This window comes from Melanotaenia boesemani, chromosome 1, assembly GCF_017639745.1.
Source record: "Melanotaenia boesemani isolate fMelBoe1 chromosome 1, fMelBoe1.pri, whole genome shotgun sequence".
Taxonomy (NCBI): Eukaryota; Metazoa; Chordata; class Actinopteri; order Atheriniformes; family Melanotaeniidae; genus Melanotaenia; species Melanotaenia boesemani.
In genome coordinates this window covers 12,313,271-12,457,449 of record NC_055682.1, presented here as the reverse complement: position 1 = coordinate 12,457,449, position 144,179 = coordinate 12,313,271, and the positions used below count along the sequence as shown (strand labels likewise).

The 144,179-nt window shown below is 38.5% G+C and overlaps 6 protein-coding genes across 6 annotated transcripts in view; 5 read left to right on the top strand and 1 right to left on the bottom strand.

Moving 5' to 3' along the window:
• Window positions 1-69,848, top strand: part of LOC121656576 (E3 SUMO-protein ligase PIAS1-like) — an 81,973-nt gene extending 12,125 nt beyond the window's left edge. Inside the window, exons 2-13 of the mRNA XM_042011678.1 lie at window positions 25,841-26,336; window positions 51,578-51,662; window positions 51,759-51,897; window positions 51,997-52,131; window positions 56,891-56,996; window positions 59,970-60,043; window positions 60,407-60,567; window positions 60,867-61,003; window positions 61,320-61,548; window positions 62,203-62,342; window positions 63,130-63,170; window positions 64,884-69,848. Of these exons, the coding sequence (XP_041867612.1) occupies window positions 25,841-26,336; window positions 51,578-51,662; window positions 51,759-51,897; window positions 51,997-52,131; window positions 56,891-56,996; window positions 59,970-60,043; window positions 60,407-60,567; window positions 60,867-61,003; window positions 61,320-61,548; window positions 62,203-62,342; window positions 63,130-63,170; window positions 64,884-65,249 (2,109 nt within the window). The 3' untranslated portion in view covers window positions 65,250-69,848. The remainder of the gene's footprint in view (window positions 1-25,840; window positions 26,337-51,577; window positions 51,663-51,758; window positions 51,898-51,996; window positions 52,132-56,890; window positions 56,997-59,969; window positions 60,044-60,406; window positions 60,568-60,866; window positions 61,004-61,319; window positions 61,549-62,202; window positions 62,343-63,129; window positions 63,171-64,883) is intronic.
• Window positions 43,090-45,735, top strand: LOC121656784 (zinc finger BED domain-containing protein 4-like). The gene is made up of 2 exons (XM_042011957.1): window positions 43,090-44,380; window positions 44,545-45,735. The coding sequence occupies exons 1-2, from the start codon at window positions 43,320-43,322 to the stop codon at window positions 45,056-45,058; spliced, it is 1,575 nt and encodes a 524-aa protein (XP_041867891.1). The 5' UTR covers window positions 43,090-43,319; the 3' UTR covers window positions 45,059-45,735.
• On the bottom strand, window positions 52,219-54,864 carry LOC121656853 (zinc finger BED domain-containing protein 4-like). Its single transcript, XM_042012078.1, has 2 exons — window positions 53,574-54,864; window positions 52,219-53,409 (listed from the first exon to the last, which is right to left on the bottom strand). Exons 1-2 carry the CDS (start codon window positions 54,632-54,634, stop codon window positions 52,896-52,898), a joined length of 1,575 nt encoding a protein of 524 aa, XP_041868012.1. The 5' UTR covers window positions 54,635-54,864; the 3' UTR covers window positions 52,219-52,895.
• Window positions 69,849-70,027: 179 nt separating the features above from the next.
• Window positions 70,028-71,926, top strand: LOC121628071 (relaxin-3 receptor 1). Its single transcript, XM_041967001.1, has one exon. The coding sequence runs from the start codon at window positions 70,412-70,414 to the stop codon at window positions 71,396-71,398; it is 987 nt and encodes a 328-aa protein (XP_041822935.1). The 5' UTR covers window positions 70,028-70,411; the 3' UTR covers window positions 71,399-71,926.
• Window positions 71,927-83,137: 11,211 nt separating this feature from the next.
• LOC121628153 (mortality factor 4-like protein 1) lies at window positions 83,138-98,196 on the top strand. Its single transcript, XM_041967119.1, has 12 exons — window positions 83,138-83,325; window positions 83,724-83,770; window positions 83,873-83,940; window positions 84,096-84,182; window positions 84,373-84,453; window positions 86,146-86,171; window positions 86,659-86,747; window positions 88,734-88,835; window positions 93,061-93,149; window positions 93,888-94,060; window positions 97,034-97,118; window positions 97,962-98,196. The coding sequence occupies exons 1-12, from the start codon at window positions 83,286-83,288 to the stop codon at window positions 98,044-98,046; spliced, it is 972 nt and encodes a 323-aa protein (XP_041823053.1). The 5' UTR covers window positions 83,138-83,285; the 3' UTR covers window positions 98,047-98,196.
• Window positions 98,197-101,818: 3,622 nt separating this feature from the next.
• On the top strand, window positions 101,819-143,058 carry uacab (uveal autoantigen with coiled-coil domains and ankyrin repeats b). Its single transcript, XM_042009777.1, has 19 exons — window positions 101,819-101,995; window positions 122,064-122,194; window positions 127,620-127,708; window positions 128,344-128,408; window positions 130,070-130,127; window positions 130,791-130,861; window positions 131,193-131,299; window positions 131,997-132,178; window positions 132,708-132,745; window positions 132,952-133,005; window positions 133,138-133,245; window positions 133,709-133,741; window positions 134,734-134,826; window positions 135,079-135,109; window positions 135,204-135,253; window positions 135,590-138,304; window positions 138,439-138,591; window positions 138,888-138,953; window positions 140,451-143,058. The coding sequence occupies exons 1-19, from the start codon at window positions 101,948-101,950 to the stop codon at window positions 140,520-140,522; spliced, it is 4,164 nt and encodes a 1,387-aa protein (XP_041865711.1). The 5' UTR covers window positions 101,819-101,947; the 3' UTR covers window positions 140,523-143,058.
• The last annotated feature ends 1,121 nt before the right edge of the window (window positions 143,059-144,179 follow it).

Here is a 144,179-nt window from a genome sequence, read left to right as displayed (position 1 = left end):
TCATATTTAAAGCAGCTGTGTAAAATACTTTGTTCAAAAATGTGATTTAATCCGACCATATATAACCAAATAGTCTTAGCAACTTATCAAAGAAGTTGAAGGCATCTTGGATGCAAGAAGCAAGTGTCCTGGGACTGTACCCATCTGCCATACTGCCCCCAATGGAAAATGAATTGATTACTAGTGGGTGTCGCTTCCCACATGAAAGCACATTAGAATGAAGCTGCCAGCTGTTGTTCAGACTGGCAAAATAGATGCATCCTGTCTGAAGGAGGTGCTCTTGTCAGTTTTATACAGTCAGTATGAAAATGTTTCTGTTTTTAAAAAAAAAAAAAAAAACTTTTTTAAACTCACTTTAAGACTGCACTCATCTTGCAGCCCTGTGTGCAACATACTTACATGGTGTGTGTTTAGCCATTGTCATACAACGAAAATGTAAAATTAACTTTGTGCTGGGTAGGGAAAGTTGCTAACAATGTCAAGGAATAATTCACTTCAGCATGTTCTGTCCATATTTTTGTCTTAAAAATTAAATAAAGAAGACGAATTTGCTTTTTCTGCACTTTGCAGCATTATTGTGAAAAAATTGCAACACATTTGTAGCGAGAGGTGCATTCATCCAGGTCACCTTCTGTCTCTGTATGAAATTCTGGACTAGCAGCACAACTGCAGTTCAGAGATGAAACACAACATCAGAAAGGTCTCCCTCAAGAAAGAAATGTCATCTTTGGCCCTGCATCTACAAGCAGCATATTTGCTGCACAGCCTGCACTCTCCCACTTCTATCTCTACTATTCCCCTTCATCTCGATGTCTGTCGAACTCTGCCAGCTCGGCAGGATTAAAAGAGTGATGTACAGTGCAAGTGCAACTCCTTGGTGTCTTCCTACTCCTGATTTTCTCACCAGAGCAATGCAGTGGGATTTTGGTTTTAGATATCCTTGTTCTCAGCCACACAGCTTCTGTTTCCCTTCTTCTGCCTTCAACACAGAGCTGAGATCAGACAATCACAAAGCATTTAGATTCATCTCATTCGTGATGCTTCTTTGTTAGAGTTTTTCCTTGTCCACCTTCATGGCAGCAAAACTGTGCTGTTTGGTTGCCACCAGCAGCATTCACATGCAATATTTTGGCCTCGGATCAGAAACACCCTTGTCAGCAACTGGTGCTGAGCGCTGGACTCAACTGGTTTTAGATCTCTATCTACGTGTGGCAAGCTGGGACTAGACCTCAGTAGCCTCAGGTGTAGTGGGACGGCATTTAATGATTAAAAGAGAAGTTTTTCTGATCTCAGTCCGACTGGTTTGTACCATCTGATCCTGCCATGGGAGAGACTGTCTGCATCTATATCTTTGTCCCAAATCCTCTCTTTTGTTTGATTTACAATGCGCACAGTGATTTTGATACTACAGAGGCTAGAGGGAGAGAAAACAACAGGCGAAGGTATTTCATAGTTAGGCCTGAGTCAGAGAAGCTGGAAGGCTAAGAGGGGGGGATGGGAGGACAAAGAGGGGAGGAGGATGGGGAGGGAGCTGGCACTCAGTACAGAACCCTCTAGCCGAGAGTGGGAGCTTTATATAATGGCCAGGTAGTGTGCAACCCCCCCTCCACCCCCATCCGCCTACACAACCGCTACACCCACACACAAACACACAACCTTTGCAGAAACTGCTTGGCACAACATTATTAGCCTCACCATCTCCCAGCCTCTAGGGATTCAGAAGAACTGCATTACTCTTCACCTCAAAACCAAAAAGCGCTGCAGGTTTTGTTCTGCTCACAAACATGCACAGCTCAGTGATCTCGTTCCTTATAACAACAGCAAGAGGTTTTAGATTTTTATTATGCTCTGCACAGCTTGATGCTGTGACACTGGTTAAACCCTTGTTGGCAGATGGTCTGAATGGGTCATTGCTTCTTACCTGACCTTTGCGTATGATAACGGGCTAAACTCGGGTCACTGCCAGCCTTTGGTGAACAGGGTGCCTTTGTTAGAAATGGAAATTAAATTTAATCTTATTGACATTTAAATGTAATTAAGCCAAAGGCGTACAGAGGAGAGAACAAGAGAGAAGAGAGTGGCACACGCGAGTGCTTCAGTTTTGTCTTCATTGATTTTCCCATGTGCATCCATGGTCAGCTTACATATTTGGAATGCAGACCAAAAGAGAAAGGCCAAGTAAAAATGTAAAGTATTTGTAGTCCATGGAATTTGTGCAATAATATTCCTGATTGAATCTATAAAGAGCAGCTGGTCTTGAACTCTGATACTGATCAAAATATATTCATACCAGAACAAAGTGTTGAAAACAAAACAGAGTAAACTCATTAAATTAAGTGATAAAATTTAGATTTGCAGAAACAAATACATTTGTATATTAAATCTAGAGTTGATTTTATTCATCGATTTTAATTGATTCAAATGAAAAAAAAAATCCAATATTGATTCATAAAACTTGGAAATAGATTTTTTAAAATGTATTCTGTAACATGACCCTACTGTCGTGTGACTGACCAAGGCTTGGTGAGATCTTAGCATATATACACACAACTGGTTTAAAATAAATCTCACATGCTAAATTTAAAAGTTAAATTTCCTCTAGAGCAGATTTACACTTCATCCTTTTATAAAACAGTAAACAGTCTGATGCTATATATCTGATTTACATGACGACATGTCATAGCTGCACCTGCTCTCTGTGTCCATGGCAGTGAGCACACACACAGACACACACACACACAGGTTTTCATCAGAGGAGAATGCACGCGCCCAAAAAAATGTCAACCAGCTGAAAATCAGACAAAATATGAGCATTTTCTATATTCTCTCAGGCTGGTGAAGATGGAAGCATCTTCCTCCAGCGAGGAGCAGATGGAGTTTTTCTCCTGCTCTAGTGTTACGCCGATAGCATCGCAGTTGTCATGGCAACGCGCACATCTGAACAAGCTGAATCTACGTCATTGAAGGAATTTCTGAGTCGTATTACGGCTTTAAATGGATCCAGTATTATTTGTAGGTTTTATTAACATCAACATGTTATCTGAAATCTGAACTTTGGGAGTATTTAGAGCGACTCCACTGAATGAAACAGTTTCATCAGGACATTTAAAAAGTTTTTTTTTTTTTCTGTCCTGTGGGGTTTTTTTTTTTAGTTTATTTACTTTTTTTTTTCCATCACAGCATTTCTGGCTCTGAATCTGGGGAAACACTGTGTTGTTTTGGTTATTCAGAAATTAATATAGATGTGTCAGATCAGATTATAACAGTAATCTGATTACTCCCAGATAACTGATTTTGATTGTCAAGTAAATGCACTCAGTGTTTTATAAAAACAACAACAACAACAAAAAAAACTGTTACCTGAGAACGGTTTTAATATTCAAGAAAAATAGGTGGTGTTGCATAATTAGCTGTAAATGAATCGATATCGAATCAGATCTAATTGAAATAGGTTGTTGTGAATCGAATCGATTCAGGAAATTTGTGACAATACCCAGCCCTAATTAAAAGGTTATTTATGACTCTGTCTGATAGTAATTGTAATACTCTCGTGCTGCTTAGATGCCTGCATTGGAGTCCTAAAATGTTCTAGATATGTTCCTGAGTTGTGCATATGAGAACGCAGCCAGAAAGTGCTTCTCTAGCAGAATATTTCCCATTATGATGTTCTTATGTGAACAGCAGCTGTGGAAAGTTGTTCAGATGCACCTGTGTTTATATGTGAACAGATATATTTTTAATAAAAAAATATTTTAAAAAATGAAGATCCACCCATTTAAAAAGTTAAATAAAAAATGAAAGACTTAAATATTGTATTTAATCAAATGCAAATTGTCAATAAGTCATAACTTGTCGTGTGAAAATGAAAATGTCAGTGGTGTCTGATGCACGCAGGAATAAAAATTATGTGTCTATGTGTTGTGCAGTGTAAGTGGAAGAAATCAAAAGAAAACCAACATCAGCTCAGAGTTGCCTGCAATATGTGAGGAAGTGGAAGCAGCAATTGCGTTTTAAAGACAGAACATCGAGCCCAAGTGTTCCCAGGGAGCAGCTCATAAACCACTTCCAACAAACCCAAAGAAACAAACCGATAATTACAGCCCAATTAAATCTCTTTTTATTTTTCCAGATTCTGATTTATTCATTCCCAAATTCCATATCCCCATAGGATCAAATCAAATCAACAGTTTAATATGAGAATATGCTATTTATTAAAATTTCTATGTTTTTGTTTATTTGGCTCTAAGGGGGGGTCAGAGAAAGAGGGTGTGACCTACACCCAGACCTGCTGCATTGAGATGTAGCCTCTGTACCTTTGAGCTGGCTGCTTAATCAGCCATAAACAAAGTTTTTTGTGTGCTTGTGTATGTGTGTGTGTGTGGTGTTTTTAATATAAATGACAGTCTCTCATTTCAGTAGTTTTGTGGGCATACTTTTTTTTCCTATAGATCTTCCTCAAGACAGCCTCCAGGTGCAGCTCAAACACACACAGGGTGAGGTTTATGGTGACTGCTCTCGCTTCCTGCCAGCGCTCTTGTTTGTCATCAAGTATATTCTCAGCCAAGTATTTCATCATAAAATGATAAAGCTTTTGATTTTTGATTTTGTTTTGGACAACTTAGTTGTTTCTGCTGGCCTCTTACCCATTGCTGAACTTCTGTAGAAGACTTGAGTCCCATCAGTTCAGGTAACATCACACAGAAGAGGGGCTGCAGCGATCAAAATTAGTTCAACTTTTCTTGTTCATTGGACTCAGGAACCATGAAAAACTCTTAAACTGGTGGGGATAACAGATCACCGCAGAAATCATAGGGTCCTATATAAATTTAAAGACTGGTTGTCATGCCAAAAAATGTTATTCATATCATCAGAATACCGAAGCTGAACAATTTAGATTTTAAATTTCTTAAGCTACAGCAAAAACGTAAAGTATAGTCATTTGGTATGTTCAGAGATTGTTTTTATGATTCTTTCAGACTGGCTTATAGTGCCTGATGTAACAAGGGTGTATCGAGTCTTTCAAGCCATAAGCAACATGATAAGAGGGGTTTTTTTTAAATGTAAAAAATGCATGTAGAACCTTAACCTTTGTAAGTACAGTAAACACCCAGACATTTTTTTCAGGACAGCCTCAGTTCTCAGATTCTAAGTATTAGAGGTATGTAAAATCAAAGTCTCAATAGATATAACACTATATAATCCAGCCAAACAGCAAAATGGAATTTATTGCTCTTAGTACTTTGTACTTTTTCCCATCTGCTTATCATTCATTCCAGTTTTGACTTTCCGGAGAAAAAATAAGGGTGTTGAAACAAATACACAGTAGAACACAGTAGGACCATTTTTTTGTTCTTTTTAGACAGACATGTAACACTGTGGTCTCTGGTTGATCTTTGGCTGCTCCTGATTGGACATTATTCTCAATAAGCTTTGTAATCGGTCAGAAATTTGCCAGGAAGTAACATAATCACAATTTTTGGGTCAACACAGAAGTCTCTTAGCAACTTCCTTGTGATAGCAGTCATTTTACAAAAATGGACTAATTTATCGGATCACTAATTGCAGATAGAGTCTCTATTCTCTTTACTCTCTACACTATTTGTGGCTAAATTTTAAACCTCCTGGATGTGATATTAATGCCTGTAAAACATTTGTAGATCACCTAAAAGGTAAGCTATCCATCACAATTTACCCCACAGAGTTACACACTACTGTTCCTGATTGTTGACAGTATAAGCAATAGTGAACTTGCGGGATTTTTAAGGGTTAAACCCAAAGGTTCTCAATGGTTTTCTAAGAAAAAAAAGTTGGATTGCATGGTTTTTAGCTTTTCAGGAGCTGTTTTCAAACATTGTGTCTGAATGGGTTAAGGTCACTTGTATTTTCTTACAAACCAAACCTGTGCCAGCAGTGTGTCTGATAATTATATTAACTGGTAATTCATAAACCCTCCTAGAGAGTGTCTCATAGAGACAGAGTAGGAGTATTTGTTTTAGACAATTGATTGTAATATGAGCTCTAAAAGCCATCCGCATGTTTTTCTCCACTGTGATGAATGTTTAGTGCACCGTAAGATGACGGCAACTGTTTTCTGAAGGTTTCAAATTGTAAATTCATGATGTTGTTGAAGGCTGTAAGTTAGAATCAAGGTGAGTTGCAGAGACTTGTGTTTCACCACATTACTTACATGTGTCGTCATGAAAGGAGAAAAATATTTATAGTGTTCTGTGTCACCTCAGGCAATAGAAAAAAAAATATATATAGGCTGAATATATATACCTGGCAATTTAAATCTTTTACATCAGTTTCTGAGTTAGTGATGTTAGTCATCATTATCAACATTTTAATAAATCTTTAATCTGTCTCGGCTGCTTGGTAGTGGAGCATTTGAGCTGAAATGCTTCTTAGCTTCTCTGCCGCATTTTCACACACACACGTAAATGTGTGTGTGTCATAGGATGGTCACATGGCTGAATAGTGCGTGTTGAGGTTTTGCAGTCACGTCAGCCATTTGGCCAGCACATGCGATCAGTGCACAGTTAATGATCTCCCACATCGTGTGTGAAGGCCGCTGATGTATTGTGTGTGTGTGAGTGAGAACACCCCCACCATCACCAACTCTTTTGCTTGCCAAATCTGTAGCATTCATGCACCGTTTTTTGTGATCACTGATATCTGATGACTTGGCTGTAAGAAAGACACAGGTGCGAATGGTGTGAATTATCAACGGTTTAATTCAGCCTGAGAGCGCTGGTGGGGAGTGCTGTCTGACTCACTTATAATGAATGTTTATTATTAACTCATAGTAACTTACCAGTGCACTTGAATAGAAAAAAGTCTTAGTTAATGATTATTATGAGCACTAGAAAGTAGAAGTGTCAAAACAAGTATACGACTGCTTCAACCCTGAACTTTTCTGCTGCATAATTTATACCTAATAACAGCTGTAAACAGAACATTTAGAACATATTGTAACATTATCTTTTTTTTATTAGTTTTAGTTTTTTTTTTAATCCATCAAGTTCCTATGTAATTTGGCATATATCAGCACTTTGCCCCCTGTTTTTCTTCCTTATGGATGATTTCTTGACTGCTGTCCCTCTATGGAGACTGTTTCTGATGAATCTTCTGTAGATGGATCAGCTTTAGGGCCAGGTGAACCTCTCAGGTCCTGTGTCTTTGCTGAAAGGTGTTGCACCCAGATATCAGATGCTAGTCAGCTGTCGATGGTGTTTTTAGGCCTGCTACTTAGTTTCTGCACACTGCTGAAAAGTATCATGTTTTTGGTTGTTAGCTCCATGGTAACTGCCGGTTTAGTTGAAAAATATCTTTTGTTTTGCTTGTTACATTGTATTATCATTGATATTTTTGTAGCTAGAACTAAAGAAAAGTAAACCAAATCAGAGTAAACCAAATCAGAGTTCTTTGCTAAGTTGTTTGTTATATGTTGACACAAGTGATTCATCTTTTAGGTTAGGTGCCTTTTTTTGCCTAAATGAGTTTTAAGTGGCTTACCAGGCTAAATGCTGGTGTGGATTCTCACACATCCAGACTAAATAAATGTATCTTACCAGACTAAATAAACGAAAAACAAACACATTTTCAGGTACGAAGAGTATACTTAAAAAAGGGGAAAACAGCCGATATCTAAAGAAAAAGCCTTATAAGTCTGGCTCCTTGGAAGCAAAAGATAGAAGTGGTGGCTTTAGACTTTTGACACTGTTGTGTACTCTGTAGAATATGCAAATAAAAGAAGAATAGTGTTCTGGTCATAACAAAGGAGTCATAACAGAAGAATGTGGAGCTGGTAACCTGTACTGATCAGGACTTTCTCAGAAACTTGAGCGTGATGCCAGCCAGTCTGCCATTTTAGAAGCCACTGTGCCTCCAGACAGATAAAACTGTCCTTTCAGGACAGCTCGGCCACCAGCCAGTTCCAACCTGTCTCTCCTCATCTAACAGGCCTCCATGCTGCCTGTTTCCTTTCATTATGGCTCCAGTGCAGTTAGCTACTCTAAGCTGCAGCACAGAGCCACTAACAGGTGTGTGTTTACAATGGAGGTTAGGGTCATTTGGTGTGAGACTGAGAGAGATGTAGAGATGGAGTTAATGAGCATTTCTTGGTTAAATTGTTCATATAGATTCATATAACCAAACTTCTCACATATGCCAAAGTGTTACTCTGTATTCCTGTGTCTTTGATACCAAAGGGGCCAGGCCTATTTTCAGTTTAGTCCTCTGTTTTTATAATATCAGTAGAGTTGAGAGAAGTATTATTTCAGGTGTCCTGGAAGCAGAAGTCCTGTTAGGTTTTTTTTTGTTTTTTTTGCATGTGCTGTATCAGATGACGGATTATTGGGACCACTTCCAGTTCTTGGATGAGTTTGAAACTCCCCTATAAAATTTAGGTAAACTTGTCATGTAAGTATCTGAAGGGGCAAGTATGAGGACTAATACTGAAGCCAAGTTAAATTTGATTCTCAAAGTGCATACCGATAAGAACTCACACAGGTTAAACAAACAGGATGAAATCAGTTTTACACCAAATATGTGTTAATTTTAAAGTTTTGCTCAGTCTAAACATGATGTTTGGTTAGCTCTGAAAAGGGTAATTTTTTTGCTTCCCATGTTGCAGTTTAATACCTTGCTCTTTACTTAGCAGTTTTTGCGCATTTCCTGTAAAAACAGGTAAAAAAGAGGTCTTCCCTTCCCTTAAAAAAAAGCCCATGGGAAAAAACAGGACTAAGGAGGCACCACCCGTATTCTGCAGCAACTCTGTCAAAGAAAACATTGAGTAGACTTGCAAAATGTGAAAGACATGCTATAGTGAAACAGTTCAGTTAAATTTGGTTTTATGCATTTCATTAAAAAATGGTTCTAACATGTTTTCTTGCTACCAAACAATGTGTTTCTCAGTCAGCCAGGCCTAAGCATGTTGTCATGAGAAATATTTTGAATATATGATTTCAATAGGATTAGAGGCAATTATTATTCATATTAAAAGAAACATTTGCAGTTTCAAAAATGCAGTGTTAACGCCCTGACCAGTGCAGAAATGTGGATCTTCTCTGATGTGTCCATCTAAACCACCACCTCCAGCCTCTCCACCCTCTCATCCACCCTCCCCCTCCCCCCTGTGTTTTCACTGGAGCTGTGGAGAATTTCATTTGGTTTGGAGGCTCAGCTGCAGGCTCTCTCTTCCCCATCCCCCATCATCTGTCATTCCTACCAGCTCTGGACAGAAAATTATTACCCTACACTGTTTTCCAGTGAGACTTGAATCTGCTGGGTGTCTGTAGGTCCTGAAGAGTCTTTTAAAAAACATTGAATTTGATTTAATTGAATTGGAGTCTTGAATTTAATTATCAAAAGCTGTAGATATTTTTTCCTCTCATAGGCAGTTATGTTAGTTGTAAAATGTTTTTTATATTTAATTGTGGGTTGCTAAATTGAAGGTGGATTTGTGATGCAGGAGGCCGTGCAGTCCTGTATGTGGAGTCCAGCCATGAGGTATATTATACCCAGTAGTTGCCATGTTTGCAGACTGATGAATCCATCTACTTCTTCTGCTTACATTTAACATTTTATATATGTAGTTATGTGGTTAAAAGTTAATTTTATGTGCTATATTACTGATAAATACAGCAGTTGTAATATATTTCAGCCATACTTGGGAATTTAGCAATGAAATACAATTTTTTGTATTCATCAATTCAATGATTCATCAAAGAAATGCAATGAGAAGAGAGGAAAAAGGGGAGAGCTCCCGGCTGGAGCAAGAGAAAAGAAAAGAGTCAACATCGGACTAACTTATTGACCAGAGAGACCTCAGAGTACAGGTAGTATGCTAGATGGATGTTGTTAGGGGTGCCACGGTTTGAAAATCTGCCAAAGTTCATTGGTGCTTCTTCTCAATTTGCCTATGGTATTAAAATGTCTAAAAGTTTTACACTTCATTCATGTGGAATTAAAATATAATGGACATGCAATTTAGCAAAATACGAAGTGGTAGATTTAGAACAGATTTGTTTTGTATCTTTTAAAAATGAAAACTGGTCTATAAGCCGTGCATGCTTGAAACAATTCCTTTGTAAACACTGTTAGCCTCTTGTATCCTTTGTGTTGTAGCCCCCCTCCTTTTTTCTCTCCAGCCTTTGTTGTAGCTTCCCTTTTCACCTTCATGTCAAATTGTTTCAGTAAAGCAACACAATGGAGCACATTTTCACACAAACATGCTATGTTTAAACCTGTCTGCTCAGTGCAGTTAACTAACCCGCGGTGTAAAGGCCCATTTATGCTCTGCTTTCTGATCCACTTCTTCTCTGGTCAGCTATTCTGCTCAGCACTGCCCCTGCCATTTCCAGTGGTATTGCTCTTTCTTCTGCATCAAGGGATGGATAGCTAAGCTCCTTGAAAGTGGACCAAATTGCACGCCAGCAGTTAAATCAAGCCCAAGTTACCTGGTTCATCCAGCAACTGCTTTATTAAAGGGCCATTACATTTTTGTCATGCAGTTCATGCATGAAACACATGCAATGTTCTTGCAATGCATTATTACCTAGAACTTCACTAAATCCTACACAAACATATTTTGTACAGTAATTTTAAACTTTTTTTATTCATTGCCCTGGCCACTATCGTGTTAAAGTTCTCAGATTTTCATACACAAATTCTCTAAGTGGTGTGCTCCAACAGGAGGACGTACATTATCCACTGCAACCATTTTAAAAGCAGAAATTTTTGCATTGTAAAGAACAAGCGATGCATCACTACTTCTCAAAGCATCGCTCTTTGTTTTTGTTTCAGAGAATTTTCCAAGAAAATGTGTTTTTAGTTGAAAGGATGAATTTGTTCCTTTTCATCTTTTCTAAAGACCCAGCAATCTTGGATCATTGGATGCCAACAACAAAGCTGCTAAATGTTTGGATTCGTTTGCTACACTTCACCAAATACTTTAAATTAGCAAGGCCCCATTTGACACTGACTTTGCTGGGAGGTTGAACTTAAAAGTTAAGGTTGTTCCAGCATTTAAAGGGCACATTTACCAAGCAGAGACATAGTCCTTTAATTGTGTGTATTGGTTTGTCATGCTGCTCAGCTTGATATTCTGAATCCAGTTCTGACCCAGGCATACATGACTACAGTGATGCTAGGTATGAAAACATTACACATTTGTCAAAAGCTTTTCATTATTTACGAGCTGCAGTAACTCCTCAGAGTCAGCATGACCCTTTTTGCCCTGCTCCTTGGCAAGCATCCTATAATTTGACCAATCAGAAGACACTTTTCCTAGAAAAAAGCTCTCCCTCATTCTGAAATATTTGCAGTGTTAGAGGTTCTGGTAGGTGTAAAGCTAAACTAGAGGTACCCCAAAGATTAAGAAATAAATTAATGGAATTTATTGCATCAGGTCAACTTTAAGTTAAGGCTGGTATTTTATCCAAATTTGCAAAAAAGTGGTCCTGTGTTTATGTGTACTTAAACTTACATTTTATTTATATGTAATAGAGCTCAAAAGATGAGTGAATTCATCAGCTGTAAAATTATATTTTCCCTTTTTTAACTATAGGTATGAAATATTTACAGAAAGCAAATAAATATTCTTTTTTTCCTCTTCTAATAAGGTTTTCTGAAGTAATTGTGAGTAGTCAGTGTCTTTCATAAAGTAGACATTGATTAGAGCGCTCTTACTTTTCTTAAGCAAGGAGGAGGTTTCGTAATGGAGCCAAGGTAACAGTTGCTCAGAAGAGTTTCATAGCATTTTTAATGAACACTTTATTGTAAAGTTTTACAGTAGGGCTGCAACTAATGACTATTCTGATGGTCGATTAGTCACTGACTATTAAAACGACTAGTCGACCAATCGGATTATGTATCATGATTATTATATATGGATCTTATTTCACTTTCAGCTTTGAAATCTTGCATGAGGTTGTTAAGTAAGTCCGACGTGCCTCCTCTTTAAATGTTCGAGCATTGCAGACGTACTTCCGTGGTACACAAGGTCCGCTTTACAAATATCACATGTAGTTAATTTATTTTGTAAGTTTAATGTGAAGTTATCCCAGACTTTTAACGTTCTCCGCCGCGGATTTCCTCCCTGGTCCGGCACCATATTTTTCCCCTGGCGTAGTTTTTTTTTTTTATTGCCGACAATAGTCGACGGCTAAATTCGTTGTCGACTATTTTTATTGTCGACTATTGTCGACAACGTCGACTAATCGTTGCAGCCCTATTTTACAGTATTACATTTGTATCAGATAAGTATTTCCTTTCTCACTACCTTTTTGTTTAGTTGCAGAAAGTGTGTCCCAGTGGGGCCCAGTCAGACACAGCATGAAAAGGGTGACATGGACCTCCCCTCCCGTGGGCTCACCACCTGCAGGAGGGGCCATAGGGATTGGGTGCAGTGGGAGCTGGGCGGCTGCCAGAGGCGGGGGAGGCGGTTTGATCCTCGACTGCAAAAGCTAGCCCTAGGGAAATGGAATGTCACCTCTCTGGACGGGAAGGAATCTGAGCTGGTGCATGAGGTTGAGTGGTTCCGGCTAGATGTAGTTGGACTCACCTCGACGCATGGCTTGGGCTCTGGAACCACTGTCTTTGAGAGGGGCTGGACCCTCTTCCATTCTGGAGTTGCTCCAGGTGAGATGCGGCAAGCAGGTGTGGGCATGCTCATTGTCCCCCGACTTGGCGCCTGCACATTGGGGTTTACCCCGGTGGACGAAAGGGTAGCCTCCCTCCGCCTTCAGGTGGGGGGAACGGGTCCTGACTGTTGTTTGTGCTTATGCACCAAGCAGCAGTTCAGAGTACCCACCATTATTGGAGTCCATTGATTACAATTGGATTGATTACAAGAAAGCCTATGACTCAATGCCACACACATGGATCATGGAATGCTTGGAGATGTATAACATCAACAGGACTTTAAGAGCCTTCATTGCAAACTCAGTGCGGAAGTGGAAGACCACCCTTGAGGCCAACTGCAAGCCAATTGCACAAGTGTCCATCAAATGTAGCATATACCAAGGAGATGCCCAGTCCCCTGTGCTGTTCTGCGTAGGTCTGAACCCCCTCAGCCAAATCATCACCAAGACTGGCTATGAATACCGACTCAGGAATGGGTCCACCATCAGTCACCTCTTCTACATGGATGACATCAAGCTGTACGCCAAGAGCAAGCGAGACATTGACTCACTGATCCACACAACCAGGATCTACAGCAATGACATCGGAATGTCATTTGGACTTGAGAAGTGTGGGCGGATGGTGACAAAGAGAGGGAAGGTAGTCCATACAGAAGGGGTCTCACTCCCAGACGCCAGAATAGCAGACATTGAGGACAGCTACAAGTACCTTGGAATCCCACAAGCAAATGGCAACCTCGAACAGGCCACAAGAAAAGCAGCCACAGCCAAATACCTCCAACGAGTAAGGCAAGTCCTAAGGAGTCAGCTCAATGGCAAGAACAAGGTCCGGGCAATTAACAGCTATGCCCTGCCGGTCATCAGATACCCTGCGGGAATAATAAGCTGGCCAAAGGAAGAGATTCAGACCACAGATGTGAACACGAAAGCTCCTGACCATGCATGGAGGGTTCCACCCCAAATCCAGCACCCTGAGACTGTACACTAAGCGCAAGGAAGGAGGCGGAGGACTAGTGAGTGTCAAAACCACTATCCAGGATGAAACATCCAACATCCTTGAATACATCAGGAAGATGACCTCAACGGACGAAGTGCTCAGTGAATGTCTCAGGCAGTGGAAAACAGATCAAGTGGTGATGGAAAAACCATCATGGGAGGAAAAGCCCCTCCATGGGATGTACCACCGACAGATAACTGAAGTGGCTGATATTGAGAAATCCTACCAATGGCTAGAAAGAGGCACTGATCATAGCTGCACAGGAGCAGGCCTTGAGCACCAGAGCAATAGAGGCCCAGATCAACCATACAAGACAAGACCCCAGGTACAGACTGTGCAAAGAGGCAAGGAAAGCTTACAAGGAGCATCATAACCAAGTGGCTGGTATAGTGTACAGGGACATCTGTGCGGAGTACGGACTGGAAGCCTCGAGATCAAAGTGGGAAACACCTCCGAAGGTGGTAGAGAATAACCGAGCTAAGATCCTGTGGGACTTCCAGATCCAGACCGACAAAATGGTAATGGCAAACCAGCTGGACATTGTGGTGATGGACAAACAGCAGAGGAAAGCCGTTGTGGTTGACATCGCAGTACCAAGCGATTGCAACATCAGGAAAAAGGAACATGAGAAATTGGAGAAATACCAAGGCCTGAAAGAAGAACTTGAGACACCAGGAAAGTGAAGGCAACAGTGGTGCACATGGTCATCGGAGCACTCGGGGCAGTAACCCCCAAACTGGAAGAGTGGCTACAGCAGATCCCAGGACAAACCTCAGACATCTCGGTCCAGAAGAGTGCAGTCCTAGGAACAGCAAAGATACTGAGCAGAACCCTCAAGCTCCCAGGCCTCTGGTAGAGGACCCGAGCTTGGATGGATGAGAGACCACCCACGGAGGGTTTATATAAATATATATATATATATATATACACATATATATATATATAAATAAATAGTGTATGCATTCGATATTTAATTGAAACAAAGCTTAATGACTTATTTGACTCTAACCCAAGCTTCAATAAAATCAAAAGCCAGAGTAAACTGCTTTGCAACTTAGGTTAATCTTTATTGATCAAATAATACAATTTATGGTATGAAAAGTTGTGCTAGCAAGAAATGATATGCCAGGCAGTTATTGCTCCTCAAGGTTAAAATACTCCATAAAAGCTGACCTGACATCAGTCCCTTCAACACTTGCTATATTCACCACCGGTAGCCAGCGCCTAGTTGGTAATTTTAGACCAGGATACACATTTAATAATGTGTGTCTTCTTTAGAATGGATGGTTGTGGTCCAATTACAACAGGGATGACTTCGGGGACACACAGACATTTTTGCACAAACTGCTATCTGGTAAAATCCAGAACAATGCAATCCCACCAGAATCTTGACTGTGGATGTGTCCAGACAACAGACATCCTCCGCATAAGAATCCACCTTAAAACCATCTAATAATTGAAAAATAGACTATTAATTCCAAAGGGAAATTGCAAAATGGACATAAATGTCATTACGTTTGTATCATGTAATCAATGTAAGTATAGTCAGTGCTACGTTGGGCTACGTCTTGTAGCTAACGGCTAAAAACATTGTAACATAACTTTGAATAATTACCTCGATCCTCCATGCTAATCTTTGCCTGAGCGCTACCTCATTTAACTTCCTCAAGGCAGGTGTATTCAGTTGCGTTTTAGATGACGTAATGACGCAGCACCGACTTGGCTCTGTCTGGTGGAAAACCGAACAGGTTCGCTCGAAGCACTAGCTAAGCACTGGCCCTAGCACCAACACTGAACCGGCACCGGTTCGTCTTTGGTGGAAAAGGAGCCTCAGGTGTTGTTGGACAGAAGGAGGTAGTGGTTGAATGGAGGATAGTGATTGACAGATGATAGAAAGGAAAAAGAAGATAGGAAGTGCAGTGAACTGTTCTTCTGTCTTGAATCCATCACCTCCCTCGCCACTGTTTTCTCCTCTCTATTTGTTCTATCGCTCTCTCTCTCTCTCTCTCTCTCTCTCTCTTTGGGAGGGGGGTGATAGCCAAAGGAATGTTACACATCCGCAGTGTGTTGAATGTGTGTGTGCTTTTTTTGTGTCAGGTTTACGTTAACAAAACTGTTTGTGCTTTTGTGTGTGTTTGCGTTCTTTTGTTAGTATTTGCCTTGTAGTGACAGTGAGTGGGCTTGGTGTGTGTGTGTGTGTGTGTGTGTGTGTCTGTGTGTGTGTGTGTGTGTGTGTGTGTGTGTGTGTGTGTGTGTGTTCGTGTGTTCGTGTGTGCGTGAAATGGTTGGCAGCTAGTGTCATTATTTCCTCTTGTCCTTCACTTTTACATACATATTTCATGGAAGTGGTCATTTTTGTCCGGAGCAGGAGAGTTCCTGGATTGAACCATTGAGCCACATGACAAAGTGATTGTTGTCCACATGTAAAGATACTCAGCAAGATTATGTTGAATTTTGTATTGTTTAGAAAAAAAATCTATCTGCATATTGAAAATTCATGGAAAGACAGCTGCTGCCTGTGTGCTGCACCTGTGATTGAGCTTCCTGCTGTAGGAGCCATCTGTGTTTGACTGATGTGTTTTTATGACTGCAGTGTGGCTGAGACCAAATGCATTAGGATTACATTCACATATGGTTGCCTGCCTCCTGTTTTTTTCTTTACTGCATGTATTGAGAAAGACTACGGCTGTCTGTCCTGCAAGTAAAATATTTTTTACACCTTTTTGAACACTTTACACTGCTGAGTCTTAACTTTGGTTTCATTATTTTTTTTTCTTTCTCAGTGTGTATTTTAAATATGTGAGTAGTTTCTTGACAATCTCAGATTAGTATTTACTCCAGATCAGTGTAATGTCCTCTGAAGTAGGGATGCATAATATTATCGTCAGGATATCGGTGTCGGCCGATAGCGGCTTCAAAATTAAATATCGGATACCGCCCATTCCACTGATATAATTACCCACTAAAATAACAAATAACAGCAGCTGGGAGAACACAATCCAAAGTCTGTTTTGTATAGGATGGGATGCACATATCTTACTTGTTTTCTTTAAAAACATTTGTCATGTTCGTAATACACGTTGAAATATTTTTTCTTATCTTGCACGAGGTCTGAATATTACATAATTTTCAGCTTTTTTTTTTTATGTCTGCATTTGCCAACAGGCCAAAATGACAGAGTATACAGAATAATACTGTATTTTAATTAATACTCGCAACAGTATTAATAAATTCCACAACAGAGGAAACTAGAAAGTCTCTGCAGTTAGATGTGGAGGGAAATGAGTTGTAAAATATCAGTATATCTGATATCGGCCAAAAATCTAATATTGTGCATTCCTACTCTGAAGTAATGGAAACAGCAATGAGTGTGTCAGAGTTCATGGTTATGCATATGTGGCAGCTGTACACAAGATGCAGTGTTTGTTCTGTAAACAGCAGCCTCTGATCTGCCATGTTGAGCCATGTGAGACTGTTGAAGCCCAGTTTGTATAAAATGGTCTTGTCAACTAAACTGTGTCAGTCCACCATCTGAAAGTTTTAGCCACCTTGTGCAGCCGAAACAAATCATTGATTTTTCAAAATGCTTAGTGTTAATTGTTACAGTAGTGGTGGCAAACAGACCAACAAGTGAGCCAGTGATAGGAAGGAAGACATGACATGTCGTAACGCAACATCTTGGATGGTTTTCTGCTTCTCCTACTGCTTATATTAGGTGGAATTTTGTGAAAACGTTATTGTATTTTAACACCTAAGTCAAAACAGAAACACCAGGATGGCATAAATTTACTGTTATTCCATTGTTTACTTGTGGTGAGTGAGCTGCTTTCGGTCCTGGCCAATCAATGAGCTGCATTTTCTTTTTTCTTTTAGGTCAGTGGTCATTTCGGAGAACATCATCTCTAGCAAGCAGTTGTTGTGACTGAATAACACTTTCCAGGCGGTTTGATTCACTTGAGTAAAGAAAAATGTGAAAGCAAATCAAACCAAAGGACAATTTTAAGAATTCCCTACCCAATCAAACCAAGTTCTCTGGACTATATCCTGATGTGAATATATTCTAAAAGGCCCCATTACGTCAGAATAAGGAAGTGGTTTTAATTCAGTAAAAATGCTGAACAGATTTATGCAGTGTGGAGTGGGGTGGGCCGATTTGATATTTAATCGATTCATCGCAATGCAACATATGCTGATTCAATTGCAATTCATAAATGTTCAAAATCAATTATTTTTCATAATAATTAAATGATTGGAACACAGCTGCAATGTGTGACAGGAACATAAAAGTTGCGCATGCCGCCCGAACACTTTGAGTGTCCTAAAGTGTCTGGGGGGCAAACAGTAAATACCAGGACGGCAGCAGCTAGCCTTTCAGTCAGTGGTAAAGAGCGTGAGATTTACTCATCAGGTTTGAAGGCTAGTGTTTGGAAACATTTTGGTTTTTATGGATATGAGAACAGACAAGGCCTGGACAAGGCTTACTCCACATTTAAGTTGTTTAAAGCCAAAACAATAGTAATACTAAAAACAGGCTGCAGCATCTTGTGTTTCCAGTCCAGGTTAGAGGAGGAGAAGAAGATGTGGTGTTGTCAGTTTGACATACATTGTCAGAATAGCAAACCATAGCCTTGTTTGCCAGTTTAGACTACTTTATCAAAATGACATAGCTATGTATCCTGTTTTGATAGGTAGGCTACAATGATATTTAATAGTTTTTTTTGGCAATAGTTATTTTTAAGTTTATTATTTCATGTTCAGTCTCACACAGTTTGGGAAATGACACTGGATGCTACAGTACGTGTTTAAACTACATTAACCTTACTTGCAAAATCATTAACAGAAAAACCCTATCATAAGTAGTTTCATACACATCATCTGAATTTTAAGTGCATTTCCCCTCAGGTTTAGTCAAACAAGAGATGCACTTGAGCAATGTGCAGTTAACATGAAATATAATACACTAAACTAACTTGTGGCTTCACAGTTGACCTTATGCCAATACAATTTCTGAGCAGTCAGTGGTGCTGAATTGCTGGGTCAACATTACCTCCCCTGCGATCTTAAGTGCCATAATCTCTTTCCTACCTACTCTGCTAGGGCTGTGGCAGTCCATGGGTATTTACACTCGCATGTTTCTTTGCAGAGTTGCAGTGTGCTGATTGTCGCAGCTGTGCGGAAAGCCGCATGACGGGCAGTTTCACCTTTGTGGTGCACCTCTTGGTTGTGACTGAGTTTGGTGCTGGGGCAGCTCATTGGGACCTGTTGCAGTATTTCTGGTCTCTTCTCTCTCCCTCCTTATTTTGGGATGTACTGGTAAGACTGCTTTCACTCGTGGGACGGAGCGGGACATTAATCTGCATCATATGATTGGTGTGTTTTCCTCTTTTTAGACACGTGAAGTAGCGGGCCCTACACTATACTATGCGTGACAGGTTGCTGTTTTGTCTCCGCTTGGATTTCCGCCAGCTCCTCCAGTTCATTGGCCCTCCGCACGATCTAAACCCCGGCATATAGGGTATTTTTGCGAAATTGTCAGTTTTATTATTAATTGTTTTAAAAAGAAATTGTTTACATAAAATGTCATTTTTATGGGAATCCACCTGCCATGTGCATTTTGTTTAAACCTACCCTTTTTAGGTTTACTGGGGGTTTTAACTCCACAGTTGGGTTGTCACCCTCTTCTTTTTTATATAGAAATCATTGCTTTTTTCGCCTTACCAACACCACCCCGCCACATAAGGTAATCAAGAAAGAAAGACAGGCGACGACCTAGTTAAAATTAAATGCAACATTGCTGTTGATCGTGACACCTCATAAAGATACTGGCATGTCCATAGTGGCGTTTGAAGGACGGAGTTTCATGTTTGTGGACCCTGACCACTGCTAGTTGGAACGTTGCCGGACAACAAAATGTTGCTCCATTCTCGTCTCTTCTGGACTGACGGAGCCCAATAAGCCTGCAATGCGCCGTCACAGACATGATTTGGCGCATCTGCAGCCTGCCGTCTGAGTTTCTGTTGCCACGGTTACCAACTACTGTTTAGTCAGCGCAATAATTTACAACAATAAGTCTGGCTGGAACTAGGGCTGGCCAATATATCAAATATACTCTATTTATCTTGAAAAGTTTTACGTGGGATATATAAAATGTATATATCGTGAACATCGAGTACAAACTGACACGGCAAAGTTTAAAGCGTTTGCATGTTTTTTTTTTGTTTGTTTGTTTGTTTGTTTTTTTTCATTGTTTAGCTTCTTTCACTCACAGCAGACAGACAGCTTACTCCCCCGCCCATCTAGAAAACTCTGCTGCGCACATGCTTGTTGTTTCAGGAGAGACGGGAAGAAGCATGGAGACATGAGAGTATACAGGTAGCTATCTAGCCAGTTTACTAGCATTAAAAGATGGAAGCTAAATGCGAGACGTCTCTTTTAAGCAGTAATTCACCTCAGAAATGACGACAATGACGAGGAGACTGATTGTTCAGGTGTTCGTGTTTCCAGATGGACATTAAGTTCTTAATACACTGGAGTAGGAAACTACTCCAGTAGCTCTTATTATTAAATATAAGCTGATCTTAAACCAGATATTTTTCTCTGTTTTATAAGTGGTTGATGACACTTTTTCTAATGTGCGCTTTTTCTCTGCTGGTGGAAGTGAGAGAAAAACTAAAATCCTACTGGTGTCTTTTTATGCCTAATAATCTCGAATTCAATATTTACAGTGCTTTAGAGGAGATTTTAAAACATCAGGATGTATATCATGTATTGGGATAAAGCCAAAAAATAATCGGGATATTAGTTTTACACCATATCGCCCAGCCCTAGCTGGAACTTCTTTTATAGGTGTCCATTATCACTTTTTAATGGACACCCTCCAGCCAATCAGAATCGAGTATTCACCCAGTCCATGGTATATATATATATATATATATATATATATATATATACATACATACGTACAGTCAAGATGAAAGATGATGGAAATTATTGTGCATATTTATCTCTCCTCACAATCTAATCCTGCTTTCTGTCTGTTCATCTGATGGCTAATATCTACTATAGGAAATTTGTTGTCATTTTTGAAGTACCACATTTTTATTTCGATTTTTAGGTTTTAAAATAAAGAAAAACATAAAACTGCAAAAAGAGGATAGACAGACTTTCTTCAATGGGATGTAGATATTTGTAGGAAAAAAAGAAAAAAACATTGTTTTCAAGCTAATGACATTAAAAACAAATTAAAAAGAAATTAATAGTACTTTTAGTGTCATGTTGTGGAAATTCAATGCAAATATTCCATGAAAAAAAAACTGCTTTTTTTAATTATATCTACATTTAAAAATGTTATTTACTTCTGTAGCATTTTTAGCCATGTATTAAGAGCCATTGTAGAAAGTCCAGAGAGCCACTTGCGGCTCTGGAGTCACAAGTAAACCAAAATTTACTGCATTTTCGTCCGAAAGCATTAGGCCATCTTTTAAAGGAAAAGTACATTTTGCGATGCGATTAATTGTGATAAAAATTTTAATCATTGCTGTATATAATAGAAAATCTTCAGGACTCTTCCTGCACTCAAGGCCATACAATTAGTTTGCCTCCAATTAAACTCAGACTTGTATATTTCAGCAGAGCTGGTGTACGCTAGTGATGTGCGGGTCGGGGTTTTTTCCGACCCGCGGGTCCCGCTCTTTTAAAAAAATTGGACCGCACCAACCCGCCCCGCACCTCCGCTTCTATTTTTTTAACCCGACCCGACCCGACCCGCCCCGCCCCATTAAAACACATCTTATGACATTGACGAAGGCTTTTATTTAGTCTGAGAAAGGTGCATATGGTCTCCTAAATTGGCACTGGAAACTGGCAACACAAAATGTATTTTCATTTGAACGTTAAGCCTATAAACATAAATAGGCAAATAAATAAAGTGTTTTAAAGCGTTTAAGCGTCTAAGTGTTATAAAGCACATAGCCAATGCTGCTGTTGTTGTCTGCACTGATTACCTCGTTGAACCTGTCCCAAATCTGTGATTTAGCCATTTGACCCTCCTTCTTCTTTTTAAGGACATAAACTCCCGAACGAATATTATTCAACACTTCTTCCATCTTTTGTTGCTTGTCTGCTTGGCACTTTCTGCACCTGCGTAGCCTACTATGCGCCTACGTGGACATTACGTTATAAAACGTGACCTGTGTTTAAATAACTGATAAATATTTTGTCTTACATATTATAGTAACAAAATGTAGACACTGATTAAGGTCTTTATTTTCAGTTTGACAAAAAATAAAATTAATAGATAGAACTAGATATTTCAGAATAGTAAACCACACCAACCCGCCCCGCAGTGAAGCGAAAATTCTTTGACCCGCCCCAACCCGAACCGCGGGTAACCCGCGGGACCCGCGGGTTAGCGGGCGGCCCGCGCATCACTAGTGTACGCGGTTTCAGGTACCTGCTCAGACAAGTGGAATTGAATGATAAGAGAAGGTTTAGCTTTTTGAATAGAGCCAACCTCTCTAGAGAAGTAAATAATATTCCCCTAATTGGAAGAGTTTTTATTCATTGAGCACTGCTGAGCAGAGAATATGAAACATTACCAGGTGAAAACTGTTGGTTTTTGTGCTCATCTTTTTATACTTTCAATTGCATTACAAGTATTCATTTCCAAAATTAGTGTTTATGTGATATTGATTTGTTTTATATAAATATACACATGCAAAATCTACAGTCTGTCACATACTATTTATATACTTTTTTTTTTCACCAAAATAAAAACAATGTAGGAGTTTCTAAGTTTACATTTATAGCATGTACAAGACAATTCAAGGTGCTTTACATAAAACATTAAAAGCATTAATAGCACTTTTTCACAGAAAATATTTATTTAAGCACTGGATTGCAGTGCTTTAAATAAAGTGTTGTGCTGTTTTATTCTGTACCAAAAGTGATATGTGCAACAATAGAACAGGTTTAACTGCTACACTTTTGGGGGTTTCAGTTCCGTTGACATTTAATTTTATTTTGAATTCAGTTTTAACGATACAGTACACATATGTGGTTGAGCCAGAATGAGAGTTTTCTTTCACATCTGGGTCACTGACACGAAAAACAAGATGACATAAGTATTTGACTAATAGTCGGGGCGAAGCGAAACAAGCTAAGTTTCTGTTTAAATGGAAACAAAATTTGATATTCAGATTAAAACATTTAAAAAAATTTTTTTTTTTTTTATCAAACATTAGTTTAACTTTTGAATGAACTTTTACTGATAGACTAGCATGACTGCATTTTAATCAATGGTAAATAGAAAGACGTGTTACAGGAAATCTGTTTCAGTTGGGAGAAAGTGGTTATTTGCGTTACATTTTTTGTGTATGTGTGTAAAAAAAATGCTGTTATGGTTAGTTCACAAAAAATAGCCCACAGCAGTCGTACATGACATTTTGAATGTCAATTGAATGCAAAAACAGACAAAAGAATGCTCCTCATATAATGAGCACTGATAAAGTCACAAAGGCTTGAAGGTTTAATCCCTCATTAACACACTACATCCTGCATATTCTGGACACAAAAATACTAAATGCTGTGTGTGAGTACATAATTATGTTTTTTAAAGAAATCTTGCACGCTGAGCCTCAACAACGCTGTGTGCTTTGTCATTTAGGGGTGTGTGTTTGTGCACTTCTGTAGCTCTGCTCTGTCATTAAGGAGATGAAGGGGTGAAGGCTAGCTGTCCACTCTTGCAGGTGTGCGTGTGAAGCTGATTTCAGGATGTAGATTCAGTGTCTATTTTTAGATCTACTGTAATACAGTTTAAGGCCTGCCACAGCTATGATTCGAGAAACACTGTCTGTTCAATGGAAGTTAATGAATGCTGCTTGTATACTTCTAAAAAATATTCTAACTTTTTTAGTCACCTACAGGACTCTCCAAAGGGATTAATGAAGTATTTCTATTCTATTCTATGTGCAGTACTCCTCATGAACATGTGTTTTGTTTGTTAAGTAACTATAATCCAAGAACCAAACACTAAAATGAATGCTATCCTTTATTGGTTGAAAAAAGGCTCAAGTTTATTTAGAGTAAACCCTAAAACAAAAGATTAGCCTGACATTGTAACTTCATCACTTTTAGATTTGGACAATGGATTTGGTAGGATGAAACTTTAATTCTGCTTATTGTAGTTTCAGCCTGATCCCAAAACGTTTCTGTTTTTTCATGCTCTTGCTGCATTTGCTGCATCCTTGCAAACCCCTGGGACAGCCCCAGTCTTACACTGAGCCATAAAAAAATCATTTGTTGGCTAAGTTTTTAAAGTCCTGCATTGGGGGAAAAAAACCTGCATTGAGCACACTGCTTCCCAGTGGGTGTTGACTGTAGTTCTTTGATATATATGCTGTTCTCATAATCAGAAATTATTATATACAATACATTTTTGTTAAATGCAAACTATCCATTAAGGTATGTAAGTTTATGGATACAGCTCAGTGTTCAAGTGTTGCTGAGAGGCAACACACCAGCATCAAACCAAAGAAAGACTTAATAGTAAGTCAGTGTTCTTATTGACAGTGTATGAAAATGAAAAAATAAAGCAGCTAAATTCTCTTGAACTAACTTCTCCTGGTTCCCTCTGGGAAATCTTCAAAATTCCTAACGCAAATGCGATTCTCGCTCTGTTGCCAGCCTCTCGTAGCTCTGTAGCTCTGTTACAATGAGCTCTGTCATTTACATCCTCTGCTCTGATTGGACGGTGTAGTTGCTAATTAAATGAGCATTAAAATGTATTTACATGGACAAACATTTCAACTATCTGATTGAAATCAATCTGATCAGAGAGTCCAGCTAACATGTTTACATGGACGCTAGACAAAGTGATAGGATCAGTTGTGAATTTACATGATGGACAAATTTAATACAGTTTTAACACCTTTAACTAGCACAATACATAATAATTTGGAAGAAGAAGGTTTTTCTTCATTATTTTGAATCTTTTGACATTGATATGCTCAATAACTCTTAACTCTTTCAGTTTCCAACACAAACGTTCTTTCTGCCACAATCCAGTTCTGTTTTGCTGCCGCCATTTTTTCAAGTCTTTCCTGAAACTCATGTTTATGTCACCTAACTCACACGTGCTGATCTGATCATGAAGAAGTTTAAAACACCCCATTCGACTGGATTAAAAATTCTTTCTGATCGAAAAGCCAATCGGATCAACTGATATCTTTGCATGATGCATTTTTATTCTGACTGGACGATCAAAAGTGCTCCATGTAAACAAAGGTTATGATACACATAAGAGAGTTCTTTCATGTTTTTGTTTTTTTTATTTTTGTGGAAAATAGGATTTTTCTCTTTTTTTAATGGCATGTTGTTTGAATGACACCCAGATGTGCAAGAATAGAGAGTATCTGCACAGGAAGCATTTCTACCACTGTACTACTATAGACATAAACAACTCCGCACTTTTGTTTCTGTGAAAATCAATTGAACGCAGTTGGCCCCTACCGGCTTGTTGCTGGTATTTTGCTCACTCCCCTGTAGGGATGTTGGATGTCATTTAAATCTCTTTTGCTCAGTGGGTGGTGCCGAGCTGCAACGCTAGATTCAAAATGAATAACCACCTACCACTCCCACATGCTTTTGAGTCTGTGTATATCCTGTAAAGTAAACATAAAACGTGTCTAATTTTTCCTAACTCTGTCCTGGGTTGCTACACAAGGAGACCCAGGATAAAAGGGTCATGGCTCTACAGCATCTTTGCAGTTTGCCTTGCATCACCTCAACTGGCAGAAGTTTAATTCACATATACTCCTAAATTATATTATATTTCTTTGTACTTAAACCATACATAGAGAGTTTTTACCTCATTGACACAGAGTTTTACATGCTTTATAATTTATTGACGCAGGTGAGGGCTGACTACTATACACAGGGTGGAAAGGATGTGTGTTGTCTCAGGTCCTGGCAAGAGAATGAATTATAATCCAGGAAATCCAGACTAATTAACAGATTCAGGAGTGTAAAGGATAGTTATTCACTAAAATACTGCAAAAAGTTTTTTTTTTATTCTCCTTTAAAACACCTTACCTCTATCAAGTGCAACTATTCTCCCCTGCTTTAACTTGACATGAAAGTACTAACATTACACCTGAAGATAAGAATCTCATCATCTTTGTCATCTCTTCCATCATTCCAGCAAATGGTGATGAGCCTGCGGGTGTCAGAGCTGCAGGTGCTGCTGGGTTACGCTGGGCGCAACAAGCACGGACGCAAGCATGAGCTGCTCACCAAGGCGCTGCATCTGCTGAAAGCTGGCTGCAGCCCAGCCGTGCACATGAAGATCAAAGAGCTCTACCGAAGACGCTTCCCTGCCAAAATGGTCTCCCACTCAGAGTTAGCTCTCCCTGGTCCACATCACCCGGCCTCAGCTGGAATGGTTGGGGGAGGGGGGGCGGCACTGCCTGCTGGCCTGACACAGCTGGCGTATGAGGGTCATGCCGGACATGGTGGAGCCCCGTCGCCTGCTGCCTTACTCCCCCTCTCACTGCTTGGTCCTGGAAAGCACGAGTTGACTGGACTGACGCACCACCTGCCCGCCTCAGCCACTCTGCATCCGGTCCATCCAGATGTCAAGCTCCAGAGGCTGCCCTTCTACGACATGCTGGATGAGCTCATCAAGCCAACCAGTCTAGGTGAGAAATGTGTGTGTGAGCGTTGCTTTTCTGTGATTATTGGGGATGAAAGATGGATGCATTTAATCTCTGTATGCATGCTCTGCTGCATTTGTGATCACATCATCACACTGCGAGTATAATCAAAATTATAATGGGACTTTTCTTAAATTTGAAACAGAGAACCTCTCTTGTCTCCTTACTATGTGTTTTCTTTCATAGTCTTTATTGTCAAAACATCTTGCAAAATATTATCCGAAAGGTTGTAGATATTTATACCTGTCTGTTACTCCCATAACAATCATGGCAGCAAGCACTAAAAACACTGACATTTGTATTTCTTCTATTGTATAAAAAGCCAGTAATGGTGTCGTGCTGCTTGCTAATGTGTTGACAGGGTGCAGAAAAGCTGCCACACAGCTATGCACTACGTATTTTATACATTGTTCTCTTAAAGGGCCTATGAGATGGTTTTTTAGTGTTTTAGTGGCTTATCTGCAATGCTCAGATAATGTGTAATCATCTTAAACATCAACCTAGGCAAAACTAAAAAGAAAATAAATATGCCTGCTTTAGTATTTTTATGCAAAAGAGAATTGATCTAGTAGACTCATGAAACTTTTTCCTGTAACCTGGCCAGCGCTGCACTATAGTACCTGGTTTTCTTTTTGTGGTCAAGTTCTCCAGGCTGTATGCCCCAGGTAGAGCGTGCATGTTATGCATGGTAGCAGTGGCTTCATGACAGGCCAAACAAGCAGATGCTAGCAGTTAGCCAACAGAATTGGGTCCTGCCGAATGGGCACTAACCACCATCCACACAAACAGGACCAAGAAGGTCAGACAGAATACCGGCTACCATCAGTTGCTCACCCACTTGGTCCTGTTGGATTATACCATGGCAGTTCCCGGTAGCCTGTATTAGCCTCTCACTTTGCTCAGAAATTCTCAGAATCATGGACTTACTCACGCTAGCAACAATGAACCTTGTTTCCTCCAAAGTATCCAGCACGGGACGGGATTGTTTGATATAGATTGGTATGGTAAACCTTCATCTCCTCTGCATTTCCACAGTCAGCCATACCATTACCTGGTAGGCGAGAAAATACTGGAGAGTAAAAGATGTGTTTGCTATGTAATATCTATTTATACTGGTGTGATGCCTTCCTTGAATTATAACGAAGAAGAACGCAATAATGTTCTTATTGCATGGGAAGTGACAATTGTTTAGACCAATCAATCAGTTACAACGTGTCAAACTCCACCCTTTAGGGTCGGATAAGTAAGATTGGGACCCTGAAAGAAGGATCCCAAAAACAGCTTGGTTTGAATATTCTGGCACCTTTTTGCTCTGCAAATAACTTAATTTTGAAAAACAAACTAGTCTCAATTTCCTGTCCGCTTCTGCCGTGGCTCTCTCGAGTAATAGCAAAGAGGTTATAGAATGGAATAATTGTCACATACTCCAGGAGAAGTGAGAACTTTTTTCTTCTCAAGGCCACAAGAACAAGAATAAAGTTTCTTTGATCCAGTCAATTAACACTCCCCATCCGTGAGAAGCTTCTTCCACAACCAGGCATGAATTGCTGCAGGGGGTCTGTGTCTTTATGTGCAATGACCGGGTTATTTCATATTTTAAAACTAGTGGGTGGATAGCTCAGTTGGCAGAGCATCTGTCTCCCGTGTGGGAGACCAGAGTTCAATTACCCCAGGGGATGAATATTGATACCTTCCAGCTGGGTCCTTAGGCAAAGACCCTTAACGCTACTGCCTAACCACTATAAGTTCCTTTGGATAAAAAGCATCAGCTAAATGATCGTAATGTAATGTTTAACATGAAACTTTGTCCGTGGCAAGGCGAGGTTGTGCACGCGGCAGTGTCCATGTCTTTAAATGCCAAATGTGATGTATATATTTTCGTACGTACTCAGCACCTCGATCAGCTGTTCATTAAGTAAGTCTCATAAGGAGACTGGAGGGGATGACAAAAGTGTAGGGCAGAGCAGGTGGCAGAAGAGAGCAGCAGGGAAGCTGTGGCCCACTTTCTGTACAGCAGAACCTAGAGCTCTTCTTTCAAAAAACTCGAAAAATCAAGTGCTCTTAGCCTGGCTGCAGACTGTGCCATTTGATAAGGCTACATCAGGCAAAGCCCTCCCCCACAATTTAAAAAAATACTGGAGGAACCATTCATATGTATAAACAATAAGAAACCAAAAGACACACACAATCAGTAATATTTAATTACTATTTAATTTCACCAAATGTTTAAGAGATTGTTGGTAGCAGTTTGTAAATATTTGCTTCCAGTCAAATCTTTTCCTCAAAGATAATGGCTCACCACCTCCTTCTTGCATTAGGTGTATGGTTAATTAGTCTTGTTTTGACTCGGTTCCATACGTGTAACTTACATACAGGCTTACAAAAACAGGATGTAAATCTCATCAATCTTAAAATCAGCTCTGCTGAATCATGTATTGACGACTACTGTTGTGACTTGGTGCTGTATTGAAAACAAGATCTAAATAAAAACAATGTGACCTTCTGCTGAGGGTGCCCCCTCCCCCAATTTATTGGAAGGGGAACAACACTGAAGGTTGAACTGTCAGACTGTCTTGTATGACAATACAAGACAGTCTGATCAAAGAGTTACACGCTGCAACAGTTGGGGTGAAATAACTTGTTGCCTGCTGTAACATTTTAATCGCTGTACTGCTTTTCCAGTGGGGTGGCTTTAGCCTGTTTTTTTTAGTAAAATTCAGGTTGCGACCATGTTTATTGGCCAGGCAGTGCATATTCAATGTGCTGTATCTGTTTAGTTGATCCATCACTCTGCAGCACTGCTATGCAAATCTTCCTGAGCATATCCTCAAAATAGTGTGCAATGTAAATGAAACCTTCTTAAGTAGATGCAGTTGCTCTATTTTGCATAGCTGTCTTTTGAATAATAATAAAAGTTCACACTGATAAGCAAGGACAGTCACAATCTGAGAACCCATCAGCTATAATCTGAAGATTTTGAGCCTCTGAGGACAATCTTCAATAATTTGGGGCTTCTGATGAAGCCAGCAGATTTCCATCTGATAAATAACTGGGCAAAGGCTTCCTTTTCAATTGTCTGAATGCAGATGAATTTTGGAAATCTCATATAAAGTCTTCATTGTCATCATACAATGGCCATAGATTCAAGATGGCTGATGCCTTCCAGCTATTTTATTTACAAATGGAGGACTGTTTGCCTGCATGTACCCAAAGTCCACCTGTTCATAATGGATCTTTACTTTTCAGACTATGAATAGAAACATTTTGATTCCAGAAGCTCTTCCCTTGTCTTTAGACTTTAAGTGATCATATACAAATATGTGTTAATCAAAATTAAGAAAACTAAGATCATGTTTAATCTTTTAACTACCAGTTTGTCACATGTTATAAGAAGAACTTTAAGCAAAGAAAATCTTTGTGAAAATTATTTGGAGAGTTTAAATTAAAATATATTGAATATTTGTAGCCATTATTTATGGCATTAATTATCAAAATATTTTAATTGGTTTTATCTTAAGAAGGATCAACTGATCAACAGCAGGTTTTAATTAGAGATTGGAGAAATCCCTATTGGTCTGTGGATGTATGTGGCATCACATATTTTCAGCTAATCCTCTCACACCAAAATAACAGATTCCGAAATATATACAAATGTCTCATGTGCTATTTGTCAAACTGTTTATATGTGCTTTGTGTAAAACTGAAAAAAGTTTGTTCATACTAAGTCTATGTAAGAGATCATCACTCAGTAAGAGGCTTTGAGAAATCCCCATCCAGACTGTCCTCCCATCCAACTTCATGGAGGCCCAGTGTTTTAGCTTTATGACCTGTCCCCTACCTGATCTTTAATTCTTTACTTAACAGACTTTTAATCTGGGCTTTATCTCGCGTTAGATTAGTCTTTGCATTAGGTCTACATCCAGCACCCAGCTTGCACTTAGCATAATAACTCTCTTTGGGCTCTGGGATATATTGCTAATATATGGAAATGTCTACATTTTCCAACATTAGCATTTTAATAGAGTAAGAGACCATCTCGTGATTAATTTGCCTGCAGATGTATGTACAAACACAGCGCCTGCAGCTCTGTCATCACACCATCCTTCTCCTCTTCCCACTATCTTTTTTCCCACTCTATCCATTTCCTGCACATGCTTCATCCCTCTCAGTCTCCTCTTCCTCTCTCTCTTTCTCTCTCTCTCTCTCTCTCTCTCTCTCTCTCTCTCTCTCTCTCTCTCAATCTCTCTCTCTTTTTCTCTCTCTCTCTCTCCCCCAGTCTTCTGTCTGCAGCCATCCTCGGTCAAAATTTGCATGCAGAGTGATGAAATCACACAAGCGTGCACCTGTGCCCGCAGAACACACCCTTTCCTCATTTGAATTTGAATCCTGCGTTCAAGCCATTCTAACTTGCAATACTTTTAAAACACAAACACACTTTCCAATAAATAATGCATGTTGAGCATATTGTTCTCGGAGAAGCACAGAAGGATGAGGGATGGGAGGAAAAACTCAGAGGAGGATGTTGCACATCATTACACAAAACAAAATATTTTAATTTGCCACACAAATGAAAGTGCGGCTTTGTGGTGATGGCCCTGCTTGTCACTTGTAGAGAGCAGGAATTAAACCAGTGGATTAATGGTGATTTCACCTTTACTGGCAGACGTGGAGATTTTTTTTCTTTTGCTTTCAGACAGCCATGCTCTCCTCTGTCTCATGATTCCCTTATTTTTTTTTTCTTACAGTCCATTTCTTCTTTGCTTGTGCACATCTCTCAGATCTACTGATTACTGCTCAAGCCCTCTCTCTCCCTCCCTATTGTTGTGTCTCCTGTTGCCTCACCTCTCTTTCCTTTCATTTTTTTTTCTGACTCCCAACCCCCCTCTTGTTTGCTTCTTCTCCTGGTTTACCAGATTTTTCTTTTTTCCATCTAGAAAAAAAAAACAACTGTTTTGTTGGTCATTTATGCATTCAACCAGGATTCAGTGAGGGTTTTTAGAGTGCATTTACATGACAGACTTAGAAAGTGCAATGAAAGAAAAGATCATTACTGTATTTCCTTTTTTCTTCTTCTTCTTCTTCTTTTTTTGTCTATTTGCAGACGGCGACATAGAACATTGTGTAACACATTGTCTCAAAATTTGCTGTGGATTATGTTAAAATGTGGTGACTGATCGATTCTCATTATTTTCATGCCAATGGGACAGTTGTCATTTTGGATGAGATCAATGATTCATCTAAACAACCTTATATTGAATTGTAGTGAACCTTCAAAGAAGACAGGTGGCCACAGAAGAACTTACGATTCAAGTATTTACTCAAATGCGTTCGTTCATCAAATAAAGCATAAAGATTTACTGCTACTATACTATTATATTGGTAGAGTGAGTATATAATTGATGCATCTGACTGTGTCAGACTTTACACTCACTATTAGTAATGACAAGTGTGATTGCAGCACTAAATTATTTTAAGTATTTTTATTAAGTTTATCTATACTTCAGATCACTTTATTGGGTATATTTGTCTAGTACCATGTTGAACTCCCCTTTCCTTTCAGAACTGTATTAATTTTTTGGGCCTAGATTAAAAAAGGTGCTGGAAGCATTACTGAGAGATTTTGGTCCATACTGATATAACATCACACAGTTGCTGCAGATTTGTCAGCTGCACATCCATGATGAAAACCTCATAAAGTGATCATAAAAAGATTGGAAATGCTCAACAGCAATACTTAGATTGACTGTGGCGTTTAAATAATGCACAGTCTGTACCACCAGTGACACAAGGCAGGATGGAGCCTTTCATGCATGTTGCTTACATCACATTTTGACCCACCATCTGAATTTTGCAGCTAAAATCAAAACTCATCAGACCAGGCAGCATTACTCCTACTTTCTGGTGTCCTATTTTGGTGAGTCTGTGTAAATTGTAGCCTCAGTTTCCTGTTCTTAGCTGACAGGAGTGGCACTCGGTGTGGCCTTCTGTTTCTGTAGCCCGCCTGCTTCAAGGTTGGACATGTGTGTTCAGAGATGGGATTATGCATACATTGGTTATAATGAATGGTTATTTGAGTTACTGTTGCCTTTCTATCATCTCCAACCAGGATACCCATTCTTTGATATCAGCGAGGCATTTGCATTCAGGAAATTGCTTCTCACTGAATATTTTCTCTTTTATACCATTTTCTGTAAACCCTTGAGATGGTTGCATGCGAATATCCCAGAAAATCATCAGTTTTTTTTAAATACTCAGACCAGCCTGTCCGGCACCAACAACCATGCCATGGTCAAAGTCCGTGTCTACATGACTAAATGCACTAAGTTGCTACCATGTGATTGGCTGATTATATATTTGTATTAGTTTGTTCACTGCAGCTACATAATAATTGTAATGAATTATCTTCACATCACTTTTACTTTATCTAGGCTTTGCCTCATTTTTTTTTCTTCTTCTTCTTCTTTTTACTAATTTCTGACTTTCTGTGTGGTGTATACTATTTTAACAGTAACCAAGTCCCCGAATTAGACTAAATAAGAAATGGGTTTGTTGGTTCAAGATGAGTGGATTTGTCTGGAATGCTCTTGGCTCTCTTTTTAATTATAAAACTGGATTTGTGTTTAATGCATTTGCCACACGCATTGCACTGTAAGTTATTTTTAAGAACATATTCATTTAAAGTTTGTAGAGTGTTTCCAGCAACATTGCTTGTTGAAAACCTGAGTCTCCTCACAGAAATTTTAATTTGTGAATTTAAATTTAAAAACTATGTCATTAATAAGATAAAATTATTGCAGATGTTTTTGACACACATGGAGGAGGAAAAAATGGTCAGAGATCAACCGCATACACAGTTTATTTGTTTTGTTTTGTTTTTTTGGCAACCACGGAAACTGTGTTGCATTTTGATTAACATTTCCCCCGATTATCTGTCTTAACCTGATGTCCCATAGTAACTGGGTTACTTTTGTGCATGTAAATGTAGTTATTATAATTCTCAGACCACCATCTCTTCCCCGCCCTGTCATTATCCCTCCCTCTGGTGCAGTTTTGTGCTCTCTCTCAGTCTTTTCTTAGGAATGAAGGTTAGACAGCCCACAGTTCGCCTCTGCCAGCAGACAGTGTTCAACATCCTGAGCTGCTGCATCTTTGCCTTCATTAACATCACAACCTTACTGATTGTACACAGCTTGGTCCCTGTCCATGTCCATCCTCCATCAACAACTATGCCTTTCTACTCATTATGAATATCACAGCGGCTCACATACATTATACATGATTAAATCAGCACATTTTTTGGAGAGCAATGCAGACCCACTTTAGGTTTGATGAGAAATCTGTCCATAATGGCTTGCTGCATAAAAAGACCGCTGTCGAGTGAATTATTGAGGTAAAAGTGTCTAATAAAGCATTTTGAAAATGGCCTCCTTCAGAGATGGATAAGTCAATTACTTTATTTTTGTGTACCAAGTCTGAAAACCCTTTTGTGTTAATTAGCCAGATTTTGATTCTGTCCATTAGACTGTACCTAAAAGCAACCAAAAGGCTGCACTGATCATTTTTTGGCCAAAAATCCAATCTTGATATAACTTTTGCCTTATAGGTTCAATTATTGTTTGCATTTTATCTGACATACTGTCTGTCATGCTTATTTATGCCGATTGTTGCAAATGTATTATTACCTCTGCCAAGGTGGAAGTTGTTTTTGGTAGCATTGGTTTGTGTCTATGTTTGTCTGTCTGTCTGTCTGTCTGTCTGTCTGTCTGTTAGCAACATAACTCAAAAGGTTATAGACGGATTTTGATTAAAATTTCAGGAAATGTCAGAAAAAAAAAAGAATAAGGAGCAATATTTTGGTGTGATACGAATCACTGTCTGGATCCAGGAATTTTATAAAGGATGTTTTTTTACTGTAATTATACTATAATTGTAATATTAAAGCTTCTAACTCAACAGATAAATCCCAGAATGATCGACAACAAAAAATAAATAAAAAAATGACATGATGACATCATGGTAGATGTTAAATACACTAAAAGCTAACCCAGATTACGGCTGACTCAGATTACCGCCATTAGAGAAAATGTTAATTCCTTCAGTAACTTCAAAACTATTATACCCATATGCCTCATCTTTGTGTCTAAGGGTATGTTTCCAGGGTTTAGGATTCTGCTGTTGTGGCCAAGGGCTCCTTTGGGATATATATATAACTGACTCACTGAGGCTGACTGTTACTCTGATCATGACTGCAGCCTTAAGGTGGCACTCTGTGGCTGTGGACGTAGTCATGACTGTGCTACAACTGTGTCAATTCTGGCAATGACAGAAGTTTTTAATGGGCATAACTCTGACTAAATGCTGCTGTTCTGATGCTGGTTGAGCATTGTAATGAAGCTCCTGAACTTCTGTAGAGTGTTGGCAAAATATCAGTCATAGACACACTGCATGTTTAAATAGTAACATCTGGACACATCCACCATAGATTAAACCACATGGCAGCCAAAATGCAAAGTGGAACCATATCCAGGCACAACTTTTCACAGCCTGCCAGAGCAGCTGTGTTCACAGCCAACAGCTGGATGTTGTCAAAGATCAACTTTTTTTTTTAATGAGTAATGAGCAATGAATGCACCACATTAAATGTCACATCATCTTTCTTTTCTGTAATATCTTTTTATGTTTAGTTTTGTTTGTTTGTTTTCATTAAAGAAGACTGCATAAAAATGCATCCATTCATAAGGTTCAGATGGAATACAAACCTTAACGACAAGGTCAAGCAGAAGTTACTGCAAGATGTCATGATTTTGAAAAGCAACTCAAAAATAATCATGGAAAAAAATCCTACAGTGCCATCTCAGGGACTCTAATAATTCTTTTTTCCCTCAGCATATTTTCAAAGTTCTTGGTAAAGGCATCTGCCTTCAGCACTGCAGTAGGCTTTTAAGCTAGTACATAAATCATGTCAGATTGGTCTCCGTCTCCCTGTTAGTGTATGTTTCAAAAGTGTGTATCATCACCCTGCAGGTTCCACTGTAAACACAAGAACTTTACTACTGGAAAAATGGTTAACTTTCATTAGAGGATAATTTGACACAATTTTGATTATGTTTTTTTTATTTATTTATTATTTTGGTAACATTTTGGTCCCCCTGCTCCCTTTTTGTTGGTCTGATTGATTAATCATTTTACTTTTGTATTGCTTAATTAATCCAATTACCAATCTGATATCCTCCATCTTTTAAATCTGGTTAACTCCCAAGTTCTTTAATTAAAAGTTCATATTTTCATACCAACTGCTATATGTGCTACACAGTTGGCTGCATCTTTGCTTTAAAATTATTATAATTATTCTATTCATTGGTGACATTAACAGTGATTTTTGTATTACTAGTTGATTGCAGTTGGATATTCTGCAGCACCAGTACCTCTTGAGGAACCGCAGACTGATTTAATAATTCAGTTATGAATATCTAAACGATTCCTGGATTCTGGTAATTAATTCATTTTCTTTCCCTTGTGCTGTATGAAGAATATAATAATCTTTATTTACAACTTGGAGTTTAATAATGTAAAGCACACCCAGAGAAACGTTTGATCTGTATTCATTCAGCTGCAAATTACTTTTCAGTGCACAAGATAGACACTGCTGGTGGTTTTGTTTTACATTATGTTAGATTTTGGTAGTCAATGAAGTGTGAGGTATTTGAGATGATATTTGTTCAGATTTCTGTCCTATCTGCTTGTCAGGGAGGTGAGTCTTACATATGCAACATTTTATCAACATACAATATAATCACATTCCATTAAACCTGCAGTTTATCCTTTACTTCAGAAACTGATCACAGAACCAGATTATAAATGCTGGACCAGTAACATCAGTATGTGCACAGTAACATATATGTCCTGTATGTCAACACATGCAGGGCTTCGGACTAACTGTTTGCATGGATTACACTGGTGTGCCTATCTTTTTAATTTGGATGCAGCCTTATTTTCACAATGTAGCTCTCAGTAGCTCATTTTAATACATTTTAATGATTGTCTTTTGATAATTACACATAGACATTGTCATTTAAGGTATTGTGAATAATAATGAGCTTTAGAAAAATGTTTGTCTTTATTTGAAGCTTGAATGTTAAGCAAAACAAAAAAAACACCTAAACATACATCTGTGTCATTCTTTGTTGTACCGGATATCTAATATGCACCTCTGTTCATTTCAAACCTACACACAACATGGTGTACAGCTGTGGATCAGAGCCAATCAGAGGTGAAGACCCACTCCTTCTCTTAGCTTTTATTACAATGTTCTTCTGTGAGCTCGAGTAGGAGGGAAAGGACACAGAACATGCAGAGAGATAATAATGTCCTTCACCTGGAACTGAGATATGTTAGAAGCGCTGGTGCGACCAAGAAAAAAAGTTAGTTGCACTCAACAAATGTTAAACAAATTAATTTATAATTTACTTCATAAGCTAAAATTAAAAAGGAAATTAAGAAAAAGATGAGAACTAGGCCTTAATATTATGACTGGTTATCATTAGAGACAGGCTTTATTACTAATGAAACACATTTCATGATATTTTTTTAAATCCTTTCTGTTTCATTTGCAGCTCATTTATCTGTGCTATTTGGCTGGTGCAGTTGTTTTCAAGTAGTTCCAAAACCTTATGATTAATATAAAATGTCTGTCGAAAAACTTCAGATTGTCAGTGCACTTTTTTATAAAGACAGCACAGTAAAGTTTAATTAATCATAGATTGAAACAGTATTTGAGGCTGAGCTATAATGTTGAATGTCTCTCCAAATTAAATAAAAAAAAATTAAATAAATCATGCCATGCCTCCTCCACAGAAGGATAAATGGGCAAATATCAAATATACATGTTTGATTTATTGCAAGTAACAAAGCCAGACTAATAAGTTCAGAACAGGAAAAATGCAAATTGGCTACACTTGTTCACCAGATTGTGACCAAACAATCACATTTAATCAACATAATTGAGTTGTTCTGTATGTCTTGTTTGCCATTCTTCTAGTAAGCAAACAAATGAGAATTAGTCAAGATACAATATCACATGTAGTAATATGTTAAATAAAGTACATCCACTATTAGTTCTAAGGTTTTATAGATCACTGCATGATGAAAAGAATCTATCCTTTATAGCTATTGTGATTAAGTCAAGAAACTCAGACGATCAACAATACATAACATTTTACATTTTATTTAACAAAGCTGAAAAGCAGTCTGTGAAATATTAAATTTTGTTACATATTCTACAAGAACATAGAGCGTTGTTGTTGCTCTTGAGGTTGCAAGGACATAAAGTTTGTTTTTGCTTGGTTATTTCACACTTCATGAGAAACTTGTGAATTTCATGCGGTGTCTTTATATGCCATGTGTTGTATCGATTTTTGTACTTCCTCAACCAGCTGTTTCTTAAAAATATGTCTAATTCCTTCTTCAGTTCTCCAGAGAACCATAAGAAAAGTTCTGCTTTAATTAAGTGTCGACAACAAACTGCAAGAAGATGATGTCATTTTGTTCTTGCCACCTCGACAAGAAGAAGAAAGTATGTAACTGCGTGTGTTAGAGGCTGCTAATCAAATGTACTTCAACAGTAAAAGCAGAGGTTTTGGCAGTTTGCTGGTCTGGAACATTCAGATGTGTTTTAATCAGTGCCAAGGAGGAAAGACATCAGCAATATTCTTAAAACTGTTGTTCCTATCAGTCAATCAGGGAAGTGTTAAAAGGCTATTTCTAAAAAGTCTGGAGTCCATCATTGAGCAATGAGAAAGATCCTAAACTTTCAAGGCAGTTGACAATCTTCACAGGGGTGGACAAATCATCACCCAAACTCCTTCCTTTCATCACATCACTCCCATCCTGCAAGAACTCCACTGGCTTCCCATTAAGTATAGGATAGAATACAAGATTCTCCTCTATACATACAAATCCATACATAAATTCTCACCCCCTTACCTCTCAGACCTTCTCCACATAGTCACCCCTTCCAGATGTCTTCGCTCCTCCTCTTCTGTCCATCTCTCTGTCCCTCCTGCCCGCCTCAGCACCAGGAACTCACTTCCTCCTGACCTCCGCAATACCGCCTCTCTCCTCACCTTCATTTCCAAACTCAAAACCCATCTTTTCAGAACAGCATACTGTCTGTAACCTTGTTTTCAATCACTTCCTCACCACTCTGCCTTTCATGTTTTGGTTTTTAAATGTGTTGTTTATGTTAGATTTCCTGAACTGTTAATGTTTTCTTTTATTTGTTTTGTACAGCGTCCTTGGGTGCCCTGAAAGGCGCTTCAAATATAATGTATTATTATTATTATTATTATACCAGCCAGTTCAGCCCAAAGCCAGACCATGCAATATTCAGAGAATGCAAAACAAAAACCCTTGAGCCATATCTCCCACTACTGGTTTTAGGCATCTAGCTTTCTCTGTGAAATGATACCATACCAACTTTATTTATACAACAATTTAAAAGAGTCACATCTGAAACAAAGTGCTGCACATAGCTGAGTACTAATAACTATTAGAAACTTTAAAAGAAAACAACAACAAACAGATAAAAACATAAGACATATGTATAAACATGACATATTAACAACTACAAACATACATGTAAATATGACACCGTAGTTTTAAAATCACAATCTTGTTTTTTTCTTTTTTTTTTTTTTTTAGAGCAAAGCCACAGTCTGTAATGAGATTGGTTTTAGTTAGAAATCAACCGTATTGATATAGAATACAATTATATTTTACTGCTGTCTTAAAAAGAGTTTGCCTTGGACCATTTTAGCCTGGTTGAGTGTGTATAAGTTTGATATATTGGAGAAGTGTGTTCAACTTTTTGACTGTTTCTTACTGCAGCTGGACCTGGTACCAGGTCCAGCAACTGTATGCACAAGTTGACGTATGTAAAAAGTTACTTTAATTTCTAATGTGTCTCAAACAAGAAACTCTAACGCCACTAAATCAACATTCCAAGTGAATGTTGTCAACAAGGTATTTATTTTATAACAACTTCAAAATATGTATGCAATAAATAACGATGCCGTCAACATAGGCAACACCTATCTAATGAAACTAGAAAAGCTACACTTTCAGATGATACTAAGCATAATCTTATCTTTGCCGACCACCTCACGTCAGTCTCAAATCAAACACAAAGCCAACCTTTGTATTTTACAGCAAGCACATCAGATTGCATGTTTATCACACAGTGTGTCACCAAATCCCAAAACTATTCTTACCAAAAGCAATATATTTCATTTACCGTTGCTTACCGTTTCGTGGTCATTTTCACTCTAACCTTACTATTCTTTGACCAAAATTCACAAAGTACTCATTCATAGTAGTGAAGCTGCAGCTTAAACTGTAAAACTTCTTGATTATACACTGTGCACATTGGTGATGATATAGTGGCTAAATGCCAGGCCAAAATCATGAATTGTATACACATATTATTTTGTAGCCAGATTCCCTTCCAAGAAGTACAATAGCTATGTGGCACTTTGGAACTGTTTGGGTATCCAAGTGGCCAAATAGAAAGTTCTTCCTGTACTATCCACACTAACACCTTCATAAAATCTCTGAACTTTGTGCTATTCTCATGTAACTTGGTACAGTTGCAGTCAAGGCATTGCTGAATGCATGCAGTGACATCTTTATGCATAGAATAATTTCTAACATGAGGTTTTCCACTGTGTAAACTAAAAAAGTCAATTGGATGGAGAAAAAATTACATTCTTTCCTTTGGTTTGTCACAATTTGGCATGCATATGAACATTCACAATGTTTCTGAAACTGGGGTTATATTCTGTGAGATCATAACTATACACTGAGACCAAGATTTAGCATATTGACCTGGTAATTGTAGTTATTGTTTAATTTGGGTAAGTCTGTTCAGGTGAACCACACTTCCAAAAACCCAAGGATTTAACAGATTAATGTACATGCATACATGTTAGCCTAACTCCCAACTCCATTATCAGGGTGTAGTACTCTGGTTTTGAAAGCTTTATTAATAAGTTAAGACAATATAGTTTAGCTTACATGTATTGTTAAACTCTGGTTTTAATTAACTTAATAGTAATTTACTTTTTATTTTCTAACGTTTTGGACTAACAGGATCAAAGGATAAGTGGTTATAATGCACCACATTTAGTTAAACCAAATAGGTAATGTCGACATATATACCTCATACCAACTGGCTAGCACAGTGGTGGAGGGGTTATGATTTGGGCTTGCTCTGCAGCTACAGGACTTTGGCTCTATGCTGTCATTGAGTTGATGATCTGTATACCAAGATATTCTAGTCCATATTGTGTGAAAGCTAAAGATTGGCTTAAACTGGATCATGCAAGTGGACGATGATCCCCAACACACCAAAAATCTAGGACACAATGACCAAAAAAAAAAATAAAGTGTTGCATTAGTCTAAAATCCACACCTCAGTTTGAGGCGTACGTAGCCAAATGCTCACAAATCTCAGTGAACTGAAGAAATGTAAAGAAAAGTTAGCTAAATTCCTCCACAACAATGTGGAAGACTGATAACAAAAAGCTATTTAAGTTAATTTGCTAAAGATGGTTCTACATGCTGTTGTGTCTAGTGTACAAGCATTTTGACTTAGTTTTTGTTAAACCAACTGTAAAACCTTAGAGCTAAAAGATACTTAGGTTTATTTTACACGTAACAGTTTATCTTCAGCTATATGCAGCCGGTTATGATGATGATTTTCCCACACATACAGTACAGAAACCAGCCACTTCACTCCACATGAAAACAGCCCAATATTTACCAGATGACACTCTGACCCCTGCATGATTCTGAGTAAAATCTCCATCTCACTGTAAACAATGAAGCCTTCTCACAGCAAATGAACATCAACAAAAGGAGCCTTGGCTTCACTCAGCTATAAACAGCCTGCATAAAATGGCTTCCATCTCTCAGAGCCTATTAAACCTGCATTATTTTCTTCTATCAGAGTTGCTCCATCATCATCTCCACGTTCTCTTGACAGACCCATCTCCTATTAAATGTAAACATTTGTGGCTCTGCTCATTTAGCTGATCTCAAACATTACTAATATTATTGTCTGTATTTAATGTCACTTTTTTGTAAGATTCATTGCATAGTGACTTGGGTGTGGCATATATTGCCTTAAACTAAACCAGCTGATGGAGATAACGAAGCCAGCATGAATGAAAGAAAGCCTTTAATGCCAACTTTAGCAGCCCTGCGTTCACATCGGAATGCCTAAATGAGGTTCGTCAGTTTTTGCAATTTTACAACTCCCATATGCAGACAGTAAAAGGTAATCACTGCTGCTAGGCGGACAGCAAGTAACACTTCTAGAAAGTTTTCACTTGTCATTGTGCATAACTGTGGGCGTACCATCCAGATCTGACCTTTTGTTGCAGATCCTTCTGGCATTGTAGTTTTGCATTTGAGTGACACTGAAAGTATTTATGTCTTTGTTCTGCTCATGAATGTTGTTTTATGTTGCGTATGTGCACATATGTGTGGCTGCCTCTGTGTGTTTGTGCCTGTGGTGCAGAGAAAAAAGTAGCAAAGCCACTAACAAGTTAATAAACTCCATCTGGGCTTTGTTGTGCTGAAGACAGGCTATAGAGCTGAGCACATTCTCTGAAGTTTAACTCACATCTTCTCTTCAAAGTATAACAAAATCCAAAGCTGAAGTTTTCTAGGTTTTTGTCTGCTCCATTGTTAAAATATTCACACTTTTTTTTAAAGAAAAAAGTAGACACCGGTAGCCTCGAGTAAGCCTGTAGAGAGTTTAACTTATTTTCACTCTGAGTTGTTATTTAGGACAAATATGTAGATGCATATTTGAAGTGAAAGTAGAATGATGTCTTCATGTTGTGTCTGTATGGATCCTGTACAACAAATGTAGTCATGGGAACTTAAATCTTATCACTTTTAATAACTTATAAAGTGTATACTATTGTTTATTTTGTTTGTGTTTTTGCCCACCCTGTTTATTATATGCACTAGGAAACCGTTGTCAGTGTAACCCCTTGCAGTTTAGCACAACAGGCAAGGACAGCCAGTAGACATGACTTAACTTCAACCTTTTCTTTGATTGTAGTGCACAGAAATAATTTTTATGTATAATTTTAGACACCATATACCAAATAAGATGGCAAATAGTGCTATGCCTTTGTTCCCCCTTGTTTTATTTCCTGTTTATTATAGATATTGACCCACTGAAGGTCACTTTCCCCATCTGTCACTCCTCCTACCATCTGCTTTAGATTCATTTACAGCATACAAATCAAAAGAAAATAGAAAAAACAGCATAGTAGTAGGTATAGCAGTGGTCTCAATCTGCATATCATAAAGGTCATAGTCCTTCTGCTTGCTACAATGCTGGACAGGACAAGTAAAAAATAAATAAATATGTATATCTATCTATATATATATATATATATATATATATATATTAGGGATGCACCGATCGATCGGCCGTCCGATCGATCGGCCCTGATTTCCTTAATTTTGTGGGATCGGTGATCGGCCGATCACTACATGTGAAACCGATCTTAGCAACCGATCATAACTATCTCGCAAAAATCCTTGAGCTCTGCTATGAGGGTACGCTTCCTGACCCCCCCCCCCCCCCCCTCCTCCTCAGTGTGTCACGTCTGCACGTAGGTCAGCGTAACAGTCCACCTTAACAAGATGTCCTCAGTGTGGCAGTTTTATGTAGTGAAAGAAAATGAGCCAAAATTGGCAGTTTGCATTTCGTGCAAGGCCGAAATTAGTCGCGGTGGGGCCACAACCAAAACTTACAACACAACAAACCTTATTCGCCATTTAAAAAATCACCATCGAGCTGATTATGCAGCATTTGAAGCTAGCAACCAAGTTAAGGCTAAAGTTGCTAGCGGAAGCAAAGAGCCAGCCAGTAGCCCGCTGTTCACTTTTATGAGCAATGAAAAGAGCAAGGCAACGACAAGGAAACTTATGGAGTTCATGGCATTGGACGACCAACCGTTTTCTGTCGTGGAGGACCCAGGTTTCAGAAACCTGATGCAGCACCTGAGCCCACGTTACAATTTGCCAAGCCGGAGATACTTTTCAGATGTTGCCTTACCGGAGTTGTTCAACGAAGTTTCACGATGCACTCGCAGCCTGCTAGAAGCCGACGCAAAGACGCTCAGCTTTACAACAGACATCTGGACTTCTGATGTAAGTTTAATGTCCATGCTGAGTCTTACTGCGCAGTGGATCGACCAACAATTTGAACGACAACAGGTGCTTCTACGCTGTAAAGAAATGCCGGGGTCTCACACTGCTGCCAACTTGTCAGTAGAGTTTAAGGCGATGTTGGATCAGTGGAATATAAGTCATGAAAGCGTTCACGTTGTCTTACGAGACAACGCTCGTAATATGGCCAAAGCACTGGATAATGCCAACTTGAAAAGTTTGCCCTGCCTGGCGCACACGCTGCAACTTGTTGTAAACGAGGGACAACTCGCGCAGCGCAGCATAGCAGAAGTTGCGGCAATAGGAAGGAAAATTGTCGGGCATTTTAAACATTCATCGCTGGCATATTCCCGCCTCTATGACATACAGGAACAGTTAAATCAGCCCAGGAAACGACTACAACAAGACGTTGCGACTAGGTGGAACAGCACTGTCTACATGTTGCAGTCCCTGTTAGAGCAGAGACGTGCCATTGGGGTGTATGCTGCTGAGAACGAGTTACCAGCCGCATTTACAGCACACCAGTGGGAGCTTGTGGAAAATGTGCTGACCATCCTCGCACCTTTTGAGGAACTTACAAAGGAGATCAGCTCATCAACAGCTTCAGCAGCTGATGTCATCCCAGCGGTCACTGCACTCAAACGACTTTTAGAGAAGCAAGCAAGCACAGACCGCGGTGTGGGTACAGCCAAAGCAACACTGTTGGAAGCTGTTGTAAGAAGATTCAACAACATTGAGCACGAGCCCCTGTACAGCTTGGCTACTATTCTTGATCCAAGGCAAGTAACTAATTATTGTCTTTTCTATCCATAATTACAAAATCCCTACTACCAGTTAAAAAGAACTACATTAAAAAGGAAATTGCTTATTTTTACACATAAGTCATAAAAACTGATGTGAAAAACAATAATTAATCCATCTTTCTTTGTTTATGCAAAACAAGATACAAGAATCGCTACTTCTCAGCAGAGATGAAAGATGAGGTGAAACAGCTCCTTCTGGCCAAACTTGCGGAGGAAGAGACCAGATCCACACCTGTGGCTGAAAGACCTGTTGCAGAAACATCCACCAGACTGGGACCTCCTGACACTGATGCACCTGCAGCTAAAAGGTGTAGTCTACTGTTGGCAGTACATGATGAAATCCTAAAGGAGAACATTGAGAAGGAGCAACAGCTAGCCACCCCTTCAGCCTTGCAGGTAGAGAGCTACTTATCTGAAGTTCCCACCGACAGGAGCCAAGATCCATTGGCCTACTGGAGGCTCAATAAAGTTCGCTTCCCTCATATTGCTTCACTTTCCCGAGCCTATCTGTCAGCCCCATGCACAAGCATTGAAAGCGAACGCCTGTTTAGCTTGGCTGGGCATGTAGTGGATGAGAAAAGAAATCGTCTGTCTGGTGAAAAAGCAGAAATGCTTTTGTTCATAAAGAAAAACTTGCCACAAATGTACAAGTGACAACAATTAGTCAGTGAGAACAGCTTCTCTGTGCAATGTTACTCCTTGTTACTACCTGTTGACTTGAAAATGTTACATATCCTGCACCGTATTTTCTTTTAGGACTTCTGTTCTTTAAGGTGTTTGTTGATTATTTTTTAGATGTTTTTTATTTTTAAATAGCCACAGAACTGCTGCATTTGTACTTTTTTTTCTTTTTGCACTACAAAAAAACTCAAATTCAAGACACTTGATGGTTTAAGCTTGTAAATTGTTTTATTTATTATTTTTAAGTAATTGCATTGTTTTATATTGCATGCAGAAAATGCAAAATATAAACTTTTATTTTAGTGAGAGGCTCAATTCAGCTCATTCATTCAATTCAATCTGTTGAGCTAGTTTTCTGTTTACGTGATTAAAAACAGAGTAAAGTAAAATAGTGAACAGATTTTTGTTATGTGGACAACAATACTCAAAGTTTTTTCTAATTTTGGAAAAATAACTTGTGCAGTTAAAAAGTTTACATTGTAGTAAATGTTACTGTTTTTTTCAATAAAACAAAATTTGGTACGTTGAAGATGTAAGCTGTCAAGTCAATTCTGAGGAAAAATCGGTATCGGCAAATATCGGTATCGGCAAGTCAGATTTTTTAAAGATCGGTGATCGGTGATCGGCCAGAAAACTGCAATCGGTGCACCCCTAATATATATATATATATATACTTAATGCATATAAATGTATATACAGATAGATCCAGTTTAAACAGGTGCCTTGCTGTGTGGACTTTGCATGTTCTCCTTGTGTATGCGTGGGTATCTCTGGGTACTCCAGCTTCCTCCCAATGTCCAAAGACATGCATGTTAGATAATATGGTCACTAAATTCTCGCTAGGAGTGAGTGTGAGTGGTTGTTCATCTCTGTGTTAGCCCTGCAATGGACTGGCGACCTGTCCACGGTGTACCCAGCCTCTCAACTGCTAAGTACTGAGTTAGGCTCAAGCTTCCCCGCAACCCTGAATTAGATTAAGTGGTATAGAAAATGGATGGATGAAAACTTCTGCAGTTCCAAAATTTCTGGGAGGAGTTTCAGTTGATAATGCTTTCATTCCAAACTAAAATATTGTCCTTTTTTCCCATATTACTTTACCCTTTAAAGTGGCCCTACCGAGCTTTGGCAGACTTTTGCACTTCGGTGCCCCCTAACAGAAGCCGGTTCAGTATGCATATATCCTTTCTCTTCTCTGAGCTCTCTCCAGCTTGTGAAAGTTATTCCAATGTTGACTCTTGTTTTTTTCACTTTCTCTCCTTTTTTCTCACTTCCTTTGAAAATGTCTTCATGGATTTCTTATCTGAATCAGTCATGGTTCACGTTCAAAACGGCCAGTGTGTTGATATCCAGTTGCGGGCATGTAACGCGGTGCCATAAAGCGAAACGCAGCTGTCACATGATGCCCTGTGCTGTTAAAAAAAAAGTTATAAAATACAGTTTCTCATCCTTGAGATGCTCATGTGCAACAACGGCTCCAGGAATGTGCATAATAAATAGTGTACCATCAAAACAAGTTAGAAGCACAGAGTTTTAAAGTTGGAAAGTTATATAGTGTTACTTTAAAACGAGACTGTGATGCCATTACTGAACACCTGCAAATTCTGTTCTTCTCTAAGTCAGAGCAATTCAAACAAACACACAATCTAGATCCCACTATAAACAAATATTTCATTCATCCCCCAGGCCAGCATATTCCTAATCTGATTACCATAACCAAAAAAACACCTGAACAAACAGCTGCTGACTGGGCAATAGGGATCAGCAAGGGTTTACTGATGATGAGCCATCTTTAATACTCTGAAGACTTGTGTTTATCTTTTAGGCTTTGCTATGCTGATGAACACCTGAGTTACAAATCCAGTCAGGTTATCTAATCTGACCTCTGCTGAGCCGCTGCTTGGTTACGCATTGATAAGAGTTACCGATGACTAATATAATTAAACATCTAACAATAACAATGAGCGTATTTGTCTTAAAATTAAGACAAAATAAACCAAGCTATGGTCAACTATAAGCTTTATTTATCTTGATGTTACAGTTTTTATTGTAGAATAAAATCAGCAATAGCAGAAAAACAGGAAATTGCCATTTCAGTTCAGTTACTGGTGTAAAGTAAACCTTGACGTTAGAAGTAACTTTACTGGTCAAGTACAAAGCATACCATCACAGATGCCTGTTTTGGATCTCAGAGGTTTCTTCACTTCTTTTCATCTTTCTATTTGATTATTCTTGTCATTCTTTTGTATACAGACACTCAAACATTCTCCATTAGTGAATCTTTAGAGCAGCTGGTGGGCAGATTTAGTTGTTTTTTGGAGATTCTCAGCCTAACAGTTAGCCCCTTGATCTGAGGATTTATGCTCAGCTAAGTTAACTGGATCCTGAAAGTAGTTCATATTTGCTAACAAAATATGATCTTATTTATCTCTTGAACAAGGCAGCAAAAAAGAAAACATGTCAAACTTGTCCATTTATCAAAACAAGTAGTTTTAGTAGACACATAAATGGATCAGACAGTCTTCACATAAATATTAAGTGAAGAAGAGCATGAATGTTGTTTCAGCTCTTGATGGTTTTCAATACTCAAGACTGTTTTGTGTGCAAGGCTTCTGACAGCATCCCTACAGATGGTATCAAATGCTGTATTTGCATTTTTAAGTCATTGTAGGAGTATTTTTGTGTGTGTGTGATGGGGTATAAGTGAGTCTGTGTGTGTTAGCAAGAGAGCGGAAGACATCAATCAAAGCTCATTTCAGTCCTTCTCATATCTCTCCTAACCACATTCATTGAAACACCAGAAACAAATCCACTAAATCCACTGCCAAAGAGAGAGAGAGCGAGAGAGAGAGAGTGAATTTTAGAGTGATAGAAGAGTGAGAGAGCACTTTCTATTTATAACCTATGTGCCCGGAGAGGAGGAACACTGTTGTTCAAAAGCATACTCGTGCTTGGTTTTGTCCTGCAGTAAACAGGCTGCAGCTCAAAGGACACAGGAACATAGGTGTACAATAATGCACGGCGTATGGATGATAAACAGCAAGGAGGTGAGATGGGTCATCACTGGGAAAATTAATGGCTTTTTGAAAAGCTTATGAAAGGACGAGCGCAACTGGTCTAGTAATCATCCACAGGAACTGTAGACTTTATCCTCCTCAACATCCTACACAGAAAGAAATTACCTCTCTGCACCCTGTGCAGCTGACAGTAACTGTCCATGTGCATGGTCAAACACACACAGGTCCTCTGCATGGGTTTTAGCAGCACCTCACTGACAATTCATCATTGTTTGCTTGTTTTTTTGTTTGTTTGTTTTTTTTGGGGGGGGGGTCATTAAAGCATCAATTTGTAGTGTTAATGTTATTCGTCTTGCCAAAAGATTCCCGCTGAGATTCAGCAGTTTGACACAGGAGAAAGAAGAATTTAGTATTTACAGTATTTTAACATAATGCGGCTGGATAGTGCAGTTGGCAGGGCATCTGTCTCCCATGCAGGAGACCTGAGTTTAAATCCCACAGGGGATGATTAACACCTTCCAGTTGGGTCCTTAGGCAAGACACTTAAAGCTACTGCCTAATCCAGGGGTGGCCAACGTCGGTCCTTTGTCTTTTGGAGAAAAGCATCTGCTAAATGACTGTAGAATAGAATAAAATAGAACAGTTATCAACGTAGTGGTGGAAACGAAGACAAAAAGTTTTTGCTCTGTTTAGGTCTTCATTGTTTTCACTTGTGAAACTCCTTACTGTAAAATGTGTTAGTCATCTGTCCTGCCCAGTAGCCATGAAAAGAACAGTCTTTTATTTAACCAGTGCTCATAACATAGATATGCCAAAAATTGCAGTTTTGGCAATAAAACCAAGAATGTTTGTGTTGTGTGTGCAAGTTGCCCGTTACCTTGCTTCCCTTTGGCTACTTTCCAACATGCTACCATTACAGAGCGTGTTAATCACATTTTCTTTCTAGTGTTGGATAATAAGTTATTGATTATTTATTAAATGCACTTTATTTCCATTTATGCAATCAGTTCCTCTGCAACTCAGCAACAGCACCATATTTAAATAAACTGTTGATTTTTGTTGTGTAAAGCCGCATTCCAAGATGAAAGAACACAGACTGGATGTTGGCAATTCTTCTTCGTTTCCATGTTGCTTTGCGTGTTGCGACGCACCGCTATGACATCACACAATTACATAGCTGACGCATCTATCACAATTTGGCCGATAAGTGGCCTATCGGGAAAGGGCATGTATCAAACTGTCTCATACCGACTCGCACCTGCTGGTGGAAACAGGGCTATAAAGACCTTATACCCCGTTGAGTTTGGAGTATTATCGGCCTCACTTGCTATTGGACAGATTTGTGAAATGCATGTATTGCTGATTTAATATTTCTGTTTGTAAAATGATTATTCATTGACTTAACAGTCATGTTGAACTTTTTTTTTTTTTTTTTTTTTGTGCCACTGGACAGATCAGACTTGCCTTAACCGCAGTCTGTATCCTAACATCTCTGACATCTCTGGCTCTGATGCTATCAATGTTTTGATTTCCCTCTGGCAGAAAATACTTCATCATACTTTCCATAATGCTGAAATTCTTCCTTAAAGATCCCTATTATACCCATATATGGTTTCATTTACCCAGGTTTGGGGTAGAGATTTATATGTTCTAATGTTCAGAAGCTAACACTTATTATCCTGGACATTTTTCCTGCTGTAGTCTCCTCTTGTCTAAAATGATAAATTTTTTCTTCTGCTTCTTCAAGGCTCTTCTCCCAAAGGCCCTTTTAACTGATATTTTAGAAATGTTGGTTAGCCACACAGCTTTTCATTTCTTGTTTGAGATATCCTGAACTTTCAACTAGACAAACTTTATGCATATGTGGTTCCTGGTGGGGTAGTTAATGGAGAAAAAAAATGGATTACAACGGGGCATTTAGAAGCAACAACTTCTGTAAGAGATGATAACTCTTTTCTGCTGACGACGGACTTTTCAACAACAATCAGAAGTTTGCTAAAATGCATTAAAAATTTCAAGTTTTAACTTATTAATAATTTGTATCTTTGAAGACACAAGTGCAAGGGGAAAGATTTTTAGAAATATGCAAAAGACAGGAAAGTTTATGGGTAAGAGAAGATATGCCGCTCAGGATTACATGGCAGACCTGCATGACAAACTGTCATGCCAGTCTGATCAATACAGTCACTTGAACTCAGGAGTACCTTAGAAAACCATTTTCCACCAGCACAGTCCGCTGCTGCATCCAGAAATGTGACCTGAGACTGTATAATGCTCTGAGGAAGCCATACATCAACCCTGTGCAAAAACACAGCCGGATTCTCTGGATACAAGCTTATCTCAGAAAGACAGTCGACACGTGTTCTGCGGGCAGATTAGTACACGTTCCAGCTGCTTTTGAGAAAAAATTACATGTTTCTACATTACAGAAATTTTAAAAAATGTATATTTAGGCAGACTCTTATCAGAGAAGAGTGCAAAAGCCAGAGACTGTGATGGTGTGGGGTGCATCAGTGGACACGTGTGATAGGGCCACTGTTGCTGAGGCTATATTGGAATTATGAAGGGTTTTATTCAGCCATCAAAGTGATGTGTTTTTCTAGGATGTCCATTGTTATTTCAGGACAATGCCAAACCTCGTTCTGCCTGACTTAGAGCAGCCAGGTATTATAGGCACAGAAACACAGATGGTATCATGGAGAAGGGGGAATATGACGACGACCACAACAGACTGTAGAGCAGCTGAAGTCTTTCATTCAGTAACTGCTCCAATTAGTGTCCTCAATTACAATTAAAATGTATAATTAATCAGAAGGTTAATGTAACACAGTTATATGTTTTTGTTGTTGCAAGTGTAAAATTCTAGAATATTTATTATGAAAATACAGAATTAATCAACAAATGAGTTTTGCTTGAGATTGATTTTGTTCCTTTGCAGACATTTGTACAGCCAAAATGAGCTACATAATCCACCAATAAAAGCAAAATATGACCTTTCTAAGTCCTCTTGTTTTTTGCTAACCTCCTACGCAAACTTTTCTTGACTCTGTGAACCTGAGGTCTCTTTAAAGCAGGCTGGGTTAGTAACACCAGTTATTTCCAGCACCTGTGGGTGGACATATAAATAGAGCACATCTTCATCTTCACCTCAGTGTGAGGTATAGTTTTTGACGTCCAGGTGCTATTTAGTGAGTCATTTCTTAGATACGAGGTCTCACTAATGATACTGTTTTTTCTGAATGAAAATACTTCATATACACAGCTGCACCGGCATTTCTTCATTTCTTTTTCTTTTTATCCTTGCTGAGTGGCTGTTTGTGGTCATGCTTGGTCTTATTCATAGAGGATACTATTATTCTCATCTTATTGTTATAGTGTTTTGGACTTTGATATTTTGCTGCAGTTAAAAACTTAAGGTATGTAATTTAAACATACAGAATATTTTAAATGTAATTTTCTTCTCTCTGTTTCTCCACAGCGTCAGACAACAGCCAACGATTTCAGGAAACATGTTTTGCATTTGCATTAACGCCACAGCAAGTTCAGCAGATCAGCAGCTCAATGTAAGAGAAACTCAGCTCTGTCAAATGCAGGATGTTCAATTGTTAATGAATAATCCATAAACATACACAATGATGTTTCTGTGTCCGTCCTCAAAGGGACATCTCGGGGACCAAATGTGATTTCTCAGTTCAAGTTCAGTTGCGCTTTTGCCTGTCAGAGACAAGCTGTCCTCAGGAAGATCATTTCCCCCCCAATCTATGTGTGAAAGTCAACGGGAAGCCATGTAACCTGCCGGTGAGGAGCCATGAATCAACTGAATAATCTCCCTTCACTTGTAAACTGGAACACTCGCTGAGAATTCTAAAATTTCTTCTATTTGTGTCTGATTTCCAGGGTTATCTTCCTCCAACCAAAAACGGCGTGGAGCCCAAACGGCCCAGCCGGCCCATCAACATTACCTCACTGGTCAGATTGTCCACCACAGTCCCCAATACCATCGTGGTGTCATGGACATCTGAAATCGGAAGGGTAGGAACCAAACACTCCTGCTGTATATTTCTGTAAAGAGTTATGGTACTTAATAAAATGTCAATTTTAACCATTATTAGTATTAGGGGTGCACCGATTGCAGTTTTCTGGCCGATCACCGATCACCGATCTTTAAAAAATCTGACTTGCCGATACCGATATTTGCCGATACCGATTTTTCCTCAGAATTGACTTGACAGCTTACATCTTCAACGTACCAAATTTTGTTTTATTGAAAAAAACAGTAACATTTACTACAATGTAAACTTTTTAACTGCACAAGTTATTTTTCCAAAATTAGAAAAAACTTTGAGTATTGTTGTCCACATAACAAAAATCTGTTCACTATTTTACTTTACTCTGTTTTTAATCACGTAAACAGAAAACTAGCTCAACAGATTGAATTGAATGAATGAGCTGAATTGAGCCTCTCACTAAAATAAAAGTTTATATTTTGCATTTTCTGCATGCAATATAAAACAATGCAATTACTTAAAAATAATAAATAAAACAATTTACAAGCTTAAACCATCAAGTGTCTTGAATTTGAGTTTTTTTGTAGTGCAAAAAGAAAAAAAAGTACAAATGCAGCAGTTCTGTGGCTATTTAAAAATAAAAAACATCTAAAAAATAATCAACAAACACCTTAAAGAACAGAAGTCCTAAAAGAAAATACGGTGCAGGATATGTAACATTTTCAAGTCAACAGGTAGTAACAAGGAGTAACATTGCACAGAGAAGCTGTTCTCACTGACTAATTGTTGTCACTTGTACATTTGTGGCAAGTTTTTCTTTATGAACAAAAGCATTTCTGCTTTTTCACCAGACAGACGATTTCTTTTCTCATCCACTACATGCCCAGCCAAGCTAAACAGGCGTTCGCTTTCAATGCTTGTGCATGGGGCTGACAGATAGGCTCGGGAAAGTGAAGCAATATGAGGGAAGCGAACTTTATTGAGCCTCCAGTAGGCCAATGGATCTTGGCTCCTGTCGGTGGGAACTTCAGATAAGTAGCTCTCTACCTGCAAGGCTGAAGGGGTGGCTAGCTGTTGCTCCTTCTCAATGTTCTCCTTTAGGATTTCATCATGTACTGCCAACAGTAGACTACACCTTTTAGCTGCAGGTGCATCAGTGTCAGGAGGTCCCAGTCTGGTGGATGTTTCTGCAACAGGTCTTTCAGCCACAGGTGTGGATCTGGTCTCTTCCTCCGCAAGTTTGGCCAGAAGGAGCTGTTTCACCTCATCTTTCATCTCTGCTGAGAAGTAGCGATTCTTGTATCTTGTTTTGCATAAACAAAGAAAGATGGATTAATTATTGTTTTTCACATCAGTTTTTATGACTTATGTGTAAAAATAAGCAATTTCCTTTTTAATGTAGTTCTTTTTAACTGGTAGTAGGGATTTTGTAATTATGGATAGAAAAGACAATAATTAGTTACTTGCCTTGGATCAAGAATAGTAGCCAAGCTGTACAGGGGCTCGTGCTCAATGTTGTTGAATCTTCTTACAACAGCTTCCAACAGTGTTGCTTTGGCTGTACCCACACCGCGGTCTGTGCTTGCTTGCTTCTCTAAAAGTCGTTTGAGTGCAGTGACCGCTGGGATGACATCAGCTGCTGAAGCTGTTGATGAGCTGATCTCCTTTGTAAGTTCCTCAAAAGGTGCGAGGATGGTCAGCACATTTTCCACAAGCTCCCACTGGTGTGCTGTAAATGCGGCTGGTAACTCGTTCTCAGCAGCATACACCCCAATGGCACGTCTCTGCTCTAACAGGGACTGCAACATGTAGACAGTGCTGTTCCACCTAGTCGCAACGTCTTGTTGTAGTCGTTTCCTGGGCTGATTTAACTGTTCCTGTATGTCATAGAGGCGGGAATATGCCAGCGATGAATGTTTAAAATGCCCGACAATTTTCCTTCCTATTGCCGCAACTTCTGCTATGCTGCGCTGCGCGAGTTGTCCCTCGTTTACAACAAGTTGCAGCGTGTGCGCCAGGCAGGGCAAACTTTTCAAGTTGGCATTATCCAGTGCTTTGGCCATATTACGAGCGTTGTCTCGTAAGACAACGTGAACGCTTTCATGACTTATATTCCACTGATCCAACATCGCCTTAAACTCTACTGACAAGTTGGCAGCAGTGTGAGACCCCGGCATTTCTTTACAGCGTAGAAGCACCTGTTGTCGTTCAAATTGTTGGTCGATCCACTGCGCAGTAAGACTCAGCATGGACATTAAACTTACATCAGAAGTCCAGATGTCTGTTGTAAAGCTGAGCGTCTTTGCGTCGGCTTCTAGCAGGCTGCGAGTGCATCGTGAAACTTCGTTGAACAACTCCGGTAAGGCAACATCTGAAAAGTATCTCCGGCTTGGCAAATTGTAACGTGGGCTCAGGTGCTGCATCAGGTTTCTGAAACCTGGGTCCTCCACGACAGAAAACGGTTGGTCGTCCAATGCCATGAACTCCATAAGTTTCCTTGTCGTTGCCTTGCTCTTTTCATTGCTCATAAAAGTGAACAGCGGGCTACTGGCTGGCTCTTTGCTTCCGCTAGCAACTTTAGCCTTAACTTGGTTGCTAGCTTCAAATGCTGCATAATCAGCTCGATGGTGATTTTTTAAATGGCGAATAAGGTTTGTTGTGTTGTAAGTTTTGGTTGTGGCCCCACCGCGACTAATTTCGGCCTTGCACGAAATGCAAACTGCCAATTTTGGCTCATTTTCTTTCACTACATAAAACTGCCACACTGAGGACATCTTGTTAAGGTGGACTGTTACGCTGACCTACGTGCAGACGTGACACACTGAGGAGGAGGGGGGGGGGGGGGGTCAGGAAGCGTACCCTCATAGCAGAGCTCAAGGATTTTTGCGAGATAGTTATGATCGGTTGCTAAGATCGGTTTCACATGTAGTGATCGGCCGATCACCGATCCCACAAAATTAAGGAAATCAGGGCCGATCGATCGGACGGCCGATCGATCGGTGCATCCCTAATTAGTATATTTCCTAAATTAATTTGCTTTTCAGATTTCTAATTGAGTAGTTTAGTATTTTTTCTAATGCCAATACATCAAACAAATAATTTTATACAGCTTTTGAATTTTTTTTTTAACTTCCAGTGTTTCCCCATGGGGGTCTTCCACATTGGGAGCTACCCCTGCTCTGATTGCGTGGTCGTTGCCACGGTGACTGTCCCTGTCTGGGTGGTCGGGGCCCTGCACTGTGGCCCTATGATTGTGGTGTGGGCACGGTCTGCCTTGTCCATTTGTGTCTTGTCTAGATTGTCCCTTTGTAGCATTGACTTGATTAAAGCTGTTTTTAGAAGCTCTGGGAAGACGCCCGAAATTAAAGACAAGTTCACAATCTGTAACAGCTCTGGCTCCAGAGTCTTTGAGACCTTTTTGAAGAAACCTGTGGGCAGGATGTCCAGACAGCAAGAGGAGTTCAGCTGACGTAAGATGTCGCCCATATCTTTGCTGTTAATGGGATTAAACTGTGTCACGGTGTTTAAACTGGTTTTCGATGGACACAGTATTTACATTTTAGCATTAAAACTAGTGACAAGCTCATTGACTGAGTCCACTGACAGGGCATGTGTTCAAGAGAAGGTCTGGTTAAACATCCCACTCGTGTTTTCAGTTATACACCATTTTGTGATCACCTTGGCGTAGCTCCGCAGAGGCTCGACACGCACCTCTTCCAGACCTGACGTGCACCCCTGCTTCGCAGATGGTTACGCAGAGGGACTTCCTTGTTATTGGTCAGTTTGGGATCACGTGTTGCCGGATATCTGAATCTTCTCACTGAATTTGTGTGGTAACCACAGTTTTTAAAACAATAACCAGTGGATCAAGTTGATGAGAGGCTGATCGAATTATTTCATCGTTATCTTCCACAAGCTAATAAAGACACTGAACCATACTAGACACCATTTTTTGTTTTAAAACAGAAAATACCAATCGGATTGAAGTTAACCATCAAAAGAACTCCGACCTATTGTGTTTACCATCCGATACCACCCCTGCTGCCACCTTCAGATTAGGAGGAGAAACAGGAACACGACACCAAAACGACGCTCGAGTACGAAAGCAAACTCACCAGTGTCAGCTACGCCATAACCGACCACACGCAGACGCCGCACATTTAGTCTGTAGGTGTGAGCTGGTAGTTTTCTAGAGTCTTTTGCAAATCTTTTTAAAGTCTTCTGGTGTAAGCCCAGCATTAGTAAGAAACACCTGGAGGTGATTCACACATGACACGACTCGTTCAGTTGCCAACAGATTGATGGAAATCAGAACATGCATGAAAGGGGCTTTTAAAAAGGTTGAGAGCTCTCTGATCATCCTTAAAAATCTTGATATTGTGTTATTATAAACTAAGTGCTACTAAACAACTCTTTTGTTTATGTGTATATGCATGTGTGTGAGTGCAACTGTGTGTGAAAGAGACTGTGTTTTTTTTTCATCGCTATGTTATCTATTTTGTTGTGTGAAGGCTAGTTTTATTTCAATATGCATTAAATGTTTTTATCATTTTTGGCATGAAAAGTGCTTTATAAATAAAGTTGGATTTTAATTTGATTTGATTTGATTTGATTTAAAGTGAAATGTAGGAAACTTCTTCCAGCAGAAGTATGTACTCCAGCAGTGCACAAGCTCTACCTTCCCTCCTGTCATATTTGCTGGGATCCACTGAACTGAAAAGGATGTAAAAAAAAAATGAGTGTAATATCGTTACATCATGCTGTATATTCCTGTGTGTTAACAGAGTTACTCCATGGCAGTTTATCTGGTGAGGCAGCAGTCATCTACAGTGCTGTTACAGAGACTACGGGCAAAAGGCATCAGAAACCCAGACCACTCCAGAGCTCTCAGTAAGGACTATCAGACTTCATTCATTCATTCATTCATTCATTCATTCATTCATTCATTTAACTAACTGATCCAAAATGCTGGATTCCTGTCAGGGTCAGTACTGGCCTTATCAATGTACTACCCCATGTACCCATTTCCCAAAAGAAGTTCGGAAGCTGAATATGAGGATCAGCAAACAATTCCGCTTTCCTGTTCCAGAAAAACCTTCCAAAAATACCAATCTATGACATACCCAAAGTAATCTGAGAGCGTTTTTACAATCACATGAAGTAAATCCTTGTCTCTCCAAACATTCTCATTGTATGTAAAACCTGTGGACTCGTCACGGGAGCAGCTGTGAGGTGTCAGTCAAAGACTAATTACTCAGGTTCTTTATATAAAATCACACATAGACAAGATTTCCTTGCAGATTGTACTTATTTGAGAGAATGTGTGAAATAGAAGGCACAGTGTCCGGTCATAAAGACGCAGCTGTAATAATCAGGAATATGTTGAAGAACAACTTTTTAAGGAGAAAATTTCATAGAACTTGGTATTTAGAGCTTCTGTCAGTGACAAGCGACTGCTTTTGTTAGGAAAACATCAATGAGAGGGTTATAAAAAGGCATTTTGGGTGAGTTGCATCCTTGGTGATGTTTTTTTCAATTGCACCTGATGGGATGACAGAATCGTTTCAGTTTGTTGCAGATGCACTTTATTATATACAGCATTTGTATTAATAGCAAAATTGTATAGAAAACATTTTGCTCTGGTCTGTTAGTGACATATTTCCCCCATTCTTGTTTGATATATGATTTCACATATCAAACAAGGGGTTCCAACCTCCGTCTCATGTCTCTCTGAAAACATTTGGTGCCCTGTAAAGCATACACTGGGAACTGGTACACTCCATTAACATCCTGGATGCCAGCTTTTGAACTTTGGGGTGGTAAAAGGTGGATGCTTTTCTCAGCTCCCTGATTTGGAGAACAAGTTTTCCTGCAGGTTTTATGTTTCCCTGCAGCAACACACCTGATCCTAATGACAGCTTGTTGTCAAGTTCTGCACAAACCTCTTAGTGACTCATTAATAATTTGACTCATGTATTGCAGCAGGTAAGCATGTAAAATCTGCAGGACAGTGGCTCAACAGGTCCATAGTTGGTAATCCCTGCGCTAGTGCGTCAGAAAAATCTTGATGTTAATATGACTTGAAATAACTGTGTAAAATGAGGACAGAAAATATTGATTTTAAACTTTTTAAAATGAATTTAAACAACAAAATATTTCAATTAATTGAGATCCAGTAAGTCCAATAAATATTTCTTATATTACTAAATCAGCAGCAGCTGTACGTTTCTAATAAACAGACCCAGTAAAATTGTGTTATTTACAGTGGGTCTTTTCCCAGTTTGGCAAAGTTACAGTTAATGGAAGATGTTCAGTAAATGTCACATTCTTTTTCTGAACACAGTCAGTAGGACTAATCTAATGGAGTTAACATTATTTTAGTACAAAGTAGTAACAAGTGTTTACATCACTGTGGCTCTAAGCTTCTTGATAACAAAGATGCTAACATTAGCTTCATGTTAAAGTGATGAACTTTCTCCAGGTGTGTTTGAAGGTGGATGTGGTGGATCCAGCATCCTGGGTTTTTATACCACAAATATTCCAGTTTGCTGCTCTTACACTGGTCCCTTTTTATTAAGTTTTTAATACCTTAAAGTTACAGGCGCTGTAGCAACAGTTGTGTTTGCAGTTTGCCTTCACGCACCTCAGCTCCAATAAAAGTTGCAGCACTTCTGGATCCACTTCATTAAAGCTGATTTGAATAGAAATCATTTGAGGACACAGGATTTTACTGCTGCCTGAGTCCACGAAGATCTTGACCATTCAGCATTTGTTAGGCAGAGATTTGTTTAGATTCTCCAAATCTTAATGGTAACTTTTACTGCACTTGATAACATCCACATAGTCGTAACTGATGCTCTTTAATCTCCAATCATTTCTGGTTTTTGGAGATGAACCTAAATTGTTATAGGTTTTTTGTTGGATGGCTTATTTAACTTAAATTCATGTGGTTTTGCTTTTGTTTGTTTGTTTTTTGTTTTGGTTTTTTTCCCCTTACCCAGCAGTTTTATATGTGTTGCTTAAATTAAAATACAAAATGAGTTTTGTGTGTTTTAATAAACAACAAATCGTAGTAATTAGGGCTGGGCAATATATCGAGATTTTCAAATATATCGAGACTTTATCAGACACAATATAAGGAATATTGTTTATATTGAGATAGCTTGTTTTGAGTTAAAAACATCTTTTCATTTGCATTTTGCACAGCAGTATTTTAGTTATGGTCATTGAAAAGTATTTTTAATTTATTTTGTTTTAGGAGCATTTAATTTAATATAAAGGTACTTTAATTTCAGTCAGCTGTTTTAATGCACATGTGCTGCTGATCTTTAATAAATGTATATTTGGCAGTGAAGGCTGTATATTAGAACTATCTATTTGGTTACTTGACAAAAAAAATATAAATATGGAGATACATATCGTAAATCGCGATTCAGATGAAAAATATTGAGATATAAGATTTGGTTCATATCGCCCAGCCCTAATAGTAATACAACATGCAGCGGAGGATCAACGCATCATATTTATTCTATTAAACCTGAGTTAGTGAAAACATTGTTTGGAGAAGTAAAGTTGGATTGTGCATCCTGTAATTGAAATAACTCTTTGATGCTGGTGGACTTATAAATGACTCAGATATTAACAGTCCGTTGTGTACCTACATGAAAATTGTGCAGTGTCCTTTGTGATTTCATTGTTAAATGTGTCCTTTGCTTTCATTAAGCCAGATGGTAAATGGATGGAATCATAAGAAGATTCAGACAACATGAGGCACACCTGAATATATTTTTATATAAGGGAGTAGAAGGCCATCTGTCTGGTTCTCAGTCACTCATGTGTGCATGCTCTTCTTACCTTTTACAGTCAAGGAGAAGCTAACAGCAGACCCCGACAGTGAAATAGCCACGACAAGCCTTCGAGTTTCACTGCTCTGCCCGGTAATCAGCCTCTCTGCTCTTCATGAATTTAAGACGGGGTTCAAAAATGTACTCATGCCCAGACATGTCTGCCCATTCTTTTCTGTTTTTCCTTCGCTTTGTACGTGTCTTAGCGTGCCCTCATGGGCAAAACTCACAATGAAAATCATGTCCACCTGTCAGATTTTCTTCCCAACCTGTGTTATGTTTACTGCTTTTTCTTTGTTTTGTTTTGTTTTTGGGGGGGGGGGATTTGTTTTTTGTGTGTTTTTCCATGTGAGTTTGGCATATTTGTAACATTCATGCAACCTATATACCCTTCATCCCTGCTGTTTTTCCCCCTCAATGCCCTGACCGCATGTGACGTGTGATCTCATGGTGCAGCTGGGGAAGATGCGGCTGATGATTCCATGCCGGGCGCTAACATGCTCCCACCTGCAATGCTTCGATGCCACACTCTACATCCAGATGAATGAGAAGAAGCCCACCTGGGTGTGTCCTGTCTGTGATAAGAAGGCCCCCTACGAGCACCTCATCATTGATGGGTAAGTCACCTGACTTATCCAACACTTCTATAGCTTCTTTAAATTATATTTATATTATAAACATCTTGGAGGTTTGAGTGTGTAACCTGAGGACAGCAGCTGTTGTTTGTGGATGGTTTCAGAAATGTCATTTTCTAAAGACTCAATTATCAGACGACTCATACCAAGACACAAATAGTGTATATATCAGTGGAAGTGGAAGATATTTTCTAGTTTGTTTAGCCTTTGTTTAAAATATCTGAGTGTGTGTGTTTTCTTGGTTTTGTTTTATTATGATGCCTGCGTTTGTTTGCTTTTAGGCTTTTTGTGGAGATCCTGAACAGCTGCATGGACTGTGATGAGATCCAGTTTAAAGAAGATGGTAACTGGGCCCCCATGAGGTCTAAGAAGGAAGTGCAGGAGGTCTCCTCAGCTTCCTATAACAACGGGCTGGATGGTGAGTTAGGATGACAAGTGTCAGGGAAGCAAATTTTACATAAAAGCAATGTGAGGAGGCTGGAAATCAAGTTAGGAATCAAGAGGGAAGACGTGCGTTTGTATCTTCTGCTTATTTGTTTTTGCTTGGTCAGTTCTAATTTAGTGAAGCATCAGTCATGTTACCACTGAGTAAACTGCTTGTCTCCATAGTAACAAAGACTTTGTAGCTCGTTTCAGAGCAGGTGTGATGTGATTGCGCACATTAGAGCACCTTTGCTGCATTTTGTAGCACTATGTTTTCTTTAGTTTGCTGAGATATCAGTGCTGCTCTGCAGGCTCCTGTCGGACGTCTGAAGGCTCAGATCAGCGGACCTCCTCATCCTCCAGCCACAGCGACAGCAGCAACGGGAAGAAAGTGGAAGTGATTGACTTGACATTGGACAGTTCCTCGGATGAGGAAGATCCGGATTCACCACCTCCACCTCCGCCTCCACCAATACCCCCTCCTGTCAAAAGAGCGTGTCCCTCTTTGTCCCCAACCTCGCCACCCATCATTAATAAAGGGTGAGATTCCCACTCGATGTTGTCATTTCGTATCCACACAAAGTTTGAGAACCATTTAAATTAAAATGGAGGCTCATGTGGGTATTTGTGTATCTAGACTTTAAGTGATGCATGAGTTTTGCACTTGAACGAACAAGCGTCTTTTGACATTTTATATCGGCACTCGAGGTAGACCCAAGTGTAATGACCAAGAAACATTTCTGCCTGATGAGATGGTTGACATTGAGAGGAGGGGGTGTTATTTCTTTGCCTTCCTGCACACAATGAACACAGGATTAGAGTTCAGCCTGTTGTTATTCCACCGGCATAAAAAATTAGACAATAGAATTAAATGCTCGATAAACTTCTCTGGATCATGAAAAATTTGTCAACTTTTAGATAACAAACAACTTAAGATTTAAATCCTTAGCACCCTGAGACTTAAACAGCAGCAGTTTCTTCCAAATTAAAATTCATAAGGACTAAGAGCATCTGCTGCTTCATTTGACTTTAATGAATCCTGCGAGGGTTACTGTTCAGAGGTTTGTGTTTCGAGTGCAGCGGAGACAGAACACCCGCGACTTACCCGGCAGATACGACATGAAGTAAAATACTAATTATAAATTAAGCAGTTTCTCTCACTTTTCGCCTGTTTTTTTCTGTTTCTGCCATCAGCGTGTTGAATCTTCACCACCAGGCTTCACCTGTGAGCCGCACCCCCAGCATGCCAGCGATAGACACCGGCTACATCCCTCCAGTCCCCCCTCTCATCCAGGACTATAGACCCTACTACCACACCCCCAGCGACCTGCCAGGTAAGTCTCAAAAATATACAGGAAAATAATTCCAGCAGCTCATTATTTGACAAAATTAATGTGACAGTCATGCATGAATTAAAAAAAAGCCTAATTTTTTCACACATTTTTTTTTTAAGGGTCTACAGAATTGTACAGTGGTGCTTTTTTTTTATAATATTTTACTTGTTTATTTTTATTCATTGCATAAAGATATTTCTAAAATATATGTTAATATATTTATTCTAATAAATCTTTATTATTATAATATAACATATAAAATAATATGTCTATATATATGTATATAATACATCTTTTCTACAAAGATGTGTTTTTTTTTCCTGTTTATCACTAAGGCAAATTTGGTAATAATTATGTATGTATGTATATTTAATTACGTAATTTATATATTCTCCAATTACTGACAGTGTTTTGGATGACAATGTACAATAAGTGTTGACTACAGTGATCACTGTGTATGAATGGGTAAAAATGTGTAATAGTTGATTTAAAACTCAATTCCAGTCTATTTATCTAAATTTTTAAAATTGTGAAAAAATAATGAGTATCACAATTTCTCTAACCTATAAACCACTGCATAGGTAGCTTTTCTAAAGAAATTTTAACATGAATTCCATATGTTGCCATTTAAATTGATTACATTTGCATCATAAGTAGGATTAAAACATCCTAAAAAATAGTTAATTTCTTCATTCTGACTCTCAGTATGCTTCTATCTCTCATATTTGCATCTGCGCTATTTTTTTTCACCATTGATTTACCACTGACTCTTGTGATCGATTTCCAGAGTTGAATTTCTTCTCTTTTCTTCAAGGAGACAATCATCAGGTACGTTCAGCAGTTCATTGTGTTAAATTTAACCGCTTAAACACAAAAATCATGGTGGCTGTGGGTTGATTTTAAATAATGAAAGAGCTCTAAGTTTATATGCAGTCAAAATATCTTTCTGTGCTCACCAAAGACCAAAACTAAATCTGCACTCTAAATTTTCCCTGAAAACTTTAATCTTCTCTGCAGCGGATTGATGGAAGATACACAGTGTTCTCATTTCTACTACATCTGGGTTACAGTGTCTGTTGGCTATTTAAGGAGCCATGAGAGCAAAATGTTTGACAAATGGGAGTTGTCTTCTTAAAAAAACAAAAAAAGAGAGAGAGAAGGTCTTACTCAGTCTGCAGTGTAGTATCCAGCTGCTTTGAGTGTGAGATGTCTGTCTTTAAAATTTCTGCTGCCAGACTGATACAATGAGGATGAACAAAATGTAAATATATGACACATTTTCACACTAGATTTTAACACCGTTCAGTCTTCAGTCCGCACTGTTTATTTTATTTACCTGACTCATAGTACCTAATTTAGCACCTCTATAAAATGGGGTCAGAATGGAAGAGGTACCTCTAGATCTGGACGGATTAAGCCAAAGATACAGCACAGATGGACACCACCAGGGCTCACCAAAGATCTTTTTTCTTGTTTACTTAAACCCTTCCACTAAAAATTTCCTCTTGCTGTTTTGTGATGGTGAACGTCACCATGACGTCTTCATTATTTGGTTTTTTAAATCCAAAAGTTACTATATATTGTTGAGATGAAGGAGCATTAAATGACCTCGTAACAATAACACTGCCTTAGTTAGCAGGATGCCTCCATAATTCACATCAACTGTGATAATAATTGAATTATAATTTCTTTCCTTTCTTATCAATACATTTATAACATTTAGGGAAAACATACCTAGACCAGGGCTGCATGTCACATATTCAACTTAGTAATAAAATCATGTAAAAAAAAGAGCTTTAAAAAAAACAAACATATTGGACAACTTAGTGATGTTGTGGTTAGCACTGCTAGCTCACAGAAAAAATCTTTGCTGGGGCCTTTGGTATGGAGTTAGCATGCTTTCTATGCATCTGTTCCTTTAAAGCAGGAGTCTAAATAAATAAAGTCACGGCCTAAAAATCCTTCTGTCACAAATGTTTGATTATCGATCATTTTTAAAGTGATCACAAGCATGCTGATCTGAACATGTTAATGTAGCTAATGACGTTAAGATTTTTGATGTGTACTGAAACCAGAGATGTTTGAAGCCAGCACATAGTGGCAGTCATGATATTTACCAAGGGAATTAGCCTTCAGCCTAAATCCTGTTGTTATGATGTAGCCTGTTTCTGTTTGAAGTTGTCACATGAAAACCTGACATTTAAAAAAGGGGAATGGAAAATGATCAATATTCTGTTTTTAATACATAAAACAATCTTTAAAGAATGTCATTGGCAAAATGCCATTTTTAACACACTTTAGACAACAAAAACATAATAAGACATATTTAGCTGAGAGAAATACCAGGATAATATCATTGATTTATAAAAGCCCAATGCCAATAAATACCAAACCTTTTTTAGCCTTATTTATCTTGAGTCTTAAGGAGTTATTTGGTGATGGGAACTTTGTTTTGCCAGTTCGCTCTAATCTCAGTGTTGTGCTACACTCAGCCAATCAGGAGCGATCTCACCGACTGCTGTTTTCCTCCCAACCCCACAGCATTACAACATGGTGATGGCAGCAGCAGCCGCTGCCTCGGCCTCAGATGACCACGAGCTGCTTCTTAACCGCTTCCTGCCCTACAGCACCTCCTCTTCCACCTCCCAGCTGTTCCTCGACCAATCAGGAGCCTCCTCAGCCCCTTCGCTAACCGCGCCAAGCAACGGGGCGGTGAGCAACTCGGGCAGCAGCAGCAGCCTGGTGTCATCTAGCAGCCTTCGAGATACTCACTCCACACACTCATCCTCACACACAATCTCACACTCCTCGCACACACACCCCGGGGTGGTGGCCAGCCGGAGCAGCGCCGAAGCAGCGGTGGCAGCGATTTACGGTGGGATACCTGACATCATATCGCTGGACTGACCTAGGAAAAGTCAAAACAGCTCTCGGGGCCCAGCTTTCATGCAGTAACAAACCCAATAACAAACTGACTGCAGGGTAAGGTTTGATCCAGAAATTAGACTTGGCCCCAAGTCATCAAACTCTGAACTTTTGTGGAGTCACGATGACAAGAAGAAGAGCACTAATGACATGAGTGGGTGACATCACTTTAAGGGGTCAGCTGTGTGCTTTGTGTTGGTATGCACTGACTTCCAGCATGAGACCCCACATCACTGCTCTACTGGCACCACCTGGCACAAACAGCAAAGATGCTACCAGAGCAAAAACGTGAAGATGGAAGGATTCTTTTTTCTTTTCTTTTTTCTTTTTTCTTTCGTTTTTTTCTCTTTTTTTTTTTTTTTTTTTACAAAAAACCAGGAGTGGCATCGTGTACAGAGAACAAAATCTATTTTCCTCTTTTACCTTTGTATGTTAAATCAGAACATTTTCAGTCTAGTGAGCTGCTTCTGTCGCTGTTTTTTAAGTGGAGGACTGAGTTTTTTCCTCTTAAGAGCTTCTACAAATGCCATATTGTCATCTTTTTCTTCTCTCTTTTCTCTATCCTGTTTAAAATTTTCCATCTGCATTTCTCCAGCATTAAGTTCTGTTTTTTTCTGTCTTGCTCAAGCTCATGTTCAGATTTATTCCATATTATGTTTTCCTCCATTGACAAGAATTTTTCACACGCTGAATTTACAGTTTAATCATGTGCTTGTGATTTTAATATGCATTTAAGTTATGTATGATATTTAAACAGTTATATATGCATTCCCTTTGACCTTCAGGTTAATGCTGGGAGTGTGACGGTGGAATTTAGCCATTTGTGGGGGTTTTAATTTTCATTTTCATTCCGTGTAAAGACTCCGCCGGCATACACCATTTAGATATGAAACTATTTATAATTGCCAATTTAGACTTTTGAGCTGGAAGATTTTCTTTTTTTTCGCTTTTTTTTCACAATGCCAAAAAAAAGAAAAAAAAGGTACTTAGGAAAACGATCGCAGTAGCCAGAGTGGAGTTGCATTTGTGTGCCAGTGTTTTAGTCAGTTTCTTCAGTTTCATTCAGTGGTGGTTTTCACCATGTCCCTTTCTGTTGTCTTGCATTCTCAGTTGACTGTTAAAGAGGAACTCCGATGAAGCTGCCGTAGCAGTGACATCGGGCCTTTTAAAGGACACAAGCGGCGTCCATAGCATGTGACCAAGTTTAAACTAGTGCCTGTTTATGTGCGTGCTTCAAAGCGTGTTTTTTGGGGGGAAACTTCTAAATTAATGTCTTAAATATTTCCGTCTCTCAACCTTTGCCCCAGCATTTTTCAGAAGTTGACTTGTTACCCATCTAGGGAGTTATCTTTGGGTAAAGCACTTGTGGAAAAGTGCAGAAAAGTGGAAGCAGGCAGTTTAGTGCCATGGTTAAAGAAGGCGATCTCGGCATGCCAGCTTCAACTCCGTACAGAGCCAGATCATTTAAAAATGCATGGCCTGCCTGGAGCTGAAAGAAAGGGGAAAAAAAGGAAAAAAAAAGCCTATGAAATAGTCGACGTGTCAAAGCCATGTGAAGATGTTAGGATACCTCGAAGCTGTTGGCGGAACACGCAGGGTTTGCTCGTGAATGTATTGTACTTTTTTAAGACTGGACACTCGTGGTTTTTGTTTCCGTTAGGTTTATTGTCAGAACCTTGCTGCAGATATCCATTGTAAACTGGTCCAAATTCTGTAGATCCGGTGTCCCTCCTGTCCTGTCCTGTCTGCACACCACCCCCCACCTACTCACCCCTTCTGCGTCCTTGAAAGTTTCCCAGTGTCAGCTGTTATCAGCCTCTGTTCTTTCATACGCCGGAGACAAGCAGCACACTTGAAAACCTAATTAGCCCACCGATGGTGAGATAGTCACTTCTGACACCAGCCCCCTTCACCTCACATCCCCTGTCCTGTTCCACGACCACTAACTGGGAGACGACACAGAATGACTCCCCCACCCCCACCCCCCTTTTCTCTCTCCTTCTTTGGCATTTTCGGCCTCATTCCCTGCTCTTCTCATGGGAAGCAACCCCGGCCTCTCCAGCTGACTCAATCATACTCTGGAACAAGATTTGTGTATTTCCTGTGTTGTGCAGTATTTTATTTATTTTGTAATCTTATGTCTATATATTATATTTTTACAAATATGTTCCATGACTGAGTGTAAGCCACTGTCACTTGGGAGCTGTAGTGATGTGATTTTATTTAAACTGCATTAGATGATTATTTGCCAGCAGCATGACTTCCGAGGAAGGTGTTGTGCAGTGATTCACCATTGAAATGCGACTGTATTTTCTCAGAAGCTGACTGGGCTGATGCTTTTTAATAGGGGCACAAAACACATGCCTAATCAGCATATGCATGATTTATTATTTTATCAGTTAATTCAGGATGTTGTGGGAGTTCGGGAAGCCAGAGAGGTAGAAAAATGGGTTGTGCTGGTTCCTACAGAAATGTAAAGCTGCTTTAATCAAACTGGTTGGGAGATACAAGTTTGAATGTGCTGCATGGCATCATTTCTGAAGCCATTTCCAGGTGGCTTACTGGGATTGTTATACAGTTTGACTTAATTATCACATCGTTGGGTCCAAATTTAATGTATAAATTGCTGCAGATTTGATCCCATCTGCTTCAGCTGTTTAGCAAATATTAACATGCCAAACAGAAATGGCGAATATTAACCTGCTGCACATCTTTGACTCCTTATCTTTGTCTTTCCTCTTAATTTAACCAACCAGTACAAGCTGGGTGCTCTGGGCTTTAGTTCATCTAAAAAAAAAAACACACATTGACTGGATTCAAAATCTGATTACAGCTAAAGGTCCAGAAACCGCTATTTCATCCATACTGTGATTTCATAAAAAGAAAACACCCCAAAAAGTTCGTATAAACTGTCCCTTGTTTCAATCAACTTTGATTGAATTTTAAACATCTCTGCCGCTGTTCAGTTTGATTCCAGCTTTCAACATTTAGTAAAACTGGCATCAGGTTTGTTAAGTCAGCATCTGTGGTGGCGGTAACAGACTTGGAAGGAGCCTTTTAAAAGGAGAAACTGTTATGTCAAATGTCACATTTTTAACCAAGAGCAAGCACAAAATATTTTCTCCTAATCGTCAGTTCAGTAGCAAAATGCCAAAAGTATATAACTATATTCAGGGGGAAAGCATCAAGAGACATGTGATGCTTGCTGGTACAGACTTGTTGCAGATAAAACACAAAATCCAGGAAATGTTCTTTGAGTATACTTTGACAGAATTGGCTACAAGCTGCACAAGAGCGAGACTTTTTCTGACTACATATAATTATATGGTAATTGTGGTTGGGTTCAGCTAATATGCAACCCTGTGATTTCTTCAACATGTCCCTCTGGGTTTAAAGAAATGATTCCCATCAGTCAATCTAAGGTTAAAATATCCTTTTTTAAAATATCATATTTGAAAGACATATTTAAACTAGATTATTTTGAATTTTCTGTTTTTTATTTTCCTTATTTTTCTTTTATTTTTAAGATTTTAAAGCCGGATGCAGAAATCAAGTATTATTTTCACACAACAGTGAGCAGAAAGCTTACCATCCGTCACAGGTTTTAACTCGTGGTACAAACTCGGCCTGAGTTTGTGCCTTTATTATGACTTCTTACCTGTCTGCTCTGCTGTTGAAGATTTCTGTAACGTTTGCTTGAAATTTTTTCACCAGTGTTTGGATGCTTGATAAGATGCTCAATGTAACTGACTGCATTTGATCACAACTTAATTTATTGATGCTTCAGTCCTCAAGTCTGTCATGCAGTTGAATATGGTGACTCACGTTAAGTGCGAGTGCAGACAGAGTTGAATGTGTTCCTGTTGAAGTGCTCTACATACAAGGGTCTGTATGGGATTACCAAAAAGTCCGATCCTCCTCCTCCTCCCCTCCAGAGTCCAGCGCTCCCTCCTGTGCTTTGATTAGTGGTAAATGTTTTTTGTAGAGAGCAAGCAGTTGTTATTGAGTTTAGGATTTCCTTCTTTCACTCTATAACAAAAGAACTTTGTTGACAACCTTGATAAGCAGCTCAACTCTAGTCATCATGACCTTAAATAAAAGGGAAACGTGTGTGTATATTATGTCTGTATGGGACCCTAAAAAGGAAAAGTTCAGATCCAAACATTGGGTGTTTGATGTCCGTTTGTATGCTTTTGTGTGTCAGTTCAGAGCGAAAGAATAAAATAATTTATATATTTTTTAGAAAATTAAAGCTGTACTACTATTAAAAAAATGACTGTGGCCAATGAAGAGTCTCACACAACTGAAATGATCTCTAAGTCAGACTCGAGTCAACATCTGCACTCACTGCCTTATTCACAGGTTTTTTTCACAGCTCCAAAATAAGAAAAATAATAATAGTAATAAATAAAAAGGCTTTTCAAGGAGGGAAAGGAGAAGTGTACAGAAGACCCATGTCAGTTTGTACAAATATACCAAGTGAAAAAAAAATATTTATTACCTGCATTGAAAGAAATTGTTTACTTATTGAATGTTACTTGTTTATGTAGAAAAGTAGATGTAATAAAATGCATTCTGCTATTTCTCTGTGCGATTCCACTTTTTTTCAGCGCTGAAGCGGTATCGTCCTGCTACACCGTGAACTGAACACTGGGTGGCAGCAAAGAGCCATTTTAATCCACTTTCTCCCCTTGCTGTGGAACCAAAGTCTTTGTCCAACTTCCTCAGGTTCTTTCTTTGGCTTCATACGCTCCACGTTTTAAAGGATTAGATAATCATAAGATATGTGTGGAAATATTGTTAATTGTAGGATTTAAATTCACGAGGAAGAGTTGCGGTCCTTTACGCACAAAGTAGATGGGCGCGTTAAGAATTACCCACGCCAAAAAAAAAACACCTTAACTCCACCCACGGGCTGATTGAATGAGGACAGAAGGGGTGGAGCGGTTCATAACGTGCTGTCAAGAGTTGAAGTCAGGGATAGTGGGCGACTGGAGAACAGAGGAAACAGAATAAGAGGGTAGGTTGGACAGAGAGGATGTGAAATTGCATCAAGATCATACTTGGACGTAAATGTTGTCCTTGAGTATGAACTATATACTGGCATCTAAAATATCTTAAACTCTCTGTTGGCTGCTGACATTATGAGTGAAGACAATGAGAGCGTTTTTTTGAATAGGTCACTGACTCAGCTGGACCTCTTCAGCAATCTGGAGGACATCGACGTGACAGCTGATGGGAGCCCGATACTCAGATTCCTCATCTGCCTCGTCTATTCTGTCGTATGCGCTGTGGGTCTGGTTGGCAATTTGTTGGTCCTCTTCTTTATCAGGGTCAAGCAAGAGAGGAGGAAGTCCAGAGTGAACTTCTTTGTGCTTAACTTGGCAGTGACAGACCTGCAGTTTGTGCTCACTCTGCCCTTCTGGGCCGTGGACACCGTGCTGGACTTCAGCTGGCCTTTTGGAGACGCGATGTGCAAAATCGTCCTCTCTGTCACGGTAATGAACATGTACGCCAGTGTGTTTTTCCTCACTGCCATGAGCGTGACCCGCTACTGGTCAGTCGCCTCAGCTCTGAAGAACAGGACCTTGCAGAGGTCGTGTTCCGCCAAATGGATTTGCGCAACTATTTGGACTTTGGCGACTGTGGCGACAGCGCCGACGTCGATTTTCTCAACTGTCAGCAACGTGACAGGTGAAAAACTCTGTCTGATGAGGTTTCCAGGAGGACAATACTGGTTAGCGGTTTATCACATACAGAAAATAATTGTAGGCTTTGTGTTGCCGATGTCCATTGTGTCTATCAGCTACTTAATGCTCCTGCGTTTCATCCGCAAACGGAGTATGAAAACAAGCAACCCCAAACGGAGATCCCAAGTCACGAAATCTATTACCATCATCATGTTATCCTTTTTCTTTTGCTGGATGCCAAACCATGCCATCACTTTGTGGAGTGTGTTGGTCAAAATGAACGTTGCTAACTGGGACAAAGCGTACTACATTGTCCACACATACGTGTTTCCTCTGACCGTGTGTCTGGCGCACACTAACAGCTGCCTGAACCCGATCATTTACTGCCTCATGAGGAAGGAGTTTAGGGACAAATTGCGAGGTTTTGTGCATAGAGGATAGTCGTTTTGAAGCTTTGTGGACGATTTAACGAAGCGCGCAATTTATTGGTAAACTGAAACCAAGACGCACCGGATGCGCACGGCATAGAAGCATCTACAGACCCGAACCTGCTTATAAAACCTGCTTGTCATCGCTTCTAGTCCTTCAAACATGCGTAAAATGTAACTGAAATAATTCCATCCGAGTCAACTATGCGAATAGAAACATCTAATTATATGTAAAGAGAAAAAAAAGCTACACAAGTGTAGCATTGCTTGTTTATTAACAATAATGTATGCTTGGCATCAGTAGTCCACGGTCCGCGCGTATTTACGCATCACAGCCTGCACAGTATTGTTCTATTACCGCATTTATGTGGTGTGGCCAAATGCTTTCTGCGTCCATGGGTGAATGTCTTACGATAAGTGCATTTATAGAAAATCGTGAGTCAGCCAGTCAGTCAGACAAAGTTGATAAACTCAGCTGTTTTGACCCAAAAGACGGAATGACTGTATGAAATATGATTGTTGTAAATACGCGAAAACTGTATGTGTGCTAATAAAATAGACCCACCTGGGTCAGTTACAAATATCTTATTGTGCACGAGTCTTCACAAGTGATGCAATCTATCAGCAATGAGTTTGAGCTCATGAATGTGTGATCTGAATAACAGTGAATAAATTAAAAAAAAATTAACAGCAGAGTCAGAAGTGTCTGCAGATGTCAACGATCGGCACCTTGCAGAGGAACCAGACTTAAAAATGAGCATCAAGATCCCTCCTCCAGTGTCACTCAGAGGAAAGAGGCTGCACAGAGATGTGACGTGACCACAAGTTACAAATTCAGATGTTCTCTGAAAGAATGTGGAATTACTGGAGCTTTGCTTGAACTGAATGGATGAGTGGATACATTGAATAGGTTACAAAAGGGCCAATCACTTAGTTGATTTGTATAGATTTTATCTATCTATCTATCTATCTATCTATCTATCTATCTATCTATCTATCTATCTATCTATCTATCTATCTATCTATCTATCTATCTATCTATCTATCTATCTATCTATCTATCTATCTATCTATCTATCTATCCATCCATCCATCCATCCATCCATCCATCCATCCATCCATCCACCCACCCACCCACCCACCCACCTACCTACCCATCTAGTAAACACTTTACAATGGCTCCACATCTAAAGTAGCCAAGGTTAAAAGAAAACCTGTGTTTAATGCTCTCTGCTGTGCTCTGATTATGTCCACGTTTTGTGGTTCACCACTGCATCAGGCCACAGGGCATGTTCAGAGATCAGCAGGTAATTTGGCTATCGCTCCATCCACATAAAGCCGTACATTGTCTATTTCATCCTCAAATGGAGGATCTGTGTTGAACATAGACTGTTTACTTTAAATAATGGAGCCTTAACAAACCTGAACCTGAACCACTTGGCAGATGCTCAAAGGAAAGGATGTGGTCCTTTCCTTTGAGCATCTGCCAAGTGGTTCAGGTGGTCTGACCTTTAAAAAAAAGCATAATCTCTTAATGTTATCACAGTTTAGTTTGTAAGTGGTTTAAGTTGAATACAAACAGCTTTTTATAACTGCTTTCACTGAAAACATCATTTTGTGCATATCGCATGTATTTTATCAAAAAATGTAATTATTTTTTAACAGTTTGTTGAGCACTTCATAATTAAGTTGTTATCTTTAACAACCAGAATTGTTTTCTGGTATGTCTCATATTTTGGATGACGCAAGTTTAATTTGGATTAGGCTAAGTCTCAGAGTAATGGATGTAAATGCAATGTTCTGTGAAGTGATGGAAACATTCTTAGCTGAGAGTTGGCCCGGCACACAGGTGGACAAGGCCATGCACGCGAACAGCACTGAGCAGAGTGAGTCACCATAACATGCAGTGATTTGAGTGTAATGAAATCTACATTTTTCCTGTTTTTATAGCTGTGCAGCAGTGTGGAAAGTAAAAGTGTTATTAGCATAATAATTTGGCTGACTGAAAGGCTTGATTTACATTTGAGTCTGAGCTGAAGACATCAGGGTTGGAAAAAAGATCAGCAGGAAAAACAGGTTTTCTGTTTTTGTTTTAATTTTTGTTTTTGTTTGTTTTTATTTATGCTTGGATAAAGTGTAAATCCCTTACTGAATCAAGTGGAATTAATAATGTCAACAGGTTTTGACAGAATTTCTTAGTCAGCCAAGCACATACACACACATAATATATATTTTATTAGGGCTGTCAAAAATAACGCGTTAACAGCAGTAAATAATTTATGTAAATAATATTTTTAATGCAATTAATGCATTGAACAAACAAACCCAATACATCCGTTATTTTCCTGTTAGATGGGACATGGAGGTGTCTAGAGGCAAGGTGGTAAAGATAAGCCTGCTGACTTTATGGTTGGATTTGAGAATTATAAAAACAAAACATGGCCATCACCCCCGGGGAGGATGATGGTGTTTTAACATCCACACTTTTGTTGATTTGTCCATCGTTCAGGTGAGGAGGAGGAAACTAGCAGTTCAAAGTTCATACCAGCACAAATTTACCCCAAAGTATTGTTTTTGACAGGACCCTTCTCGAACACGGTAGCTGACAGGTGGCAGAAAGCTTTTATTCTTCAGCTATGAAGGGGCGGCTCTAGAAAAGTTTTAAAGGGGGCCAGGATGGAGCACTGGCCAGGAAAAGGGGGGCACAAATGGGACATTTGTGTTTTTAGGCATATCATGGGTTTTATCAGTTTCTTCATCAATATCAGCTGTTTAACTTTGTCAACATCTGGTGGTTTTATGACAGATATTATCACCATGTGATAATGTGTAGATGGTTGGTAAGATACTGCTGTATGAATTCTGTATTATGATCTATAACATGGTAGAGATGATGCAGAACAACATTATTGATCCTTGGACATCTGATGTTTACGCAAGGGAAGGTCAGTTAACAATAAATATTTGTTTGCATTGGCTTGCAGTATAAACGGTCAAATTTCAGGCATAGTCGCGAATTGTGATTAATCATGATTAATTTGTAAGCTGTAATTGATCTGATTAAAAAAATTTTGAGAACAGAGATACAATTATACAATACCAAACTATACTGTGGAGGTTAGTATTATTATTAGTATATAAATACCACACAACAGGATGCAACACAATATGATATGACACTTCACAACATGACACAATATAACACAATATCACACAGTACAACATAATATGACTATACAATATGATAGAACAATATGACACAATATGATATATGATATGATATATGATGTATGATATATGCGATGAGATATGATATGATATTATATGATATGATATGATATGATATGATATGATATGATATGACGTAACGTGATACATTACATTACAATACACTTTATTGTCCTCATAGCAAAAGCCTGACTCGAGTGTTGTTACAGTAGTTGTCTTGACAATATCATTACACCACACACCACAACAATGAACCAAAAGACTGTGCTCCCCAGCTCAGAGGATTAGGACAATGCTCCAGCCAGGGAAACCATGATCTGGATGGAGAATCGTCACATAAAGAGCCTGTCATAGCCAGCTCAATCAGCTATGGACAAGATGGTCTCACCGCTTCCGTTCATGTCAAAACTACTAGAGCGTGCCGTGTTCAGTCAGGTCTCACAGTTCCTCCATGAAAACTTGTTCGATCCATGTCAGTCTGGCTATAGGCAAGACCACTCTACTGAAACTGCTCTCCTGTCTCCTTGCTAGATCCACTGGTCAATCCTCAATCCTTATACTGCTGGACCTGTCTGCTGCTTTTGGCAAGGTCACCCACCAGAGTCTTTTCTCCACATTCTCGGAGCTTGGCATCTCAGGATCTGTCCTCTTGTGGTTCATGTCCTACCTCACAGGAAGATCTTTCAGAGTATCTCAGCGAGGGGGAGTGTCCAGATCGTATGGGCTGACAACAGGGGTACCTCAGGGCTCGGTGCTTGGCCCTCTTCTCTTTTCACTATACACCTCCTCACTTGGTGCAGTCATTGGCTCTCATGGCTTCTCCTACCACTGCTTTGCAGATGACACTCAGCTTTTCCTTTCTTTCCCACCTGACGACACAACTGTCTCAATGCGAATATCAGCTGCCTTGCTGATATCTCTGCATGGATGAAGGATTGCCACCTTCAGGTAAATCTGTACAAGACCGAGCTTATTGTCCGTCCAGTCAATCCTTCCTTTCCTCCACAAATAAGCATGCAGTTCAACTCTATCCCACTTGTGCCTACGTTTTCTATCAGGAATCTTGGCGTCATGGTAGACAATTAGCTGACCTCTAAGGTCCATGTTGCCTCGGTTGCCTGGTCTTGCGGATTTGCTCTCTACAACATCAGGAGGATCAGACCCCACCTAACTGAACACACAGAACAGCTCTTGGTTCAGGCTCTGGTCATTTGACTATTTCAACTCCTTACTGGCAGGCCTGCCTGCATGCTCAGTTAAACCAGTGCAGATGATTTAGAATGCAGCAGGATGTCTGGTGTTCAACCAGCCTAAAAAAGCTCATGTCACTTCATTGTCCTTTAGCTCTTCACTGGCTTCAGTTGCAGTGTGCATCAAATTCAAAGCTCTGCTTCTGGCTTACAAAACAGAAACCCAAACGTCTCCTATCTATCTTCATTCCTTTATCCAGAGCTACACTCCCTCTCAGCAGTTACACTCTGACAGTGAAAGATGCCTAGTGCTCCCACCACAACATGGTGCAAATCAGTAGCAAGACTTTTTTCCTCTGTTGTTCCCCGGTGGTGGAACGATTTTACCGAACTCTTTTACATGTCGGAATGAGTTAAAAAGATTTGTCCAGCTCTTTGGAACAACTCAGCACTGAATAAGCTGCGTGCACTTAGACCCAAAATGATGTTGTGTGATGAAATCATGATCTTGTATTTAAACTAAGGACTATTATAGGGAGGGGAAAGGTAAATAAAATTAAATTAAATTAAATTAAATGCACTGCCTCTAGCTCTTTTGCTGTGTTCTCTTTTTTTAAATTTTATTTAATTTTTTTCTAGATCTGTATTTCTTTGGCTAGGCAATTATTTTTTATGGATTTGCTTATATGAACACAGTTATAAATTTAACAAATGTTAATCATATATTTATTTTAATTGAATTATAATTGGACTGCAATGAATTGTATTTAATTGGACTGTCTGTAAAAGTGCCTTGAGAGGACGTTATTGTAAATTGGCACTATACAAATAAAGCTCAACTGAATTTGATTTAATTGAATGTATATATTTCTTTTACATACCCCTTTCCCCTTCCCCTATTAGTTATGTTGTGACCCTTTGGCAACTACCAAGTTTTTTTTTTTTTTTTTTTGTAAAAATGTTTTAAGGGTTTTTGTCTTTGAGTAAATCATCTCATCTCTACCTGAGTATCTGAGATGAGTATAAATACCTCTAGGTAATTTGAGATTATACTTTTTCAATTTTCCACTGAGCTTTGAAAAATAGAATCCTTTGACATTTTGATAAATAAGTTTGATCTTTGCAGGTGCTTTAATCATGACCAGGCACTGCAGGCCTCATAAAGGTCAGTTCTGGACATTTAGAGGATGTTGACATTTGGAGAAAAACAGCACTGATCAGGTCAGCTTTCACAACATTGAAATTGTTTACCAGCTTGTTAAGGACCTAGGACAAACAAAGCTAGAAAAACTATTTTAGAGGAAAAAAAAAGTCAAGATCTTTAGTCTTAAAAACAGACTTCTAATTAAAACCAATCACTTCCAAGTTTGAGCTGTAGTGGTGTTCTCAAACTGCCAGTAGACGATAAAATCCCAACTGTAATTAACCATTAGTGTTTTCAATCCTTATATGAATAGTAAAGGAATTTAGCTGCCTTCAAAGGTTTCCTAAAATAACCCAGTGGTGTTATTTTTGAAAGAAGTTGCTTCAGTCAAATGTGTTGGCTTTAAATTAAAAAAAAAAAAAAATAGAAAACCAGAGAATAATCCAGGTTGGAAAATGCTTGGGAGTAATTTTCAACCAAATATGAGCACACAAACAAGGAATTTGCCTACAGTTTTCTATCTCTCTGTTGTTCTACAATATCTACAAGAGACATACAGATGAGGACCGCCATAACTTCACTAATACTAAAAATTATACAAAATACGAATGAAATAAATACAAATATAAAGTGTGCTGTGGCTTGAAGGTTGGATGAGCAATAAATACTGGAAGAAAATATATATAGATAAATGATTTATAGGAGAATTATGTTACATTATGTACAGTGAGCAAAATTTGACAGTGACGATGAGGTGATATAAAGTCAGATTATTGACGATGGATCATAGATTCAGGTGTCCATCAGAGCAATGGCCTGAGGAAGGAAAGTAGTAGTAGTGCTGGCATACAGTGTTCTGTAACACCAGAGGTGAGAAAAGGTTGTATCCAGGGTATGATGAGTCAGCAGTGATGTCTGCCTGTTTTCATGACTGTGGAGGAGTATAAGTCTTGAAAGGAGGGCAGTTTGGCACCAATTATTTTGTCTGTGGTTGTGATTACCCTTTCTGGTCTGAGTCTGTCCTGTTTGGTGGCTGAGCCAAGCTGGATCCGTAGTTCCCGAAGCTGGCTGAACTTTTTGAGCTGACGCAGCAGTACATTCTCTGCTGGGCCTTATTGAAGATGCTATCTGTCCACTTCAGGTCCTGGGACATGGTAGATATGAGAAACCTGAAGGATTCCACAGTAGCCATATGGTTATTGAGAATGGTGATGGGGGCAGAGTTTGGGAGAGGGGTCTCTTCCTGAAGACCACACATTTTAAAAGTCTTAAATGAGACCAGCTGTTCAATCTCCCGTCTGTAAGCTGACTCTTTGTCGCCTCTGATGATACCTGGACCTGGAGCTGGGACCCTGGGCAGAGCAGGGCAGGTGGAAATGCAGAGGGAGACATGTCCACACAGACAAGTATAGCTGTATCCACTTCAAAAAATTTTATCATTCACATTTTGTCCATGTTGAACAGGTGTATTGTGAGCCTGAAAAAGCTCATTTTTTAAACCGGGTCTATAAATCTGAAGAAAAAACACCATTTTTTTTCTGTGTTCACAATCCAAACGCTTCTTTCCTGAACCAAATAAACCATCTCTCTCTTCCACAAGCTCTTCCATGTCTTCTTCTCTGTTTTTGGTGTATTTCCTGGATGGCTTTACATGCCTGACATATGTACTACAGCATTTTGTTTTGTGTGGACACACATATGTCTTGAAATTATTTTGTCTTCACAGAAAACGTTTTGTTTTGTTCTTAATTGAAGTTGGTTTTACCCATTTCCACTAATAAATAAATACATGTCCACTATAACATAAGTAAGAGTATAAGAAAGCTCCAAAACTGTTGGAGGAGTGAAGTTATTGTATGAAAAATATAACATCACTTACTAAATTGCCCTTGGTTGCAACCCCTGAAGGTTGTAGAAAGTTCCAAATATTGTCAGTGTTCGTAGTTAGACCTGGAAATACATGAATTAAGTCACAATTATTGTTGTTCCAGCTATTTGCTAATACTTATTCAGGTTTCATTTACATATATGATGAGTATGATGTTAAAATGCAGACTCTCAGCTTTAATTTAAGGTGATTTGCATGTGAAGAAAAGGAAGGGTTTAGAAATAACAGCTCTTCATTATTCTGAAGTTGTTTTTCAGATACTAAATGGAATTAAACACTTACCTAAAAACTGTTCTGTGGAGAGGCAAGGGTAAACTCTCTTTTATTTCCTATCAGTTCTGCAGTTTGTCTTTCCATTTGGAAGCTAATAGAAGTTTTGAAACGAGAAAACATAAGCTGCAAACTCACAACAGATCCACGTTTTTGCATGTCTTCAAAGTATCAAATCTGAGCCAAATCAGAAAAATTGATGCAGGAAAGAAAGAAACCACCCTGAAAAACAGCTTAGACAAACAGGAAGCATTCATATTCTGCATTTTATTAACTCCAAACAAGTATTTGTGTGACAAAGCTGAAAAAGATAACGTCTGTAGTGTGTAAAGAGGTTATGTAAGTGTAAAGGTTTTTTTTTAAACATCACAAATTCTGAGGTTGTCTGTTTTTATTCTGAGTTAGATTTTAAATTTTTTTTCACTTCATTGTATCTCAGGGTCACTTCTCTATGTGACAGAGAAGCTTTCATCAACAAACTTGACTGACAGCAGAACCTCAAGTATAATGTTTCCCTTTCAACGAGCACTCAATGAAAGCTTTTATACTGGAGCTCTTTTTCTATATAATAATGTTACTAAAGAGTCCTGGGCTTTACTGAGTTTATTTTTGTTGTTTGTGTATTGAAGCCATTTAAATGCAGCTGTTGCTTGAGTGTTTCATAATATATGTGTTGATGTCACGGTTCATTGTAAGTCATTTGAGTTAAAATTCTATTTATGATGAGCCAGATTCAGTTTTCTATGTTAGATTTTAGAATTTATTTTCTATCAAACTATAAATTCTGTTAAGAATGACTGAACTTGTTGCGAAATGCAGTATTGTCTTGATCTATCTCATTTCTTTTTGAAACAGATATTCCTGAAATTGTTTAAAGTAGTCATGAAGAACCAATGTTATAGAAAATAAAAATGTTTGTGCACCAACAAGACGATTTCCAAAAAGCTTCCTTATCTCACCATGATGCGCAGTGCCCTTAAAATATAGGAGAAAACTGAACAAAAGGAAGACAAAAGAAGAGGTATGGCTAGAAAACAATCAGATGAACAATATCTGAAAATGATGTCCTTGAAAAATGAAATCAAAATTCACAAAAAGACCTGAAACATGCTTCTGACCCTTCAGTTGATCCATTTATTGTTTACTGAAGGCTCTTTGAAAATGGCCTCCACTGATGCATGGCAATCCAGCAGCTATTATTGAGGAAGGGAAACAGAGAAAAATGGCTGTGGTATACCAAATGAAATAAAAACTTGGCTAAAAATCGGTGGCAACAGGTTTTATGAACTTATTAATTGAACTTTGAAATGTTTGGTTCAAGTTTTTAGTGTGTATATGGAGCTGAGGAGGTGGTACAATGGTGAGTGTCTACAATCATCTTTAAAACACGGTGGAGGCTCTGTCATGGTTTGGGGCTGCATTTCAGACAGTGATATTAGGAATGTTTTTTGGTGTTGTTGTTGTTATTGTTTTTTTTTTTTCAGTATTTGAACCTATCAAAACAGACAAATGCTTTCATATTTTGGTTCACAATGCAATACCATCAGGAATGGATCTGATTGACAGCTGCTCTCCAGCATGACACTGAACCCAAACACTGCAGAGACAGAAAAAGCCTACTTAGTATTCTGTTGTGTGTGTTTCTATCATAGGCAGCCCTTTTTAGTTACTGTTTTATTTGAGCAACATCTAACTTTGCTGCTACAGATTAACAGCTACAGTATATGCCACTAGTTTCTATGATACTGTTATCATGTTTACCACTTTATACACTGTTAGATTACACCTAACAATTCCTTTTTGTAGGTTCTGTTCAGACTAAAGATGTTTGGCATTAAAAGAAAATGCTAAATTTGCTGACTTTTGCAGGAAAATTGGGTAAAAAAACTGCACTGGTAATGCATTTAACATATGCAAATAAAAAATTAACCTTGCTTTTTTTTTACTATTAATCAATTAATTAATTATTCACTGCAATGTACCAGTTCCACAAACCTTAGAAATGTGAGATTTTTATTCCCTTTCTGTTGACTTTGTGCAACAAAGTATGATTACTTGCTGCTGTTTCTCATGCAGACACTTATTTATAACCACTACGAGTTGGAATTCCATGAAATTCCTTTTTTTTTCTTCTTTTTTGGTCACTTATTTTCTCAGCACGAGATAAAAGGCATGTGAAGACCTAAAAAGATGTTTATTTCGCTTTGGAAGGGTAATTTATTTCATGCTGCATGTTGATTTCTCTGGGGATGTAAGTGGTAGCTGTTGGAGAGTCAGTGGGTTTTTCTGTCTTTCACACAAAACTATGACCCGTATCTTTTAACTGTGGTTTCCCTCCATCAGTAACCATAACTGATTTATTGAACCCTTCACAGTTTCACTGTACCTGTTTACTTACACTGGCATGGCTTAATCTGAATTTGATGCTGATATTGAAGTAATACAGCAAGTGCACACCTTGGAACTGCAAGAGATTTCCTGCTTGTCTGTAATGGCTAATCATGGGAAAATATTAAAAATATGCTATGTTAGTGTTTTGATATTTTAATTTGGAAACTCATTCAGGTATGCAAAGATTCTCATATGGTTTGAAAAACACGTTGTGTCTCTTCCACTGACAAGCTTGTGACAAACTGATATTCAGACTAACATGTACAACACAGGCAATGTCATAACGTGTTAGTTCAGAGAGCATGAGAATGTCTTTTTTTTTCTTCTTTTTTTTGGCCAGAAAAAGGCTGGGAAACTCTGTTTCAGTGACTGCACAAGAACTTGGCATTTCTTTGGGGTGTTCAACATCAAACTCAGACACATGTAGTCAAACTAAAAGGCTGTTGTGAATTTTGGAAACCTTTGGAAGAAGTTGATCTTTCACTCACAATTTCACTTTAAAGCCACTTATTTCTGGGCTCAAATAGCTATGATTCATGGACAGAATGAATCCTTGAAGCTGTTTTTTGTTTGGTTGAGGGTAGGACTTAAAGGCTGTCTGTACTTTTAAAAGGACAGGCAAGAAACTGGGTGCTTGTCAGCATACTCTTTATTATATTGTTGATGTCGTATATCATTGTATGTGCAAATGTGTAACGGAATTATTGTTGTTATTATTCTAATTATTGTTGTTATGTTGATTTAGTGATGGAGATTAATTTTAAGTCTTGGTAGTGTTATTGCTGGGTTTGCCGGACTAATGTAAATTATTATAAAAATGATTTGAAGTATTGTACTTTTTTTTTTTTTTTTTTAGTTTTGTCGATTATGTGACCAAATTGATGTGCACTGGGAGAATGTGGGATTGGGGCTTGCTAAAGTGTCGAATGAAGATCTTTTTTTTAATGTTTGGCATAGATGTATTGTGGGTGTTTGTATTTTATATTATTAGTTTAGCTTTCTGAATAGATACTGCGCTGAACCTCAGGAAGAATAGTAGCAGCCATCTGCTGCAGCTGATAATAATCCAAATAACCAATGAACAATAAATACTCTCCAAATGTGTTAACACAGTTCACAGTAACTTGTTTAAATAAAATCAGTTACCATTAGTAGAACTTTCTAAAACAAAAAAGTAGAGTAAATCTGTTTTGGAGTGTGTGACACTCTTGTTATGGTGTTAACAATAAAAAATTAATGTGTCTGTAAACCTTTAATTCCGGCTTTTAAGCTTTTCCCTAAACATCATCAGCAGGGGAAAAGTTGTATAATTTAATATATGGTTGATTGTTTTCTACTGGCAGTTATGTTTCTGTTATGACAGGAAGTGTTCACAGCAATAATTTGGTAGAAGTGCTACTTTAACAAGAAGGGTACTATTTTGGCATTACACATCGATATAACCCAATAATTATATCAAGGTACTACTTATTTGCCTTTTACTGAATTATTTAAAGAAATATTATCATAATTTAGAGCATCATATTAGCAACACCAATAATCAAGAACTCTTTTATTAAAACAGATAAAAACAGGAAATCTTTATTGTTTTGAGTTTTAGGATATGTCCTTGAACGCACCACTGCTCTGACGTTTCATGGAGGTCACATGATCCTCCGCAGCAGTCAGGCCACTCTCGGCTTCTCCCCAGCCTTGGCTCCAAATGTCGGAGGTGTTTGTACCTGGAAGAAATGGACTCTGGCAATGCACGAATTTGATCATTCAGAGGTCCGATCTGTTGAATCTGTGAATGGCGCCAAAACAGGACCCTAAACCTAAATTTCAAGAAGGTTGGTAGTGAAATTATCAGAGAGGATGGCTGTTAACATCTGGTAGGGGGCGGGTTTGTTGTTGTTTTTTGTTGACGTTTCTGCTGTTGCTCGACAATTATGTTTTCCAGGGAGAAAGAAAGGGGCTTTGTTGTATGCTCTTTGTGTGACAGTTTGAGTAAAGTATCTTTAAAAAGACACGAAATTGGTCTTAAGCTCGTTAAATGAACCGTCTAAAAGATGTGCAGTAAATAGCAAGCTAACGGTTGGCTAGCTTACCACGTATTAGCCAAACCTGACTAAATTAATTGTCGATGTGAAAAATATATTTATTTAAAATGTAATTGAGGACTTTCATAGTAGTCTTTCAACAGTATATATGTAAGTAATCCTTCTAACATTAGTTTTCCTCCTCGCAGGTGAAAGAGTCCTGTGCTTTCATGGGCCACTGCTCTATGAAGCAAAGGTTTGTCTCTACTGCTTCTGTTTCTGTCCGTTTTGAACAATTCATTAGTTGGGGGGAGCATGCCGACGACTGAGCAGGCCTCTGTGGTTTTATGTTTTACAGTGTGTCAAGATCAACATTAAGGATAAGCAAATTAAATACTTCATTCACTACAGCGGATGGAACAAAAAGTGAGGAGCCTGGTCTTGTTGATATGTGTTTGAATTCTCCTTTTTCTGACTTCATTTCTCCTGTTGTGTCCACATGCATTTGTTAAGTTTAGAATCGTGTTTGTGGTGTGAATAAATACGATGGTGTTTCAAGGTTTGACACGTTTCTTTTGCAGCTGGGATGAATGGGTTCCTGAAAGCAGAGTTCTTAAATATGTGGACAGCAACCTTGCAAAACAACGAGAGCTTCAAAAGGCCAATCAGTGAGTTTCTCTTTTGTGCACTGATATGCCCATTTTCCTTAACTAGACATCAGCCACTATTAAAAAAAGAACTTATGGTTTTATTTTTTGGTTTGTTTTGTTGTTGAAACATGTTGAAACATAGCCTGCTTTGTTAAAGCAGTGTATGTTGATTCATGCAATGATGCTCACACTTGTTGTTCTTCTCCAGGGATCACTATGTTGAGGGAAAGATGAGGGGTTTAGCACCAAGCAAGAAGATTGCTGCTGTGCAGCAAAAAAATGTGGATCTGTAAGTGTTCTTCCATTTATTGTCTTTTGTTCTGTTGTTCAAAGCCTTGTTTTCTACTTAAAAGAAGGTCATGAGAATCCAGAGAAGCAAATGAGAAAGAAGTAATATACTTTTTTGTTGTTGTTCTTTAATTTGATATTCAGTTCATAAAATATATGAATCTCCAGAATTATTGATAAGTTTAGGTGTTTTCACTAAAATGGGATGACAGTCAGATTCGATTAGCATCCTATTTCATACTCTGCAAAACTGAAAAAGATCATTGAGGACTTCTAAAAGAGAGTTTTTGATGCAAATCTATCTCCGTAGAGTTTGGCCACCATCAATCCACATTTTCATAGATCATGGATTGTTGCCCACAACTGATCAGCAAATATCTCTCCAGGAACGAGGAATGTAATATCGTGCTTCATAAATTCTAAGTAACTAAAGCAACGCTGGTTTGTGGTAATGTTGAAAAGTCCACCATCAAAAGAATTCTGAACAACAACAGTGTCCATTGCAGAATTCTCCCCAAAAAAATTGGTGTTTGCCCACAACTTTCTAAAGATAAAACAAAACAAAGAATGATGCTCAGATCAAACTATTATAAAACATTTGTGTTATAAAGAGATGTGTCCACTTTAAAGAAAGGATAATATTTCATCAATTCACTGACAGTAAAAGTTCACATACCTCTGGCACTGTCTGTCACCCATTTGTTAACACACTAGTACCAGTCCTGGTTCAGAGCCAGTGCTGAACTAAGAACCAGTTTTTCCCTATCAGCCACCAAAGCACCAACTTCAGCCACAGTGGCGAAGCAAAGAGCTCGTGCCAGTGTTTCACCATTTTTGAACAGGTGATGTGAGCAGGTTTATGGTGACTAACAAGTCCAAACAGCACTTTGACATATCTTCTGCTAAATCCAACAGAGAACTATAAGAAAACTGATCTTGAACATGAAGCAATCAAAGATCTCAGCATTCTTCTGATGTTTAATATTTTGATTTTTAGCAGTCTGTCTGTTGCGCCGTATGGAGCAACGCTGTCAGTCACTGTTAAGAAAAAGCAGTTCAGCATTTCTGGTAGAAAGGCTGGAAAAATCTCTGACACATCATTTATAGCACAAAGAAATGAAGGTCTCAGCATGCGCGCAAACAGTTCCCATTAATAAATCATCACCTGTCTGCATTATCTTCTTCTGTCCGGTACACGCTGATCTGGTTCTTTCTATCCTGATGAGGCGCGAGCCCTCTCTGCGTTGATGACGATTATATCTAAGTTGATGTCTTGTGAACAGAGTAGAAAGTATAGTTCACATCATATCTAAGAAGAACAAATACTGTGAACGGAGGGATGCTCTACGGATATTAAGAATACAAGCGTGAAGTTTAGATGATATATTGAAAAGGTTTTTTGTTTAAAGTGATGTAGTGATGTGAATTCATGGTGGCTTCTTGGCTGTGGAAAAGCAAAACTGAAATTTTGGATTGATTTCTGGATAAATAGATGAAATTTTTGTCTTATTTAAATGCATCTTTTTAATCTATGAAAAATGACTCTTTTCTAAAATGCTCATTACTTTTCAAACATTACATTGAACTGAATGACACTGATGTGTCTGAGTTAACTGCAGCCTTCATACTTGAGATCACATATGTTTGATATCATCATAAAATGTCATCTTTTTTATTTATTTTTTTCTTCTAGGAAAGTTAAAAAGGCAAAACAGAAGAGTAAGTAAAAAATGTGTGAGCAGCATGTTTTAGTCAAACAGTCCTATTTTATTATAAAAATTGTTTAAGGGCTATTTCAGAAAATCCCAAAATATCTATAGTAGCACAGATAGCTGATCTTATTTAAATCTGCATGTTGTATGGATGTCACAGCTACAGTTATCAGTTTTCTAATTAGATTAGGATTTTTTTTGTCAGATAATATTACTCATGTTAATTAGATGCATAATAAAAATGATGCAGTCTTTCAAATGTAATTTGTTTTATTAAGTAAATTTGGAGGCACACTGAAACTGACATTGCAGAAGTTGTTTATCTGTTCATGCTATAGCCCGCCAGCACTTTCATGTTGTATATCTTATGAATCTGTGCAATGCAAAAAAAGGCTGTAAACGAATTCCAGATTGAGTTTACAGAAATTTAATGATCAAAATGACTAATTTTCACTCCCACGAAGTTGATTTGTTGTGATTGGTGTGTTGTTCAGCCCCAGGGCCGGGTGAAGGCACCAGCAGTGGGGAAATGCCCCAGGGACCGCGGAAGAAGAGGGCTCGGGTTGATCCCACTGTGGAGAGTGTATGTATTATCCTTTATGTATGTTGTAATTTTAAACTCCCTGTCGCTCTCACCTGGATTAAAAAACAGCATAATTAAAGTCAAATGGTCAGACCTCGCTCATCTTTATTTTTATTTGCAGAAAAAAAAAGATCATCAGCCCGTAATGGACAAAGCGATACAGAGAATGAATTAAGAAATAGTTATTAGACAGGCCCTTTTTCAAAATCATATAGTTTTTATAAATCATTAAATCAGACTCGAGTGCACCAGCAGTAGGTCATAAAATAATCAGACTCTTGCCTTATTCATCATTAATTATGGCCTTAAAGTTAGAATATTCTCCTCTGTTTCATTTCACCAATTTTAACTCACAGTTGGCAACAACATTACGGTTTTTGAGGTCTGTTGAATTCAGTTTTTCAGATGTCAGTGGCATCTTCACAATCCTGAGATTACAGGGGATCCATTGATACTAAATCAGTCATGATCAATCGCTGGGAAGGGGCTAAAATTAATAAAATCTATACGAAGCTGAACTGGTTTTACACCAAGGTCTGTGAACATCTTAGTATCAAACGATTGGCGGCATCCATCCATCCATCCATGTTTTTTTTACCTGCTTATTCCAATGTAAGGTCGCAGGAGAGCATATCATGAAGAAGCAGGGCACACTCATACAGCTTTCCAGTCCAATGTAGGGCCAACACAGAGAAACAAATAACCGCTCACACTCACTCCCAGGCAGAATTTAGAGTGACCATTCAACCTAACATGCATGTCTTTGGACTGTGGGAGTAAGCCTGAGTACTCGGAGAGAACCCATGCTTTCTCAGGGAGAACATGCAAACTCCACACAGAACTGCCCGGCTCGAACAAGGAACCTTATTGAGGCCGCATGCTAACCACCCCAACACTGTGCAGTCCCACTTGGAATTTTGGATAGTTATTACGTAAGGCTTCATTTAGGGACAACATAAATTACTTACTTCTTTGAATTTTTAATAGTAATCTGTGTTGTCCTTAAATGAAGCCTAACGAGCAGCCTAAGTGAGACGGTTTCTACTGATGTCCACTGCGTTTGTTCAGGTGTGCTGCTCACCTCTTCTTAAAGAAACAAGGAAGCAGCTTCTTCTGACCTCATTTCTCTCCTTCTCCTTTTTTTGTCATTTTTGGTAGCCTGATTTTCAATGTCCTGGTGAAAGACATGACTTTTTTTCCTGTCTCCTGTGGCTGTCCTGGTCACTCTATACCAGGGCAATTAATTTTGCCCCTATAAAAAACAGAGCAATTTATCCAACCTAACTGGAGCTTGTATTTTCATGAAACTGCTTTATTTGACTTTACAGATCAGTGTAAGATAACTGTCTTGTGTCCTTTTATATCACCTTATCCCTTACTGTTAACTCCTGTGTGGGAATATACCAGGGCACAGACCTCTTATACTGGGTGTGAGAGGTCTGGTGATGCCTGCTTCTGCTCTATGGAGACACATGAAAACAAATCCTTCTGATTATATAACTTAAACTGTTCATTTCATGAGGTTTTCTAGTTGTGTGAAGCTGTTGAAAGATTTGGTTTTAATCAGGCGTTCCATCGCTGAGTTTTTTTTTTTTTTACGGTTTTCTGCTGAAACCACATCTGGTAATGAGACTGAAGGTCCTTTTATAAAACTACCAGCTGACCTTCTTTATAGGAAGAATGGGAGTCAAATTTTAAGATGAAGATAGCCGTTAATGTGACCAAGAGACAGTGAAATTTCTGTACAGTTCTTATCTTTTGTCATTTTATCCAGCCCACAGAGAAATGATTCATGTGTAAACGTGACTATCACCACAATAGGTAGAATTCAGATTATTTTCTATGCCTATATTTCAGCTTAGGTGTAAAAATGTCTCTCTTTGCTTCAGAGAAGGAAAAGATATGTCAACACAGTTGTCTTAAACACTTTCATTGTATTCTGCTCAAACCTGTTGTCATACCAGTAAAACACGTGTTTGTGTCTAGGAGGAGATGTTTACCAACCGTGTGGAGGTTAAAGTTAAAATCCCTGAGGAGTTAAAACCCTGGCTGGTGGATGACTGGGACCTCATCACACGACAGAAACAGGTGGGAATAAAAAAGAAAACAATGACTCACATGAGCAGTGACAGGTTTCAGCATTTCATTTTACTTCTGATGAGTTGTGGAGTAAAAAAGGTGGGCTCCTTTAAATAAAGTATCTGTATCTTAACCTGTCTGTTCCAGACATGACAAATAAACATGCATTTTCCTCAGTCTGCATTCCAAGTATCTACACGTTATACACCATTGGAAAGCTAAGGTTCTTAATATTTGAATGATGTATACTACTCGAGGCTACAATTATAACTGTAAATTCAGTAATTACTTTTTTTCAGACCAGTAGCAAATGCGTGTTAACCTTTTAAGCCACACTTTACCCCAGTAGCAGATGATACTGAAACATAAGCAGTCCTGTTATATCAGCAATGGTCCAGTAATATAGTTGGTCCATTACATGTGTTTATTCTAAAAAACACATTTTAGGAGAAAAATTGCAGGATTTTAATGGGTTAAAAGCCTATTAAATCTAATAAACCGAGTAATGGAAACATCTTAGTGCTGCCAAGCAATTAAATTTTAGTCACGATTAATTGTACGTTTCTTTGGAATTAATCCTGATTATTCTGATTTTGTGATTTGACTTTGTCACTCATTCCCTCGTCCACAGTCAGCTGAGATATCTACCAGGCTTCAGTGCAGACACACAAGATCTTATTTCCCAGTTTGTACACACTAGATTTCTCCACACAGTTGTGGAGTTGTGGACAAATATGAGAGGAGAGGAAGTGAGGTGAGAGGCGTTTAACAAAGCAAGACATTCTTGCTTCAGTGTGTTATTTTAACTCGGCAACTAAATATGATGCATGAAACAACAGATTCATCTAAGCATTTTTTTGTTGTAACTTAACATTTTATTTAGTTACTTTTGACAGATCCATGCTTAACAAATGAGATATTTACTTTTAATTCATTTTAAACTCTAAGATTAACATTGCATGCTGCCTTTTGATATTGGATGTGCCAAACAAGCTTCTGCAAAGATACACTAATGCATCCTAGTTTATAGCTTCTCTGAGAAGCCTCCTCCTTTTTTGAGACGTCCTTCAAAATGTTTTTTTGGGTAATTCCAGAGTGACTAGCAGAAGGGTAGAGATGTGAGGAGTTGAGGCTAAAATTAGAGAAATAAGATGAGCTTTATAAGGAACAGAGGTTTCAGGGAATATTATCATGTATACCATTATAGGATAACTGTAATGTTACTAGCACTCTCACATAATCAGGACTTTCAATCTCCTCTTTAGTTTTGGTTTGACTGGCATCAATGCTCAAGTCAAAATGAAACCCACTGGGTCTGAGAGTATGGGGTGGTTTCTTCTTCGCATTGTGGTTGGCAAACAATTCTGTTAAATGTCCACTGTCGGCTGACAAGCATTGCAGATCATAAATTTTATTTCACAGCAGTGAATTGGAGAGATTAGTCCTTTTGACAGTAAATAGTTTCTGGTTCAGTGGTGCAGAAGCTCATGGGACTAAAATATTTACACTGGTAATTTATTTAGCAGTGCCTTGACTGGTTGACATGGCAGCTATTTTATGTTAGGAGTTTGTTCTAATATTTTAACGTTAGCATGACTGAAGAAGGGTTTTAATTGGGTTGACGCTTTATTATAACAAACCTCACTGTTCAACTTAGTGACTTATGCCAGTCATCAGTGAAGATAGGAGAATGTCACTGTAAGGCTTTGATTTACTAAGATTCCTGATAAAGATCGCAAAATTGTCTGCGCACGCAAATAGATTGCACGTGTTTTTTGTTTATGATTTGCCGGTGATCAACTAAGGATGATGGCGCAATTGATAACAGGACCAAACAGCAGTTTTCAAATGAGGATTTAGTGTGCATTGTGGTGTTGCCATAGAGCAGGGGTGGCCAACGTCGGTCCTCGAGAGCCACAATCCTGCAGGTTTTCCATGCATCCCTGCACCAACACACCTGACTAAAATTAAATGGATTCAACAGCCTATAATGATCTGCACAGTGACTCATTAGTTTAAGTCAGGTGTGTCGGTGCAGGGATGCATGGAAAACCTGCAGGATTGTGGCTCTTGAGGACCGACGTTAGCCACCCCTGCCATAGAGAGTTTAGAAGCAGGAAGGTTGCAAATGCAAAACGAAATTCGATATGATGGAGATATAGATATTAGTGGATGAGGTACAGAAAATATTGCTGAGCTCCAGCAAAGAAATCTAAACATCACCAGAATGACTTCAACATGGAAGAATATTTGCTAAACAGTAAATGCAGTTGGCAAAACCAGAGAACACCAGATGAGTTTAAGCGGAGGTGACAAGATATAAGACAAAGTTTCTAAACAAACTGCTTATAATAAAACCTCTGCAAACAAGACAGGTGAGGGTGGTACAGGAGATGCCTCTGACCAATATTTAGCAACTAGTGCAGCTCACTTACTGTGAGGAGCAGATGACTGGAATACCGGGTATGACGCACTAGAGCTGATTGCAGAGACAGGTATAAGACAAAACAGTCGTTTTTATTGACGAAATAAAACGTTCAACCCAAGATATATTATGGGGTTGAGTGTGTGTGTGGCACCTTTTATTACACAAGAGTTTAGCGCTTTGTGTGCTAATGAGGGCGCATTGCAGTACACACTCGGCAGTTGGTCAGGGCTGTATCTGGGCTGGCGGTGGACATTAATGCCTTAAGAGAGGAGTTGACAATGGGGAATAGGCGGTAGCGTGGGCTCTCAATGCCAGCAGACTCAGAGTGCAGCAGCAACAGCTCATCCTGCATAACATATAATTCAACATAGCCATATGTTTCAATAATCGTTGCCTTTGGCATTCCAAAATATTTACACGATCAGAAAAGATGCGTTCTCTCCGTCATCTTTCGTAGTGTCAATGCCTCCTCGCAACAACAACTGCAATGTTTGTTAAATCACATTGCTTGTGCTACATTGATCTGTTTGCATCTGCTTCTCCAGATATTTTGCAATTTCTGGCAGAAGCGCCCATATTGCATATTCAGCAAGGGCAAAGCACTAAATCGATTGTGTGCATTATTTTGTCTATTTAACAGACCCAAGCCTCAGTGCGCCCAGTTAGTAAATCAACTGCAACATTTTTTTGCATGTGCTATCAAGTTTTTACACACGCAAACCTTTACTAAATCAGGCCCTACATGTTTTTAAAGGGGCTTTTCTGAAGTGTGTAAAAGTGTTCTAACACACTACAACTTACTCCAAAATGATTATAAAGTTAATGCAAAAAAACAAACAAAAAAAAAACCATAAATGCACGGTTTAAATCTTCTCAGTACAAACTAATTACTACCATGATTTTATAAATTATTGCACCTTAAAACTCAGAGATAAGTTGGGAAAGTGCTTTGTCTCTGTAATGAAGACATTTTGGATGAAAGAATTTGATGAGATTTTTACAAACACCTTCTCAAAACAAATTTCCACAGAAAGTTAATGTGCTGGAGATCCGCTGGCAAACAAATTGCCAGTAATTGTTCTATGACTGTCTGGCCCATTAATTCAGCAGTATTGGGTTGGAGTATGGACAATAATGTGAAAGTACTGAAGGTAACAATTCCCATTTCTTTTGTCACTTTATACTGAGGCCACATACAGTGAAATGGATTGCCAATAAATATTTTTTCAGTGTTTTGCTAGCCAGTAAGAAAGAGCTTCAATGAAATGAATGTCTCATTCCTACAAATGAAGACTGGATTAACGTGGTGCACGATATTTATGTGAAAGAAAAATTGCATTCACTTTGAGGCATCTTTCAGATTGATTTCACATAATTACTGTTTTCAACAACTATACCCCACCCTAACTGACCTACTGACTGTTCAGGTTTTGTTACTTTTGTTAAATTTTTCTCTTTTTCCATTCTTTTTTATCTTTATTGTGTTCATTTCTATTAATGAATAACAACAAAAAGAAAAGTCTGGAAGCAGGTGACCATGCGCATTGCAGTAAGGTTTTATGTGTGCAGAATAATAAACAAAAAACTCTTGAGACAAGTTGAGACGATATAGAACAAAAAATGTGACTAATTCCATCAGGAAAAGCTCCATGTGTATTAACTATAAAATAAATGTACAAAGTCAGAAGAGTACACAGTGTCTAAGTTTTACAATGTGACACTGACAGTAAATATATCAGTTCATTTACTAATGAAATTAGACTGTCATATATAAAAATGACCCTTGTAGTTTTCTCTTGTTTCCAGTTATTTCATCTGCCTGCCAAGAAGAATGTTGAAATGGTTTTGGAGGAATATGCAAACTACAAGAAATCAAAAGGAAACTCTGACAACAAGTAAGAAGAAACTGTGTGATGTTCATTTTATGTTGGTTTAAAGAAACACCAGTTATCCTGTCATCATAATGTTCAGCTTCACTGTAGTGTCAACCTCATCATACCACCTGTCACATAATGTGTTTTCCACACTAGTGAATGCATTTTCCTACTCTAAGAGGAATTATAGGCAATTTTGACATGCTTTTGTGCCATTTACCAGGAAAGGGTTGCTTATGCACACCATGCAGCCCTGCTAATGCCTCAGCTGTAATTACACACCCTTTGGAATTTAAATGACCATAACTAAAGTAATCTCTGTGTTATGACCCATTTACAGAAAAAAAAATAGCTGTCATCATCAGTGGGAGTGGAGGTCTTTTCTCTGACTTCTAGAATTTCTTTTGGTTTTATCAGTTTCAGTAAAAAAGCTTAAACAACTTCATCTGAAGTTGTGTTGTATGTGGTTATGCAGTCAGAATACACAGACGGAAAGTTCTTCTTTTGGCTGCTCTCTTAAGAGCAAGAGAACTTATTCATTTTGTTGGAGTTTAGCACCTGCCATTTTCTTAAATTATTTAAAATAAATTCCCATCATCAAAGTATTTCACTGATTTTCTGTCGCAAAAGCAACCATTTTTTCTTGTTTTGTGCTCATTACTGCAACATAGGGCAAAATAAGCCCAAAGATGTCATTATCATTGGTTAATGTATCATAAACGGGTTGTTATATCTGTACATGTGATTTTGTTCACTTAGGGAGTATGCAGTAAATGAAGTGGTTGCAGGGATTCGGGAGTACTTCAATGTCATGCTGGGCACTCAGCTTCTTTATAAGTTTGAGAGGCCACAGTATGCGGAGATCCTGGCTGAACACCCGGACTTGCCAATGTCTCAGGTGTATGGAGCTCCACACCTGCTGCGTCTATTTGGTAGGAGCCTGTGAAGAACACTGAAACACACATAGTGATGAACATTGCGTGCAGCTTATTCACACACAAGTGAACTGAACCTTGCAGCTGCGCATCCATGAAGTGCTCTATTGGATTGAGATCTGGTGGCTGTGGAGGTCATTGGAGAACAGTGAACTTGTCATGTTCAAGATGAAATCAGTTTGAGATGATTTGAGCTTTGTGACATGGTGCATTATCCTGCTCAGAAGATGGGTACACTGTAGTCACATTGGGTTGGACATGGTCAGCAACAATACTCAAGTAGGCTGTGGTGTTAAAACCATGCTCACTTGGTATTAAGGGGCCCAGAGAATGCCAGTAAAATATCCTTCTTATTACACCACCACCATCCTGAACCAAGGCAGGATGGATCCATGTTTTTATGATGTTTATGCCAAATTCTAATCACCTGAATGTTGCAGCTGAAATCTACACTCATCAGACCAGGTAATGTTTTTCTGATTTAGTGAATTTAATTAGTGAAGTTTAATTTAAGTCAGTCTGTGTGAATTGTCGCCTGAGTTTCCTATTCTTAACTAACAGGACAGGCACCCGCTGTGGTCTTCTGATGCTGTAGCCCATCTGTTGTAAGGTCTGACATGTTGTGAGACGTGTTCAGAGACGGTATTCTGCATATCATGGTTGTAAGGAGTGGTTATCTGAATTACTGTTGCCTTTCTATCCTCTTGGAAACCAGCCTGCCCATTCTTCTCTGACATTAAAGACACATTTTCATCCACACAACTGCTGATCACTAGATATTCTTTTTCCCCCCAGTATCCCAGTAAACCAGCAGTATCTGAAATACTCAGACCAGCCCGTCTGGCACCAACAACCATGCCATGTTGGGCTATGCTACGCCAAGAATTGGCTGGCAGTTCAGCTAAAACTTTATGCTCAAATCATGGGTTAAGCCTTATCTGCAGTATTGATGTAGTCAGGTTGAAAGAGATTTCTCTCCATGATTCTAAAAACTATGACTCAACATAGATTTCTAAGCCTTTAATCTTGTTTCATAATACATCCATGTGCACTCTTGTTATGTTTCTAGATTTAAAAATGGAGTTGATAGAATGAGATATCAAAATCAAAATGTCACTAAGTGTCTCATGATTTCTAAGTCGTATGTTTATCTTGCTTTGAAAAAACATAAAATTAGGCTCATAATCACAGCTGTCTGTGAAATGACAGATACAGATGTATAACTGCTTAAAAGACATGAACTAGAGCTGTGCAGTTAAACACTTTATACCATGAAAATATACACTCACCAGCCACTTTATTGTTTCCACCTGTTCAGCTGCTTGTTAATACAAATAGCGAACCAGCCAATCACATGGCTGCAGCTCAGTGCATTTAGGTATGTAGACATGATTAATATGACATAGTTCAAACTTAGGAGGATTTAAGCAATTTTGAACGTAGCATGGTTATTGGTGGCAGATGAGTATGAGAGATGAGATGGTCTGAGTATTTCAGAAACTGCTGATCAGACCTATCAGACGTACTTTATTAATCCCAGACTTGGAAATTTACTGGGATTTTCACACAGATCCATCTCTAGCATTTACAGAGAATGGTCTGACAAGGAGGAAATATCCAGTGAGCGGCAGTTGTTTGGACCAAAATGTCTTGTTGATGTCAGAGGAGAATGAGTAGACTGGTTAGAGGTGACAGAAAAGCAACAGTAACTCAAATAACTGAGTGTACAAGACATCACACCTTAAACAAGGGCCACAGCTACAGTGCACCACCCTGGCTGCCACTCCTGTCAGCTAAGAACAGGAAACTGAGGCTACAGTTTATACAGGCTCGCTAAAATTGGACAATATAAGATTGGAAAAATGTTGTCTGGTCTGAGTCTCCGTTGTCACTACAACATTCAGATGGTAGGGTCAGAACTGTACAAACAACATGAATAGATAATGCACAATGTCACAAATTTTAAATCATCTCAAAGTCGTTCCTTGAACATGACTCTACTCCAGCAGCCTCCAGCAGTCACCAGATCTCCATCCAACAGACAGAGCAGCTCTGGGATGTGGTGGAACAGGAGATTCTCATCATGGATGTGCAGCCTACACATCCGCAGCACTTGTGTGATGCTGTCATGTCCATATGGAGCAAAATCTCTGAGGAATGTTTCCAACACCTTGTTGAATAAAATACACAAAGAATTAAGGCAGTTCTGAAGGCAAAAGTGTGTCCAACTTGGTACTAGCAGGGTGGACCTAATAGTGGCTGTGAGTGTATATCGTGCCATCAGGTAAAGTTGTTGCTGTATGTTTTATTTAACCAAGAATACAGAGAAGTGCATTTAATTTGCAAAAGAAAAAAATTGGGAATTTGATCACAATCATGATGAGGTATGACCTTTAAATGTGAGAAAATGAGCCACAGATGTGCCTCAGACTACTTGAATTCCTTTAGTTTGTTGGAAAATCATTTCTTTTTTTTTTCTTTTTTTTCTTTTTTTTAAGATTTCTTTAGTATTCAAGCAAGTAAGTAACGTCCGGGGGTACATGGTGTAAATAAACTGCTAGCAGCTTGTTCATTGTTTTTAATTCTTAATTCTTCAGGCAAACATAAATCAGGAAAACATGTTGCAGATGTAAAAAGCTCCTGTTAATTATATTTCTTATCTCTTGTAAGTTACATCTATTCATACAAGTGAAAAGATTTGATGTGGATCAGGTTTTATATAATATCACATAAAGATTTTTTAGAGTATTATTTAGAGTTCAGCAGCTTTACTGTCTTGACAATATTATACGAGTTGTTTACAAAAGTTTATGAGCTCAATTTCTTGATTTATATGGCAGTATATGAAGTAGTAGTAATTTTCTTTCATGAGGAATTAACTTTCCTATAGTATATAAAACTAAGTAAATATTCTTCAGCCTGTGGTGTTTCTCTGCTTTACTCCTCATATATTTTTCCCTCCATCAACAGTTCGCATCGGAGCCATGCTGGCTTACACTTTACTTGATGAGAAAAGTCTGGCTTTGCTGCTCAGTTACCTCCAAGATTTCCTCAAGTAAGCTTTCACCTCCCGGTACACCACCAGAGACTCCATGTCATGTTTGGCTGCTTCTCAAACATCCCGTTCCAACTACTTTAAAATTAGTGCAGCCAGGCTTGTAGCAAAAAGTTAAAACATCAGCCATGACATTGATTTTTTTTTTTTTTGCTCATAGTGACTCTTCATGTTGCAACCAATTATGACAGATAGAGCAAGTGTTTGAGCATTTTAGATTAAATGCATGTTTAAAAAATGAACATACATCTCAGTAGTACTGCAGATGCTCTCAGGTGGTCTAAGGATTACATAACATGACATTCAGAAAGAGCATAGACTTGGACTTTCTCTTTTTTGCATTATTGATATGTTTGCATTTTAATACGGGTTCATACTTTTTCATCTTTTTCTCCCCCATGCTGATAATAGATCTGTTCATAAATTAAACATGTAATTTCTTGTAGATGTTTTGCATTTATTAAAGGACATATGAGAAACTGAGTCTTTATTCTCTTTCATCAGCTTGCTGTACAGTCATTTCCTTTGTCATTCTGTATTAAACTGAGAAAAAGAACTCTATGTGGGTTACTTTGAGTTCGTCCAAATGATGTATAATTTCCTGTAAAGATCATATCTTTGTTTTTTTAATGTCCATCCAGACAAATGTTACTCAACATCCAACTACACAAGACACTTGACAGTTTGTTTTGGCAGCTCGACACCCCGTCCTATCTTATCTTTGTAGAGATTTGGTTAATAAGCTGAAAATGACCACTGCAAAGCCATAAACTTGTTTTATCTATCAGCAGCAACCATTTCCATCATGCTCCACAGTAACGATATTTTGCGCTTTTTCCTCAGATACCTGGTAAAGAATTCTGCCACCCTCTTCAGTGCCACTGACTACGAGGTCGCACCCCCAGAGTACCACCGCAAAGCTGTTTGAGAGCTCTTAGCAGCACGACACTCGGTGATCGACGCGGCACTTGTGAAATAACCATTACTACGCTCTGGAGTGCAGACTTGGATGAGCTTTTTCACTTGAACTGTTATGCGTATGACAAAAGTCTCAGGAGCTTGTCAAGGTTTTTTATTTTTTGGGGAGAATTTTTATTGGATCACATCCCATTTTCTCCCACTTTTGTTTTTCTTTTTTTTTCCTAAAGACACAATAAACTGTGTTTCTGTCATTCCTGCAGGCAGCTCTTTGGTGGTGGTTTGCATTTAGATGTACTTGTTCTTGTTGCATGTGTGTATTTGTTAGGGTTTCTTCTCTCACATAAGGTGCCGTTTTATGCTTGACCTCATGATCAGCAAATAGCTATTACATTTTTTCTATGTTGTGTATTTATATCAATTTGTAAAAAGAATATGCTTTTACACAATCTCCATACTGTTTACTGTTTTCTGCTTGATATATTCTACATAATTTGATGTTATAATTGTTCTTTAAAGATGCATTTTGCAAAATGTCATTAATGAATTAAGAATGATGAAGAAGAAAGGCTTACATCTACTCCCACTGTGATGGAGAACAACCCACATCAATGACTTGACTGAACAGTTTGTTTTTATATTCATCTGACATGTTAGTGAACAATGTAATCTTTCATGCACATGTGAGTTCATGAAAAATATAAATTGGTGCCACTTGAAATACTCATCAATTGAAGTTTTATTTTCATGATGCACATGTAAAACATTCAAAACCATAGCTGTTGAGCCCATTACTAGTATAAGAAGTCATTTTTAAGACTGACAGCACACAACAGGTTACATAAATACTTTACATACTTCAAGATCACTATAAATAAATGAATATTAATCAAATATTAAACCATAAATTCAGTAACAGACATCTGATTCCTGTTAGCTAGCAAAGAAGAATTTATTTAGTTTATTTAGTTGAGTAAAAACTACAGAATGTCCTCAGAGTGACAAATCTGCTATTTTGTTACTAGCTTATTGTTGGTGCCGTCAAGTATAACCAGCATTTTACTGCAAAAAAAATCTACACTCACCGACCACTTTATTTGGTACACCTTACTAGTGTCAGGTTGGAAGTTCCGGTGGCCACTGGAGTACAATTAACTAATTGTCATCTTCAAAATCCCAGTTTGAGATGATTTGAGCTTTGTGATATGCTGCATTATCCTGCTGGAAGTAGCCATCAGAACAATACTCAGGTAAGTTATTGTGTTTAAACAATGCTGATGCTGATGTACCAAGAAAACATCCACACCATCACAAGTCTGAAACATTGATACAAGGCTGAATGAACCCATGCTTTTGTGTTATTTGGGTCAAATTCTGACCCTATCATCTAGTGTTGCAGCTGGAGGTTTTCTAATCTTTAATGTCCAATTTTAATGAACCTGTGTTAATTGTAGCCTCAGTTTCCTGTTCTTAGCTGACAGGAGAGGCACCCTGTGTGGTATCCTGCTGCTGTAGCCCATCTACTTCAAGGTTTGATGTGTTGTGCATTTAGAGATGGTAATTTGCATATTTTGGTTGTAACGGGAGGTTATTTAAATTGATTTTCTCTTCCTGTCATCTCCAACTAGTCTGCCCGTTGTCCTCCGACTTCTGACATCAGCAAGGCATTTTCATCCTCACTGTTAGGCCACTCACTGAATAGTTTCTCTTTTCAGACCATTCTCTGGAAAACCTAGAAATGCTTGTGCTTGAAAATCCCAGTAGACTAGAAGTTTCTGAAATAATTGTCACAGTATTTGTTGCGCAAATTGTTAACTAAAGTTGTCATTTAAATCTTATGGTGTACAAAGCACAATATTTATATGTAAAATGCAAAAATGTGCTCAGTAAAATTAAACTGAAAGGTGTAAACAAAGTTGAATTTTGAAGCACTAAATATTTTTTCCAGGCATATGTGTAGATAGCTATGTGTCTTTAATAAATCATTATTATTATGCTATTATTTTAATATAGCCAATTAATTAAAAAATATTTAGTCAAGCTGTATTCCAGTTTGTCAAAAGAGGAAAGACGCTGTTAATCCAAGGTTTCATCCAGCCAGATAGCTACTGATTCATAACAGTACATAAATAAGTATGTTGAATACAATTTAAAATTTTGTATTTTCTACCAAGACGGTGACAAAAATCAAAACGTATAAATGGTAGGCTAGTAAAATAACCATTAAAATATTTACTCTACACGACTGTGCGTGTGTGTAATCTTTTGAAAAATTGGTAAAATACGGTATCCTGTTTGAATCCAACAACCTCTGGACAACGTGATTTACTGCTCTGTGTGCCTTTGAGCTTTCAGCTCAGACCAGACAGAAGAGCAACTGTCCTCGTGGCATTATCTCCGTGGCAACGTCGTTGCCATGGGGAGACAGACACAGGAAGGGACACAAGAACCATTTAGTTAAATATTTCCTCTAAGTAGGACAGGTAAGTTTGTTTTAAAAAAGTCAAGTGAAGATTAAGAGAAAACACGATTGATTCAGACGTCTAACAAAGAGTTGGGTTTACACGTTTTCCGTGTAGTGGGTCTCTGTTAACAGCTAGTTTCAGTAGCACGTGTTCAGCGGACGTTTTCCTGCCGCGCGTATTCCTTGACAGATTTATTCGTGGATACCGTTTAATTTCCTGGTCTTTGGCCCACTTCTTTGAGGATTCTGGGAGCACAGCGTGATAATCGAAGACCACAAGGGGGCAGCACTTTCACCTTTCCCCCCTTAATACAGAATTCCTTTGTATGTGTAAATTTAAAATGCATATATTCTTTAAGAATTCAGAGCATTGTTAGCATCTGATATTAATCTAAAAAGTACCAAAATTAGTTGATTGTGAACCTGTGGAGTTTCTGCTGCTAACACTGTTAAACCAGACTTTTCTTACCAAATCTAATACAACCTGGTTGTTTTATAATACTTTAAATATGAAAGTACCTTCTATACATAGCCAACTTATGTTTCACATAAGTACTTAAAGATGGCTGTTACTACCTTACTTACTTCACTATTTGTTTAGTTAAGCATATGAATTTAATCATTGGTGTTTAGAATAGATACTGTAGATTTAACTGTTTGTACAGACTGAATTGAGACAGGAAGAGCAGCTCATATACTCTTGGTTTTTAATGGAGGTTGTTGTCAGATTCCTGTCCATTCTCCATAACAATAAACCATCAGTCCATTGCTTCACTGAAGTTAGAGCAAAAGGATAAGTTTTAATACTGCCATGTTTCACAGTACTGTGAAAATTTGTAAAGGACAGGTTCATTACATTATTGTGCTTATTTTCTTTACACATTCTTTCTTTCTTTCTTTCTTTCTTTTAGATTTTCATGTAATGTAATTTTTCAGAGCTACCACAGGTAAGGTGATAAAGGCTACAACAATTAGCAGATAAGGGCAACTTTTACTGAATTTCAGGGGAGATGTTCAAATATAAATATTTAATAAATAAATAAATAAAAGTTCCATGTTTTCTTTTTTCAAATATCTGTTATGATCGGTATTTAACAGTATTTCAGGTGTTGCAGGTAAACCTGACGTAATACACAAGTTTTTCCTATATCCTGTCCCAGGATGTTTCCAAAGTCTCTCAACGGCACTTTACAAGGAAGTCCGTCCCTTTGTAGCATCCAATTGGATTATACGCCAACCGTCTAGGAATTTTCCAGTTTGATTGGCTGAGCAGGCTGTCAATCAAAACTCGATCAGTACGGTTAGGCGTCAGGTGAAACTTGGAATTGTGAAGACAAGGGAGCGGATAAAACTTACTTCGTCTGAACTTTCTGTGATTTTGTGTACTATTTATGAACTTCTGTGGCTAAAGGGTTACTTTTATTTCCAGAAACTTACATTTGACAAGATGAAGAGCCTCAAGTATCGATTGAAAAAGCACGAAGTTACCATCACAGTAAGTTGATAACTATTGTTTGCTTAGTTTGGCTGATATCCCGTCTCTTATAATTAGCTAACTATGGGGTGATGAACGATACAGTCGTCAAATGTTGTGTTTGTACTCCCGGAGGTATTATTTGTAACCCTGCCCTCCCCCCTTAACGACCACATTAACCGCGGTTATGTTCCCACAGTAGTTGTGGTTTGGTTAGGAGGCACAGCGGCAGCAACTTTAAGCACCTGCAGCTCCGCGCGAGTCGAGGATGTGGTCCAACCATAGGGTCCAACACTTCTAATACACTGTAGACTTTGAGATTATGTGTTGTTTTTTGACGTGGTCTGAATCTTCAGAAGTGGATTGTGTTGTCGGCAAACACAAAGTGATGTGGAGAAGACGGGTCCGCAAATCAATGCCGAAGTGCCTGCTCTATTGGTTATCTCTCTTGGTAATGCTTTTCTCTGAGGTTTCTTTTGTGCTGGAAACCAGCCACCCATAATCGTTTAGATTTTGACCTTTATTGAGGTATGAGATATGAGGTTTCAGTCCACAATACCGTGACTTTTGTATGTGTACCAAGCTATAACTAATGCAGTGAAATCTATCTATCTATCTATCTATCTATCTATCTATCTATCTATCTATCTATCTATCTATTTACTATCTATCTATCTTGAGCTGAATCAGAACAAATACAAAACAATGGCAGAATGTCACAGAAGACAAAGTGGGTTATTTTATTCAACTACATTTAGAATTATCATCAATATATACATTATTGAAAGATTTAAACAAAACTGAATCAGAAATGCTTTTAGACCACATTAGTTTTGAATCTCCATTTGAAAGTAAGGCTAAAAAAATACAAAAGGGTTTATTTAGAAGTGTGACATGGCATATTTGCTTTCCCTAGCTATTTGTTGTAATTAGCCATTATGCCATGGATACACACATTTCCTTCCAGGAATGTTAACGTTTTTATGTGTGCTGAATGAATATTGCTATGCATTAAGTTGAACCCTACTAAAATTTTTATCAGATCTCAGATTTTTAATTTGAAAAGACGATGCTGATTTTGTAACAGTGGCGTTAAGTCTTCACAACTTCAACTGTGGCCTGTGAGCGTTGCTTAATCAGTAGTCATTACAATTCTGCACAGTTCTGCATGCAGTTAGTGTTTTGGTACAACACATTGTTTTCAGCTCCCAGGAATTACCATGACAAAGACATGAAGCCTAGAAAGCTGCATGTTCAAGAGGACTCTGAGTTGTAAACTACCACCCTTCCCCCTCTCCACTACTTTTTTTTTAGTGTGAAAGGATGCCTTTCTGAGTCAAAATGCCATTTTACCAGCATTGACAACTGCCTCACTCCCTCAGGTAAAGGCAAACATCCTTATTAAAATTGAGAGGGGTGTGAAAAAAAGCCAGATTTTTGACCGGCAGCAGTTTCTGTACCATTTATTCAAAAGTAATTTTAGAAAAAGTTCAAGGTAAGCTTTGCCAAGTAAACAGATGTAGCGTTTTTGCAGGCCTTTGTGATGATTTCATAACTTTCCAATTGTGTCCCTCTAAAACAAGAAACTGTAAAATGCAAGCGTGCAGACATTGATGACGGTCTAAGCTCCTTTCAAATGAGTATAAAGATGTGTCTTATTTGAAATTCAGGTGCTGTCAAAAGTACTTCATACCTGATTCAGTTCCATCCTGACACCTTTGCTGCTCACGAAACATTAATTAATTGAGGGAATAGATCAAGTGTTATCAAGCCTTTTAGTAAATGGTGTTCACTTTATACAAACAATTATACTTGTTACATCAGAATTTTCTGTGATTGCATCCAAATGCCATTTTGGGGGGGCTGGTGATGAGAGGAAAAAACACATTTTTGAAAGCACCTCTGTTTTTGTGTGCTTAACCTTACATGCATGTTTCACTCAATGTTACACAGTGTCTGGGAGGAATACACTAACACACTCACTCCTTCCTGGTGGGATGACTAATAATTAAGAAAAACATCAGCATTTTTCAAATGGGAGAGGCAAGAGAGAATTCAAAGGAAACTTGCTTTCGTTCCAGAACAAGCAGTAAGTGCTTTGTGACCAAAGAAAGCAAACGACTTGAGAAAATCTTCTTCTACCCCCTTTGCAATGTAAATTTGTCATCAGTTCTGTCCCCTTATTTATTTATTTATTTAATTTTTTTTTTTTTTTTTTACTGAGCATCGATGAATGTCCTTTCCGGACTTTATCTGATTTAGTCTTTAAGGGATACTTGCTCTTCTTCTAGTATATTCTTTATTATTCTTCAATTAGTTTTGCCTGTAAGAAAAAAAAATAGCAAGGCTTTCTTTCAGCCAAGGAATGCTAACAATGCTATCAAAACTTTTAATGGGAGCTGAAAAAGAAAGCTGAAAACATGGTAACCAGGACTCTGAATGCCCATGCATTCCCTTAATACCAGCTGTAGATTAGAGGCAGGATGGGGTCTGTTGGTTTCGGTTGAGTCAAGTTTCAGTTTTTTGTTCTTTTTTTTTTTATCAGTGTAGAGGTTGTTCATTCTGTTAAGGGTGATTAATTGTGAAGTATTGTGATGTATTATTGCATTCTTGAAAGGAAAACAAGAATGTTGTTTTTATTTTCACCTAATTTATGGAGTGTACCTTTTGTCTGTTTTTTTGTCTAAGAAGCAGTTGTCTTGAATTTGGCAACAGGTTGAAAACACAGAAAATCTATTAAAATAAGATAGGCTTCTGAAGATCAAAAACAAATAAAATGGCTTAAGAACAAAAGAAATAAGAATATCCTTGTGCAAATAAAGATTAAATATCCATCTGGTTTAACCAGCATTCCTCAAACACCCGAGCCTGGCATAAAATCAGCAGGTGAGACATAGTTAAGCAAGCTGCCCAGGTATTTCTGGCAACTTGTTCAGATATTTAAGTTATAAGTTTTACCTTTATTCAGCTGTGAAACTGAAGGTAATGCATCAATTCAGCCCTCTCTCCATCTCTCTCTGGCTCACACTGATGCACACATGCAAACACACACAGCCTCATACCCTAGCCTAAACAATCACAAATGAAGGTCTACACTTACTCATAATCTTTACTCTAAAGCCAAATATTAACCCTGAAAATGATTGTGGAGCCCTGAAGACACAGTTTAGTCCCCACATTTGCTCAAGGTCCCCATAACTTGCTATCAGGATTTGGTCTTCTCGTGCCATAAACAGAAAAACACATGCAAATACACAAATGTAACATGGGCTCCTCCCCTTTCAATGCCCACACACAACATAACCAAGAGGAAGGTTCATTTGACATCTTTCCAGTACTTATTGTTTTTATGGGGGGGTATGAAACAGTTTAGCAACCATTCTGTGAAATTCAGCCTCTCCCACTTTCACAGTCTTCTGATGGCAAAGAGAGATGATCTTGTATATAAATTCGACAGGAAATTTAAAGAAACAAATAGAAGTTTATGGTTTTTATGGACAAATAAGGGGTTTTGACATATATATATATATATATATATATATATATATATGTATATGTATGTGTGTGTGTGTGTGTGTGTGTGTATATATATATATATGAATATATATATTTTCCCTGAGGAATTTCCAAAGGGATTAATAAAGTATTTCTGATATATATATATACATATATATATATATATATATATATTTATAAATGTGTGTGTGTGTGTGTATATATATATAATGTGTATATATATATATATATATATGTATATATGCATGATAAAGTTTCTTAAAGTTGTATTTTATGTGATCCAGTTTTTTATTCATAAGATCTTGGAGAGTACTTTCCCATTTATAAGACGAGTTGGCCGTTTCCCTGTATATTTCTTTTTTTTCTTCTTTTTGTGTGTCTGATCACAAACTTTTTTCTGTCTTCTCCCCCATTGGGTTGCACCATCAGAGTGAAATGTTAGAGCCTCCCTTACCCTTGAAGTTGTGTTATTTTACAAAATAGAGTGCATGGGCTGGTAGTTGTTGATAATGGTATAGTACTGCGGGAGAAAGGAGCCATATGCAGTTGGAATGTATTGTTGGGAAGCTGAATAACTTTGCTTTCAAAACCTTTTTTTTTTTTTTTTTTTTTAAGGAGGGTGGGGTTGAAAGAAAGGCAATGATAGCTGCAAGCTATGATCATTATCTGCTGCTCTTGTGTCTTTGTGCTTTGTGAGTAAATGGTGAGGTAGCAGAAATTCTGGAGATGAGAAGGAAAGTTCATTTTGAAAATGTCTCTCCAGATTCTTCTAGAAGTTGTGTGTAAAGTGGAACTGATTTTAAATTGGAGAAACATCTAAGAATTCATGTTTTACTTTTTTGTTCTTCACATTTGTCATACCATTCCCTTCTCCTTTTAGACCTGTTTAGATAAGTACAGTAATGCACTAAAGGAAATGCTGCATTTTTCACAAGTAGATATGATTGTTTTGTCTGCCTGTATCAGTGTTTGTGAGGCAGAAATTAGTACACAGGTTGTAACATTACTTTCACTTTGATTAATTTCTGCTGCATTCGGCATGGTCATGGCAGCCAGAAAAAGTGGCCTTTGCGCGTCAGCTTAAGCACTATTTTTGAAGCTATTGCAAAAAGATGAAAAGTTTGTAGATTTATGATAAACATTTGTGCATTTATAAGATTTTGTTGCTTTGCAGCCTCTTAAGCTGGATTTATACTAGCCCGGTATCTGTGTACAGTAGGCCCGACGTAGTTGACACTGATGAAATGCACTCTTGCACTTGAGTGTAGTGACGGGGTTGTGTTGCACTTTCTCTTCCACGGTTACCATACAAATTCAGCGGGAAGTCCAGACACAAAAACAGAAACATGTAATCACAAACTGACCAAGCACAAGGGAGTACATTGCTTAACCTCTCTGCAAGCAGGGGTGCATGTTGGGTCTGGAAGAGGTGCACGTCAAGTCTCCGCGGACCTATGTAGAGCAAACAACGGTGACGCCGTAACCGACCTTATGCAGACGCCGCCGGAGTATAAATCCAGCTTCAGACTCATAAGAAATCTTCTCTGAGCCTGTGTAAAACCTTAAAGGCCCTAAGTACTTATCTTGTTATAGAGACTTTGTCAGCATGTTTAGGCTGTACATTGGAAATACCCAATAGGCATTATTACCCCTTCGCTAGTGGGGGTGCATTTCGATTAAATCCTCTTTTCCTCCCTCCCTCCTTTTCAAAGCATGTCTGTTTTTGAGTCTACAGATCTGGTATAGATTGTTTCATTTAAGTTAATCCATGCTCCGACCACCAGTCTGCTTAAATGTCCTGACAAGCATCTGTCAAACTAAATTACATGACTATGTTACTGTCAGAAAGATGTTCATGCTGTACAATAGAGCACAAACTGCTGTCATAGATTAATGCAAGCTGTCTCTTATTTTGTCATCCAAAAATAGTTTTCCATGAAATTTGTTTTGAGTATTTTATTCATTGAAATACTCGACAGTGTATTTGAAATCTGCCCCTCAACTTTTTATTGTTTATTCTGGGGAAGTGCAAGTTTGCAAGATGATGTAAAATTCTTGGAGTCTGAAAAGTCACTGATATAGAACTTTATTGTGCAAGTGCAATGAAATTACAAAAGAATAGAGGAAGAAGGGGAAAGAAATAGAGAAAAGGACAAGGCAAGAGTCAAGAAAAAATTGTCTTTTGCTGTTTGGAAATTTGCAAAAGTTCCTTAGAGCGTATGTAATATTTTACTTAGGCATTGATCAACAGAAACCTTCATTTTTGTATAATGTACACATTCATTCCTTACAGACTGACTGACATATTTCAAATGTTTGTTTCTTCATTATTGAAGACATCTGGTGCCACACTCTAATAAGCTCAGAACACCTGCAAAGGCCTTTAAATGGTTTGTCAGTCTAGTTCTGTTGGCTACACAATCATGGGGAAGACTGCTGACCTAACAGTTGTCCAAAAGACGACCACTGACACCTTTCACAAAGAGGGCGAGACACAAAAGGTCATTGCTAAAGAGGCTGGCTGTTCACAGAGCTCTGTGTCCAAGCACATTAATAGAGAGGCAAAGGGAAGGAAAAGATGTGGTAGAAAAAAAGTGTACAAGCAAAAGGGATAACCACACCCTGGAGAGGAATGGTGAAACGAAACCCATTCAATATGTGGGGGAGATTCACAAAGAGTGGACTGCAGCTGGAGTCAGTGCTTCAGGAACCACCACACACAGACGTATGCTTAACATGGGTTTCAGCTGTCGCATTCCTTGTGTCAAGCCACTCTTGAACAAGAGACAGTGTCAGAAGCATCTCACCTGGGCTAAAGACAAAAAGGACTGGACTGCTGCTGAGTGGTCCAAAATTATGTTCTCTGATGAAAGGAAATTGTGCATGTCCTTTGGAAATCAAGGTCCCAGTCTGGAGGAAGAGAGGAGAGACACACAATCCACATTGCTTGAGGTCAAATGTAAAGTTTCCACAGTCAGTGATGGTTTGGGGTACCATGGTATCTGCAGCCACCTACCAGGAAGTTTTAGAGCACTTCATGCTTCCTGCCGCTGACCAACTTAATGGAGATGCAGATTTAATTTTTCAACAGGACTTGGCACCTGCACACAGTGCCAAAGCTACCAGTACCTAGTCTAAGGACCATGACACCCCTGTTCTTAATTGGCCAACAAACTGGCCTGACCTTAACGCCATAGAAAATCTATGGGGTATTGTGAAGAGGAAGATGTGATATACCAGACCCAACAATGCAGAAAAGCAGAAGGCCACTATCACAGCAACCTGGGCTCTCATAACACCTGAGCAGAGCCACAGACTAATGGACTCCATGCCGCGCTGCATTGCTGGAGTAATTCAGGCAAAAGGAGCCCCATGCTCATACTTTTCATGTTCATACTTTTCAGTTGGCTAACATTTCTAGAAATCCTTTTTGTTTGTATCGGTCTTAAGTAATATTCTAATTTTCTGGGATATTGAATTTGGGATTTTCAGTAGTTGTCAGTTATAATCATCAAAAGAAATAAACATTTAAAATATGTCAGTCTGTGAGGAATGAATGTCTACATCACACAAGTTTCATTTTTTGAATGGAATTACTGAAGTAAATCAACTTTTTCATGAAATTCTAATTTTATGACGAGCACATGTATGTTCACATACACATTGATCTCAGGATGCAAACTGCTGGACTAGAACAGCAAGTATGCTTTTGGCTGGGTGTTTAGTTGGCTGTGTAGTTTGTGTTACTGCAGCAATGTGTGATTTTAGGATTAACGTCTGGCTCCATGGGAGCCGCCATGAGATCATCTCAGCAGTGTTACCCGTCTGTGTTCCCATGTTGGTTTTGCAATAGATTGCATGGAGCAGAGATCTCGGGCAGTATTACAGTCACCAGGGAACATAAATGTTCTTATTTTGATAGGGTGCTTGAGTGTCATTGTTGCATCTTGTTTGTCATGTTTGAGTTTGGGGTATCATGCAGCAGTCAGACTGTTTTTTTTGTAAAATGAACTGTTTGTGTGTGTTGGGTCAGAGATGGAGAGATTACCCATGTTGGGGGAGGGTGGCGTCAGAGAGGGTGCTCAGTTTATTGACTGACTTTGGGTGGGCTGCAGCTGACCTCAGCCATTGCATGAACACACACAAACTTGCATATACAGCCAGGTCATGCTGAGCAACAGGAGCACAAAGATTTTGCTGATGGGCAAACTACTGTGCAGTGGCTCAGACTATGCCTAATCAAGCTATGGTTTGTGTGTTTCCAAGTTTTCATCTGTTGATTAGTCAAGTGTTTTTGCCTTTATGAAAAAGGGGAGGTTGGTAACATATCTGATGCTTGGTTCAGCAGTATGAGAAAGAAAAGTTAAGCCACTTTGAAGTATTTAGTCTTCTTTTAGTCCTGCTTTAAATTATTATGCAGTGTCATTGGAAACACAACACACATGTGCAGATAAAGGTTTAAAACAAAAATCTGACATAGGAAAGTTAGTGTCTTTAAAAGTTAATTTCTATTACTTGGGAGGAGACAGGTTAGTATGACGTTGGTCAGCGTAAAGACAAGGTGGATTTAACATGTCAAGAAGACAAGCCCAGACCTGCTCTGGAATTAGCTGATTTTATCTACCACTGTCAAATCCCAGTGTTTTTCTGTTGGATTGTTTTTTTCTTTCTTTCTTTTTTGGGCTCATCAGAGGTCTTTAAATACCTGGCTGTGATTGTATACAATATATTTAATGTTGTTTTGTGTATTTTAAAACTTGTAGGAGCTCTAGAAAGTTTCTAATACTTGGTTAAAATACTTTGTTGCATCTTTGCAGAGTAATTTTATGTTATTGAATAGCTTTAGTGTGTTTTTTTGGAGCATAGTCCATTTAACCAACCCCCCAGTCACATTCCTTTTTGTCTGTGTGTACTTGTAAATGCTGACTGCACAAGCATCAACGCTACTGTTTGTACCCAAGCCCCAGCATCTCCAAACGGTTCTTCACATAGCAAATACAGGCAAAATATTCCTGTTTTTTGCTCTAATATTGCCTCATTGTTTTGTTTGTTTTTTTTAGGTTAGTTTCATTCTTCACAATAGTCCATTCACCCAAATAAAAATAGAGAATGGTGTCTTGTTCATTAGCACAGTATGTCTTAAAGAAAGAACTTACCTTTTAGTTTATTCTGTTTTTCTTTATTGATAATTAATATTGTAGTAATCCTTTCCATTGTTTTTTCATTTCATAAGCTAAATATATTCCCCTGCTAATTGGTTTTAAATGGTCTCAGCTCTGTCTGCCCTATTTTTCCCCACATTATCAGAGCAGCTGGACTAATAACACCAGCAGCCATCTATTTCCTAAACCAATCATTGCATGTTTTTATATCTTCTGCTAGAGAACATTATTTCAGTGATGGCTATTAGAAAGTGTCAGATAAACTGCTGACATTTGCTGATAACTGGTATTTCAACCTTATTCAAAAGCTGTAGAAGTGGTTTCTTCATGGCAGTGTAAGATGTAATTGAGCTTAAAATTGTATTGGCAGCTCTAAAGCTGTGATTACATTGACCCTATACACTATTTACAAACTGACACTTCCTTTATTCTACAGTCAATTAAATTGACAATACAAGGCAAATGAGCAAAAAGTGAGTAGAAGTATGCTCAAAAAACATTAAATAGGCCCATTTCTATTTACAACGTCTATTATTATCAATTATTTGGACATTATGGACATCTGTACCCAGTTTGGAGTAAATGATTTCGTAATTATCGTAAAAAAAATATAAATTTTATTGTGATGCAAGATGAAAAGTCAGGCTCACTGAAACTGACAGGGTTCATGTCGTGGGAATAGTGTTTGTTGAAAATTCATCGTTGCTCTCTTGGAAAGCGTAGATTTTCTCTCTATTTAGACACATTTCTTTTAGGAAGTCTTTGATGATATTCAAAGGTCTGAGAAACCGAAAGCACAAAGGGTACACCATAAACCTCCAAATTACCCCCCACCCCCCCCACCATCACCAGGCAACATCTGATAGTGAATAACTTTTTCCTATCAGTCATTAGTCATTGTCTCTATTATTGTCTTGATCAGTAATATTGATCATTGTCTTTCTAGGACATTCTTGCAAACAGGTTTTAGTGACCTTTGTGTTTTTAATGATCATGTACAGACTGTCCTTCCTAGAGACCTGACAGTGGCAAAGTTCACAGAGTTTGGGCAGCTGGAAAGCTGATCTCGTGCACTGACAGCAGGTTTCGGAAGTAGGGGAAAATAGCTCGGAAAAGGTTTGCCCCCAGGTCATAAGTCATCTAAAATGGTGTGACCTGGCAACTGGATGGACTAGTCTCCATTTTCAGTTTGTGGCCCACACAAGTGAGGATATCTATAGAGGATCACCAGGAAACTCCCTGTAACGCCACACAGGTTTTTTTGTTTTCGACAGATTTATTGTTTTTTTTTTTCCAGTTTCATAAAATAGACCCTTGTTATCAATGTTTTGTGGATTTAACAGTTTTGTTTTGCACAACAACAACAACAAAAAAAACATTCTGGAAAATACTGTATATGTTGCCCTAGAAATTTTTCTTATGTCTCAGATTGGTGGTCTTTAACTCAGATATATTGTTCTTGATATGAAACTGCTAAAAAAAGAGAGAGGGAGAAAATAAAAGACTAAGACTGAAGATTTAGATGTGTTATACTGAAAAGGAGTTGCATGAATTAAATGCCAGAATGCAGTATTTTCTGGGCACAACATTGCGTTGTAACAAGACTTGCTCACTTTACCCGTCACTGGTTTTAATTCTGTGCTTGCCTAGTTTTAGGCTTGAATTACAGCTGGCAATTTGTGATCAGTTTATTCCTCAGCTAATTTGTAATATACATGTCAAATATTCTAGTATTGCAGAGTACTCTAATTACTAAATATGATACAGAGGCAAGTTTATTTGTATAGCACAATTCAATGACAGGGTGATTCAAAGTGCCTTACAGAATAGAGGCATAATTTAGAGAAGCATAATTTAACATTAAAAACAGGACAAGTTGGTTACTCCTTCCTGCAAAGGCAGAAGGGAGTAACCAGTGGTCACCCTTTCCTCTGTCTATACCAGGGCCACTGTTATGCAGGTTTTAGATGCTTCTCGGCTCCAACATACCTGATTCAAATTGAATGGATCCAACTGCTTGTTAAGTTCTGCACAATGGTCCATTCATCAGGTGTCAGGTGTGTTGAAGCAGCAAAAACATCTAAAAACTGCAGAACAGTGGCCTTTGAGGACCTGAGTTTGAGATCCCAGATCTAGCATTTTTTTCAATGTATTCCTGCTTCTACACACTTGAATCAAATTAAATGGATCTAATAGTCTTTCAAGTTCTGCACAATGACTCATTAATTTGAGTCTGGTGTGTTGGAGCAGGGATACATGGAAAACCTGCTAGAATGCGGCCCTTGTTGGACAAAATTCAGTATCCCTGGTCTAGACTTTTAAATTTGTTATTGTTCAGTTCACCACCAGATGGTGTATCTGTCTCTTCTTGTTCAGTCCAGAAAGTGGTCTACCCAGATACAGCTTGTGGCCACTGCTTCATGTACATACCAAAAACTGAGTGCTTGTTTTCCCTAGACAACTGGTCTGGAACATCAGTGGGCACTTGACCCAACCCAGAAATGATTTCTATTTTAAAGCGTCGACTTACCTGTCTCACGATGACATGTTGACTGCATGCTGCATCTTGTCATTTTCGCACCTATCCTCTCCACTCCTCTCCACATTGTTTATCTCACATACTCCTGGTCTCTCCCTCCTCCAACCTCTCTGTCTTTACCCCTGAGGGGTTTTCAGTTACACTCAACATGCCCAGACAGTTGCACACAGTTCACCACTAAATGCACAGGTCCACAGTCAGAGATCAGAGGGATGGGTGTGTTGAGTTGATGGTGTAAAACTGCAAGCAGCAGTCCCAGAAAAACCCTGCTGATTGTAAAAAGCTGTCAGTAAGATGAGAAAAGCTGTATGTAGTTATAAGTATCAGATTTATTTATTTATTTTTTTTACCTTTTTAATAAATACCTTTATGCTGCTTCCTGTATTAAAATAGTGTTATAAAAAATTTGATTTGATATCCTGAAAGGAAAAACAAACCAACAATGTGTTCTGCTGAATTCTTAAGTTTTTACTACCCAAAAGTTCTTTTGAAAATTATTTGAACTTTTAAGAATAATCTATCAAAAAATAACCCCCAACCTCCATCAGATCATCATCTGTTCCTTATCAACATTATGTGTGTCAAAACTTTTGTGCAGTTGCTTTCAATTCTTTGGTGGTCAGTAGCATGGGAGCACCATTGGGAACTGTACCCTCACAGTTTCTCCACATGATGTGAACCTCAGATTTCCCATACAGTTCAGACTCCTGTCAGCTGCAAAATACTTTGAGTCTACAATTGTGGGGTATATCAATGATGGACGAGAAGCTGAGTTCAGGATATCTCTGGCTGCGTTCACATTGCAGGTCTTAATACTAAAAAATAATCTTTTCTTAAACATCAGATTTTTTTTTTAAATGGTCATTGACATTATCATTTAGAGGCAGCCTTCATCACACTTAATTGTGAACAGTATCTGGCCCTGAAGTGACTCACATACACATGAAGCTGCTGGAGTTGATTATGCAGAAACAACTGAGTCCTGCACAAGTTGCTGAACATAACTGACAAATCTTTGCACCCTCAGGAGGTCATTGCTGCCAGCAGCCATCAACCTCCGGAACATGAACTTAAATAAATACCTTTTGACTTACAATTAATAATTTATAATTAAAAAGGAAAAGAAAAAAAACATCTCCAACATTATAATTCCCTTCAGGCATAAATAAAACAAGTTTCCATTTCATCTTTTTGAGATATTTCTTTGGCACACTTTATGCTATTTGAGCCCAATCATAAGGTTCTGATTAACAGTGATGCAACTAGAATGTTGGCTGTTAACTGTTATGGTGGTATATTGCACCAATAAATCAGTTGTCACTGAGGTATTCATTGCAGCATGCAGCTCTCCTCAATGTCACCAGCAGGTATCTGGGGATAAATGATAAAAATAGGAACAGATGATTTCTTTCGGTGCTTAACCTGTTCCTTTAACAGGAATAAAGAAAAAGTCATGTGAGTATTGAAGTCATGTGGTCTCTGAGGATCTTGTTTGTTTTAGCTTTGCTCCATTTGAATAATTCTTATTCTTTCAAACAGAATATACACTGTACGAGTGTTTAGTCCTCATTGATTCTGAGCAGTCTTAAGTGTATTTGTTAGCACGCTCTTGCATTCACTGCGAACAATAATGCTGTGCCAACAGAGACTGATGCATAACTCAAGAATGCATTTTGGATGTCAACAATCTCTTCGTAAATTCTCTTTAGCTCATGTTATGCAGTCTGTCTCAAGGCAGAACCAATGCACCTTTGTTGGGCATCATTCTAATGTCTGTCAGTACAGACGCAAAATGTTCACTGCTGGCACACCTCTGATCTGATAACAAAGATAGTAACAGGGCCAAAACAGTGTCTATAAGGGAGAGGCAGCATCATGTAACACACCACTCTAACCATAGGCGCTGTCATCACTCAGTGGATTTTACCATGATGGTTTGCTGTATTGGCGCACACTAACGTGATCTGCCTCTGTTTTGTCTGTGTGAATTCCCAATGACGAACAGCAGCAGCTGAACAAGGACATCTTTAAGCCTGCTTATCATGTGTGAAAAGAGCTTCTAACTGGGGTGACATAGTGTGTTGCTAAGATGATTTGTCCCTTTGTTATTTCACTTTGCTTTAATTAAATTTAAACATTAGCTAGTGTTAATGTAATATGTACATTAGTTCTCTTCAGTAGATGTGTATTTGCATGTTTTTGTACTATTCCTTACATGTAGAGATATTTATTTTCCCATCAGGGTTTAATAGTAGTTTTTTCATTTCATTATTCATCAGATAACATGGCAGAATTTGACTTTTAACAGGTAGGAATATTTTTAATGTGCCTACGTGTACCTAGCTGCTTTGCAGGGAAGTTGGTTCTAAAACAGGATAAATTTGTAAGACATGAATCTGCAATTTGAGGTTTGAGTCTGAGTGTTGTTTTCGTGTTGTTATAAGGTTTGTACATTTTTGCATCTACTAAAGGAAAAATAACAGTCTGCTCTTCCTAACACCAACACGCTTTGCTCATAAAATATCAAAGGTTTATATTTCATGTCTCATCGCAGATGTCTCCTGCAGTCGCTATAATCCCCAAGCTTATAATTTGAAACCATATCAGCAACTGCACTTTGCTGGACACAACTATCACCTAACACATTGGCTTGTAGCTTTATGTTTTGGTTTTGGCTTCAGTCTGTTGTCAGATGACTTGTTAGATATTTTCTGCTGATGATTTCATCTGTAAAGACATTAGAGACCCATTAGTTTGACCAAGGGCAGAGAGAGGGAGGAAACTGAGGTGCTAGTAATGTGTTACAGCCCATAAAGTGATGGCAAAGCTGAAGTGAGGATGACGAGAGACTATAAGTGAAAAATTAGCAGACACCCAGAATAATCAGTGTAGACAGGCAGTGGCCTAAACTACCTTATGCTATGTCAGGTGATGTGATGTCCCTGAGGTCACTCTGTCAAAATAGAAACTTCAGGAAATACATTTCACGTACACACGACCAGGGTTGAAGATTGTTAGGGCAGCAACATAATGTATGTTGCTCAGCATGATTCTTTGCATCATTCTCTAAATAAATTTACATAATAATAAAAACAAAGCATGTGCTTTATCCCTGATTATTTCTGATAACTTCTGTTGTAACCTAAAAACAACTTTCATTTTTACTATTTAACACATTTTAGTCAAAAACCAAAAAGATGAGAAAAATCATACGTGCAAGAACTACAGTGATGGTCAATAATTAGTGTACTCTCCAGTAGGACCAATACCAGCCTAAATGCCACTTCTTCGAGCAAAACTATGTGGTTTTTAAATGGCTGCTGAAGCTGTTAAGAAGGTGTATTGTGTTTTTGAAGAGACTGTACATTGTTGCACATTCCTGCTTACCAAATGTCAGATTTTTATTGACATTTTGAACTATATTTTTTCTTCTCTTTGTGTTTGGGTGTAGGATAATCCAGCCATATCTGAGCCACTTGTTGACATTGTCATGTTGAACACACACTAGCTACGTTTACATGGACAAATATTTTATCTATCTGATTAAAACCAATCTAATTGGAGAGTCTAGCTGACATGTTCACATTGGCGCTAGATAAAGTGATCCGATAAGTTGTATTTACAGATGGATTTAATACAATCGTAATGCTATTGACATGTGCAGTGCCTACTAGTTAGAAGAAGTGTTTCTTTTTTTTTATTTTGAATGCACAATAATCCTTAGCTTTTTAAGTTTCTAACAAAAATGTTGTATCCACCACAATCCCGTTTTGTCTTGCTGCTGCCATGGTTCAAGTCTTCTCTGAAACTCATTACATCACATACACCCAACGTGGTTCAAGCAGAGACAACATACACACACACATACATACATACGTGTGTGTGTGTGTATATATATATATATATAGATCTATAGATGAAGTGTTTGAAACTGTACTTAAAATTGTTTTTTGAAATGTTAATGTTTTTGCAAGGGAGGTTCTAATGTCATTTAAACACATATTATAGCGTTGACTTATTAGCCTTCTTCCAAACTTCATGAGATTGAACATGAAATGATTAACTTTGAAATAACTATTGCCAAATAATATATTAAATATCATTGTTGCCTACCATCAAAACAGAATACATAGCTATGCTATTTGAATAAAGAAGTCTAAACCGAATGACAAAGGCTATGGTTTGCTATTCTGACAATGTAATTTAAACCGACAACACCAGCGGCTTGGACACTTTAGGTGGACAGACTGTTCCCTCCCCTCAAAATGCCGGGGCTGCATGCATGACTTTTATGTTCCTGCCACACTTTGCAGCTGTGTTCCTGTTTTTTTATTATTATGAAAAATAATAATAATAGTCTGAGTCATCCTAAAGGCCCATTTATGCTCGATGCTCGATGAACAGACAGTTTTGTCCATCTTCTGCATCGGTTATAGGGCTGCATGATTATCACCAAAATAATAATCATGATTATTTTGATTAATATTGTAATCACAGTTATTAATCACGATCATTTACCGTGTTTGGAAAAACATGTATTTTTGTTGCACCAATTATAAAACTATGTGGCAACAATTTTTAGTGAGAAATTAAACTTTAAATTAGAATAGATGATAAATAATGCAAAAAATACATTTAGTTTTGAGAAGTTAATGTAAATTATGGGGCTACAAAATATGCTAAAATAAGAGCCATTCAGGAGCCAAAAGAGCCGAACATCCCATCACTATAGTTGTAATGGATGCTATCGTGGAGAGGGATGTCATGAGAAAGCCAAAATTGAAAAAAGAAAAAAAAAAAAAAAATTAATTCTGCAGTCAATATTTTCTTTGTTTTTTAAGTTTAATTTTATTAAGTGTAATTTATTTATTTTTATTTAGGAGCCTGCAACATGTCAGAACACTTAACTTTTTAAATATTAATGTCCACACTCTTTATTAATAAACATTAATATCTGATGGTAAGCCAGTGCAGGATCAGCCAGCAGCAGTTATGTACGTTTCATTTTCAGCCTGGTCATGAAACAGGCGATCATCTCCTGCTCTGAATGCAGGAGATGATCGCTCATCGATGATGATCGAATGCATGAGGAACAAGCCTCTTCTGAGTGCTTTTGGACGGGGGACTATACGCTCTTTCACATCAGTCTACAAAAGTCTCCGATATTACCAGAAAAAGTCCCTAAATTTGTCGCTAGTCGCTTTTTTTGAAAAAAAGTCACTAGAGGTGAGTTAAAACTCGCTAAATATAGTGACAAAGTTGCTAAGTTGGCAACACAACTAGCTGACTGTAAAAGGTGTGCGCCCTTGTTATTTTTAGGCAGCTTATTGAAGCATTCTCCCCCTAGTTGTTGGCAGACTACTGGTTGAGAATGTGTGTGATCAGACATGCATGCAGCAGAGCTCGCATTTTTAATGTAAATATCTTTGACGATCAGGTTCAGTTAATTGTGGCCACCAAAATCGTGATCACGATCAAAATCCAATTAATTGTGCAGCCCTAGTCAGTTACGCACGAAATTTGGTCCGTTTTCAGGGACCTTAGTTATCCGTCACTTGACACAGAAGACAGAGCAATACAACAGCTGACATGCGGCCAACAAAAAAACAAACCAGAGAAGAAGAATCATGAAGGGAACAGACAAGCAAAAAAGGAATGAAAATGAGGACAACTGTAGAAATTGCACAAGCTTTTGAAGAAACGCAAGTGTTTAGGTTGGTTGGGCAGTAGGAAACAACTTTATAGCGATGCATTACTGCTGCCAAACTGTCTGAATCTGATATTGGTTTGCGACAGTGGACACTGAACCTAGTACTGCCCACCAATGGAGGAATTGACTAAACAATCATGGCAATGCAAAAAACACATGGACGTATGAGGATGGCGACGTATGACGTTTAAAATGGTCGCTATTTACGTACGTACAGGAGCATAAATGGGCCTTAATGGGCTCAACACATGAGAGATGACGTCACTCCTTCTCCATTAATTTCCTATGGAATTCTGCGACGAGGCAAAAATTGCTGCCCTCATTGCTATTTAAGTACATAAGGGAGCATAAATGGGCCTTAAGAATAAAAACCATGACACCAAATAATTTGAGAGGCTGTTTTGAAGTATTTATGGTTTAAACCTTAAATGGTCATGTTGCAGTCAAATTATAGAAACACTTATAACAACTAGGACTGATCTATGTGTTATGTCATATTCACATGGCAAACCATACACCATCTTAAACTACAGACCACTTTGCAATGCCAGAGGGATCATTGCAATAATGGTCTCACTGGAGTAGGGCACTTAGTTTCACAGTGGGCTCTGCACTGATCGAACAAGAACCATTAACCATTATCTAAACTTTAGTCTTACTTTTAGGTCTTTACGTGTCTACTGTAGTTTTAAGATATGTTAAAAAACATTTTGAAGCAAAATGTCAAATGAAAATTTTACTACAACATTTTTTTTGCCATACAGACATACATCCAATTAAATAATGCTAAACTTTATCACACACACATAGTTTCAGTCTAAGAAAATAAATCGTTTAGATACGTTGCCTTTATACTGTTTTTATCCCCCCTTTCTTGCTCTGAAAAGACACAGCAAGCTGATTTATGTTTAGATCATTTAATTGATGTGAACAAAAAGAAAATGCTTAGCATTCCTGTAGAGCCTTACCCGGTAACAGTGTCAACAATGCACCGTCTGGACAAAACATTCCCATGACATGAATATAATTTATTTTACACAAAGTTGTTTTAAAGTCTTTATATTTGAAAGTATCAGTATGAGGAAGCTCTCCTTTACAATAACAAGTGAAGTCCTGCTTGCTAACAGGTCTATTATTAAAAAGCCCTCATGCACACACAAGCACACATGTGAGATGTTTACGTGACCAATGTATGTAATGGCAAGATGCCATTTTGGCTTCTTTGTCTCCATGCTAGGCTGAGCAGTTTTTGTAAGCTGACACCTACTTCTTCGTATGACATGTCATGTGGAGGCCTTTTTGCATGTTTGTGAATATCACCATTGCTCTGGAAACGCCAGTCTGGCAGTGGGCAGTAACCAGAGCCCACAAGGAGCTGATGCAGTGTGTAAATTAAACGAGTCCTCCATACCTTCTCCTTTTCTTGTATTTGCTGTCTCTGTGCATTTTTGTCTCTGATTGCTACCCTATAAAAATGAAAGTTGTGCTTTTGATCTTCTTGGTAATTGGTGGAGGTGGAGAGGCAGTAAAGATGGACCTGCAGTTTAAGACAGCACGTACTAAAGAGGCTGACATCTATAGTACCTTTGCTATTGCAAAGGTACTTTTTACCGTATCGCGTCCTTTGAGGGTGTTTGCCAAGACCACTTCAAATGTGCAAGCTATAATCCCCCTGTGACATTAATATTTTGACTTGGAGCAGGGAGCATGGTGGGGTGGGGGGTACACAGTGTAAGCAAGGTCTTTTTGGCTGGCCTTGTTTCATGCTGGCAGTGGTGAAAGACTCTAAAGCCATTACTCATTGTACTGGCATGTCCAGAATGTATTCTTAGCCCCTGTCTTCCTATCAGTCAGTACAGAAAGGTTGGAGGGTCAAAAAATAAAGAGGTAACCAGTCTACAGGGCTGTCTGCACTGCTGCTGTTTACCAGGGAGGGGTGATATTTTAAAACTGGGAGAGCTCACATATTTACCCCACTGAGCTGACTGACCTTGCCATTTGGTGGTGTGAAGAAGCTGGAGACCACTGATAGTGGAGAGAGGAAGCGAAGAGAGAAGACCTTGTGAGAAAGTAGCTTGCACCTTTTGCAGAGAAAACACAAAAGGAAAAGTTTGTAAACTTCAGAGGACTGAGTTAAGCTGGAGGCTTAAATTTCAAGGAGAGGGTACAGGGAACAACTCCTGCAGGAGGTGAGAGGAAGCCAGACTGAGCTGACTTTCCCCCAGAGGAGGAGTTGCAGTTGCCGGCCAGGGCAGGTCCCAGGGCTGGCAGGGCTGGCCCTACTGCTTCTCCACCTCCATTCCTTTCTCCTTTTATTCCTTCTCCTTCTCCCTTAACTTATCAACCAAACTGCTGTGCAGTGATGGACTTGCAGGCACAGCTCATGAGCAGCAAAGGAATGCTTAGAAAACAAATGAATTTCTCTGCATCTGGCAAGGAAGATTCTCGTGGTTGAACCTCCACTGCTTTATAGACTAATCCTTTTTTTTCATCCATTTTTGTTGCTCTCACTGGTTGAGTGCACCACAGACTGAGGAGATTTTTGTGGTACTTTTTTTGTGTTTTTTGTTTTTTGTTTATTGTTTCTTTTTTTTTTTTCAAGTTTTGCATTTGTAAATCGGAAAAGTGGCAACCTTTTCAGTAGCACGGTGCAAGGACCAGCTCCACTCACCCAAGATGAGCCGCTGGCTGAAATGCACCTCCATGCACTTTGTATGTATTCATCATCTGTAATTTTAATCTTAAGACCAAAAGGTCTTTATACACTTTGCATTACTTCACAGCTACAGTCCGTTATGTCAAAACTATGTTTTGTTTTGTGTTTTTTCCTTTTTTAAGGGGGGATTGCTTACGGGATAACTTGTGTTATTTATTGTCATTCTAGAAAATGAAAATAAATAAATTACACTGCTATAAATAAAAATAGACTTTCTGCATTTATTTGTTAGCCAAAAGTCCTGGAAACCTAGTAGGTTTTACTGTTTACCCTTTTAAGACCTGAGGTGCTTTCCATAAAAGGAAACAAATATTCTCACATGTTGAATCAAGCCTTAGTGGGTTGAACTAAGGGCACACTTGGTCAAAGATTTCCATCATCTAGTTGCTTTGGAGAAAACTGTCCATCATACCATTTGTCTAAGAGTTTCCTGTTCTCTCTGTCAGAACACAGACTGGAACAAGTATGATGATCGACTGATGAAGGCAGTGGAACGAGGCGAAGTGGACAAAGTTGCTTCCGTTCTCAGCAAGAAGGGCATCATCCCTACCAAACTTGATGTAGAAGGACGCTCTGCGTGAGTAAACACACGTGCTCATCAGTATGTTTATATGCAGAGTAAAGAGAATAAACATTTCTGAGTCACTCTTTCATAAAATGAATAGATAAATACAAATTTTAGTGAATTAAACATTTACAGAATATGGATTGGTCAAACTTTTGTTGGCTGATTACATTAATGTTGGTTTTCTTTGGACCCTTTACATCCAGCATTTCTGAGTATTTGCAAATCAAAAACTGCTCAGGACCAGGAATCCCAAACACTGTAGTGAGTGGTCACTCCACCACATTACATTCCAGACCCTGTTTCCCAGATAAAGCATCTTCACAAGGGAATTATCTTGCATTTAGCGCCCTCTTAAATACTTTTTACCTTTGACATCTTTGTGTCAGTGCCAAGTATCCCTGCTTGCACCCCAGAAAAGTTTTCATTCAGCTGTCTTGTAAATGACAGATGCTATAGTTTCATATTATTATGCCTCCATTTTTATATCCAGAAATTTCCCTTTTTGTGTCCAGCTGACTTGAGGTCAGTGTGGGACTTGGTATAAAGAATGTTTGTGGACACTGAAGTCTTGACCACATTGGCCAGAAGCTGTTTATATATTCCCAGCAGGAAATGACTCCCTTCAAATTCAGATCAGACCCACTATGGTGTTCAACACAAAGTTATACATTTAGGCACAGCTGCAGACCATTTTCAGGATCAGTTGTCATCTTGATGGACCATGTTTTATTCTTTATCCATTTTCATGGGGAAAGTGAGGTTTTCAGGATCTTTTTTTTTTATTTTTTTTATACACTACAGAACGTTTTATAGCAGTGGAGATAAAGAGAAAAGATGGAAAGAAACGGGTGTGTTGGGAGAAAATGTAGGTCAGATCTACTGAAATATGTTTAGGGAATTCTTTGATGTTACATCTTGACCATCCAAAACCACAGATGTTTCAAGTGTCTCATGCAAAGCTCGACCTTGTACCGATTAATGTTTATAGTGGCCCACCATTAAAATGCAATGCAATGTTTTTTAAAGTGAGTATTCTGTATTCCTCCTATATTTATCCAGATTCTTGCACCAGTATTCTGGGACTTCAGCCACCCTCGGTTTAATCCTCAATATATAAAGTGACGGATATCTGGCTAGTGCTTCATGTTTATTTTGACAAAGGCTTTGTGAAGCCATAAAACCACGGAGCATCATTAAATCCTAGAAGCAAAGCTGCAGAGTATTTTCAACAGTGTGTTTAATTCATCGGTGGCACCATTGCATAGCAGACTGAATAAAGAAAATTGTACAGACAACCCAATAAATGCCAGTTCTCATAATAAGGTGGTTGAATCTCAAACTTAAATCCAGAATTCAGAAAAAAACACAGACTCACTAGAACTACTTAACTATAAAATTAAGTAACAGTAACTGAATATTTCAGCAAAGAGAGCCTTCTTCTGCCAAGTCTACACAAAATGAGAAAAACCATAATCACTGCTCAGCAAGTCTCCATATAGTTCAGAAGGCCACACACAGACCACATGTGTCTATGGCATTTTGGGCTTTACAAAAGCTGACATGAGAACGTGGAATGGTTATTCCTTGTAATCATGGACCTCTGTTGGGAAACTAATTACAAACTGTTACCCCCAACGTATCATTTAATGTCCCCTGGATTAGCCTTTTTGTGTTCAGTTAATAAATGTAACTCTAGCTGTGCTATCTTGACTTCCAGCTGAGTAAACAGTTTGCATCTCTGCTGTGGTATTAGCTGGGTCCCTGTGAAGTAAGCCCACCCATCACTCCTTTGCATTATGCACTGTTGTGCAAGCTGACAAGGACCTAACAGAAACAAAAAAATAGTCGCACGATAACTCACTATTGGAGACAGTTAATTTGCTAGGCCACAAAACAAGCACTGAGAGGCCAAGCTCAGCAAACTGTGGCATCTAGGGAAAAATGTCTTCTTGTCTAGTAGCTGCTGGGACAAGCTCCAGCCCCCCTGCAACCCTGCACTGGATTAAGCAGGCATAGATGGATGGATGGATGGATGGATGGATGGAGAGAAAAAAGAAAAAGACAGCAGTTAGCTACCAATTAACTAAAACATTGTAGTAAGCCTATTTTTAAAATTTTACTGACATTATAATCAATCCCACTGGGGCATTAACAGCCCAACACATTTTTCAGCTTTTTAACACGTTTTATGTAACTACTATCTAAAACAAATAATTTGTTAATTTCAGATCTCTGAATTTGCTTCATTCAAACTTTAATCTTATTAAAGCAGTGGTATCCTGCTACCTTTATATTCTGAACTAATATTGGGTCACTGGCTGTATTGTAGGGAAAATTAAAGCAGAGTGTTAGTTTAAACGTTTAAACCTAAAGATTGTTTTCACAAACGCTGCAGAAGTGTTTTTTTTTTTTTCTGGGTTAGAAGAGGTTTAAAGCATGTTGACAGACATTAACTATCATTCAGCATCCCTACACTTCTGTTACTGACAACTTGACTAATTGCCTTTTGCCTCACTTGTGTTTTTGTGTGTAAAATGTAAATAACAGAATGCAACCACTCACACATTATCCAAACCCTGGATTTAATTAGCAAATTTACAAAAACACTACACTGAAGGCCCATTTATGCTTGACGCAGAAGACGGATATGCAGACTGACGGACAGTTTCATCTCTCTCCTGTGTCAGTTACATGCGTAATGTGGTCCGGTGTCAGGGAGCTTAGCTATCTGTCGCTTGATGCAGAAGACTGAGCTATACCACCAGAAATTGTGGGGGCAGCTTTGAGCTAACTCAACCAGCGAAAGGAAAAGACCAAAGAAGAAGAGGAACAGGAAGAAGATGATGCAGAACCCCGAATAAAAAAGCACCCGAAGAAGAAGAAGATGCAGACGATGAAGAAAAAGAATTTTAGAGAAACTGCTTCTTCTTTGTGGTTTTCTTTTTTTTCTTTTGGTGCATAGCTGTGCATTACCGCCACCAATTGGGGTCAGAGCACGGAAGTGAATTCTGAACTCGGCATTGCCTACTTGTGAATGAACTGACTTATTACCCATGGAAACGTAAAAGGTACATGGAAGTATGAGGGCGGCGACATATGACGAAACTGCCTGTCTTCTATGTATCCGTCCTCTGCGTTGACCGTTAATGTTGCACCTTTATTTTAACACTGCTTTAGTTGTTGTTTTTCTTACAGTTTGCTCATTTTGAATTTGATGCCTGCAGCACATTAATAAAATATATTTTGCATCAGTGCATTCAGTATCCAGTCTTGCACATGTTTATGGGCACTGTTGGTGCAGCGTAATATTTTTATATATAAAAACATTTTGGAACAATGGATGCCATGTTTGCATCTTTTTCAGGGAAGGACTTGTTTATTTTAGCAAGAGGGTGCCAAACCTCATTCTACATTACAACAGCATGATATTGTAATAAATGAGCTAAGGGGAGCTCGGCTCCCTTGAAAGCCAGAGAAGCTTCCCTAAAGACATTCAGCTGATTCTTTAAGGGGGAGCCCTAAAAATGGTGCACTTTCATGTTACATTTAATTTTTCAATAAGGTACTGATGTTTCTTAAAAGAAGAATGGCTCTAATTAAGAATAGCAATTAATGAAATATTTCAAACAATGCAGGTGATCCTTTCTGTTTCCTGCATAACCATGGACAGCAGCATTTATATGCTGTGAGTGTCCATACAACAAACACTTGACATGCTTCCTTTTGTGATTATTAAAAGAACTTTCAGTCCCTGTTTCTGGTTAAACAAGCAGCGGGTTTTTTTGGTAGTAACCATATATTTGACTGCACTATGTGCACTAATATATATGCACGTTTTTGTGACGTGCAGTCACAGTGCACACCCAAAAATAAGGCTCCCCAAAAGCCCTGGTGTAATTCGAGCCCTGTCACATTTTCTTCTTTTTTTCTCCTTTAAATAGATACTTCAAAGTTCAAATTGCACATATTAAAAAAAAAATTCTTAGTGTCAACATTTTTTTATATCTTTGCTCTATTAAACTAATGTACTCTTAGTTATTCTTAATTAGAAATAGGATCTAAATGATTTGCAAATCATTAGAGTTTTTAAAAAATTTATCCTCAGAGATGCACTTCATCATATATGGCTCAGCTACAAGCATACTCCATGGTTTACTCTTTCCTTTCCCTAAATAGCAGCCCTATCCTGTAAACTGTCAACCTGAGGGCTGCCCAAGAAGCAGCTGTGAAGATGAAATGACATATCTGAGTGTGCTCTCTTAGAAGCAGACCCATTAGTCTCCCAGAATTCATCTCGAAGCATGTTACTGGGGCCTCTGGGAGGGCAAGTGGTACATCTTCATGCAGGCAATTCATCTGGTCAGTATTAAACTTTGCTGATTAAAGTTGGGGGAATAATATGATGCAACGGTCCAATGAGGCAACAGTCAAAACAAAGGATTCTGATACTTATTATTCCCATTCATGAAAATTGTATCACTCTGGTTTAGTTTGCAGTTGTATATCTTTAAACTCTGTTCACATATATCCCTTGAATTGTTATTGAAAAATGCTTTGGTACATGAACTTGTCACTTGCATCAACCTAACTTGATTTGGCCTGGTCTGCTTCCTGTCTGCCGTTTGCCTCTGTGAGGTCACGGCCCTTCATGCTCCCCAGAGGACCACTGTCTCCTGGCCATCAACACTGCTTTTAATACCCACACAGTGTTGAGGTGACAGCCTAGCTGTCTCCTTGGCAGATACTTCAGGGTTAGTGTTTAAACGGGTTCGTGTGGCTTGAAGGGTGTCAGGCTGGGATTAGTTTACACACAAGAGCTTTCTGCAGCAGCTCTGACTACTAGCAGCAGATCTGCTGTGGGTTAAATTGAAGAAGGGAGGCCGGGGTGATTTCACTGCAAAGTGATGATTAGACATGTTGAACTAAGTAGACGCTTAACAAGGAAATATGTATACTTGGTGAAAATGAAACATTACTCATCTAGTCTTTGTTAAAGGACTTTTAATCATGTGTCATGGAAATTTACATTTTATTCTCATTCTAAAGATTTTATCAAGATTAAGTTCACATAAGCTTAAAAGTTGAATCCCACATTTTCAGCTGGTGCTGATCATCTGAAAACAAAAATGATGCAAAAAAAAATGTTTACTCATCATCTACTCGTGCATATATACAGCAGTGAAGCTTATACAGCAGAGTAGTGTTGTGTTGCTCTTGGTTGTCATGGAAGTTTATTTGCCTCAAGAATGCTGATCTCGCTGATAGATGAGCCAGGATTCCACCTCCAGTCCCTCTCTTATCCTTAAGTTTCACCCTCTCCCCTTTAAACCTGATCACTTTTTCATTTGCCCTTCTCAACCATGTGCTGTTTTCTCTTTACATTTCCATCTAGTTTTTCCTGTTTTGATTTTTATCCATTTCCTTTATTATCTAGGTTTCATTTGGCAGCAACGCGAGGACATCTGGACTGTCTCAACCTCATCCTGGGACACAACGTTGATGTCACAGCAAAAGATGCCACTGGTAAGTTGACAGTGGATGAACAGAGCAACCTGCAGCTGATTTTTGTTTAGTTGTGTTTCTGTTTTGACCATTCTCAGTGTATCCAGTATATAGACTCTATGCCAAAAAAACAATAACCTAAACAAATGGAGGAACACTATTATAGTTGGTGGTTCAGTTAGTCTGGGCCTTCAAGAAATCCTAATGAAGAGTTTGATTTATTTAAAAATCTTTGTAAAACTATAACAGATAATGCACACTGGGCTCATATAGTCATTTTCTTGATGTTTTTTAGATGACGGTAGGTTATTGAATGTTTCTTAAAGTAAAGGGAATTGGTATTCAACATCAAATGTAGCAAATTGTACAGCATCATATGTAGCGTATTTATGGGAATACAAGACAGTATTCACAGAAACACAAAATTCTGTTTGTTTTTTATGGAATCAATTGGAAAGCTACGTCTGCACAACACAGTTGATATCTAGCTGTGATTTTATCAGCTGATTAACATCTAAAGTCTTTGCCATTGTATTACTGTAAACTTACTGCCAACACAGCAGGTTACTCTTTCAATTTATTTACAAACCCTTATAATCACTTATAGAATAATAGCTTTTTAATAATTTTTAAAAGGTTTCTCTTATCTCTTTAAGGTAAAAATGCTCTCCATCTGGCTTCAAGGAATGGACATTCTCTGTGTGTGCAGAAACTCCTGCAGGTAAAGTGCATGTCTCCACACCATTTATATCGGAGTTCTACATGACAACATAATGTTATATCTTTGTTGTTTTTGTTGGGTTTTTTAGTCGCCTACATTGATGCATTGGGTATCTACACTACATGGCTCTGTATTTTTGTTCCACAAAGCAACCATCCAGTCACTGGTCAGTCAGAGCAGCTCCCCTTTTGCCCCCTTAAATAATTATTGCCGAATACCTCTTGCTGCTGAGCCAACTCCATATCAGTCAACAGTAGGGCCTGTTGAGTCACTGTGCCCCTCTGGGGATTTATGTGTTTACAATGAAAGGGCTATCGCTCCAATATTGTGCTCTCGTGGTGTTGTAGCCCTCCCACCGCCTCCATCTCTCACATGGCAATGATATAATGGAGGTCATGGCTGTCGGCAGGGGATTGTCAGTGGTGTTGACAAGCTTACCCTGCTACAAACCTTCCGTCCATTCTTGGTGCCGTCATCACGCCACACATAGCAACTTGATGCCAACAGGCTCTGCCTCCACTATCTCGCTCCGTCAGCCCTATCCCTCTAGGTGTAGGATATCCCCCCTCCATGTTACACCATCGGCTCCCCTTGCAGCTCTACCCTCCCCTCTTCCCTGTGCATTTGAGCATGCTGGTAATTTTTGCCCCTTGTTGCTAGAGAGAGTTGGGCTTTTATAGTGGGCGGGCAGAATTAGTTGGCAAGCTTACCCAGCAACATCAGGCCCCTGTTAGCATTGAGTGTTCAAGGCTTTCATAGCAGACCTTCATCACCAGAGCAGTGCAGTCACTGATGTCCACCCAGCTGAGAGAAAGTGTAGAAAAGTATATTAGCACAGCACCACTCTCCCGATATGACCTTCCTGATGTCACTTCTTCAATTTTACCTTAAACCACTTAGGATGAATAACTTTTTTATGTTGATATTTCCTTCTTTTTCACAATATTGAAACTTGCCAAAAGAAAAGAAAAAAAAACACTTTTTACACAAATATCTGCCATCTGCAAAGTAAATTGACATCAGTGAATCACAGAATGTTTCCTGTATTGGGCTAATTGTAAATTTTGTTGTGGTATAACTATACCATACTTGCTTTTTTTTGGGGTGGGGGGGGTTCAAGTCTCAGCTGGTGCATTTCAATGTGGAGTTAGCATGTTTTCCTGTCCATGCGTGGCTTCTCTCCATAAACTACAACTTCCTCTCTGTCTACAAACATGCAAGAGTGAGTGTGTTATCATGTATGGCTTTTATTTGGTCCTGTGATTCATTCATTTAATAATTTTTTGCTACATTTATACACATCACAGATTAAGGATTTTCTGTCAGTACTATCCAAATGTAGTTTGATTAAACTATATAGACTTATATTTTAATTTATAGTTTATAGAGTTTATAAAAACCGAATGGTTTTCTGAACCCTAAAAACCATCCATTGAAACCTTTTACTTTTCTGCTTTCAAAGAAACTCAGAACAAGTAATATGAAACATTTGAGAGGTTGAACTGTCTGCATTTCTAGTAAATTACTGGCTTTGTCTTCATGTTTATTAAAAATTTTTAAAAAGTCTTAAACTGCTGAGCTGTGCCGGTAAAGCTATGCATAGGTCACTCTAGGTCATCATCAGTCAGTAAATTAACAATCTGGTTTATAATATTTTATAGCACAACTGTCCAGTTGGAAACGTGGACCTACAAGGACGAACTGCTCTACATGATGCTGGTAAGAATCTGCCTCTCCAGTGCTGACCAGATTAGTCTGAGAGCCGAATCATCTCCAGCCTAATAGTTACTCAATATATATATATATATATATATACATATACATACATATATATATATGTGTGTGTGTGTGTGTGTGTGTGTGTGTGTGTGTGTGTGTGTGTGTGTGTGTGTGTGTGTATGTATGTATGTATGAATATATGTATGTATGAATATATGTATGTATGAATATATATATATATATATATATATATATATATATATGTGTATGAATGAATATATATATATATATGTATGAATGAATATATATATATATGTATGTATGAATATATATATATATATATGTATGTATGAATATATATATATATATATATATATATATGTATGTATGAATATATATATATATATATATGTATAAACTAAGAACTACATTTAATGCTGCAAATCACATTGTTCTCTGCTGTATCACCTATTTTTTCTCTTATTTTATTTTGCCTAATTTACTTCACTAAAAATAAAACCCCATATTATTCTACATTTTTAAACCTGGCTGAACATGACGGCCTGAACTGAGTGGATTAGTATATGTCTCTGAACGGTAAATGGAGTGAAATAATTGTTGTTGCCTTTTATTCTGTGTTTTTATTTGTTTTGTTTTCCACAGTAATGGCAGGCTGCTCCTCCAGTGTGAAACTTCTCTGTGACAGCGGGGCTTCTGTGAATGCCAGTGATTTTGTGAGAATTTTTTTTTATTTTATTTCACACATTGTGTTGATATAGCAGCCCCAGTTATTTTCTGTCATTTATTAAGTTGTCATTGTAGAAACAACAGTCATTCAGATTGTTCTGTAAATACTGTTGCCTTCTACAGCTCTGTTAAACCAACACGGAAGGATTTTCATTAAATATTAACCCTGTCTCTGCATGGATGAACACACTCTATACTTTGATTACTCTTGGTTTACTGTTGGCTTTAGAAATAATTCATTCCTTCTTAGGATTAGACTGTGTTTTCTTGTAGTGTGTGTGTGTGTGCAAATTTATGGGTTCTTGGCTTTTTCTGCAGGACGGCAGAACTCCTCTGATACTGGCTACCCAGATGTGTCATCCACACATTTGTCAGCTGCTGCTGGAACGAGGGGCTGACATTTCTGTCCGAGACAAACAAAACAAGTAAGAGGGAGAATTTGATTATATTGCCACACGTCATCTTCAATCATGTTGCTTATAGAAGTCAGCTTCTGGTAGGCTGCAGAGATTAATGCCAGTGGAGATTAAACTTTTTATGTAAACACTTATAAATCCAGGTCAAAAACATTTTTCTCATTATACATGAAATCTACATTGTATCTTTGAACTTATCTGGACTGTGATTTGCTTTTAATAATTTCTATGTCGTTATTTTTATACGATTTTTATTTTATGTTTTATATGACTTTATTCCAGATGATTTTATGAATTTTGCACACCCATATAATGTTCTAAATATTCCAAGATTAACAATAAATCATTCATATATATATATATATATATATATATATATATATATATATATATATATATATATATATATATATATATATATATATATATATATTAGGTTTCATTTTTAAGATTGTAAGATTGGTAGAATTTTAGTTGTCTTGACAAATATAGCATCAATTATTTGGTGAAACAAGACTGAATTTCAAATAAAACTCAGCTTGTTAACTAGCAGGAATTATCACCTTGGTTTATTTATCACAGTAGTAATATGTTCAGCAATTTTCTGAAGAGCATTCACTTCAAGACTCACATTTAAGGACAAATCTTATACACTGTTGTTTGGTTCGTGTTATTACTCTGAACCTGTCTTTGTTGGCTTCCTCAGGACTGTGCTGATTCTGGGCTGTGAGTTTGGCTGCAAGGATGCAGTGGAGGTATTACTAAAGAATGGCGCTGATGTCAAGGCAGTGGATAGCTTGGGTTACGATGCGTTTCATTATGCTCGCCTCAGCAAAAACCCAGAGCTCATTACAATCGTCAAAAGTTACATGGACAGAGCCACCCGGGGTGAGAACAGCCTTTTCTTTGGCATGGAGTATATCTAATAAAGAATCCTGATGAACATGATGAGCTATTAGAGGAAAAGAAGTTGAGATTTATTTCCAGTGCAATGACTTGACTAGCCTGTGTGAGAGGGGTTTAGTCTGACTGCTTCAGAATTATAATATTGTTTACAGTCTTTATGCTTAAGTTTAGAAGCTAATTTATGTGTAAGATTTATTGTTAAAGTTGGAAGTTATTAGCAGTACAGAAATATTTGTTGTTAAATTTTGTTAGGATTTTTACTCTAGTTTTGATTTCAGTAAACAATAATCACACTGCATAATGCATCTAGCCACAGTATTACTTTTTATTAATTCCTAAATTCCCTGATAGGAGTTTGCCTTTTAATCTTTTGTTAAACTCCCATGACCATGTTATCAGAGAATACTGTTATGTAAACATACCTGTTTTCAAATCTTGATCACAAATAGGAGGCTAATAAAATCTTAACATGTTTTCTTTGTTTTGTTTTGGGTTTTTTTTCTCATCACAGATAGAGAGGCTGCAAAAATTGAACAGTGGAAACGACAGGTAATTCAGCAATTTTCAGTGTTTCAGATGTTTTATATTGTGGATTATTTTCTTTGACTTAGACTAGCTACTGCTGCTCAGTTGTACATGACTGCCATCTAGTGATTACAACTGAGAATGTCCTACATGGTTTTGCTGCCAGTGCTCATGATATATATTAAAAACATGGTTGAAAACTGAAACCAAAAAATCAATCTTATCTCCAGCATTCAGTGGAGAGATCAGAAGCTGAGGTTAACAGAAGGGATCAGATCATACATGTAAGTCTCTTTACTTCATACAAACATATGTTTACTTTGCTTTATTAATACTCCACAATGTTTTAACATTAATAACACTTACATTCACATTTCAAAGTCACTGTAAGTAAAGTGTTGATGCATGTGTTTTAGGATCTTGAAAGGCAGAACGAGACCCTGCAGGAAAATCTCCGAAAGTACCACCAGGAACAGAAAGTTCTGGTAGATAAGGTCAACATGCTGCAACAGAAACTCACACAGGTAAGTACGTGTTAACGTACAATCATGGCTGCGGCTGCAAAACTAGACCAGGAAAATATAATAAGGCCCTTCAGATATGTTGCTTTTTCCTTTTCTTTTGGTATCTACATTTTCACAGTGGAAAAATCAGAGGATCTTAGCTAATAAATAATGTATAAGAAAGAAGGTAAAGCTAAGCTTTAATGTTTGTGTATAGACTGAGGGTCTGCTCAGGTACTAAAGGTAAAAAGTGGCTGCTATTTCTACAGGATTCAGAAGCAAGTTTTTAATACTTACTGTGTAAAATATTGATGATTATCTTTAAAATGCTGCACTTAATGAGCACCGCAGATTTCTTGCTGCTAGCTGCCAGCACATTTTTCATACACATGAGCACAATTAACTTAAATCAAATTTATCAACGACTACATTATGAATTATTAAGCTCCTACCATGCTGTATGTGTAAATCTTTTCTTGTGCAGGAAAAAGTAGCCGTTGAAGACGCCCAAAAAGAGGTATGAAGCAAATAGTCTCTTAGAAAATGTTTAACTTTTTGTTTTTCTCTATCCACAGTTTTATGTGTATGATTTATGCACATATGTTTACATGTTTGAGTTGTTTTTTAAATAACCACTTGCCAAATAAAAATGTGACATCAGAGACATACAGAGACATCAAGAAGTCTTCCCTCCTCATGTTTTCAATGCCTTTTCATATGTTCATTATGAAATGGCATTTGTGTATGAAGGAACTGCCACTCCAGGTCTTTGAGGCATTTTGAGGACAATTTTTCCTTAATCATCTTTAATAATCTGCACCGATAATGCTTAAACCTCAAAAAACACAAACTGTAAAGCAATGAGGGAATGAATTAGCATCTGGTGTGATCTGGTTCATTTGTCAGAGACCAAAACAAAACCATTCATATTCACTTGTGATATATGGTTGTTTTTTTTTCCTCAAACATTTCTCAAAGTGTAACAAATCAGTGTTTCAGGTTTTAATGTCATTTTTTTCATAAAAATTAAAGCACACACTACTCACAAAAAGTTAGGAATATTGAAATATTAGTGACATTTACCAAAAATGTATAAAGTTCATGCTATGCTGGTATTAGATGATGAATGTGAGACTTTGAAGTAGCTTCATCCAAAGGTAATTCCTTCATCTAAAACAATTTTTAAAAACGATTGAAATGTTGTACATCTGCATTCAGAAGTTTGATGGTCAAATTAAGTTCACATGTAAACGTTATAATGGGTTTTATGACAGCATACAACAAGCCAAATGTCCCTAACTTTTTGTGAGTAGTGTATGCACGTCTGTTAAAGTGTCCTGGAAGTGAGCAAAAATCCCAATAAATTAACCATCATGAAAAAAGTACGTTATCAGTCCCAAACATGTGATAGTAATTATCTTGAATTATCATTCGGTATGTTACATGTTTACTTGAAATGATCTGGTTACTGCTGCCTGACTTCTTCATGTCTTTTCCTTTTGATTTAAGAAAGAGCAGCTGAAGGTTTTACTCAGTGCTAAAGAAAGAGAGGATGGTGGTCGAGGCCCAGAGACTGTCAAAGTCCAGCTCCGGAGTGCTCTGGTGAGTCACTTAATTCACATCGAATTTCAGGAAATACATCTAAAGTTTGACTTCAAAGTATTTGTAGTACAACTTCAAAGCTTTGCAGAGTTAAATAAGTAATTTTAGCTATACATAATGTATTGGCAAGTTGCTTGTACCTAAAGAAAAACACTAAATGGAGATGATTTATATTTTGCGATACGTTAATTCTCTTTTAAAAAGATATAGTTTAAATAAAAAGAAAACATTGTTGACTTTGTGTATTCACAGGGGGAGTACTCTGGCCAGTCTGTTATCAAAGGTGAGTCCCCTTTTATTATTTTGATTGTTAATTGTTTCTTGGATGTAGAATTTTGACGCTTTTAATTTTACGGGTTTGTTATGTTTTCCTGCAGGTAAAGAAAACATTTTAGTCAAGCAAGCTCACAGCCTGGATTCTGATCAGGTAAGTTTTCTTTTCATTTCTATATGATTTGTAAAACATTTTTAGTGTTTTCAAGAGTGAGTAACAAATTTTGACAAAAGGACTTTTGAATCTACAAATCCTGATGTGTTTTTGCTATATAGCTGTATATTTGCTATAATATAGAATCAAAACTCATAAGCACAATTATCTTTGTAATCAGTCACAGGATATAATATTAATTTGATAATTGACTCCACAGAAACGAAAATTAACCTAAAGCAGAGAAAGTGGACGATTTTCTATAAAGATGTACTAATTATAGTAATTTGTACACACTTGCTGTATCAGTGTTTTTTTTATACTTTCTCTTCACAGATGCTCCAGAACCCTGCTGTGTCACATTCACTATCCAGACCTCCGGAGAGGAGTCAGAGCACAGCAGGCTGGGACCACTCTGGTGAAGTGGAGGCACTTCGGCGTGAGCTTGACGTAGTTAAGAGAAGACAACAGGCAGCAGAAGAGGAGACGGCTCGGCTTCAGTCTGCACTGAACCGTAAAAACCGAGAGTGCCAGGACCTGATTCAGAGCCGAGACACCGTTCAGAAACAGGCCGACCAGCAAGTTCAAGAACTGGAGGACGCCTTGGGGGATGTTCAGAAGAGAATGCTGGATTCTGAGTGTAAAGTCAAACAGCTGCAAGCCCATGTAGTTGCTGTGAAAGAACACTTAGGAGGGCAGGCAGCAGAAGAACTGCGTGTCCAGCTCCAGGATGTCAAGGTCAAGTATGAAGGTGCTTCAGCTGAAGTGGGCCGTGTTCGCAACCGACTCAAACAGAGCGAAAAAGCCTTAGAGGAATACAAGAGCAGCGAGAGCCAGCTGGCAGCAGAGACGGAGAAGCTGAACAAAGAGCTGGGAGCACTGACCTCAGAACGAGATGAACTTGCAGAAACCCTTTTAGCGATGGAAGCCCAAGTGAAAGAAGCGCAGACTAAACATGGAAACACCGTACCAGCTGAGAAGTTTGACAACATGAAAAGCCTGTTGACCAATGCAGTTGATGAGAAAGAACGGCAGCTTGCTGAGCTGAGGGAAGACTATGATCGTGTGCTGGAAGAGGTGGCAGATCTCCATCGAAAGTTAGACAGTCCCTTGTTCCAGGGAGGATCGGGAGTAATGTCTGCCGAGGAGCATCAAAGGATACGGGCAGCTCTGGAAGAACAGAATGCCTCACTGAAAAGGAAGCTGATGGATGTAACTACCAAGAGCCAGGATCTTATTCAGGAGCTCGAGGAGAGTGAGGAGGAGAGAGACATGTTGCGAGAGCAGCTGGACGAGCTCAACAGCAGGATTGTAAACAACTTCATACCCATAAAAGACCACGAAGAGATTCAAACGAACATGGTAACAGCTCTGGAAGACCTCAAGGACAAACTAGTGGAAGCCAGCGAGCGTTACGGAAAAGCAGAAGCACAGGTCCAGCAGCTTCAAACCGAGAGGACCTCGCTGCAGAAGGACATTGGGAGTTTCCAAGATGTCAGTAAGACGCATCTGAGGGAAACAGATGCTCTTAAGTCTCAGAATGCCGACCTAATGAAGAAACTTGAACTTCTAGAGAAGAGATGTGAAGACAGAGATAAAGAATGTGAACAGCTGACCGTACAGAACCAGACTCTGAAACAGAGTATGGAGGAACACTATGTTCCCAGACAGCAGCATGAGCAAGTGAAGATGGAGCTAAGCTCTATCTTAGAAAGCGTGAAAGCAGATAAGTTGAAGTTGGAGACCAGGGACAAAGAAAGTGAGGAGGAACTTAAGAATGTGAAAGAAGGAAATAAGAAGTTGAAAGACCAATTGGAAAATGTTTTGCTGGAGATGAAAAAAGACTATATAAGTATGGAAGACCACAGAGCTGCAACAGAAAAGCTGAATGCTGCTGTGGTTGTGGCAGAAAACAGAGCAAATGAAGCATCAGCAATGCGTGCACTGGCTCAGGAGGAAGTAGTAAAGCTTACACAAGAACTGGAGGCCCAGAAGAAAGAACTGGACACAATACAAGATGCCATTCAGTCAAAGTTTGTCCCACTAACAGCAGCGGAAGAGAAAGAAACCTCTTATAGTGCCCAGGTGAAGCAGCTGACAGAGAAGCTGCTGGAAATGGAACAAAAGTATAATGAAGAGAAGTCTGCCAGAGTGAGGAGTGAACAGGAGAAAGAGAAACTACAAGCTGATATGGAAGCTGTTGAGCTGAGATTAAAGACAGTACTGGTTACCAGTGAAAAGCAGAAAGAAGTGAAGGAGGAGTTCAAGAAGAAACAAGAGGAACTGGCCCAAAAGTTGGTCAGCTTAGAGCAGCAGAACAAGGAGGTAACACAGCAGAAAGATGAACTTCAAGACCAGAATGCTCTCTGCAACACTAAGATCCTGAATCTCCAGGAGCGCCTGAAATCAGAGTTGACTCGGATAGCAACATATGACACGGAGCTCAAGACCTTCCATGACACATTGCAGCAAGTTCAGGCTGATTGCAAGAAAGCAAGAGAGGCTCAGCAGGAGGATGCCCAGAGGGTTTGTGCCTTACAGAAAGAACTTCAGGAACACCGCGAGGATCAAGCTTCCCAACTACAACAACATGCCAAGACCAAGGAAGCCCTGGAGGTCGAAGTCACTAAGCTTCAAATGGCTCTTCGTGAAGAGGAAGAAAACAACGCCCAGAGGGCTGAAGACGTATCTGCCCTGCAGTCTGAGCTCCTTCAAGCCACACAAGCTCTTGAAGAGACTCGCTGTAAAGAAGACCAAATGAACCAGCTTAAGAAGGAGAAGCAGCAGCTGGAGGACGAGGTTGCCAACCTGAGCAACAAGCTGCAGAGCTTAGGAAAAGAAAGTGAAGAGGCCCATCAGGAGGCATCACAAGCCAGGGAGGGTGAGAGTAAGGCCAGGACTGAGATGGAGGCCGTCCAGGAGAAGGGGCGAGTCATTGAGAGGGAAATCAGGGAGCTGAAAGAGAGGTATGATGAGTCGCTCGGCACCATCTGTGATCTTCAGAGGAGGATTCAGACATCAGCTCAGCAGACTGAAGCTAAAGACAAGAAGGTAGAAAATATTCATTGTATTTTTTAATAGTTTTGTTTCTTTCTTTCTTCTAAATGATGGTAATATTTAAAAATTTTAAACAAAGGTAGTGTGTATGTTAGATTCTGAAGTAATAAAATGTTTATATGTTTCAGATTACAGAGTTACTGACGGATGTGGAGCGATTGAAACAGGCACTGAATGGCCTTTCTCAGCTGGCATACACAAGCAATGCACCAAATAAGAGACAGATGCAGCACATCGACACTCTTCAAGCCCAGATCAAGAGCCTACAGCAACAGCTGGCTGTGAGTGAACATTATGTACTCCTACATTTTATGTAATGGCTTACAAAGAAGCTCACTGACTGAAACAGAAATAATGCAACACATCTCAAAATCACACTAAAAAAAGTGGCAGTGTAACCAAGAGAACACAAAAATGAGTGCTGTGCATATCCTGACATTCAGGTTTAGGTGTGAGTTTATGATAATGTCATGCACAAATTCAGTGACTGCATCACAGCATCGACATTGTTTGCTGCTTTTTCAGACATCAAAGTAACGCAATGTCTTTCATGTCTTATTTCCTTCTCCTCGATAAGGATGCTGAGAGGCAACACAGAGAGGTGGTTTCAATTTATCGGACTCATCTCCTGAGTGCAGCGCAGGCAAGTTCATCTCTTTAATCTGTGTTGCAGGGAGCTGCCTGGTTTTCTTTCTTGAACTCTGCACATTGTCTTCTAAGAATTATCCCGATTCCTTAAAATACTCTAGATTGAAATCTTTTTGGTTCTGTTTAGACTTTTGATTGTAGACTATTTGTATTGAGATCTAAAACAAGAGAAGAGCTCTTAGAGATTCAGCAAACTGGTGTGAGAGAATCATATCAGAACTGAAAGCTGTTCACCCATGTTGTTTGTTTTTTTATTGCATTTGATTTCATTTTCACTTGAGTAAAGGGGAGAAAAAAGCACAAATGCGTGAATCCACCCCTGCTCCAACACCTAACCACTGAAAGTGAACATATCAGCGTTGTATGAAGCATGCAATACATCAAATATACTAATTTAACCAGTTAGTCTTGAGTGAAGCAGAAATAAATCTGCTTTCTGCTTTCTACTCATGGTGGGTGTGTCTTCCTGAGAAATCAGCAGAGATATCGGTGCAGTATCAGACTTAGTTTGGTGGTCACAGCAGTGTGTCCTTTAATCCCAGCGGGGTCACCACCAGCACCTGCTTCATTTTCCACCTGGTAATTTTAAAAATCTTTACCAGACACCCAACTCTCTATCACTGTGGTTCTGCACAAAATCAACCCACCGAACATTCCCCGACCATAATTACTCCTGAAACTTGTGTTCTCTGAGCAAACAATCTTTTAGATGTTCAGCACTTGAACAACCACTCTGCTCTCTTGGCTGTTCACAAAATCAATCCACAGTTAGTAGTTCCTCCAATGCGTCCACATGCAGTACAAGAGTGTCACATCGGCTCAAATTGCAGTCTGGTTCTTAAACTTATTTAACTTTTTTAAATTCTGTAGTCTTGAAGATTCACTTCCACAATGTAGGCAGAACAGTTTGCTCACTACTCTCTGGTACACAGCTAGGTGGCATAGCTGGATAATCATGGGCTTGTGTGTTTTAGAAGACTTGCAGTATTTATGACATAACATTTATAACATTACAGTGTTTGGGTTGGTAAGAAAAGATAAAAGCCTTGATTTGTCACAGATTAGGAAAATTCCAGTTGTTACAGCAGCAAGTGAAAGGGTAAAAACATTTGCACAGTTCTGTTTCTTTATATATCAACTTTTGTCAAACAATAAAAACATGTTTCAACAAAAAACTCTACTTTATTCTGACTTTAATGACTTAGCAAACAGGAGAAACATCCTCCTGAACACAGGTTCATTTTATCAACAAAAAAAAAACTACCTGTAAAAACTTTTATCAACATTCAAATACTAAAAGTGATTTGTAAGTTGTTACACTGGTGATGGGTTATAAAAGCCAGCTGATCACTTGGACCTACAGAAGGATTAAAATATAACACATCTTCATTCAGGAAAGAGTCAACCAGCAGGAAACAGGAAACCAGCAAATATGTGATAAGTGGGATGCAGAGTGAGTAAACAAAGCTCATTTCCAATGTTTCTCTCATAGGGCCACATGGATGAGGACGTCCAGGCCGCCTTACTGCAGATCATCCGCATGAGACAGGAGTTTGTGTGTTAAAGCTTCAAAACACCTGCTGACTCAAATTCACCTTTGTCACAACTTTCCCTCTAAATGTCCCTGCTGTGGCCCCTGGGAGTGCCCAGTGTGTGTGTGTGTGTGTGAGAGAGAATGTGTTTGTGTGTGCACCTGTCAACAAGTTTCTCCCAAAATGTTGTTAAAAATTAATTTTTCATTTTATTGCTGCCCTTTTATTGCCAGATATTTAAGTCTCGGTACTTTTGGCACAAGATGAGAAACTGCAGCTTTTAAAGATACAAACATGTTTGGCTTTAGTTTTGTTTTTGTTTTTTCAGTTCAGGCTGCAAACTGAACAGTAAAAACTATTTTTTACTAACTTTATCTCATACATATATGTCAAATCTTGTATAACTGCTGTTGCAAATCTGTATTTTCTGCAGCTTTTACCCATTATTTTCAGTAATGTGGAAGTTATTTGAAATGTGGGTTCCTTCCATAGACACACTCCTGAACTGTAACCTGGACATGAACAGCAAGACCATTTAATCACATTCCCACCTGACAGTCGACACTCATGGTACATGTTTTCATATTTACCTGCAATATTTGCTAGAAATTAAAGGACAGATTCATTAATTTTCAATTCAATACGATGTGTACACAGAAAGACTTTCTGTAATTATTCCTCCTTACTAAACGGTGACATAGATGATTTTGCAAAAACAAATAGACATTCATTTAACTATTAGTATGTAGAAAAATACTGTGAAAGTTATAATATGACTGTATTTGAAAGTGCTTAATTAAGCAAAAATAAATTAAAATGGTCAGTCTTTTGTTAGGGTAAACTGACTGTGCTTCTGCTGTGATACCAAAATTCTTTTTCTTTTAAAATTGGGTGGTCTTAAACTCTGGATTGATGGCATCAGATTAAAGCAGACAAAAAGAATATGACCGACTAAAATGTTAATAGTATACACGCCAAAAATATTTTGCCTTTAGTTCATGATTATAGGGAATAAACTCAGAATTTAAAATGTGTCGTATGATGAATGAAATCTTAGTATTTTGAGACTTTAATTTGAAGGTGTAAAGTGAAGTTGGTAGCAGAGGAGCAGAGTTTCACTCACACCTGTGGTTTTCTTTGCTAGTACTAGTGGGAAAGGGCCATAGAGGGTTAGGGTTAAGATTCCTCTGCAGTGAATGCGGTGCAACATGAGTAAAATTTATAGTAAAATCTCTGCAGCTTCAGGAGATATTTTTACCATGATTGAGGCTTTGTTTTAGCCATGAGTTATTTAATAATTTTATCTCCCATTTCTTACACTGGAATTGCTTCAGAGACTACTTTTCAGTCTGTATGGGCTGACAGAGTAACAGCTACAGATGCATCAGTCAGTGCACACATGGGCTTATGAGGACAACATTTTAAAACATGTCAAGCTATCCTTTAACCTTGTTCATGTCAGTTGTTACACTTTTGCTTCTTTCTGTAAAACAGACTATACTGTGGCACAGCTATCATGTTATGAAGGTCCAAACTTGTCCATTACCAAAGACCTGAAGTTGATCCAAAACTTAAAACCTATCGCCATTTCTGTGGCTGGCAGGTTATACGAGTCTGTCCATTAGTCATGCTGGATTTGAGTCAGTGAAGATCTCTTGCAGTGTCCCTAAAGTTTGCAGTGGAGCGTCATCTTTTTCTTTTCTTTTCTTTTGTATTTTTTTTTTTTTTTTTAACCAGAGTGTCCTCTAGTGGTGAGACTTGGCAGGCCAAGACATGATAATAGACGTGGTGATAATCACTGTGGCCCAGGGGTGGGCAGTTGTTTCTGAAAGCTGTTCTTACTGCTCGTAACAGTAGGGGAAATTATTTAAAAATGTCAGCTTCATCTTCTAATATCTTACTCTGCAGAACTGCAGTAGAATCTAACCTCTTATAAGATGTCTGTAGCTCGATTATTTTTGTATAAAAATGTAATCTATGTAGCGGTGAATATGGCAGCTGTTAGAACAACATAAGCGTTCCCCTGGGCCAGCTCTGTGTGACTTCTGATGGTGTAGTGTAGTGCTGTGATTGTTGAGCGAGTCTCATGCCTTTACACTGATTTATTTTTCATAGCTTTGTACTATTTTAATTACTGTACAACAGTGTGACAAATCTGATTTTCAGCAGGTCTGGAAGTATAGCGGCACATAACGTTGAGGATAATGTTTCCTGGAGGACCCGATTGGATATATTTATATGAAAAAAAATATATAGATATTCCCCCTTAAACAGTTAATTATTTGAAGCACTCCTATCTTCACCTTTCTGCCGTTTGGCCAAACTTTTCCAGTTTAAACAGCAGCACCTTTTCCCTTTTCTTCTGCAGATTGAAAGGATTAACACTAACATTTGGGGATATTGTTCTTCTCCCTTAGCTGTTAAAAGACTACAAACTGAATCCAGTTTAATCTCTAAAGAAGTGTATTGTTTAACCAACGTGTTGTAACTGGATGTTTTCTTTGGTAACAATTTGTGTTTGTTAAGCAATCATACAAAATCAATAAAAGTGCCTAACATAGAAAACTACATCATTAACTGTGTGTTTTGTTTTCCTTTCATACCCTGAAAACCTCCTTCAATCAACCTCTAGCTGTGAGGGAGGGGGTCTCTGCACAAACACACAAGTTTACTGCAGCTGTGGTTTTTTACACAACAGATTTACACCCCTTCCCCCCTCCCTTAGTATGTTTCATCACTCAGACGTTGCGGTCGTTTTGTTGGAAAAATGTTCAGAAATATCTGCACCAAATGGGAGGTTGTTTGATCAGATTGTGAAATGTTTGATCAGCACACAATCTGATAAAACAGCTGATAACGATGATCACTCATTTAGTCATTAATATTTATGAAGACATTGGTTTTAAGTGCTGAAGTCTGTGTATGCATTTGGCTCCACAAACACTCTTGACTTCCCTTGTGGCAGCAGCTCCGTTCATGTGGTTTCACTTTAAGTACAATCAACCCAGGAATGAGAGAGAGTAGCTCTCTGGCACACAGCGCCCACTTTTATCTTAAAGCCTCTGCCTCTATTGATTTGTCTGTTGCTCTTTTTCTCTTTTCAAGATTTATTTTTCATTAAAGCTCTTTTCATCAGATGTTGAGAGGAGAGGTCATGGCTGTATCCGTTATTTCACTTCAAATAAAGTCATGCCGAGCACAGTCGCTGAGTACAGGAGAATTTTTCATTTAAAACACATAGTGTGCTTGAATTGGCTCTTCCTTTGAATATAATCAAGAGTATTAATATTGCCAAAAACTAAATAAATAAAAGGTTTGAATGAAAGCTAATCCATCTATTGTCCCATCCTGTGTTCAGATACTCAAACATGCACACACACCCGCTAATTGATTCAAGGTTTATCCTGAGTTTGATTTCTTCCTGGTTTCAAGTCACAGCCCTGTACCACCACCACCTCCTCTTTCTCCTTCCTCGGTTTTATGATTTTTTTTTTTTTTTTTTTTTTTTGCGGTCTGTGCTGAATAAGCTGTTCTCAGCAATTATGGCAAATACATTTCAATATGTTGGTTGATCTGTCTTTAATCTCATTTCCAGGTCCTAATCAGTCCCATATATCCACTTGTGGCTGCTTGGTTAACCATTGTAACCCCTTCCCTCACCACAAAGGAAAAAAAAAAAGAAAAATCTC

Coding starts and splice junctions, on each gene's coding strand:
- LOC121628071 (XM_041967001.1), top strand. CDS start 70,412: ATGAGTGAAGACAATGAGAGCGTTTTTTTGAATAGGTCACTGACTCAG.
- LOC121656784 (XM_042011957.1), top strand. CDS start 43,320: ATGAGCAATGAAAAGAGCAAGGCAACGACAAGGAAACTTATGGAGTTC. Junction 44,381..44,544: donor GCTACTATTCTTGATCCAAG/GCAAGTAACTAA, acceptor ATGCAAAACAAG/ATACAAGAATCGCTACTTCT.
- LOC121656853 (XM_042012078.1), bottom strand. CDS start 54,634: ATGAGCAATGAAAAGAGCAAGGCAACGACAAGGAAACTTATGGAGTTC. Junction 53,410..53,573: donor GCTACTATTCTTGATCCAAG/GCAAGTAACTAA, acceptor ATGCAAAACAAG/ATACAAGAATCGCTACTTCT.
- uacab (XM_042009777.1), top strand. CDS start 101,948: ATGAAGAGCCTCAAGTATCGATTGAAAAAGCACGAAGTTACCATCACA. Junction 133,742..134,733: donor TTGAAGACGCCCAAAAAGAG/GTATGAAGCAAA, acceptor TTTTGATTTAAG/AAAGAGCAGCTGAAGGTTTT. Junction 134,827..135,078: donor TCCAGCTCCGGAGTGCTCTG/GTGAGTCACTTA, acceptor GTGTATTCACAG/GGGGAGTACTCTGGCCAGTC.
- LOC121628153 (XM_041967119.1), top strand. CDS start 83,286: ATGGCGCCAAAACAGGACCCTAAACCTAAATTTCAAGAAG. Junction 83,941..84,095: donor TACAGCGGATGGAACAAAAA/GTGAGGAGCCTG, acceptor TTTCTTTTGCAG/CTGGGATGAATGGGTTCCTG. Junction 84,454..86,145: donor CAGCAAAAAAATGTGGATCT/GTAAGTGTTCTT, acceptor TTTTTCTTCTAG/GAAAGTTAAAAAGGCAAAAC.